The sequence below is a fragment of the Magnolia sinica genome, chromosome 12 (genome assembly GCF_029962835.1).
Source record: "Magnolia sinica isolate HGM2019 chromosome 12, MsV1, whole genome shotgun sequence".
Taxonomy (NCBI): domain Eukaryota; kingdom Viridiplantae; phylum Streptophyta; class Magnoliopsida; order Magnoliales; family Magnoliaceae; genus Magnolia; species Magnolia sinica.
In genome coordinates, this window is record NC_080584.1 from 28,857,671 (window position 1) to 29,001,849 (window position 144,179).

General features: G+C 40.3%; 2 protein-coding genes, 1 long non-coding RNA gene, 1 other non-coding gene and 1 pseudogene across 11 annotated transcripts; 3 read left to right on the forward strand and 2 right to left on the reverse strand.

The window, feature by feature from the left end:
• Positions 1 to 13,217: 13,217 nt before the first annotated feature.
• Positions 13,218 to 47,642, reverse strand: LOC131221164 (U11/U12 small nuclear ribonucleoprotein 48 kDa protein-like). Of its 6 annotated transcripts, none has more exons than XM_058216332.1 (5): positions 46,226 to 47,642; positions 43,002 to 43,116; positions 35,499 to 35,606; positions 34,293 to 35,176; positions 13,218 to 13,273 (listed from the first exon to the last, which is right to left on the reverse strand). In XM_058216332.1, exons 1-4 carry the CDS (start codon positions 47,536 to 47,538, stop codon positions 34,319 to 34,321), a joined length of 2,394 nt encoding a protein of 797 aa, XP_058072315.1. In that variant the 5' UTR covers positions 47,539 to 47,642; the 3' UTR covers positions 13,218 to 13,273; positions 34,293 to 34,318. The 6 variants fall into 6 exon arrangements, with proteins under 6 accessions (XP_058072315.1, XP_058072312.1, XP_058072316.1 ...); XM_058216329.1 differs by lacking the exon at positions 13,218 to 13,273 and adding an exon at positions 24,189 to 25,932; XM_058216333.1 differs by lacking the exon at positions 13,218 to 13,273 and adding an exon at positions 34,037 to 34,176.
• LOC131221165 (uncharacterized) lies at positions 14,813 to 22,334 on the forward strand. Its single transcript, XR_009159041.1, has 3 exons — positions 14,813 to 15,062; positions 22,060 to 22,163; positions 22,219 to 22,334. It is a non-coding gene; the product is annotated as an uncharacterized LOC131221165 (long non-coding RNA).
• Positions 47,643 to 67,712: 20,070 nt separating the features above from the next.
• On the forward strand, positions 67,713 to 67,872 carry LOC131222216 (U1 spliceosomal RNA). Its single transcript, XR_009159924.1, has one exon. It is a non-coding gene; the product is annotated as a U1 spliceosomal RNA (small nuclear RNA).
• A 19,085-nt stretch (positions 67,873 to 86,957) lies between these two features.
• Positions 86,958 to 88,565, forward strand: LOC131221166 (protein RNA-directed DNA methylation 3-like). Of its 3 annotated transcripts, none has more exons than XM_058216335.1 (4): positions 86,958 to 87,782; positions 87,870 to 88,025; positions 88,122 to 88,280; positions 88,367 to 88,565. In XM_058216335.1, the coding sequence occupies exons 1-4, from the start codon at positions 87,606 to 87,608 to the stop codon at positions 88,403 to 88,405; spliced, it is 531 nt and encodes a 176-aa protein (XP_058072318.1). In that variant the 5' UTR covers positions 86,958 to 87,605; the 3' UTR covers positions 88,406 to 88,565. The 3 variants fall into 3 exon arrangements, 1 of the variants encoding a protein (XP_058072318.1); XR_009159043.1 differs by having other exon boundaries at positions 86,959 to 87,782; positions 87,870 to 87,887; positions 88,142 to 88,280; XR_009159042.1 differs by having other exon boundaries at positions 86,960 to 87,782; positions 88,132 to 88,280.
• Positions 88,566 to 102,765: 14,200 nt separating this feature from the next.
• On the reverse strand, positions 102,766 to 114,340 carry LOC131220002 (probable methyltransferase PMT2; annotated as a pseudogene).
• Between the last annotated feature and the right edge of the window lie 29,839 nt (positions 114,341 to 144,179).

Below are 144,179 nucleotides of genomic sequence, written 5' to 3' on the forward strand. Positions count from 1 at the left end.
GGAATATAGAAACAAAATCAAATCGACAAAGCTAACAAAAGAGAATATTAAATATGCACAATGTAGCTTAAAAAAAACACAAATTTATCTCAAGTGATACCTTGATTTTACTTTTATTTCGATATAAAACTTTGAAATTCGTACTCTATTTATAGATGCAGAAATCGCACCTTCGACTGGTCCTGAGGACACTACAACTGGTCATAGGTCGAACAGATTTTTGAATATTGAGCGCGATCGGATAAAATCGTTTCACGACTGGTCATAAGCTGTTCACGACCGGTCATGATACCTCCACGACTGGTCGTGACCATCCTATGACTGGTCATGAGGCACCAGGTTTGGTCGTTGTAGTTTGATTCGTAGATCCTAGACTGGACGTAGGATGAGTCGTACAATGTTCACATGACCGGTCGAGAAGAGTCCAGGACTTGTTGTGGACGAACAAAAAATTTCAAAAAATTACAACAAACTTAAGACTGGTCTTGGAATTTCTTGGACTGGTCGAGACAGTGTTAGGACTAGTCGAACAGAGTTCAGGATTAGTCTTAGAACAATCCAAATTTATATAAAGTAATTCAATTTAAATTATATATACAAAATTACCTACCCTAAGGTCAATCTAAGGTCTTTCATACCTGGGACATGAAGTATGAACATTGAAACTTCATTTCTTCAGATGATGGTTAACCTTTGAAGATTATGAAGCTTGAGATCTCTACATGATGTAGCTTGAACTTGAGATCTTCTAAAGCTTGAATTTGTCGTTCTTGAGTTGTACTTTATCTTGAGTTGAACATTATCTTGTGTCTTAAACAAGCACTCGTCTTTTTGATGTAACTTTAAAAACTCTGAACATTGAAGCTTACAGAAGTGGACAAAGTACTTGACCTTGCATTTCTTGAAGTAGATCACCGTTCTTTCTTAACTTGAAGCATTGTGATACAGTGTCTTAATCATATAAATCAACATGTTACACAAGACACAGATAGTGTTTTTGGCGCCACAAAATTTGACAACCAAAGGAGCATGAAACCATAGCACTTACACACTGTACTATTTATTTGACATTCAATCTGTTGATTAGGTCATACAGACCCAGATGAAGGGAAAGAACAAAGATCAGCTTGATCTAAAACTTTTATGGCCCCTAAAAAGTTTTTAATGGTTGATGTTCATTCAACACCGTTTCCTGTAATGTGGTCCACTTGAGATTGAGATACACCTCAGTTTTGGTCTCATGATATAAAATGATCTATAAAAATATATGGACAGAATGGATGAAATACATATATCATGGTGGGGCTCACAGAGCACCTGTAAGACCCGTGTCCTAATCCGTACTGTTCCGTTAGCTTCCGCGGTCCTTTCGGTCAAATTCCGGCAACCTTCGCACTGTATTCGGTGTTTGCGCACGATCCTAAGCCAGGACCCGCGCACCGACGTCGGCTTGGTCTGAAAGTTATATCATAGCGACCGCGTCGTCGCCGCGGTTCCAACGTCGTGACTTGCGCACCGAACCGATACCCAGGCTAGAAGATGCCGATCAGCGTTTATTCCGAAGAAACACCGCGCGTTGCGGATTTCGAGGGAATCTCTACAATTAGTCCCATCAATCAACCATTAAAGCATCCCATACCTCAAGTACAACAACCCATCTCCACCTTTTTCAAAAGTCTACCCTCTTTACACCTCACCACTTCTCTTTTTCCCATTTTCAACATTAACCATACCTCCTTTTACAATTTTCAACCCAAACCATCCCCCATCACTCCATCACCCATCTCTTTCTCTCTCTCTCTCTCTCTCTCTCTCTCTCTCTCTCTCTCTCTCTCTCTCTCTCTCTCTCTCCCTTTACAACTATCTCTCTTATTCATTTTTTTCAAAAATCCAAATCCAAGAGAGAGCACCATACGTATGAGTCCCCCATGGTGAGAAAACTTCATTTGTGAGGTCCACCTTTCCCACCCCTTCATCTCTCATCTCAACCATCCATTTCCCATCTTCCTCCATCAAAGAGTAGCACAAGGAGATAAGGAAGCCAAGGGAGCAAGAAGATCAAGCGGTGGGTGTTTGGATAGGATAGATTTTGATGCTTTTAAGTTGGGCCAAGTGAGGCCAACCGATCAATGGTTTGGATCTCACTTTGGACCCTAAGATGTGGCCAATGGCCCACTTGGATCATCATGATCATTCCATGATGGGGCCATTCTCCATGGACCCCATCATGATGTTTATTTCTTTACATGCTTAGGGTCATCTAGACCATTTAATTTAGTGGAGAAGGGATCTCCACCGTTGGATTTAATTTTAATGGGCCACATAAAATGGGACCCACTTGATGTATGATTTAGTGCAAGGGAGGGCCCATAGTGCCGGGGTCCCTCCATCACACGGTCTCACTCTCCATCTCTCTCCCTTTTATCTTATTTATTTCATTTATTTTATTTTGTAATAATGAGAGTATGTGGCCCACTTGAATGGACCCCACCATGAGGTAGGCATTTTATCCAAATCATTTAAAAGTGAGGCCCACTTTCCATATTTAAGTACCCTGTCATCCATTCCCTGGTGGCCCACCTAAGCAGGGCCCACCTCCTAAGTACATGAAAAGTCCAGCGTCCCTGGACACTGGACGTTGCTGGAAGGGAACATAAATATCATCTTTTTTCAAACCTTGGAGTGGTCCACTCATGTAGGCCCCACCTTGATGTATATATTAAATCCATGCCGTTCATTCCTTTCCCAAGATGATTTTAGGCGTTGAGCCAGAAGGTGGGATCCATCAGACCTTCAGGCAGGCCATACCATAGCAAATGGTGGTTTTCACCATTGAAAACTTCCTTGATTGGGTGTACATTGAAATATGTCCAATATTGGACTTGAACTGCTCGTGGTGAGCCATGGGAGAACATTGGACGGCGTAGATTCATTGGATGTGGACCCCACCTGCAAAATCCATGGAAAAATGAAAATAAAAAAAAATAATAAAACAGCAGCAGCTGCTGCTGCTGCTGCGTCAGAAGCGCAGCAGGCGCTGCCTGCGCCAGCGTCCGGGCGGACGGGTCCGTGTACAGCCACCCACGGCTGTAGCCGTGGGCCCCACCTTGATGTTTATATGCTGTCTGACGTGGGCCCACCCCAAAAATCAGCTTGATCCAAGACTCAGGTGGCCCACATCAAAGGAAACAGTGAGGTTGAGCGTCTGCCATTGAAACCACTGCTCTGGGCCACAGAAGTTTTGGATCCGGCCGAAATTTGTTCTCCCAATTCTTTTGGGCCCGCGGGTCAATATCAATGGATTGGATGGAATGTAAACGTTATGGTGGGCCCCACATGGGGCCCACAGTGATGTAAGTGTTTTAGTCTCACCGTCCGCCTGGACGGTGGACGTAGAGCCACTGTGATGAGTGTGTGGGCCCACTGTGATGAGTGTGTGGGCCCACTGTGATGTGTGCGTGTGTGTGTGTGTGTGTATATATATATATATATATATATATATATATAATATTATATTTCGCATAATATTATATGTATTATGTATATATATATTATATACTATATATATATTATATACTATATTATATGTATATATTCTTTTACTAATGTTGAGGCCCGTGATTAAGGCCCACCTTGATATATAGGTAAGGCCCACCTCAGTACTTGTGACCCATGGTTGAAGCCCACTTTGATGTATATATAAGGCCCATGGGTCGAGGCCCATTTAATGTATCAGGGGCCCATGGGTCGAGGCCCATTTGATGTAATGGGGCCAATGAGTTGAGGCCCATTTGATGTGCACATGGGGCCCAATTGGTGAGGCCCATTTGATACATATAAGGCCCAGGTGAGTAGACCCATTTGATGTACATATGGAGCCCAACTGTCGAGGCCTATTTGACACGTGTAAGGCCCATAAGCTTAGGCCTATTTGATATGTTCTGAAGCCCCCGGGTTATAGCTCATTGCAATGTACATAAGGCCCATTGGTGTGGCTCACTTAATGAATATAAGGCCCATGTGACTTGGCTAATTTGATGTATTTAAGGGCCCAATGGATGTACCTAAGGTCCATTGCAATGTGTGATCCCAAAATAACTTATGATATGATATTTGTGGCAGTCGTGCCTTGGGAGCAATGTCGGTTTGACGTCCACATTGTAAGTGTAGTGTGGTTAAATGTCCGCATTATGACTTTCCCTTGGGCCCACTGTTAGGCCCATATGTGTAGTGTGTAGGCCGTCTAGGCCCATCTTCATTATGAACATCATCCACCCCATATAACATATTTAATTCCATGATTCATGATCATATGCATCATACGTATGCTTGATATGAGAAATGACTGATCATAGCATAGCCTTCGGGCATTGTTTAGGGCTCCCGTACATGGTGTTGCCCTACATGAGCGCACGATATGCGCGAGATTGATGCATGACTGAATAGTGCGATTCATGCATTCGCATTGTGTGGTATAGTTGTACGCCCTAGCGACATCGGGCCGTAGCCTCCACGGGCGTATCGTGGTTGGCGGGATTGGATACCTAAAATCTGTTCTACATGGGGTGCGATAGATATCCACGGGTGAAAGTCCCTAAACCCTTATGGTACAGGAGGTTGCTCCAACGTCTAGACCGAGTGGGTGCATGAGCGCGGGGTGCCGTTACCAGACGGTTGCGCTTTCCACCGTGTCGTGGTCGGTTGGAAGGGGGTGCGGCCTTACCCGCCCGAGAGTAGGGGGCAATGCTAGGCTGAGTCTGACCAGCTCGAGGAATGGGTCCGCTATTGACGAGCCGAGCCCGATATTGGCGGCGGATAGTGAGGTCTTTTCCACTCACCTTATTGCGCGCGATGGGGCGGCAATCGGCTTGGAGTGTACTAGACCCCGGTGATATTCCAGATTTGAGCCGTATTGACATGTGGACTTAGATGAGGATTTGTATGCTTGACTTGCATTTTGCATTGCATGGCCTTGGTATGGCCGACATCATTCTTTGCACCGCATGGCCTTGGTACGGCTAATGGGATTCTTAGCATTCATCAGCATGTTCCACATTACTCTGATACTGCATGACTACATTATCACCTTGAGCATACACTTTCACCACCCTCTAAGCTTTCTATAAGCTTATGCACGACCGTTGCGTGCAGGTGACGTTGGATCGCAGCAGCGCTGAGGCTTGGACGCGTGGCTGATCTTCTTTTGGAGTTTTGGTCTATCTTCATTGTATTTCCCTTATGCTCATTGTACTTGTAAAGTTTTTGATTATAGTGAAAATGTGATGGAGTTTTTGGTTGTTGTTTGTGGGTTATGCCTTTGGTTATGCTTATTACGAATCAAACTGATGTTGAAAATCCTCCTTGTAGCATCCCAGGATCGGAACCTGGCGAATGGGCGCTGGGAGCCGAGAATGGGGTTCTACGGAGGCTGTCGGCGCCAGATTCGGCGATCGAGAATTTTGTGAGCCCGGTTTCCGAGTTTGGGGCGTGACAGCACCGACCACCAGCCATTGGCTGGTGGCAGGGGGAGTAGCCAATCCGTTTCCCTGATCGCTTTAGGGAAACGAATTGGCTACATCATGGTGAAGCCCTCATAGCAGGGGGAGTATCCAATCCATTTCCAACATTAAGACAGTGACATCCACCGTTGAAATCTTCTTAATCCAACCATTGATGTTTTTTGAGATCCAACCTGTTCATAAGTACAAAGAGACATGGACGAAGGGAAAAGACAAATATAAGCTTAATCGAAAGCTTCTGTAGCCCTCAAGAAGTTTTTAATGGTAACCGTTCAATCCCCATTGTTTTCTGTGGTGGGTCTACTTGAGATTTGGATCTGCTGATTCTTTCGCTCATGCCCTACAATGATCTCTCCATATGGATGGACGGTATATATACAACAAATACATCATGGTGCGGCCACATAACTTGTTTACGTCACTTCAATACAGATAGCTACCAAAGCGATAAACGGATGGGCTACTCCCCCGCCACCAGCCAATGGCTAGTGGTCGGTGCTCTGTGGGCTCCACCATGATGTATTTATTTCATCCATGCGGTCCATCAATGTTTGTAGATCATTTTAGGGTATGAAACCAAAAATGAGGTATATCCTAATCTCAACTGGACCACATTACAAGAAACACCGTTGAATGAACGTCTGACCATTAAAAACTTTTTGGGCATAAAAGTTTTGGATCAAGCTAATATTTGTTTTTTCCCTTCATCTACATCTGTATGACCCGATCAATAGATTGGATGTTAAATAAACAGTACAATGAACCTTAGGATGATTTTAATGGTGGATATCCAATCACTATTGTTTTCCTGGTGATTGGCTGTAGACACCCCACCTAAAACAAGTATACGGCATTTTTGAGCTTCAACTTGACTTCAATCAATTGTCTCCTACGGACTGAGAAATCATTAAAAACTCAAACGGATCATGGTGGAAGCATACTCGGCTCACGTCGGAAATAACCAATGGACTAGATTGGCTAAAACCAAATCCAGTAGTGATTCGGTCACGGCCGAGCGTCCAAACTCCAAAACCCCTGAAACTCTCTGTATGAAGCAACTGACAGGCGAAAATGGATTAAAAAAATACTCTCTACCCACGAATCACTCTTTGTATCATTCAGTCTTTCCGGGTAGCGTTGTGTCGAGGTTAAAAGATCATATCGTCGAAATCAAGAAAAAATACGGTCGTCCCGATATATGAAATGGTCATGGTATTATTTGAGGCTAATCCTGACCGATTAGGATGATTTATGATTCATTAGAAAGATAGTCAAATGATCTTCCTAACAAACTTAAGTTTCTTCCAATCCGAGTTATGATAAGGAAGATCTAGCCTGTTTATTAAAATCATGCATTGTCAATTGACCAAAATCGAAAAAAACTTTGGCTGCGCTTTAAACCAGTCAAACGGGATCTGATCGAGATGATTTCAGTTACAATGAAAAGCTTATTAGACGACGTTTCCAATAATCCTAATATCATCAAAGGCAGACCATTGGTCAAATTGCAAATAACCAATTTCATATATTTGATGGACATATTTTCGGCACATCAAACGAAGTCTAATTGAAGTGATCCTAGTCTTGTTAGAAAGCTTACCTGATTACCTTTCCAACAAGATAAAGATTACCCAAAACGAACAAGTAACAAAGAAGATGTGAGCGTTTGAACGTTTACAATAAAAAACAAAAGATAATAATGACTTTTTATATATATACATAATATATATATATATATATATATATATATATATATATTTATAAATATAAATAAAAGAAAAAGTAATCATTATACTTTAACTTTTATATATAAATATATTTATAATATTTTATATATATATATATATATATATATATATATATATATATTATAATATAATATATTAATACATGCAACGTAACATGCACGGCCCACTAGTCAAGGCGGGCACCCACAATTCAGTGTGGGCGCGCACAGCATGACCCTATACAATGGTCGTCCGTAACATGGGCCGCTGCCTATATAAGGCACCCGGGGACAGACGAAAGATAAGAACAGAAAGGAAAAATTAAAGGAAAGAGAAAAGCTAAGGCAGAGAGCTTAAGCAAAGAGAGAGTGAGAGACATGAGAAAATATTAACAAAGTAGAAAGAGAGATAGAGAGATACAAAGAGTGCCTGAGGGTTGGAGTTTACCTGGAGGTGCTACCCAAAGTACCTTAAATACTTCCAACGTGCCGACATACTGCCCAACACATGAGACAAAAATGGTCATCAAAGGAGTCAAAAAAACTAAGAATCTGTCCATTTATATTTAATTTGCATTCTACTTCACACATTTCTATTGCATTAATCACTTTCACATTTTATTCTGCATCATTCTCCATTTTCCATTTTTCACTTTATTTGCCTGCCCAGGACCTTAAATCCTGTGAAGTAAGGCTAGTTAGCGTTTATTTTCATTAACTGTTTTTACTTTATTTGCATACCCAGGGCCATCTGGCTCTATGATGTAAGGCTAAATAAACTTTTTTATTTTACTTTATTTGCCTGCTCAGGATCTTAAACCCTGTTAAGTAAGGCTAGTTAGCATTTTATCTTATTTACTGCTTTATTTTATTTGTCTACCCAGAGCCACTTGGCTCTTTGATGTAAGGCTAAATAACTTCTTTTTTCTTATCTCTGCCTGCCCGGCCCACCTGGGTTATGTGAAGCATGGCCAAGTATAAAATGCCGAAATTTCATTAAATCCCCAAAAATTACAAATCTTGTGAAGTAGAGACCGCACATTGAGTGGGCAGAAAAGGGTGCTTAAGCACCAAGACCCTTACTCGGAATCTACGGTTGCAGACTAACCGCAGGAGTCACTTGAGTTGGAAAATCGTGAGATTACCTAACTCATAAGCAATTCTACGGTTCCTAGCCGGCCGTAGATTTTATGCTTCATTTGGCTAGTGGTGACTCCAAATCAAATACATTTTTACACCCGAGTCAATAGCACACATCACCCACAACAGCAAAAATCAATACGAAAGCCAACAAAGCAATGGCACCGCCATGCTCGTGCACGCGTGTAGGGGGAGGCGTTCACATTGACTATTAAAAACTCTTCACGGGTCACAAGAGTTTTGGATCAGGCTGTTATTTATGTTTTTTCTTCACCCATTTCTGTGGACCTTATCAACACGTTGGATCGTAAATAAGTATTACGGTAGGCCTTTAAAGTTTTCAACGGCTGCTGTTCAATTACCACTGTTTCCTACGGCCTTGAATTTGGATCTGCTCCATTTTTGGGCATATGCCTAAAATGATAGGGAAAAACGGATTTACGACATGGATATACAACACATATATTAAGGTGGATCTCACCACCAGGGAAAAACCTACGATGGCGACACTTAATGTGATCACGTTGGTAACGTGTGCTGCTCTAAAAGTTCTGTGGGCCCCCCATGATGTTTATATTGTATCTATGCCATCCATTCATTTTTCCTGATCATTCTCCTGTATGAGCCAAAAATCAAGGGATAAGTGGACTGCACCATAGGAAAGAGTGGGGATTGAATGCACACCATTAAAACCTTCTTGCGGTTACAAAGTTCAAGCTGATATGTGTGTTTTCCTTCTTACATACATATATGTCTGTGTGATCTAATCAATGGATTGGATGGAAAATAAACATTATAGTGAGCGGTGGAAAGATTTTAACGGTGAGCGCTTAGCCACCACTGTTTGCTATTATTTGAATCTGCCTACTTTTTTTGCTCGTGCCTTAACGTAACAAGGCAAAATGGATGGATGGCTTAGAAAAGAAACACATACCATATGGTGGGCCCACAGTGCACTAACCAGTAGCGACGTCTGTACACTTCAGCATGCAATCCGCGTCCCTCATTTTCTTTTTTGTTTCTTTTTTATTTTTTAATTCTAACGTGGTATTAGGATGGTGCAGGTAGGGGCAGTTTAGTCATTCGATCCAGGAAGGTAGTTGGCTAGTTGAGGATGTGCGGCTAGAGCCCGATTATCTGTTATCCAGAGAAGGTAGTTGGCTAGTTGAGGATCGGCTAGAGCCCGATCATCTGTTATCCAGATAATAACTCAGTGAGTGCGTCGATTCCCATTACAGCCAATCAGAGGGTTGCTTGTAATTTGGCAAAAGTTTGCTAGTGTATTTGAAGATTTTCAGAGATATCCGGAGAGAATTTTGCAATGGTTCAGTGAAAAGTAGATGTGCTGGAGCAGTCGTCAGGATAAGTGATAGGCTTGAGAGCAAGAAAAGCAATTAGAGCTAAAATGATTGCAGCAATGGTTGGAAAATAAGAAGCACTTGGATGATCAATCCAATGCTATAAATAATGAAGGAAGTTAGTAAAAGAAATTGCCTCATACCAATCAAACAAAGGAAAATCAAATCAAACTTATTTTTTAATTACTTTGTGCTCCTTATCAATCTCATATCATTATATAGTTTACATTCTATAGTGTAATTGGTAGCAGTAATTAGTAGTTGTAATTAGAGGTATACACGAGCAAACTTAGCTTGGTAATCCGCCCAACTCGGCTTGAAAAAGCTCAACTTGACTCAGATCGAAACTCTATTCGAACCGAGTCAAGCCATTTTTTGGGAGCTCAGAACATTTCGAGTCGAGTCCGAGCTGGACCTAGCTCAACTCAGCTCAACTTGGTATTGAGCTCGACTCGAATTGAGTTTTAAGTGAATATATAAGGGTTTTTTTTATAATAAAAAAAAACATTCATTCGCCCGACCCTACCCATTTTGCCCAACCCAGCAACCCTAACCCATTTCTCTCTCCCTTTCACCCAAATCACCCGACCCTAACCCGTTCCTCCATCCCTTTCGCCCAAATCGATCGTTCGTTCGCCCAATACTCTCGCCGTTCTCCACCGCCCAGCGAAATTCTTCCTTCCAGCGTCTCTCTCCGAACAACCTCCTCTCCCAAAGTGAGTCCTCTCCTCCCCTCTCTCCAATTTTTTCGGCGAGTAGCGTCCGTCTGAGTAGCAGAACTCATCCGACCAGTGACCACTGGCTGGGTGGCTCTGGTACAGTCAAACGAACCTCCGTTTTGGTCGGACGAACCCATCCGACCAACAACCACTAGCCGGACAAACCTTTGGTACAGTCCAAACCCATTCGACCAACGACCACTGGCTGAATGAACTTCTGGTACAGTCGGACGATGTCTCTTGTACAGTTGGAGCTCAGCTCGAACTGGACCGAGCAGCTGGCTGAGCCGAGCACGTTCTGTTGTTCCAAGCTCGAAAGTCGAGCCGAGTCGAGCCGAGCCAAGCATGAGCTGAGACTCAAGCTGTCCGAGTCGAGCACAAGCTGGGCAAAGCTCGGCTCGGCTCGACTCGTGTACACCTCTAATTGTAATCAAGTAGTTGTAATCAAATAGTTGTTAACTGTAATTGTAACTCGGGTCTATACTCACACGATGGATTTAGTTTTTAGATATTAAGCAAGTTTTTCATTCAGAAATGTGCTTTGCAATTCTTCTTCATGACCGACTGTAAGGAAAAAAAAAAAAAATTTATCTTTATTGAAAAGTCCTTTCATACGAAAGACAAATGTGTAACCCATCTTCAAAGAACAAAACCCACCATCTGATAATTGTTTGATCATTTTAAACATTGTACAAGTGGCTGAATAGGCAACTGATCTTATTCAATATTGGTCACATATAGTCGATTCCTATGTATATGCCAATTTTGGTGCTTGGGGTGTAATACCCTGCACTTTTCAGTACTCGAGTGTTACATTGAAAATCTAATTAATGTATATATGTGTGTGGGAACACACAAAATCAACTCTACACACCATGCTGGATAATCCATTAACCTGCCCATCTCAACCTTCTAATCTCAGGTAGTGACAAACGAAGTTTCCGCTATTGATGTTTATTCAACTCACAATCTAAATCAACCTATGGAGACTTATGATATCACAACCAAACACTTCGAGTTGATTAAATTACATAGATGCAACAATCTCTCGTGATCTACTCTAAACCAATATGCATGATCCGTCAACTAATCTTGGATTTAGGCCATTCCTATAATCAACTCCAAAGGGCAACACAGGGTTTAGCCATTGGCAGAGATTGATCCTAGTAATCAACAGCAAAAGCTCAAATGGGCAAATATACTCCAATGGTTTTTACTCAAGCCTATCCATAGTTTTGAGTACAACTGATAGATGAACCAACCGGATCTCAAACGTGTATACCACATGCAAAAATATTGAATGCTTGAATGCTATCATCTTTTCTCGTTGTAACAGTTGCTTGTACAAGGACTGCAATTCTTGAGTACACTTATTTTCTTTTCTTTCTACAGGAGGAGCCCCTGCTTCAGTCATCCATACAGTTGATACATGTTTTACTGTGCATGCCAAGTAAAAAACAATTCTCATATTGGATGATCCTAGCCATCGGGTCATTTACCTTTTTCTCTCAGTTGAACAGGCATCATTTACATAATGTCTGATTTCTGCCACAAACTGAAAGGGATAGAATTTTGACGTCCAAGAAAATTTTCAGTGCACAGTGCAGGTCCCATCCTATCATATCCATCCGTTGGCACTCGTAGAAGAAGAAAACTTAAAAAGGTGAAGAGAAACTGTCATAATAATGTTGACTTCCAAATACATTAAAATCATATGATAAAATCACAAAAGCCAAGAATTTGATAATCTCATGATATTAATGCATGAATGTGATCATAACATTTGATTTTCAGCAAAAATATAACAAAATTTTCAAAATCTTAAAGATACTTGATACATTGGCTAAGAACAAGAAATACCCATGTGGAGATCCCTCAAATCAACTAACAAAAACATAGACAACAAGATCCCACCAAAAGAGTAAGCTGCAGAGAACATCCAAGGAGCCCAAGTTACATACTCATGGTAGACCACCCACATGTCAATGCAATCATATTCAACACAGCACGTGCATTACCCAAAAACTGTTATCCATGATACCTACTGACCACCAACAACACAATTCTTTTGCCCAATCCAAAAAAATAGATAATAATAATAAATAAGTGCCAATGATTCTGTGGCATTTGAATCCATTTCAGCTTTTGTCCTGGGTAAGGTCTTGATGCATCTTTCCGCTGTATTATACAATGCCCCAGCCAAGAGTTTGTACAATATTCTTAGCTTGTGCAAACAAGACCCACTATTCAGTGATCCAAACCATCTAAATTGCCGGCGCTGCTGTGGATTACCCAACTGGTTCAGTAATAAAATAAAGGTCCCCATCAAACCAAATAAGATCATATGAATTTCCTGTAACGGTGATTTTTGGAGCATGGATAATACTGAAAGCTAGAGCACACTGCACAAAAACTCCCGGCAAGAGGCATTGTACACTGCCCAGTTGACCCCATAGTTCCCAACACCTGCCCTACATGGCTCCCAAAATAACTGCCATCAAAATTCAATTTACGGTGCTCCAAAACAAGATGGATCCACTACTTAATGATGTGGCTTTTCTCCACACACTCCCTAGCTGTTGCCCACCAGTTTATCTCATCGTATCATTTGAAATGAATTTTCATCTCTTTGCTGACGTCCCACCAATCAAGAATATTTTCTTTAATTCAACTAGCCGCTTCCTTGTCCCCACTGCACTTTGAGCATTCTCTTACTTCTTTCCAATCATGCACTACAAAGGAAGGAGAAGGGCCCGGGGGGTGGGGGGGGGTGGGGCGGGTGGTCTGTCTCAATGCCTTCAACAGCTGCACCTGCGAAACAAAGAAACAAGCCTTATGATTCAGCAAACCTAACTCATAGTAAGTTGTTAAACATTTAGCCAATCATACATTTCCCTACACAAAATTGTTATAACTGCATAGCCAAATGTGCCGGAATTAAACACTACAAGCCCAAACCTATAAATTGCTAGACTTAGATACAAATTGGCACACAGTATACAACTTATATTTCTAAGAAATACATGAACACAGGAGAGAGATTGGCTACAACACACTTAGTTCTAAGAGCTTCGCCAAGCACACATCCATGTGCAATAAAGGTTGTGTACACGCCATGTGTGAGAATGCCGCAAGAGACCCAAGATCCAATCCATCCATTGGAAAAGAACCACTATGTTGATGCCCTAATCCAAGAATGTCGTTGACGACTAGTCAGGTTGGCCACCGTTTGCTCGACAAATGAACAGCTCTGAAAAACTTGGCTGGGGTTTTCTAACCCAACCATCAGTTTCCAATACTGGGGTCCACATGCATGAACCAGATTTATTTTTGGGAAAACCTGTAGAAGGTCAGGCCAACTTGATGGATGGATTGGCTCTTGAGCCTACGTGCATGGCATGTGGTGTGTACATGAGCGTTATTGCACACATGTTTGGTTCTAATACAATTTACTATGACTACTTTTATTTATTTATTTTATTATTATTATTTTACACGCACTCACACCAAAGTGGGATTTCCCCACAATGGGTACTTGAACCCATGACCTCGTGTTGAAACTCTTGTGATTCTACCACTGAGGCATGAGTAAGGACCTCGTGTTGAAACTCTTGTGAGTCTACCACTGAGGTATGAGTAAGGACCTTGTGTTGAAAACCTTGCTTCTTTTAATGGCAAAAAAGCGAGTCTCAAAAAGATAGAAATCTCCATATAACAATCTTTGAGGAAGTGGGAATAACCCTTGTTCAAGGAAAATCATGGAAATCGATTTCCACTGTTGGCTTTGCTTTCACAAATGGTGGAAAACATCACCTCTGAGGAAAATGATTTCATTTCCACAATAGAAAAGAGGATTCCACCAATACAAGAAGCCCATAACTGAGTCAAGTATCTGGAAATTTTCAGAGAAAAAAATAAATTTGGTTTGAACCAAGAGCATGTTGAATATTTTTATTTATTTATATATTAGTTTGTTTGTTTGTTTTGAGAAATAACAGCAAATTTTGTTTAAAACAAAAGGATACATCAAGAGGTGAGAGAACACCCAATTACAATAGAAGAGGCAATCCCAGCTGTAGCTAAACCAGCAGATAACAAATCAACTTCTTTGACAAGATGGGCAAACAAAGTATTTAACCTTGAAGATTTCATCACAACAAAATATAGCCTCCATGGTTCAGCCTAGCCCTTAATTGACCAAGATGCAACACTGAGAGAGTCACCTTCTGCAAGGACCTGAACTTCGAGCTTCTTGGCTAGGAGTCTCAAAGCTTCACTAAGGGCAAAAACCACTGAAGCATCACCCAAGCGGGCTGGACAGCAATACCTAAAGATGACCTCTCCCTGGTCGTCACAAAGAGGCACACCCACACCACAAGGATCAGGACTGCCATTTAAAAGATAAATCAAAACTTGAGTTTGCACCACCACTGACAAGAGCTGGTACCAGCTACACAACTTCATTGTGATGAGATGCACTATATGCCACCAACAGTCAATTGAATAGAATATCCAGGCGGACAGCCCCCTTAACTCAGGGTGTTGTAAGGTCTAATTTATAATGCTACTCCTAAGCCGCTCAATGATTTTCTCCCAAGAGGTGATGACCCATGAATTTTGTGGTGTTTCTTTCCTTTGAAAGAACAATCAAAACTTGAGTTTGCACCACCACTGACAAGAGCTGGTACCAGCTACACAACTTGATGCGGACACAAGCACATTCAAGGTGTACCAACGAAGAAAGCGCCAACCACAAGTGCCGTCCTTATGGATAGGCGACTATTGAGGAGCTGAAGACCTTTCACATGTGATGGGACATATAGAAGACCCCACTCAGGGAAGACACATGTGAAGGAAGATTGGAGAAAGAAGACCGAGCGCCCAAACTTTCCCGTACTTATGTTATTTGCGCGTTTTTGACTTAGTTAGGGGTCTTTTAGTAATTTTATGTCTTTATTTGCTTATTCTAGGGGTCTTTTAGTAATTTTATGTCTTTATTTGCTTATTCTAGGAGTATTTTAGTAATTTTATGTCTTTATTTGCTTATTTAAGTGGGCTAAAGCCCTAAACACGAATTTCAACTATTGATTAATGAAAAGCAAACCCTTTGGTTGCCTCCTTCCTCTCTTCTCTCTAATGGTGCTTCTTCTCTTCCCTTGATCTTCTTCTTCTAATTTCTTCTTGTGCCCCTCCAACTTCTTCAAGGTAATAATTTTCTTCCTTCTATTTTTCAGTTTTGGCTAATCCTTCTTCGATCAAAATCTTGAGAACCGATCTAAACCCTAAACCCCCAAATTCTCAAATCCCTAATCCGAGAAACTTCTTGGTTCTTCGGACTAGTGATCTTCATTGATCGATTGGGTGTGACCATGCAAGATCGGGAGGTCTCATCCCTCGCCGGATCCAACCTAAGTAGTAATTGAATTCCATAATCTATGGTTGTAATGATGGCCCGCTCCATTGCATATTTCCTATATGATTTTCTCAGTTATGATGATTACTGTTAGAATTTTAGATCATTTATTCCTTTTATTTCCGCTGTTTAATTATGTCCATGAACATGCATCATAATTAGGGCTGTCCTGCGTCAAATTTGGTATCAAAGCCTAGGCTTGCATGGTTTTTGTCTAGATCGAGTTATCAAATTAGGGTTTTGATTTTTAGGTTTAACTTAGGAGAGTTCCAGGTTTAGAAAGTTTTCAATTTTAGAAACTTTCCAATTTTAGAAAGTTCCTAATCTGGAAAATTTCCAGATTTGAGTTGTTTCCTGTTTCAACTTACTTGTGTCAGTTCATAGTAGTTTTGCATTCATCGCATTCATCTTGAAAGTCATAACACCAAGTAGTCTAGTTAGGTAGAGTTGGGTTCAAGTCTTCATTATATGCCCACGAGAAGAGGTAGAGGTTTCGGACTTCAACCTACCATGAATAACGAGCAGTTATCTGAGCAACTTGCTCAATTGATACAAAAGATAACCGCCTTAGAAGCGGGTCAAAGGCGTGAGTTTGCCCGCCTTGAGAACCAAATTACCACTACCATGACTAAGGTGGAGCAACTAGAGGCGTCCCAAAAGGAAAACCCCGCTGTAGGGGAAGATGCACACTTCCAAGTGGAAGGAATCATTGAAGAACGTGCTGCTACACGTGGTAGTAATGAGGATAGAGATCGTGGTAACGGTCGTGGTGTGGTGCGAGAGGCACGAGCCATATGTGGTCATCAAGACCGCTATGATCCAGATGAGCGTGCGATGAAGAGTGTGAGTTGAGGCCCCGAGTTTTGATGGGTGCTTGGATCCCAAGGCGTTCCTTGACTGGGTTGCTGACATGGACCACTACATTGAGTGGTATGGCATGTCGAAAAACCGTCAAATGCGGTTTGCTAAGATGAAGCTTGTGGGTCAAGCCAAGCTTTTCTGAACCAACACCGAGCGTAGGATAGAGAGAGTTGGTAGAGCCCCTATCACACATTGGTATGAGATGAAAGAGAAGTTGAAGGAGAAGTACCTTCCTCTCTCATACCGTCAGAAGCTCCTTGACCAATGGCAATCCTTACGCCAAGGGTCAATGCCTGCCGCTGACTACATCGCTAAATTTGAAGAGTATGTGATGCGATGTGATATCCGAGAAGACCCTCTAGTGATGCTCTCGCGTTTCAAGACGGGCCTTTGTGCGGATCTTCAGCGCGAGCTTATTACTCGGCCCTTAACGGACTTAGATGAAGCATATCAAGTCGTGCAGGAGTTAGAGCAATATCTGAAGGCTCCTGTCGTTCGTCGTTTTGAGTCCCGAGACTCCAGTGCTAGGTCTAGTTCCCAAGGAACTAGACCTAATATTGGTAGTCAACCTAGGGCACAGGCGACCATTCCGCCTAGGCCTAGGGAGGACAAGGGCAAAGGGGTTCTTGGTGCCGGTCCTAGTAACATGAGCCAAGTGAGGTGCTATGAGTGTGGCAACCTTAGCCACATGTCTAATCAGTGTCCTACGAAGAGCCGTGGGAGAGCCTTAGTTATAGGCGAGTCCCACGAGGGTGGAGATGACCAGGGTGATTATGAAGTTGAAGAGTATCACCCTGAAGGAGGACTTACTGATGAAGAAGTGGATGGAGAAGCAACGCTTGCAGTAGTTAGGTGTGTGTTAGCTCAGTCTAGAAGTAGTGCTGACTAGCGTCGAAGCACTATCTTCTACACTATTGCTAAGTGTGGTAAAAAGAATTGTAAGGTGATAGTGGACAGTGGAAGTTGTCAGAATGTGATTTCCACTAGCACCTTAGATCGCTTAAAACTGAAATCCACACCTCATCCAGACCCGTATAAAGTTTCTTGGGTTGACAAGACATCCCTACCTGTCACCCAGCAATATCTAGTCCCCATCGAGTTTGGGTCATACAAAGAGTCCCTGTGGTGTGATGTTTTACCTATGGATGTGGGACATGTTATCCTATGTAGACCGTGGCTATTCGATAATGATGTCACGATCTTTGGCCGTTCGAATGCGTGTACTTTTATGTATAATGGTAAAAAGATCAAACTTAATCCCATGCCACCTGAGAATACACTAGGGAAGAAGAAGGATGAGAAGGCAAGTGAGCCTAGAGAAATGGGGAAATCCAAATCTAAGTCTTTACATATAATCAGTGCAAGAGAGTTTGAAAAAGAGGCTAAGGAGGATTCTATGGTGTATGCCCTTGCGGCTAGAGAAATTACACCTGAGGTTCCATCAGAGTTGCCCTGTGAGGTGACCTCGGTCCTGAAGGAATACGGTGATGTATTTCCTGAAGACTTACCGAATGAGTTGCCACCTATGAGGGACATACAGCATGCCATTAATCTTGTCCCAGGGTCTACTCTACCGAACCTTCCTCACTACAGGATGAACCCTGCAGCGCATGCAGAGTTGAAGAAGCAAGTTGATGAGCTTCTGCAAAAGGGTTTCATCCAAGAGAGTATGAGTCGGTGTGTCGTGCCTGCATTGTTGACGCCAAAGAAAGACGGCACGTGGCGCATGTGTGTGGACAGCCGTGCCATAAACAAAATTACTGTCAAGTATAGGTTCCCTATACCTAGACTTGATGATATGCTTGACATGATGGCCAGGTCCACTATATTCTCTAAGATAGACCTCAAGAGTGGATATCACCAAATCCGTATACGCCCAGGAGATGAGTGGAAGACGGCGTTTAAGACGAAAGATGGGCTGTATGAGTGGTTGGTCATGCCCTTCGGCTTGACTAACGCACCCAGTACTTTCATGCGGGTGATGACACAAGCTTTGAGGCCATTCATGGAAAAATTCCTAGTGGTGTACTTTGACGATATTCTTATTTATAGTACCACTAAGGAATCACACCTTGAACATTTAAAGAAGGTCTGTAGTGTCCTTAGGAAGGAAAAGTTATACGCTAATCTTAAGAAATGTGCATTCATGTCTAGCCAAGTTGTGTTCTTAGGATTTATAGTGTCATCTGAAGGGATGCGCGCAGACCCTGAAAAAGTCAGGGCCATAGTTGAGTGGCCAGAACCAAGGAACATTCATGAGGTGCGAAGTTTTCACGGCCTAGCAACTTTTTATCGTCGGTTCATTAGGGGTTTTAGCACGATCATGGCTCACATTACTGAGTGCATGAAAAAGGGAGAGTTCATGTGGTCTAAAGCTGCCGTCAAGGCTTTTAAAGAAATTAAGGGTAAGATGGTGGAAGCTCCTGTCATGCGTCTACCTGACTTTTCTAAAGTCTTTGTAGTAGCGTGCGATGCGTCTGGTGTCAGTATAGGTGGAGTGTTGAGTCAAGAAGGACACCCAGTGGCCTATTTCAGTGAGAAACTGAATGAGGCAAAATAAAAATACTCCACTTACGACAAAGAATTTTATGCGGTAGTGCAATCTCTGAGACATTGGCGACACTACCTCCTACCGCAAGAATTCGTTTTGTTTTCTGATCATGAGGCTTTGAGATATTTGCATTCTCAGAAGAATCTCAACCTAAGGCATACCAAGTGGGTAGCGTTTCTTCAGGAATATTCGTTTGTTTTGAAACACAAGGCCGGGGTTGAAAACAAACCAGCGGATGCCCTTAGTAGCAGAGTGGCGTTGCTCAACTCCTTGAGTGTAAAGGTAGTCGGATTTGAGCAACTGAAAGATGAATACCCCATATGTCCTGATTTTGGGGGTACTTACGCGTCGCTCTCTAGTGACCAGCATAGTATGGGTGAATATGTTCTTAAAGATGGCTTTCTTTTCAAGGGAGACAGACTTTGTATTCCCCATATGTCCCTTTGTGAATTCCTCATCAGGGAGCTTCATTCAGGAGGGATAGCTGGCCATTTTGGTCATGATAAGACCATTGCCCTCGTGGAAGATCTTTTCTATTGGCCAAGCCTCAAGCGAGACGTAGCCAAAGTTTTAGGGCAGTGTCGAACATGTCAGCTGGCAAAGCAAAGAAAGCAAAATACCGAGCTGTACACGCCATTGCCAGTGCCACATGCTCCGTGGCAGGACATTAGTATGGACTTCGTGCTCGGGCTTCCCAAGACTATAAAAAAGCACGATTCCGTTTTTGTCGTTGTGGACCGTTTTTCTAAAATGGCGCATTTCCTCCCATGTTCGAAGACGTCAGATGCGTCTCATGTTGCTCGTCTCTTTTTTGATGGTGTGGTGCGTCTCCATGGGTTACCTAAAACCATAGTGTCTGATCGTGATGTTCGATTTACTAGCTATTTTTGGAAGACACTGTGGCACATTATGGGAACTCGTTTGCAATTTTCTACTGCTTACCACCCACAAACAGATGGTCAAACTGAAGTGGTAAACCGTAGCCTTGGAAATCTTCTACGTTGTCTAGTGGGTGAACATGTTAAGACTTGGGACCTAATTTTACCAACTGTTGAACTTGCTTATAATGGGTCAGTTAATAGATCTACAGGGTTGAGTCCTTTTGAAATTGTAAGTGGTTATAAACCTAGAATGCCCATAGATCTCTTACCTATGTCTGTTACCCAAAGGTCTTCTGAGTCAGCCGATGCATTCGCACGCCATATTCATGATTTGCATACACATATTAGACAGCGGTTAAATAAGAGCAATGATGATTATAAAGTTTCAGCTAATTCTCATCGTAGAGTGCAAGAATTTCAAGAAGGAGACTGTAATGGTGCGAATAAGGCCAGAGCGATTCTCTCAAGGATCTGCAAAGAAATTACAAGCGGATAGTGCTGAACCATTCAAGATATTACAAAAGGTTGGGTCCAACGCGTATCGGGTTGACCTTCCACCTGAAATGAGCATTAATCCAACTTTTAATGTGGAAGATCTAGTCCATGCCCATACTCTCATTGTTGATACATCGTCCCTTTCATGGCCTTTTTCTGAGTTTGCTACCCAACCCCCTTCCACCCCCTCCTCCACCCATTACCCATAAAGAAGCAATTGAAGAAATCTTGAATGACGAGATAGTATCCACGAGAGATGGGGGTTTCCAAAGGTATCTTGTCAAGTGGAAGAACAAACCATCGTCTGAATCTACGTGGCTGTCGAGCGACGCATTGCAGGGTATTGATCCAGATCTACTCGAGCGCTACAAAAGTTTCAACTCGTCGGAGTCGAGTTTTTCTCACCCGAGGAGAATTGATGTGGACACAAGCGCATTCAAGGTGTACCAACGAAGAAAGCGCCAACCACAAGTGCCGTCCTTATGGATAAGCGACTATTGAGGAGCTGAAGACCTTTCACATGTGATGGGACATATAGAAGACCCCACTCAGGGAAGACACATGTGAAGGAAGATTGGAGAAAGAAGACCGAGCGCCCAAACTTTTCCGTACTTATGTTATTTGCGCGTTTTTGACTTAGGGGTCTTTTAGTAATTTTATGTCTTTATTTGCTTATTCTAGGGGTATTTTAGTAATTTTATGTCTTTATTTGCTTATTTAAGTGGGCTAAAGCCCTAAACACGAATTTCAACTATTGATTAATAAAAAGCAAACCCTTTGGTTGCCTCCTTCCTCTCTTCTCTCTAATGGTGCTTCTTCTCTTCCCTTGATCTTCTTCTTCTAATTTCTTCTTGTGCCCCTCCAACTTCTTCAAGGTAATAATTTTCTTCCTTCTATTTTTCAGTTTTGGCTAATCCTTCTTCGATCAAAATCTTGAGAACCGATCTAAACCCTAAACCCCCAAATTCTCAAATCCCTAATCCGAGAAACTTCTTGGTTCTTCGGACTAGTGATCTTCATTGATCGATTGGGTGTGACCATGCAAGATCGGGAGGTCTCATCCCTCGCCGGATCCAACCTAAGTAGTAATTGAATTCCATAATCTATGGTTGTAGTGATGGCCCGCTCCATTGCATATTTCCTTTATGATTTTCTCAGTTATGATGATTACTGTTAGAATTTTAGATCATTTATTCCTTTTATTTCCGCTGTTTAATTATGTCCATGAGCATGCATCATAATTAGGGCTGTCCTGCGTCACAACTTCATTGTGATGAGATGCACCATACGCCGCCAACAGTCAATTGAAGAGAATATATAGTCAGACAGCCCCTAAACTTGTAGGGTCTAATTTATAATGCTACTCCTATGCTGCTCAATGATTTTCTCCCAAGAGGGGCAATCCATGAATTTCGTGGTGTTTCTTTCCTTCCAAAGCCCCCAACATCAACCCAGAATAAACTTTATAGAATAGACCCCCAACTCCTTTTTTTCCCAAGGGTTTCTTTTCAGATCCATTCCATATTGAATAATTTCAACTCCTTTTTTTCCCAAGGGTTTCTTTTCAGATCCATTCCATATTGAATAATTTCAGAAAGCGACTTGTATCATCCTAGCCACTAGGCAATGAATGCATAGATGATGAACTGATTGTGCATCCCTTTCGCACATGATACATCAACTAGGATTCTAGGAATACTAAAACCCCAGTGAATCTGTGAATCAAGTGATCCAGTGTAAGGATTTTGTCAGCCACTGCAGTCCAAATGAATGCTTCCACACTAGGAGCTAGAGAAGACCATGCACTGGCACACAGGGGGGACCCAAGAGAAGTCAGAGCATGGAAGGAGCCAGCAGAGAATGAACCTGAGGGAATCCATTTTTAAAAAAGTACATCCTCGCTGACCTCCCCTACATTTATACGCCTCATTTAGAATCTCCATTAAATGAGTGAAATCCTCCACCTTGTCTTCTTTAAGATTCCTTCAGAAGGGGAACATGCCAAATTAGATTTGGTGAAGAAGAAATGCACTTGACATCTTATAGACTGACAAACACCTGGGACCGTGTCGAGACAGGCTACTGACATCGACAAGGAATACAAGGCTACCAGGGAGCATCTATTGAACATTGCATCAGCAGAATATACTGAATTAAAAAGATACCTACAGAGGCTCAATATGGCAGCCACACAGAAGTTATGAATATTGATCTAGACTCCAAACAATGAAAAGAAACTAAAATCTTGGGCACCATTTCACGAAATGTACATAGCTCTACATAGCTCCATTGCACTAAGTACATGGGAACCTTTCCATCCAAAGTTGTATTTGGACATGTGGGCAGTTCATATCATCAGCCTCAAATTGCACCATCATATCCCCTCCCACCCTCCCTCATATTCCCTTGAATTGCAATATGACATGGTACATTGATCAGAAGATTTTCCATATATAGGTCCTTCGATTCGGTTTTTGCAATGGTGACACTCATTACAAGTGAGTGTATGTGTAGACAATCCATCCCAATTCACAGAGAGAACAGTTTGCTTCACTTGATCTTTCTTTTTTTTCAACGTGATTTTTAGCATCACAGACATTTAAGTAAATGAAACCTCCAGGATACATTAATTGAGATCTAGTGGTGAGTTGTCTTGAACATCTATGAACCTGTGTAATGCAATAGAAAAAATAATAATAACAAAATTGCAGATCCCAGCAGATATTTGATGACATGTTCAAAGTAAGAAAACCTCCATTTAACTAGCCATAGAAAAATCCCATTACAGTTCCAATCCTCACCAGAAATATTTTTTTTTCTGATTTTTTTTTAAGTTCCTCACCAGAAATCTATAAAGCTGAAAAACAATAATCAAGCCCAATCAAGAAGTTATTACTGGTGTTAATGAATGTAATATGGGCCTACGTAGGCCCACTTAGATGGGTTATTTTGGTCTAGGACATAGATGTGATTTTTGCTTTTGTTATTAGTGACAATTTTGTAATTATGAAACTTCCACCCCTAACTTCAGCCCACCATCTTCCTCCGCTATATTACATGGTATTAGAGCTATGTCATTTTTTATCCTTCTTATTTCTTCTTTCTTTGATCCCTTGGAGTGCGCATCCAAGTCGACTATCATTTCATACATGAGAAAGTTTTCTAGTGGCAAAATCTCTACTTACACACGTTTGATCTCAGGACTAACTTGCTGATGTGCTCACCAGGGTTCTTCGTTCCACTCAGGCTACACGCATTGTTCAGGGTATCCCCAATATTATCGAAGTATCCCAGATATTATCCGTATCTCCAGCTCGCCAATACCGATAACACTGGTGGTCTCAGAAATTCTAAGTGTCGAAGATGTATTGTTAAGAATCGCCAACATTTTTGCCTGTATAAATTCTAGGTGTCACTTGTGTCGCCAATGTATTGATATCACCAATATATTCGACTGTATAAATTCCAGGTGTCACTTGTATCGCCAATGTAATGAGATTGCCAACAATCAGTTTATTTTTAAAAAAACAAAAAAAAAAAAAAAATCCATTTCAAATTTTTTATGCGTGCATGGTTGTATGCAATGTTAAAATTGCCGGTGATAATATCAATTGTATCGCAATATTATCGTTATTGCAACATGGGCGATATTGAGACTATAGTCCTTTGTTTCCTTTCCTGTTGCTGACGATTTTTCGATGAAATATCGTGTTTTGTTGATATTTTGAAATATCGATGGATGTTTGGATATAAGGTTAGATGGTTGGATGGATAGCTAGGATGGTTGGATGGCTATATGGGATAGATGGGATGATTGGACTGGTTTCTTACAACAACACATGCTTTTAGGCCCCCATTAAATGGAAATTTATTACGTATGCATTCTTTTCGCAATTTTTTTCCTAAGGATGCAAATATGTGTATTTTAGCATCTCTTGAAGTTTCACTTAAAAATTCCACTGTTTTCCCCATGTTTCCCTACATCCGTGACATCAATATTGTTTCCGTATCCCCAACCGACAAAACTTATAGCAATGACAATACTTCGGACACTGGGGAGTGTTAATGAATGTAACGTGGGCCTACATAGGCCTAATTGGATGGGTAATTTTGATCTAAGACGGAAGGGATTTTTGATTTTTGTAATTAATGGCATTTCTGTAATTATGAAACTTTCAAAATATAAAGGAAGGAGAGGGGGGTATGAACCCTAACTTCGGCCCATTCGCTTCTCCTCTCTCTTTCTTCTCCATTCCATCCCTCTTTCCATTATTTTACAGCTAGAGCTCTAACAGGCGGAGCTCACAACCCAATAAATATTCCTATTTGAGTTTGAAAGTGGCACTTCATTGGCTTCAGTGTTTTAAACAGCTTACACTTTGTGGCTTGTAACTTAGGTTTCACGCTATGTAGCTCATGAAATAGCTCAAGCCTCTTGTAGCCTATGCTACACCCTGATTTGCATACAGCTACATGCTACATAGCCTATGTTACATGCCATGCAGCTTATGCTACACGTTTTTCACTAAACATTAAAACTAATTCATGTTTCAATGATTTGTTACATTTATCCATTTTTAATAAACACTAGTCAATGTTTTTTTTTTTTTTGAAAGGTGAGTAAATTTTATTAGAACCCCGCAAGGCGCGAGGAAAGCAAACAAACAAAAAAGGACAAGAAGACAAATGACTACAAAGGGAAAGGGACAGCAGGAGCAAGCTTAACAAAAACACTAGTTAATGTTTTCAATGACTTTAGCAAAATAACAATATTAAATCATTTCCGTTGCTATTTTTCCATTACTTTAGGATGTGTTTAGTTGCACCAAATATCATGATATTTCATGCTATTTGGTTTGGTGCAACCAAGCACAACCTTAATTAAAATCTAAAAGTAGTGTGTAAGCTACACACCACGTAGCTTACACCTTGTGCTTCAAAGGGTGAATGCTACATCACACATATTCGCTATTTAAAACATTGATTGGCTTTTATTGAACACATCTATGAGATCACTTAGTAAGTAATAATTACAGAAACCAGATACAGGACAGCTTCCATCAGGACTCAGATTAAGACGCTCAAAGATACAGAGTTTTGGTTAAGTCTGTTATTGGGCTGTAATCAAGAGAGGTTATCGTTACATCGTGCTACAATCAGCCAAAGCACTTTTTTCTCCTGTGAAGAGTAATCAGCTAAGGCATCTAGCCAAAATAAGCTCAGACTTTCCAGTTTAGAAGTGCACATCCAAGCTCCCAAGCAACATATTCTATCGGGTAAAAAACTAAAAATAAATAATAAAGGATGTTTCAATTTCTATCTGATGCATATCAGGGCTAATTTATTCACATCGGGTCTTTAATTCAGTAATTTCTTTTAGACAAAATAGAAATTTCTCGAGCAATAACAAAACTAGGTGAAAAGAATCAACTAAAATGACATATAGAATAAACTCCAACAAGAAATCATATATAGAATTGAAAGGGAGCAAAAAAGACTTAATAAAAGTAGAATAGCAGTTCACATAAAATTCAGTGAAAAGGCATTCTATGGAATAAAAAATAAAAAATAATTGCTATGATCATGTAAAATCCTCCAAAGCAACAAAGCCCCAAACTAAATGCTAGCCTTGGTTATTACTTATCCTCAACCCTCAAAAGCCCTGACAACTTCAGCTTCTACCTCTGTTGAAAATAGAAAGAAAGAACCCCAAATAAATCAAGCTTTCTAACTCATTGCAGCTTTTCCAAAATAAAACCAAATCCCGTTAAAAATCCTTCCATAACTAAACAAAGGCACCCTTTTCCATTTCCATGCAAACCTGGATCTGTGGGACTGTCTGACTTCATCATGACATCATCAGTAAGCCCCAAAATTCCTGTGATTTTTCCTCTTTCTAAGACTTGTATGGCTGTTGATTCATGGTCCTTTTGATGGGGATAAGACAGGCTGTGCACCACGATCTCCACTGATATTAACTTCCAAAATATCAATCCATCAATAATGGTATTGGTACAATTGTCCTTTTTTTTTTTTGGAATGGCAACCAATGGTACAATTATGTCCATCAACCATGAAATGCTCATCTGCCACATGAGGAAGAACACCAGAACTTTTTTTTATAGGTATGACACCAGAAAACTATTTTGCTTTATAAAACTACTAGCACTTGGTGCCTACTAACGGTACCTCGCAAATGACTGAAAGTCAACCAATGATTACCATGTGTGGAAGAGTAGCTTGACACTATCTAATTTAGTGCTTAAGCAAAATACCAAACAGCCTTCTACAGTTGGTAAAATGGTTTTAAGGCCTCATGGGCAAGGTATTCCATATAGGTTACGGTGGCCGTAACGGTCACCACCTTCATCGATACGGGTATCAGCCGTATCGGCCAATACGGTGGCGTAATGACTGTTATGACCCCTTTAATGGTTGAAAAAAAAAATTGCCCGAAAAATTCTAAAAAAATATTTAGAAAATCCAGAATAATGTAAATATTCCAAATATGTATTGATTTTTTGTTTTGAACATGTTTATGATAGCATAACGGTCCACTCATTGGTAAGAGTTGTATCTGGTTGTCTGGTGAATTTGTGAACATGGTTACGTGTCTCTAATAATTACACACCACAATCTAGCATTAGAACTATAAATCAGAAAAAGGCATAAATACCACTTTTTATTTTTTTGAAAAATGGCCATCGAAGTTTCTATTCGCCCAAATCGCTTCAATCTACGGTTTTAATCCTACAAAATATAGTAAAAGTGGTTGAAATATATTGTAGAATAATTTGGGAAAGTTTTTGGAATAAGAACAATGAAAAAATGAGGAGAATAATGAATTTAAATAGAAAAAAATATTGCCATTTTTTCGACTGTTACAGGAGTGACAATGTTATGCCCCGTAACAGCGTATACGGACCTTGTAACGGCCGATTCGGTCTGAGAAAACCAGCTGCACTTTTTCACCCCTGTATCGTGTAACAGTCATAGCCGTTACCTATACGTATCGGCCTTTACGGCTGTAAGGTAACGAATACGGAATACCTTGCTCATGGGAGAAGCCAAACGCAGGTGTAGAGGAACAACAAGCCTAATTATGTGCTAATTACAAGGTCAGAACATCACACACAGCTTCAAAAAACATATCTTTAATGAAAGAACCCAACCATTGAAGGTCAGGTCATCTCACATTTAGTGAGAAAGAAAGTGACAGAAGTACTGAGCAAGACGTTTTCTAAGAAGAAAATTTTTCAGTCTTAATTTTTGTTTATTGAGTAAGACCATTTATTGGTATGAAGCAATGGAGGCTGACATTACCACCAGGCAGGAAATTTTTCAATCATTCATAAGCAAATCTTTGAATGATAAAGGCATGCATATTAGCATGAAGGGGAGCGTCAAAAGTTGAATGCAATTTTTAGAAATATGTTTATGATGGCATCCATTTACTTTCCATTTGTAAGGATATATCTCTCACCTGGACATAAGGTTTAACTTGGTCACCCAAATCATTGTTATCTGATTTTATGAATAATAGCTATTCATTCATACCCAAAAGAGGAAAACATGAAACAGCCATAACTACCCTAGAGATCTTTCCGAATTACTTTGGGTGAATATGTTTATGAGGGCATTCTTTTATTTTCCATTTGTAAGAAAGGAACCAAGGATATACCTCTGACCTAGACGGAACGTGTAACATGGTCAACCAAATCATTATCACCTGTTTTTAAGAGTAATGGCTATTTATTAATACTCGCACAAAAAAGGAAAACAGGAAACGGAAAGAACTGTCCCTTGGAGATCATTGCAAATTATTTGGTCACCCATATTACCATTTCGCGAGATAAAACCAGAAAGGGATAAAAGTATTATATTTCACCTTTCCAGTGTGTATCTTACATGAGATCCAAAAGCCCATTTTCATTGAGAAAATAGCACCATGCACATAACTCAACATATGAGAAAAAGCCACACAACTAGGCATCCAGATGACCCACAGACTTGAAGATGGTCAGGGAGTCAAGCAGAGAATCCAGTACATGTGCCTATTTTAGGGGTCCTCCATCTCTCACTGGAATTGTTCCTGTTCAAATTTCTACCCAATTCCAGGAGTTGGAAGACGAACAACAGTTTGCAAAGCTATGTTCAAAATTGCCCAGCATATTTCTCCCTTTGGTATGTTGCTGTAGTGGCTCAGTGACTACAGCATAGAAATGTTCGCATGTAAGTAGAATTTCTGCTTCAGGCCCCATTGAAAATCTGACCAAAAACCATAAAGCCGCACAGACTGTCATCGATAATGCCCACAGAGTCAGTTGTGACACCAACGATCTGTCCTGGATTCTCATTTGACTTATTTCAGGCATCAGACGAATATCATGGAGAGTAGCAACAAGGAGAATGTTGCCTATGTGATGGACATACGTAACTCCATGATAGATCAGGCAGCGACGGTTGCAGAATTGTGGTTTCATAACAAGCATGACCTTTCCATAGAGATTAGACTGATTGAAGGTAAATTACTTGCCCTCAGCCTGCTTTTTTAGACACTAAGGCCAGTTGATGAGGGGAGTACATGTTTAGAGTTTATTGAAAAACAAGCGGATTTCTGCATTGAGTTCATGAATCTGGACCACAGCAGAGAGTTGATCCAAACTGAACTTCCAAAGGCTGAACCAAGGTATAACTTAGCCGTCCACGAACTGAATTTAAGTGTAGGAACAATTCACTTCAATAACAGCAGATGAATGCGATTAATTTGTTTAACATAGCTATGACAAGCAAACACAGGGAGGCAAACAAAGCATTGGATAAATGTGACTTTTTGATGCAGGACGTGAATTTAAATATGATATGCAAGATTCCAGGCTTAGATCACACCAATTAAGAAACAATCACACAAATTCCACATCCCACATGAAAATCCAAACATTCAATTAAAGAGGAATCTATGCGGGTCCAAGCCGACACAGGCTAGGACTGAACCAATAAAATTATAAGCCAAACGATGTCAAAGGGAAACAAAATCAACTACTCATGCATAAGAATCAGTCCCTAATCCAAGGGATTCCCTAATTTCAATTCAAGGAACCCTGAGCCAAAAGATGATCCCACGTGTGGACAGCTACAATGACCTAGACGGACGTGCGTGTGATCCCGGCCGCACGTGTGTGGGGCCCACTATTCAGAAAAAGGCCACCTTGGCCCTAGTCGGCCAGGGATGGACTCCAAAACCCTCAAATCTCAGCTCGATCCAATGTACGGTTTGTGCATGGTGCTCCATCGAAGTTTCAACTCCCCTGCGAGCCGAAATCTGAAAACCTGCCGTAATGAAGAAATCTGATGCAACAAAAGGACAAATTCGAAGTACGGATGGTGGGAGAAGATGGAAAAAAAAAGATGGTAGAAGATGGGGGTGAATTGGGATCGATGTGGCTTCGCACCACGGTATTTAGCCCTTCGAAAAGGGAGGGCTTCGCACCCACTTTTGAATTCTTCCACAACTCACGAAAAGGCAGAAAAATAAAGCAGGAATTTTTTATTAACTTCAATGAATCAAAAGAACTACAAGAGGTGTCTATTGATAGGGAGAACCCTATACCCAAAAACTCGCACCATGTGCGACACCTATTACTTGGCGATGAAATAAACTAAAATAAAATCCAAACAAGGAAATCTAAAGCGTTCACAATGTTCTAAATAATAACAATAAGCAAAACCTAAAATATAAAACCAATCCGACGAGTGGGCCACGATCATGAGATCCCATGGTGGGCTTTTCTTGACTATCGGGCCACTTTTTCTGAACCAAAACTTAACTTCTAGCTAGGAGGCCCTCCCTGGACGTCGTCATCGAGCCAGATCGATGGTGGGGTCCTCCTACGTACGTACGTGGGTAGGGGGTGGCGTGAGTGCGCGTGTGCGCGTGATGTCCCCATCAATTCTCCCCGGCTGCAAAGATTTCGCCACTGGCTAAATAAAACTCTTGAACTGCTCCAAGATGCTAGGATCAAGTCTCTGAAGCTACTCCTCAGTGAGCCACGTGCTGTCTGAAGCTGGGCGTGACTTCCATTTAACCACGTACTTCTGAAATCCGCCGTCCGACGTTGAAACTATCTGATGGTCCAGGATATCCTTTATTTCCTTTTTGGGTGTGTGAAGGTTAGGTATGAGAGATAGAAGCTGGGAAAATGAGTCGGGAAGGATAGGTATGGGAGGTAGAGGCTGGGAAGATGGGTCGGAACGGGTAGGTATGGAAGGTAGAGGCTGAGAACATGGGTCGGGACGGGTAGGTATGAGACGTAGAGGCTGCAAAAATGGGTTGGGAAGGATAGATATGAGAGGTAGAGGCTGAAAAAATGGGTCGGGACGGGTAGGTATGGGACGTAGACTTAGAAAATGGGTCAGGAATGGTAGGTATGGGAGGTAGAGGCTGGGATGAAAGGTTAGGAAAAGTAGATATGGGAGGTAGAGGCTGGGAAAATGGGTTGGGAAGGGGCCATGGTTCAAGGGATAAATATGGGGAATCAGGATGGGTGGGCGAAGGGTCGTACAAAGTATCAGTGGTCCCCTGAAAAGTAACTAAATCCTCCACATCGGATGTGAAACTAATTCCCATGGAAGGTGGAAGATCTATCTCATACACATTGAGACCGTTTCGTTTTATAATTTTGACGGGTCCAGCGCTACACGCGTGTAACTTACGAACGGCCCTCGAAGGATACCGCTCGGGCCTGATGTAGACCATCAAAAAGTCCCCAATATTAAATCCTTTGAAACATTTATACTGGTCTGTAGAAAATGTGCAATGTTCATTATCAGTCATGATCTTCTGCCTGATTTCTTGATGCCATGAATGAATGTGATGCGCAAAAGACTCTGCAGACTCTGACGGCCTATGGGACAGTGACATAAGGACAAGATCAATAAGTTTCCTAGGTTTATAATCAGTAACGACTTCACAAGGACTTAGACCTGTGGACCTATCGACAAAATTATTCAACCTAAACTTGGTTGTAGGTATTACGGTGTCCCATGTTCTGGTGTGCTCTATATCCCTCCTAGAGGACTCATCTGGTAGATCATCAGGACAAACATCACGAAACTCGTCCACTACCGGAATGACCTCAGTGGGTAACTCTACACTAACATCTGGTGCACTCTCTCCAGTCACAAGACTGCACATGTTGTACTCCTCAAAATAGTGGTCTTGATGTCCCTCATGGGGTGGGTACACGGGTGCACGCCCATAACTGATTCTTTGGCCAACTCCATTCATTGGTTTATCCTTCAGGCCACCTGCCTGAGATTGGACATCTACCCCAATGGTGGGGTTTGTCCTGGCGATGGTCTTTAGTTTAGCAATGCGTTCATCAAGCTGCTCAAAGCATTGGTCCATTTCCAAGCGCTTAATCATAAACTCCAACTTTTGGGACAACTTGTTTAGTGACTCTTGCAATTGTTCCATGTTTAGTGTAGGGTGCAAGCCAAAACCATGACCCGTACGTGTGGGCATACACTGGCTAACTCAACCTAAGGACTTTCTATGACGACTATATGCGTCTAAAAACTAAATGACCCTACAAGACTCTATATGAAGGAGACTACACACCGTTACGAAAATTCAGCTATATATATATCAGGGACTACGATTTTCTAGCAGCTATATATGATGGACTGGATGTATGAATGACTCAAACAAACTAAACCCTAAATATGCGGTGAATTCCCCTACAAGAACCCTAGGCTCTGATACCAAATTTGATGCAGGACATGGAAAATAAATATGATATGCAAGATTCCAGGCTTAGATCACACCAATTAAGAAACAATCACACAAATTCCACATCCCACATGAAAATCCAAACATTCAATTAAAGAGGAATCTATGCGGGTCCAAGCCAACACAGGCTAGAACTGGACCAATAAAATTATAAGCCAAACGATGTCAAAGGGAAATAAAATCAACTACTCATGCATAAAAATCAGTCCCTAATCCAAGGGATTCTCTAATTTCAATTCAAGAAACCCTGAGCCAAAAGATGATCCCACGTGTGGACAGCAACAATGACCTAGACGGACGTGCGTGTGATCCCGGCCGCACGTGTGTGGGGCCCACTGTTCAGAAAAAGGTCACCTTGGCCCTGGTCGGCCAGGGATGGACTCCAAAATCCTCAAATCTCAGCTCGATCCAATGTACGGTTTGTGCGTGGCACTCCGTAGAAGTTTCAACTCCCCTGCGGGCCGAAATCTGAAAACCTGCTGTAATGAATAAATCTGATGCAACAAAAGGACAAATTCGAAGTATGGATGGTGGGGGAAGATGGAAAAAAAAGATGATGGAAGATGGGGGTGAATTGGGATCGATGTGGCTTCGCACCACGGTAGTTAGCCCTTCGAAAAGGGAGGGCTTCGCACCCACTTTTGAATTCTTCCACAACTCACGAAGAGAGCAGAAAAATAAAGCAGGAATTTTTTATTAACTTCAATGAATCAAAAGAACTACAAGGGGTGCCTATTTATAGGGAGAACCCTATACCCAAAAACTCGCACCATGTGCGACACCTATTACTTGGCGATGAAGTAAACTAAAATAAAAACCAAACAAGGAAATCTAAAGCGTTCACGATGTTCTAAATAATAACAATAAGCAAAACCTAAAATATAAAACCAATCCGACGAGTGGGCCACGATCATGAGATCCCATGGTGGGCTTTTCTTAACTATCGGGCCACTTTTTCTGAACCAAAACTTAACTTCTAGCTAGGAGGCCCTCCCTGGACGTCGTCATCGAGCCAGATCGATGGTGGGGTCCTCTTTCTACGTACGTACGTGCGTAGGGGGTAGCGTGAGTGCGCGTGTGCGCGTGATGTCCCCATCACTTTTGCAAGACTGCTTTCAAGTATTTTGGACCAATGTGTTCGGTTGTCCACTGATGTATAGTTGGTGGATGTTGGCTTTTTACTGTGGATGGTTCTTGTACTTCTTTTTTTGGACAATTTTGTAATGCACCAACGTGACAATCTGCAAACTTATTTTTGATGAATATGCACAAAAACGAATTACATCTTTTGGACATCTATACTTGCACTTTGTGGGAGAGGAACCATTAAGGCAGAGATATGAGTGGTAGAGACACCTGCTGGTGGACGAGAACTAAGAGGGAGGGAGCTGTTTGGGGATGGGGAGACCGAAGGAGGAAAGGAGCCATTTTTGAGGGGGAGCTTTCTTATCAGGCTCCATAAATTACAGTCTACCAAAATTAAAAATCACATAAAGATTAGCTTCTATTATAGCCTTCTGGTTTTAGGATTTTGTCCTCATTCAGAAAAGGAAAATGAAATAAAGCAGAAGTAAAAGCTTGATAAAGACCAAATACACTTTTAATCTTTGCTGTGCTTTGCAAAGTAAGTTAAAAAAAAGTTTATAACGAACAAAAATGGCCAGCTTGAGGATACAAAGGAGGATACAAGCATAGAATATATTCCTGAAGCCTGAATGACTTCTACTGCACAAATATGTCAAGAAAGCAAGTAGAAAAAATCTGTGAGAAATATAAAACAATTCATTTCAAGAACAAATAAACAGCACATCCATGAGAGAAGTGATCAAAATACTTACAAGTATAGAAACAACGTAAGATCCATTCATGACTTCTTCTGATGATCAGGGCAATGTCCTTTGCTAGACTTGTCAAGTCTTTGTAGTTTATGATGCTTGACATCATGTGTTTGACCATACAATTTATCTAGTCTAATGTATTTGCTGTCCAAAGAGGCATCACTAGTCTCTTCATAACTATCATATGAGCCAGAAGGATCGTATCTGTCATGAAAAGTACTTTGTGCTGCAGAACCTGACTTACGCTTCCCCTGAATCCAGTGTCCATGTCTATCTTTACTTTCTTGCATCCAATCACACTTACTCGTGCTTGAATCCTGTGAAAGTTTTGAGGAAAAAGAGAAGGATCGGTTATCCCGGTGTTTAGAACTGTGAGAAGATAAGGAACCATTCCTTTCATACTTATTCCTAGTCCCTTCCACATCATCTTGCTCTTGCTCTCTTTGACGCCCATGTCGCTCACGTGATTGGCTGTGACTTCGATAACCATGTGGACTTCTAGATCTATACTCACTATCATGATTGTCCCTGCTGATACTTCTCTTGCGATCTTCCCAAGAATTATTAGACACATGGTGTTCATAACTCTGATGCTGGTGTGCATACTTCATCCCACTGCTCATGCCTGATTGATCTTTTGTAAGAGCATCCTCTAGCCTCTTAGATGCGATGTTAAAGCCAGTGTGTACTTGTCTCTCGTAAACATGAGAATGACTTCTGTTTGTTTCGACTGAGCGGCGCCCGCTGCCTTTTAACTCATCAACATCTGCCGTTTTGTCATAAGCAGAACTTGATACAGTTTCTTGAGCTCCTTTCACCAAGCACCCAATCCCTCCTGCCTGCTTGATTTCCTCCATGTGCTCCTCAATTATATCCCGCATCACCTTCAAACAGGAAGACAGAATAAAACAAATATTGTTTTTCAAGAAATATTAATAAAAATGAAGTTTGAGAAAAACGAAAAAAGTGCCAAAAAAGAAATTCCAAAGCAATTGATTGAACTTAAATCAGGTTGCAGTATAATGGTGAGTGTTCCCAACTTACAGTAAAAGAAACTGAAAAATCAAAAATAAGGAAAACAGAGAAACCATAAAGAAGTTCGGATTTGAAAGACGAGAATAGGACATATAACTTCAGAACCAAGATCTGAATAAGTAAAAAAGGAAAAGCAGCTATAAGAAATTCAATATTGCAGCTGTTCCTCACCTCTGTCGTTGTTCGCTTCACCTTCTTACCACGATAGGACATCCTCCGCCGTTTATAATCCCTTTCCTCAGCCAACAGCTCCTCTCTTGTCTTGTTTTTATTTGTGTCCTTCAGAACAGAGATACTGAGTCAAAATAAACAACTAAAGAACAAAGACCAACAAGCAACTACAAAGACCTTATAGCACATTATGACAAACAAGGCAGCATGTAATCCCGTGCCTGCTAGAAGATTTTAACTGACAACTACAAAATTTACATCAGTGCAAATCTGCCTATCTGAAGCTTGTACCTTGTGCTCAAATGGCAATATCCAAGCTAGTTAGTGCAAAGCACAAAGGTTCACAAGGAACCTGTAGCAAAGCTGCTAGGGTTATTGAGTATCTAAATTGAGACTAGATTGTTTCTTCTATGCAACAAAGTATTGTTTTATGTACTTTCAATGGTAGAGTTGTATCTCTTCCTTTATTTTATTTTTTTTTAAAGCAACAAAATTGGGCCAACCTATAAGCAAACAAGAACGCTAAATTAAGAACCTAACTTGGGCCACACACACACACACACACACCTGAATAGACGGTGAGTTGCAATCAACATCCAGCACACTGCAGGTGCCAACATATATCTGACATCCTAGTTGTCTAGAATTGTGGGCCCATCCATGAAAATCACCTGCAACAAAATCAAGACAGGTGGGCCACACATGTCCACTGAATTGGACCGCCTACCTCATTGTTTTCTTCTGGTTTGGAGTGCCTGACATTGCCAGACAATCTTATAGACGGCTTTAACCTTTTGGAGTGCTCAGATGTTGTACACACATGACACATGTGCCCAGGTGGAAGGTAACTTACCCACCATTGAGCTGTATGCAAATGTTATTCCTCTTTTTCTTTTCTTTTTTTGAGAGCTGACAGATATTTATTAGAAAAGGAAAACAAAGCATGAGGATTGTAAGGCATATCTACAATAATACATAAGAGAAGAAACCCCAAAGATCCTCCAACCCCACTTCTTCCTTTGAGACCACTGCATCCAGTATCTAATTGGCCTGTCCACATGATTTATCCCCCACAAAGCATCATCGCCACTTTTGCCAAACTCAACAATTGAATGTGGGACTTCATGTTCCCAACCTCTTACCTGTACCGACCGAATGTTCCCTTTCTCTAATACCCATCTCTCAACCACATGTCAACTTTCTCGTGGGAGAGAACCACAGAGCTAGATGCAAGTCTCCTCTTGCTTCCATCACACATATGCCTCTTTGACTTCCCTTGCCATTCTTCATAGCATTGACAAAGAGCTTGTGCATTAACTACAGGTGGAAACGGGTGGTTGGGTTTGGGCCACACAATGAGACCCAATCCCAAGCCTAGCACGACCCGGCATGGACCTCGATCAAAGACACAAGCCCGAGAAACTTTGATCGGGCCCAGGCCCGACCCGCTAACCCCAATTGACACATGTTTAGAGAAAAATCAGGGGTGGAGGGGCAATGGAGATGTTGTCTTGTGTTTTTTCCTTAAAAGAGAAGAAAAGAACTAGAAAAGAGAACGGTGGAGGGAGAGTTGCTATTGAGTTTAAGAAGGAGGAAACAAGAAAAGAAAAAGGGAGGAGTCAAAGAGAGAGTATGAGGGGTACATATGCGTGTGTGTGTGTGAGTGAGAGAGAGAGAGAGAGAGGGTTAGCATTTAAGTTGTGTTAAATATATGCATGCATGCTCTAAATTACTTAAATACCCTCATATTTGTGCCCAGTTGAGTAGGCTAAATGACCTAAGCCTAAGCCCAGCCCAAAAATTGATCAAGCCATACATGTTAGGCCCAAGCCAAACCAGGCTCTCCATGTTGGGTGGGCAACCAGGCCCATTGCCACCCTTAGCACTAACGAAAAGTGGTTGTTGCCGAGCACTTGAGGTGAGAGAACCACAATTGGCTCAGCAGTTGCAACCCTACCGTTGATAGAGTATGACCCACTTTGGCTCATATTACTAGTCCTTTTGAGTGAGGGTTTCTTCCTATTTCTCAAAGATTCTAGGCCATTTCGCCCTCTGCATATTCGGACCAAAACCTCCCAATCAACCCCATTGACATATGCAACCTCCTTAACATCAACCTCTTCATATTGCATTTGCACAAAGTCAATGTATTTCTCAATGTACCGTTCACACAGCCTCACTCTGAACACCTCCATGAGCTAGTCATCTTGAGGAGTATAAAGAATGCTAGTGTATTGTGTATGTGGTTAGTGATCCCTTTTAGCACTTCCCTCTTCTTCTACGGTGTACCATATGCTTTATTATAATAAAATATTATGTGTTAGGGCAAGCAAGCCTAACACAACATCTCTCTCAAACTCTCCTTCTTCTTCTTCTCTCTCAATATTCTCCCTTTTTCTTCACATTATTATCATCAAATCATTCTCTACTAGGAGGATGACCTCCAAACCAGTCATCAAAGGGTTCAGAGTTAGGTTGAAAAGAGGGTGACTGACTCTTTTCCTATTGCTAGATTTCCCCTTCTTAATGATTGTCCAAGCACCGTCACAGGGTAAGAATTCCTCTTGCTCACCACCCTCGCCAACATCACTTGTTCAGCTGACACCATCCACTGTCTTCCTTTCATATTGAAAATGAAAAAATAGTTTTGAAAGCCTCCTGTATTTGATATTTTAAAAAATAGAAAGAATATGCAAAAACCATATAAATGAGAATGCATTTTGGTAAAAACATGTATAAGGTACATGGGAATCATATGAATAGCATTTAGAAATGTATTTAAGAATGAACGGGAAACGGAAAATAGGAGAAAACAGCCAAAAAGGAAAAGAGATACCTAGATATTACAATAAAAAACACAAACTGATATGTTGAAGACAGATGGAGTCTCAGTCAAAGCAGACTGTGACCCTGTCCATGGATGTTACAAGTCAGGTTGGCATTTCCCAAGTCAAATTGGCAGGTTCAAGAATCTAGAGGTTGACACACGGCGCTCACTAGATAGGTGTGAAGGGTTAGTAACATGGTTCCAAACCTGTAATAAACAACAGATACGATTCTCGACTAGAAGGTAAATTGTTTCCCATTTTCCTATTAACCAAATGATTAATAATGTTGTAGAATGTAGACTATGGAGGATCATATTTTATAGAGGCTCCAAGAAATAGACTAAGTTTAATGAAGACCTTTTTGTTCTGACTGGGGACAATCAAATAAGTTCAAACATAGACTTACTACATAGTTACAGATTCTTTCATGGAAAAAAATTTGTGTTATCCATATTGAAACCGATACTCTAGGCAGAGTTTGGGAATTGTCATTAAGAAGAACAAATATGATTACAAGGCCAAAATATAAATAAACAGGAATATGAAAAAGGGCATGGCATCCATTCTCACTGGACTCACTGAGATTCCGACTCTAAAATTTTAGATTTCCAAAAGTCCACTTTGAAATAGTTAACACTTAACAGTACCCTCAATATTTTGATGAACAACCAATGACCACAAACTTGAAAGCATTACATTATTCAACAAGGAACTCAATAATTTTGTGAACTATTGTGTCAAATCCAAGGGGGCTAAATAGTTTTGTGATAAAGAGTCTTTAGATCAAAATATAGTTTCTTATCCAATTTTAAGGTGCCAACGACCTCAAGGATATTAGGCCCATAAGTTTACATGGGGGCCATTAGCCCTTTACAAAATCTTAGCCAAAGCCCAAGGTGCTTTTGTTTCTAATCGCTAGATTCTGCATTGTGCCCCCATTGCTCACGAGACCATAGATTCTAGACATCATGAAGGATGGAGTGGGGTTGTCTGTAAACTTGATATTGAAAAGGCCTTTGATCACATTGATTGGGATTATATGTGTTATTTTGTCTCGGCTTTGGCTCCAAATGAAGGGATTGGATCAAGACATGTGTCTCTTCTGCCATGTTCTCAACCCTAGTCAATGGCTCTCCTAAAGGCTTTCTCAAATCCTCCCGTGGCCTACGTCAAGGCGATCCTCTTTCTCCCTTTTTGTTTGTTATTATTGTGGAAGGCCTCAGTCATATGCTTAGCAAAGGAGAATTGGTTGGTTTGTTCCATGGATTCGGCATTTCGCCCTTTGGGCCTTCGGTTTGTCGAAGATTCTCTCCTTTTCTATGATGCCTTTGAGGTAGCGGTTGAGAACCTTCGAAAGATTGCTCGCTGCTTCGAGGGTGTCTCAGGTTTGAAAATCAATCTATTTAAAAGCGAGATGTTGGGTATCAACCTTGAACAGTCAACTCTTTCCCATCTCGAGGATACCTTTGGTTGTAAGGCTAGTTGCTCCCCATCCACTTAGCCTGACCTTCTCCTCTCCTCTATATTGGTAAGCTTGTCAAACATCTATGGGATGTGGTTATTGAAAGGTGTGAACGAACATTGTCTGTCTGAAAAAGAAGGTATCTATCTCTAGGGGGTCGTATTACTCTTATTAAAGATGCTCTTTCCAATCTTCCTTCGTATTTTCTTTCCCTTTATAAATACCCCAAATCAGTTATCCATAGACACGATAAAATCTGTAGAGACTTCTTATGGCAGGGAGACTCAATTGGGCACAAATTTAATACGATTAAATGGTTTGAGGTTTGCAAGCCCATTTCCAAGGGGGGTGTTGACCTTCGAGCTATCTTAATTGTCAATTATGCTCTTCTTGGAAAATGGTTATGTCGTTTCTGTTCAGAATTCGGCTCTTGGTGGAGGGATATCTTGGCCTCCAAGTATGGCTCATATGCAAATCCTTCTTCCCTCACCCGAGCGTCTTTTGTGTGGAAGTCAATTTGTCTATTGAAGCCTTTGATGCTCAATAGATTCTCCTTCTGCCTGGGAAATGATTCTCAAATTTGCTTTTGGCTCGATACATGGATAACCGATAGGCCCCTTATTCTTTTCCCAATTTGGGTCGTATTGCCTCCTCGGTCTTTAGTGACGAATTGGGGGCTTGGTGCCCCCCTTGCTGGATGTCCCTTTCTGACATGGAGTTGGAAGAGCTGCTCAAATTCTTGAAGTTGTTGTGAAGCTCCTGTTCTTCTCCAGAAGAAAAGGATTCGATTATTTGGTCTCTCGACCCCTCCAAAAAATGCTCTGTGATATCCTTATTCAAACTCTTCAATCCCAATCCTCCCGAAGAGGATTAGGCATCTCCTTCCTTCGATTGGGGTTAGGGAGCCCCCCTCAAGATTGATACCTTCTCTTGGATTCAGCTCAAGGTCGAACCCTCACCTTTTTTTCTTTTTTCGTTTTATTGAGAGATAACAAAATTTTATTAGGAAGCGAGAAAAGAATACGGTCAAACCCTCAGCATTGACAATCTGCAAAAAGAGGCATGATCCTGCCCAATATCTACCTCCTATGTATGCAAGATGTAGAATCCATAGATCATTTATTATTTCACTGCTTCTTCGCCTTCAAAATCTAATCAACTATCCTAAATCATTTGAAAGTATCCTGGGTAATGCCTTATTCAGTTTGCGATCTTTTTTTCGCATGGCACAAGTGTCAAGGTGGAGCTACCTCGAGACTTCATTGTGCCTTTTCATCCTTGCAACCTTTGGACCATCTAGAGAGAGAGGAGCTATCGCACCTTCCAAGTTTGTCGATCCTCCTCAGCTCGGGTGCTCTCGCTTATTTATAGAGATGTGGCTGATTGGACTGCTTGTTCCATGCCTCCTAATCAATTTGGTTTAGGCCTCTAGCTCCTACTGGGTTGACTTGTATAGTTTTTGTGTTCTCTTTTTGGTTCGTCTATGAGTTGTATGGTGCTAGGTTTTCCTGTTTTTCTTTCTCTTTTATTTCTTCCTATTCAGTTTTTGTTTTGTTTTCTTTGTGTTTCTTTTGTTTTCCGTTTCTTTTTCTTGCTTTGTGGCATAATGATATTTGCATCCTTTGAAAAATAAAAAAATAAAAACATTTCACTATCATTGTGGTTGAACTTGAAGGTAAGGTAGATTATCTTTGGTGGTGTGCTTTAACCATGCATTGTGAAGCTCTAAAGTCTTCATTTCCAGCACAGAACAGTGGAGCAGTGGCTTTTTTGGACCATTGAGTACTTGAACATCGCTGCTGAAGCTGCAAATGTGCCATTTCCAGCCACACGAACAGCTGGGCACAATGGTTGCTTCTGGACAATTGCAGGGTAGCAAAATGGACTCCAAGGTTAATGAAGTCATAGTTTTAAATCAGAAAAATAATATCCTTCTTTTGAAAAAAAAAAAACATAATATCTTCTTCCTCTTACACTTCGTCCATTCCCCTTTGGAAATGGGAAGGGAATGGGGAAAAAAATACAGAGAACCAAAAGAAGGGAGAGGGAAATGACGATTTTTAGGATTTAGCCTTTTCTTTTTTTGTGCTCTTCAAAATTATGAAAATGCCCCTTGTAGACCCGGCTTACCTGTTTCAACATGTCCGAGTCAACTAAGCCCCAGGTGGACTCAGGAAAACAGGCCCAAGTCACATGCTGGCCAGAGTAGGCCTGGTTTTCCCGAGCCATGACCAGATCCTTGACTGTGTTGGGCTGATTCAACCACGTCTCGGGTTGACCCGCCTGGTTTGCAAACTATAAATATTGTACTCCCAATGAATATGTAAAAGCACGTAAAAGGCATTACAAGATATGTCCCTTCCAGTGGTGCCTCATAAAGAGAATGGAGGAAATCATTTTTGTAAGTTAAGGGATGCTCAATGTTGAAGTGGGCAACCAGAACTCGCCTTTAAGGTGTATTGTGTGGAAACCGAGGGATTGGAGCTAACACCTAAGTTTTTAAAATCTGAAAATTGGTGTGGTTAAAACCAGTATGATTTATCGTTTCTTGGTGTGCTTTAACCATGTCTTGTTTAGCTGTAGAACTGTCACAATTATGCTACAGGGACAGTTATGGGAGTATGGCCGCCCTTGGAGCACTGCAAAAAAAATTTAGGAAGATTTTCTCCCTTATTTATATAGGGGAAGATTTTCACAGTTCAAAGTTAAAGCATATGGCCCTTTACAAGCTGCAACGAGTAGAAACTTTGGAAGAAGTGTGATGAGTTGCAGAGGATTCCACTCTCGTCAAAAACGTATTCATTATTCATCTAATCACCACTGTGAAAAAAATGCTCAAGCCGTTCGACGACCCTGACATAGTTGCCAGATTTGACTGCCATATCATTTTTCAGACATAAATTGCTTATTATGGTTGAAATAGAAATTAGTACATCCATCAACATAAAGATAAGAGGCGTACGCAAAAGCAGAATCAAGACCATCTAAGTAAAGAATGTTTTTACAAGAATAAGCATCTCTTGACTTTGGAGTTGTGATTAAAGCAGACCACTTAGAAAAGATCCTCCTCTAGCAGTAATCAAAACTGGAAACTGTGATGGTGCTCATGCATTCATCATACTCATCAATACTGAAAGGCACCATAAAAACAGTTTAAGTTGTTGCTAAAAGCCTAAGATCCACAAATAACAACCCCATGGTAATATAACATGCCTGGTTGCGCGATTGCTGCCAAAGAAGCCCATCATGCTCAAGTAAGGCTCTATAGTCAAGGCGCTTTGCTCGCTCCTCATATGCCCTCGTTGACACAGATAAATGTTCATTTATCCTGCAAGGAATCAGAAAGGTCAATATGATGGTTGAAATTTAGAAACAAACAAAATGAAACAGAACTTTTTTCTTAATGGCAAAAGAAATAGTACACTTGAAGTAATTCTGATAACGAAGTATCTCAAACAAATAAAAATGGAGCAACTTACATGCAACAATAAAGTAATATTTCTGAAATACAAATGCAAAGTGACAAAACAAAATGACCAGATATTATTTCAAAACTTGAAACATAAATTCACTCTTAAACTGATCGAGTACTGATTATTAAAAGAAGATTGGATCCTTGAAATACTTGCCAAGTCAACTTGACTCTATCCAAAACTTAGAAGGGTAATCTGTTCTTAAAAACCTATATATATATATATATAAAAAGAAGCTTTGTAGCCAACCAAATTTTCTGAGTCAACTCAAACTCATGCTCTCGTACAAGGCATCGATGGATCGGATTAACCGCCTGGCCTGCACTGGACAATCTGGCCTAGACTTCTAGGCCCGTTGACCCAGGTCATGAGCCTAAATGTTCAGGCCTGATCACCAATTAAGCCAGGCTCGAGTCAACACTGCTGGCCTGTCAGGTCGAGTTGGGCCAACTCACACATGCTGAAAATAATGATAACACATGTTAATTATGTATATGTTTATTATATATAATTCACCTGCATACAAAAGCTGCAAACAGAGGAGTTAGGCTTGATCATCATCGTCATCATCTAAGCCTTATCCCAATTAATTGGGGTCAGCTAATGAATCCCATTTTATCATTCCAGTCTATCAAGGGCAAGTTTGAAATGTCATATTGTTTGGATTCATTGGGTCTGATAATTTTTTTAATGAGGTCAGGCTCAGCGTGACCCCAGCCCAGACCTGCACGTGGACAGTTGACACCACTATAGTTGCACAAAACAAGAAATGGCAACATATTTGCATGTGGGAGTAGGGAAACATCCATTTCATGTTAGCTAGCTTATACAGCTAGGAAGCCAGACCGGGAACAAGAGTGCAAGTTTGAAGCATGATTTGATTTGAAGCAAGGGCAGCCCTGGGAAGAAGGTTCATCCAACTTCTATGCTCATTGAGTCCTAGTGGTGTTAAAGGTGTCTAACCTTGCATATAGTCCTTGTTGGTCATATCATCACAGCAAATTTTCCCAAAGCATTGCAAGTTTGACGTAATCAAAAAAGAGTTTGATTCATGCCTGTCTGATGCAGAAAGTCATTCAAAGCAGAGGTGGATTTGATACCAAAAAAAAAAAAACATATTCTTCAAGATGTCATAGCAAGATTTGTGAGTAGCAAATCTAACTGTATAGCAACTCTCTAGCCAAAGAACGGGTCTCTCACAAATCGTTTTAGACAGGCAATTTGTTTGCAGTGTTGTAATGTCTTCTTATAATAAAGTTTTGCCATCCATCAAGAAGAAGGGTTTGAGTCAAGGTTTTCAAAATCTATTGTTGGGACTTGGGACCATATCGGCACAGCCCAAGATGTCATATTGATTTGTATAGGCGCTGGCACCTACATCGGCTCATATCAGCAGACAAGGGCATTTTATCGGCCAATAGGCTGCCATATCAAGACCATACTGCCCTTGCAAATTGTGACAGAGGCCCCCTATTTCAATTTTTTTTCCATTTTTTCCCCATTATCTTGGACTACTTTCTTCATTCCAAGCTTAATGGGCGGCTAGAAACTCATCTATTATGCGCTCCGCAAAATATGTAAAGCCCCTACATTGTTGGTCTTGGAAGTTGGGACAACATGCATATAATTACTTATAATAGTATGTTGTTCATTACATTTCATTCATGACAATCGTGATTTTAATGGATATTTTATTTAAGATGTTTTGATCACAGATATTTTATCCATGGATATGTGGTGATTCCAATGATGCTCAGTTAAAATATGTAATAAAACCCACTACAGTAAAATTGACTATCAACCAAATAATCTCTAATTCGTAAATGCTTTGACACCTAACTTAGAGGTCAAAGACTAGAAACTCGGTTTAATCAGACCAGGCCAATAGACATCATTCTTAGCAAAAAATGGTCTGATGTATCATCGCACACATGTCAAGAACACTAATAAATTATAGATTTTTATGTTTCCTTTTTTTTCTTTTTCTGGTATTTCCACATTTTTCTAGGAAAAGGTTTACACCATACAACCCAATATTGGTCTATACAGTCCGATACTTCCCCATATCTAATCATTTTTTCAGCCGAGCCAATATGAACTCCAACACTGATATGTAAACCTTGAATTCAGGATGAAAATGGCTCGGCAAGAGTCAAAAGCCTCCACAGGGTAGGAAGTTCTATAACGAATACATCAAACAGCCTGAGTAAATGGGACCAGCAATTTTTATTTTGTTTTTGAAGGATGATGGAATTTATTAAAAGACCCACTAGCAACAGCCAGGCAGGGAAAGTATACAAAGCCAAAAGCTACAAACTACACAAAGGTGACAGCTACATTAACCAAAGACGGCTCTAAAAGTGGCTAACCACTCAGAAACTGACAATCTAATGGACTCCACAATAGCCTTAAAGGAAGAAGAAGAGTTATGAAATCGTCTTCTATTTCTCTCGCCCCAAATGACCCGCCATAAAGCCAGTAACGTGAGATGCCAAGAAGATTTGTGTCTCTTACCCCTGCCTCCCCCATGCCACACCCATAGGAGGTCCCTAAACAAACCTGGCATGACCCACTGCTCCTCAAAACAGCGATAATATGCTCCCAAACCTTAATCATAGATGGACAGAAAATGAAGAGGTGGTCAATGGTTTCAGCGTCTTGCTTGCAAAGGTAGCACATATTAGGAATGAGCAATGATCTCTTCTGAAGGTTATCTATTGTGAGGACTCTATGTTCAGATGCACCACTATAACATGTTCTAGTTACAAGTTCCAAATCTGAAATTAATCCAAAATCACCAAATAGCCAACCATATAATAAGCCATGCACCAATCAGTAAAGAAATAACTACAAAATCATGCTAGTCATTGACAATTATTTGAGTATAAATGCTCATTTTAAAATAAAAGAAGCAATAAAATGCAAAATAATGAAAAATAGAAGAATGGCATGAGAGAGACGTACAGCTGAACTTTTGAAGGTGGTATCCCAAAAAGCAACTCCTTGATTCTTTCCTCCAGCAAGGACCGTTCATGCAGTGCCGCAATTGCAGCTGCAACTTGTGAAACAAACATTTTACCTTCAGACCATGAACTTTCAGCAGCATCTAAATCCCTTTCCTCTTTTCCCCCCAACATGAACAACAACGAACCCGACCCTGCACTCAATAAACACTGAGCAAGCATCTCAATGGCAAATAGTTTCCCATTCTGTTCTCCATACAAAACAGACAGCTGCAAAGCCAACCACATCAGGACTTCGACCAAATGTGGACAGAAAAAACACAGCAACTTCAAATTCTCTCCAGAACCCAATTCTCCCCTTGTCACAAACTCCAGAGACTTTGAAGCCTCCCGCCAAATCACCTTCAAACACAGCTTCAAAATCACAAACACGTGATCCCGCATTGGGACATCGATCACAATCCCATACCGAGGCGAATTCCCAATGACACAGTTCAACGCATCCAATTCATCCATCCGTTTTAAGCAGGAAATGGCCCGCAGAACAGTGTAAGAATACGACAACGGGTAATCACTCCATGCCTTGATTTCTCTCCTCAAGGCCCACAATTCCGAAGGAAGAAGAAGAATCTCTGGAACCTCCTCCTTAATTTCCTTGTTATCACCATCACTGTCGAAATTCGCACACTCAACAGATAAAACCGCGGGAAGAGTGAAAGTCCTCCTGGCAGCATCCTGGTCAGAGGATCGGACAACACCAGGGCAGTCCTTGTAAAAGAAATTTGAACCACCAAAGCCAATGTATTCATCGAGCGATAAGCAAAGGTCGGCATCGGATTCGGGGAAGCGGGTTTGGTTGGAAGGGTCGAGGAGAGATTTGGGATAGCGGAGGGAGTCAAGCAGGGAAGGGGAGAGGGCGGCGGGAGAGGAACGGCAGCGGATGAAATGGAGAAAAAGGGAATGTACGGGGAGGAGGTGGTTGGGGTTGAAAGGGCAGGGAGAGAGGTGGGTTTTGGGAGGATCGGAGCAGGGGAGGTTAAGAAGACGGGATATAGATTGGAGGGTGGTTTGCGCCAGATGGATGGAGTGCTTGAGGGCCGAGATTGCGTCAGGGATGGTGGTGTTTGGAGGGAGGGGTGGATTAGGGTTAGGGTTTTGGGGTGGGTTCGGAGTGGTGAGGATCGAAGGAAGGGGTGGAGCTGGGAAGGGAGGGAATGGAAAACTAGGGCTACGGTTAGGGTTAGGGTTAGGGTTAGGGTTTTGGTAAAGGAAAGTGAAAGAATGGTGATTGAGATATGGATTTGCAGGATTCATGATGGAAATATGATAGAGAGATCAGTAGAAATGGAGTGGCGGGAAAGAAATAGAAAGAGAAGACCATAGAAGTACGCGGGTCTGGTATCATCGGACGTGGACTAGCTACTGACTGGTTGAATAGCGAGATTCGCTACCGAAGTGACGTCACCTAGTTCTGTGGCCCACTGTGATGTATCTGGCCCCGCTATGATGTATGTGCTTTATCTACACCGTCCATCTATTTGGAGATTTAATTTAAGGGCATGAGTAAAAAAATGAGGCGGATCCAAATATGTAGTTGACCCACCACAAAAACAGTGGGGAGATTGATGCCTACCGTTGAAACCTTCCTAATGTTCACCGTGATTTTTATTTGAAATCCAACCTGTTCACCAGTTAACATTGACGTGAAAGAAAGGAAAAAACAAATATCAGCTTGATCAAAAACTTCAGTGGCCTATTTAAGTTTTAAACAGTGGGCGTCACTCTCTCCATTGTTTTCTATGGTGAGGTCCACTAGAGCTTTGGATTTGACTCATTCCTTGAATTTTTATCTAAAATTATATTTCCAAATAGATGGACAGCGTGGATACAAAACATACATCATGATGGGCCCCACATAACTTGGTGACATCACTTCAGTAGGAGTCTCGCTACTCAACCTCTCATTATTTGGATCCTCGTCCGCGGAAATAGATTGGCTACTGGGGATGGTCAGTGCTATGTGGGCCTCAGCATTATGTATGTGTTTCATCCATGCCGTTCATCTATGTTTATAGATCATTTTATGGTATAAGACCAAAAATGAGGTATATCTCAATCTCAAGTGGACCACGTTACAGGAAAACAATGTTGAATGAATGTCAAATAGTGTTGAAAGAACGTCGATCATTAAAAACTTTTTGGAGGACATAAAAGTTTTGGATCAAGCCGATCTTTATTTTTTCCATTCATCTGGGTTTATATGACCTAATCAACAGATTGGATGTCAAATAACAGTACACTGGGCCTTAAGAAAATTTTAATGGTGGATATCCAATCACTATTGTTTTCCTATGGTGTGGTCCACTTGATATTTATATTCCTCTCATTTCTGGTATCAAGCCATAAAATGATCTTTAAAAATGGATGAAACAGATATATCATAGTGGGCTCAGAGAAGTGCCCCATGTTAAAAGTTGGGATGTGTATAATGCAAGGGAGAAAATCTCTCTAGCAAAGGATAATTTTGGATTAAAAAAATAATAATCTTATAGCCTATTCTTCATTCCCAATTAAACTAGACTCCCATCACAAAAAAATTTCAACAGGAGCGCTTTCCTTATTATGCGTTAACAAACATCACTAAACATGGAATATTTTTCAGAATTCCGTGTTAAGTACAAAAATTCAGCATTAACTAACAAACAGGCCCTAAGTCATAACACGAGACATCCACGATTTTATATAATCATTATGGTGCCCCTGAAAAAATCAAGGGTGGGTATCCCTCTCCCAAAACATTTCCCCTCACATGCCCCACTTGAATCATGTGTTGGGTTGATTCTTGGATCCTATAGTTAAAGTGGGGTGACGCACATGGTAATTAGAGTGGATTCCATTAAAACATTTAGGAAGAATCACTTATTCTTGAAGTCAAATTCAACTGCTTTTAAGACGGTGGCAATGGGTGACAATTGAGCTTGAAATCATGCCTCAGCTTAGGATTTAAAAATGCCTAAATCGGTGGTGCCACCGTCGTACACCATCTTAGACCCAGATACTTTTGCTATTACCAAGTGATCCTTCAAATCTAATTGACCACTTGGTTAGCCCAACACTGTCAATGCCATCCTTGGACCCGAGAACGACCTAAAAGCCCATTGGGTCGAGGCCCAAAATGATACCCGGCCATGATTGGGCTAAACCCAATGATACCGAATGCGGATTGGCTGATGTACCTCACACCAGCTATATAGCTATTGTATTGACGTCAACAAGTTCTATTGGTCCCATCATGAGGTATGTGTTATATCCAAACTGTCCATTCATTTGGCGAGCTCATATTAAAGGCTTGAGACGAACAATAAGACATATCAAAATATCAAGTGGACCACACTGCAAAAAGCAGCGAAGACCCTTTTTAGGGTTGCATACATCAAGGTGGGCCTTATTTGAAGGTTTGCTACTACTGATGCTCAACCTTACACGACGCATAGTGAAAATCTTCCCGCTAAGAGGAATTGAGGGCCTTATGAATAATGATATTTTAGTTTTCTATTAAGTATTTTAGTTTATTTAAATTAAATATAATGATTTTATTTTCATTTAATAAAAAATAATTTCTTTATAATATAAAACATTTCCAAACGGGGAGGCAAATGTGTCAAATTAACATATTTCAGACATTTAAGATGTTTGTTAACAAACAGGTTGTATCAAATTCAGTACTTAATTTTCAGACTTCGGCCATAATTATTAAACAAGTTTTTTTATTTCAAATTTTAGATTTAGGCTTAAGATTTCAGATTTAGGTTTCAGATTTTAGATTCCATCTTTAGACTTTAGATTTGACAAACGGGGCCTTAGTTTTGGATGGATATGGTTTGAACTTCGAACAATGCATTTGAAAGACTTTAAGACGCCACTAACTCATAAAAGCATAGAATCTACCGTCAATTATACCCATAAAATCGTTTTAGGTTATAGAATCGGAGACTCTACAACTAAGATGACTCATGCATGAGGTGTATGATTAAGGAAGGACATCGGTAACCGAGAACTAAGGAGTTAGGCATCATTCTCCACGCACATTTGCGTACAATAACTACTGATTTAAGATTTTATAATAATAAAAATTTTGTGGTACTATATATCCTTATTTAAAATAATTAGCCTGCTGTAAACGACGTCAGAAACTAACTAGTAAACCATTACTCACCCAACACACCGCTAAGGAAATCGTAATGCCTTGACCTAGGGTGAAATTTTGAAAAAATAGCAATAACCAAAAGGAAGAGTACGAATGTAATATAATAATAAGTAAATAAAAGTAAAGCACCAAATCAAACGACACTTGATCTCTGATCTATCAGAAATCGAATATTCGGCAAAGTGTATAGCATACACTTAAGTCACTTGAATGATAAGCATGGAGTGTATGAGAGAGGAGATTTGCAATATAAAGAAAGAAACTAAAAATTGACGGTCATATCACCCCCCATGCACATGGAGATGTGGGAGGAGGAAAGAGAGCTAAGACACTCCTTCTAAGAGAAGATGGTGGTAGATATCTGGTCACAACCCTACTCTGTCAATTTGGAGTTGTAGAGATAACTTGGATGCTTGTATAAGCTGGTTTGAAAGGCTTAGATTCACTTTGAGGAGTGATAAAACAAATAATTTTACCTCTTAGGAAAGAAATGATTGTTATACACTCGGGTGGTAATAATATTGTTACCTAGATGCGAGTTTCCTTTTATCAATATTTAGGAAAATCTTGGGAGAGATCTTGAAATCCGCCCAAATTTAAATATATATTACATCTTCACTGCTTTTGCACTCTAAGCTCAACAACTGTGGGGGGCTCATGCCCATTTAGGCTTATTAACATGGGGTTGGCTGGCAATGTTGTTGCCTCCTGTGCACTCGTCACAATTCCAATGTCTCGTTATCCTTATAAATGGCACAGGGTGGAGATATCATTGCCAACTAGGTGGGGTTCACTTTCTAATTTTACCAATGAAACTCAAAATCCCAATGGAGGCTCATGACCTTATTGTGGTTTGGGTTTTGGGATGGTTGGGCAAGCTTCCTAAGGGTTCCAAGCTCATAAGGTAATTGTTTTTGTTTGACATAAGTGCATAATTTTGTTGGGATGGGGTGTTTGTAAAAATTCACTATAATCTTTCGATGTTAACCTAAATTTTAGGCATTTGTACAAAAAATCAAGCCCATCCATGATTCGTGTGGGTCACACCAAGGGAAACAGTTTTAAGGTTGAGCGTTACTTTTTCTAATCGCGTCGTCCGCGTAAATGATAAACTATGATGCTTTTTAGGCCCTATGGCAAAAATTGGGTGACGCGCTTAGTGATCGAGTTTGATTTACATAAACATCACTATAAGCTATATGTGAGAAATTTTTATTTGTACATGCGATTCACATCGGTGACTTCGTATGAAAATCGTCCAAATTTGAATTTGACTTCAAGAATTAATGAGCCCCACTGTGATGTTTAATTAAAATTCACCCAATCACCAAGTGTGTCATCCCATTTTAACTGTAGGGCCCAAAAATCAGCCTAATCCATGATTCAGGTGAGCCATACAAAGGAAATAGTTGGGGGAGAGACACCATATATTTCGTTTTTAATTGTAAGGTTCACCTGAATCATAATCTAAGCTTATTTTTAGGCCCTACGCTAAAATGGAGCGATGTACCTAGTGATGAGAGTGAATTTTTAATGTAACTAACAAATGAGAATGGTCTACACCACATACCAATATATCAAACCTTATCATATAATTATGCTCAAACATACCCAATTCAATAATAGATGTTCTTCTACTTGAAAAGTGTTTATACCAAAATCTTATAGAGCCAGATCGATAGTGCAGATTGCATCATGTGGCATATTTGATATTGTTACGGCATGTGTCAAATATATGGAAAACATATTATATCTTCAAGAAGCCTCGATGTTTAAGATATATTCGGATAAGGACGAGTAACTGTTAAGGCCATGTCAACACTGGATCACGTTTTAGGCATTTGATAAAAGCAAAACCACAATTAAGAAAAAGTAACCACTCTTTCCTATTTGGTTACACGTGAAGCGCCACGTGGATAAACAATTATTTTTGCACATCTCTCAAGGAAGGTTATAAATAGCAGAGGCTAATACGAATGGCAACCCTTAATCCTCAATCAATCAAACCAACAATCAACAACTAATGCAACGTTGTTTATCATAATTTAGTTTACCATCTCTACCGCTCATCGATCATGGGATACTTAGTCTCTAGGAGTAGTTCAGTACAAGTCCATCCTCGCGATCACGTTATACTGACTTCTAGTTATAATCAGTAGCTATAATTTCCTTCCATCTACACCTGCATATCGGATCTGAATGAAGACCTTAGCTTTAGGAACCATCTACCTATGCTCATGCGCTGGGTTGACCGTAGTTGTAATTTTTAGTATTGCTTTCACCTCGCTCACTAGCACGCCGCTCCATGAAGTGCCCTGCTGCTCTCAACCAAGTTGGTGATCATGCTGTCATAATTAGTATTCTCTCATTTCTGCATCCATTATCTATCTATTCCGTTCAACCATGCAATTATTGCACCTTCAAAAGTCATTAATTTCTAATGTAAAAAAGAGCTCATAGGAGGAAAAACACATTTGTGCCCACTCCACAGTTGGCTAAATAAATGTATGATTGAACCATGACCAAATATTACTCTATCTCAACACTAGGGGTTGGTGGTCATGGTTTGAATCGAATCCAATTGGTTATGGCATGATCATAAACCTCACACATGTATCGCATGGCAGAATTAGAGACCAACACAGTTGTAACACACCCCGGTGGGACATGTGTGCAGTTGTCGATTGAACTTTATAACAATATGAGTAGCCGATCAATTCAAAATAGTGGTAATATCGACGAGCATGAACTTAATTAAGCCCTTAAAGCAATCTAAATGCATGCCAATTCAAAAGTTATGAATCATCCCCTCCTAGTCATTTCGAAGGTAGGATCATCATCATAAAACAATTATGTTAAACAGTTCAAATGAATTTTAGGTAGTATTAATGTCAGCTTGTAACAACTAACAGAATAAATGAGAGTGCAAACCAAGCAAGCAAGAGCTCATGTCGAAGCTTTTAACAGGCTTTTGATGTTTCTCAATGGCAGGTTCCCTGATTACCGTCATTAGAATAATGAAGTACCTCCATTCAATAAGATTCCTCCAGCACCGTTGAATATACATACATATAACGTTCGGCTACCCAAGTCTTATAGGAAGAAATGGTATTAGAAGAAACGGATAAAATGGCTGACCAAACGGTCAAAACAAAAATAATTCAAACCGCGACATACTCATAGGGGCACAATTCATCCTGAACAACGAAACACTTGTGGGGCAAGTTCCAATGGTGCGACCTATCCAAGGCATATAGCTTCATCAGATAGTTAACCTAGGACCCAAGAACCAGGGGTCACATTTTTTTCCCCTGCAACTGGGCCAGGATGAATTGTTTAATCTAATAAATGAAGTAATCAAACAATATCATGGTCGTCGTAGCAATCGGCCTGTTTACTATAAGTCTTACCTAGATTGAGTTGATCAACCTGTCGATGTGTTGAGAGGGTGCAAAATCCCTGAGTTTACACTTTTTTTCCAGAGATACAGGTTAATCTACAGTGGAACACATTAGTTTTTTTATCATGCAATGCAGTGAATTCTCAACTAATAAGTATGTGAAGCTAAATTTGTTTGTAAATTCATTGACCTACATTATGTTTTCATGGTATATTAATTTATCATCGAATTCGGTTTAGAGATGGTAAGATATGGAGCAAATATTTCACACCCAGATTTTTCGAACCGAGCTCAAGTTTTCTTCAGCTGATTTATCACGCCTAAGATAGTTACTCGACAATTCGGCAGACAGATACATAATCCCAAATTTAAAAAGCAAAGAACAAATATCAAGTATTCCTCCTAAAGCGCAATTTGTTAAAGTAGCTATGAAAGGTTTAAGCGCCAAACTTTGAAAGAAATCCTAATGGATGAATTTGGAAGATTTGATCAATCTTTCTGACAGAGGGACTAGATATAAATGTCTTCTGTGTAAAGAGAACCAATGAAAGAATTCGGCACTCATGATTTTTTATCGGCATTCAAACTATGAATTACTATTGGCTAAAATAAGTTTCAATAAGTCTTTCGTTTGTACGACCTTGACAAAGGCCAGTGACGAATCACTTTTTCAAGGTTCTAATACCACCACAGGAATTTTAGAACAGAACATGTGAAATTCGTTTGATATTACAAAGGTTGATGAAATTTTTGATCTGTTATTAGCTGAAAATTTCATTAAATTATTGTTGAAACAGAGGATTCCTTCGGCCAAAGAATTAAAAAAGTTAGAATATTGTAATTGGCATGGATCATGATCTCACTTCACAAGAAACTGCACTACTTTTAGGAATGTGATTCAATCTAATATAGATTTTGGAATGCTCAAATTAATTTTTAAAAAGAAAGAACAAGGCCATATTAGTAGACACCGATCCATCCCTCCGGTGATGAGAATCAATATAGTGACCACTGACCTGAGAAAGACGGATGCCCCCAGGAAAAAGGTGGATCTTACATCGATAATAGAGCAACGCGGTCATTAACCAAACAATGACGGTAAGAGATCGAAGCTCAGAAGAAACATAAGGGGTGATGCAGGGATGAATGTGATGAGGTCGATCATCGTCTTCCTCAAGGATAACTACTCCGAATTCACAGAGCTTCTCTGGACTCCTCATCGAGACTTCTCGAATCCACGAGGAAAGAAAGTAAGAAAATAGAAATAAATTCAAAATTTAATTGAATAATGAAACAAATGATTCATAACCATTTAAATAGGGATACCAAGCAATGTGAGAAAAATCAAAAGTACACTATAGCTAAAACTTTCTAAAATTCGTAACTTACTATAAATAATAAATTTACTTTTATATTAAGCGTCCTATGTGGCTTAACCACGTTATTCTCCTAATTATTCTAAACACTTTTCATTTTAAACACAACTCCTAAAGCCCAGTAGATGAAGAGTTGTAATCAAATTAAAACTTATTATTTATAGTAAAAACGAAACTAAACATGGAATTTGGTCGTCGATATGATGGAATCTCACAAATTTGACGTGGCCAAAGTAACTCGTCCTACCCCAAAATCATATGGTACGTCGAGTAACTCATTCCGGTTTACAAGATATGCCTGTTTTAAAGTTCTGACGGTCTTGATGTCTTCTGCCTCTGATCGGGCCTTCGCTGGTCCATCTTGGACATGAAAGTGTCCACGACCTGCTCTACATCAAGGGAGAAATGACATTTTGGTGATGATTCGATAGTTAATTAGGAAAGTTGATTATGTGAGTGATGCCATGAAAATGTTGAATGACAGCATGTGATGAAGGTGTATTATGCGTCGAAGAAATATAAGAATGTACACGATAACAGTACTGTTCAAAAATACCAAACTCCAAACCCGGGGTGGGGGGGGGGACACTTTTGAGAACTATGATAGAAAACGATCAAGAATGGTCAAGCCTATCGAGACTACAATTAACTGATGGGTTAGAACTGTCCATCTAAATAATTTTCAATACCCTCTACAGATGACAAGAACTTAAAATTTTTGCAATACCCTTTGGAGAAAATGACAAAGAGAAACGAATAAAGTCATGTAAATGCAAAATTAGAGGTTTGACAGACCAACAAGACCAATGATGTATGGTCGAAAACTTATTTGTTAAAATTAGGCTTGGGTAATCAATTTCGACAAAAAACAGGCAGTTGAAGAGAATGTGTTGTCCAAGGATACTACATAAACTGACCTAGGTAAACTAGATTCGATCGATGAAATTAGAAAAAACATCTTTTCAGAGAAAGCTTTGAGCTACCCAAAAATTCTTAAAAGAAAGCTTATTAATCGAAGAGATGCTGACAAATCCAAAGGTTCTAAAGAATGATAATGACTTTCAATAGGCAACGAATCCAAAGAAATCAGGAAATCTTGATAAACAAGAAAAGATGACAATCTTGTTCGAAACATTGATGTCATTACAAATAAATTGTAACATAGTATTCTCACTCTTACTAAATTTCTTGGTTAAGCTAGATCAACCAAGTATTATTGAAGGAAACATCGAATAGATGGGAGTAACCCTAGTCATAGGAGGGGGGACAATCTAAGAGTATGTAAAATACAGAAGTACATCTACCGTCACCATCGAACCAGGGATACATTTGACCAACCTTCTTATGCAATTTCACAACATCTCAAGACGCTGTTCATATTGGCACACATGAACGGATGTCCTACCCCTCGCATTATGGTGGATAGTAGAGTAACAGTTAATATTTTGCTCAGAAACATATTGAAAAAATTAGGAAAAACTCGTGTTAATATGATCACCATTTAAGTAACAGTCATTGACTTCACGGATGACATAACAAACACGGAAGGAATTCTATTAATCAAATTAACAGTTGGAAGTAAGAAAGCATTGATGACATTTTTCATGGTACCGTCTATTTAAACGAGATTGGATCCATACAATTTATCGCATCTCGTCCTTCTTACATCAATTCCTTATCTTTTAGAATAAATGAAAAGTCAAATTAGTCCTAGCCGATAATAAACTATTTTGTGTTGAGTCTAGTACAATCTAAGTTTACTTTTATAAGAACGAAGTCAGATCAGTAGTTTTCACAGGTCGAGATAGATTTGACCAACTAACGAAAATTTTATCATCAAATAACCCTTTGTTAAAATGAAGAACTTAAGCCTCACCTCCAGTAAAGAATTAACTGTGCTAAAAATACTTGTTATGTATCAGTCAGTGTAATCTTATATTGTTGAAGAGTCAACATGACTAAGACACAGAGGAAAAGATAAGAAGTGGCTGAAATCTCGACTTGGTTCACAAAGCTCTAGCAAGCTTGGGATAAACGTAAGCTAGAAAACGATTATCTTATCAACATAACTAAATGTTTATTAGAATATGATGAGATTGTCGAAGGCGACACGTCTTTCGAGGAATTAGGAAGTTGCACTGGCAAAGCTAAATTATTTGCAAGCAGATGTATAAGATCCATTAGTTGAAATTAATTTAGGAATTGACCAATGTCCTTAACCAACTTACATCAATGGATGCTTATCTCCTGAAGAATATGAAGTAATGGTTGAACTATACAAGAACACAAAGATTGCTTTACTTGAGATTATCACAATATGCCTGGTTTAGATCGAAAGTTAGTTGAGTATCGATTGCCGTTAAAAGAAGGATTTTGACTAGTCAAGCAGCCTCCCAGAAGGATAATTATGGAGTCATAGCCAAAATACAATAACAAAATCGAGAGATTACTTGTAACTCTTTGAATTTTAGGCATCAAGAATGAACTCGATTCCCAACATTTCAAGTGTCACTTTTGCTTTGCGTAAGTGTGATTTTTATGTAGAATTATATTAGCATCCAAACAATCATAAGAGCTAAACTAAACAGTGTATAAAAACCTGAATATAAGTTTAATCAAGCTAGAATCTAACATACATCCGATCACGGAATCCACTCAGTTGGGGGACCCAATAAATAAAACTTAATAAGTATAAAACACACACACACACATATATATCAACACCCACGCACAAAATGCCACAACCAATGGCAGCGAGGCACTCTGCCTATGCCTGCCCATCGTAAACTGGAAGTATGGAGCCTCATCAACTGTATCCACATATGACTCCTCCAGTGTGCCATCCTTGACTGTATTTGCGTCGACAAAGTTATCTTGTTGATGTTTTAAAATACTGTCTCAGTTAGAAGTGAGTGATCAATTTAGTGTTTTCATTTTTCCAAGTTACATATGTTATGAACATAATCAAGCATATGCAACTATAACGTTACAAAACAATAAATTTTCTAAGCTGCTTGTTTAAGTGTATAGATGGAATGATATACGAATGCATGACCCGGTAATAATAATAATTATAGCACTTCCTCATTAACATAATAAATCAATAAAATAACCATACAACTGAATAAATCAACAAATGCCATAATATTCATAGTTAGCCAAGTATTTATTAATCTAAGTTCAAATAATAATTTAGTGAAGCTAAGATACCGCCATTATATCATAAGTCTCTTCTTGAATCACGTGGCTCGTTTCGGCTCCTCACCAGTGTCCATTGATCCAATTTTTTGGGTTCGTTACCTAATACACATTGTGACCAACAATTTCGAAGGTATGCCATGAATGCCCAATAATATGCAAACAGTAAGGGTCGTCACCCCAATATCAAATGTAGAGAATGCTCACCACATAAATTTGTCTCTAAGATGGTAGGCCATATTGAAGTATCAAATATGGAGGGGGCTAGTTACCTATTTTTTTGTCCAAGATGATAGGTCTGTCACCTCCATTTGTGCTGAAAGGTTACTGCAGGGAGGCTCGTTGCCATAGAATAGGTTGACAACCCATACACGATGTCTCATACCACCATGTTTGGCTTATGAGTCTTTTGTAAGATCATAACGCATTAACGGTTATGGACTCAAAATGAATGGTAATAATGGTATTCCATGTTTCATTATGTGTTATACAATCATAAAATAAAAGAATGATTGGCTCTATATTAGATTGATCCGATCGACTATGGAGAACCCCGAAAAAATTGGCATTGGGTGCAAAGCTTCTCGTATAATTTTAACTATTATCGGTTGTCTGTGTTTAACCTCAGTCGATCGTATAAGCTTGGAATCGTCAACCCTAAGCATGCCATATACTTAAACAATTTGTAGATCTCAATCCACTATAATAATAATTTAAGCTATTAAATGCATAAATATAATCATGAAGCATCTTAATACCACACCAGTGTATTTTAATTGAATACATGTACGAATAATTACAGCCCGATTTATAATGATACAATCATATATATTAACTACATTTAACAAATGGCATAAGAGAGTTATAACATTTGAAATTTCATAATGTTCAAGCATTTCATCAAACATGTTGGCTACCAACAACAAATGATATTAAGGTTGTAATAATAACACTATTTAAGCATGTATAGTGTGTATAGTCTTAACAACAATATATAATCATCGTCTGAGAGTATCAAGGGTTGGTAAAAGAAAACCTATAATAAATTGTCCTCACCTTAGTATGATTTTACGCGACCTAATCGCGCTTACGATTAAGGTTTTTAAGGAAAAACTCTAATTCCTAATTCAAATTGAAGGAAAACTCAATAAGAACATGAATCTATTACTAGATTGCTTGAATCAAAGGGTAAGGTGTAAAACTTTTCTTTAATTCTCGGTAGGAGTGAATTCAATGGAGGATAAGGTAGTAACTAGGGTTGTATTATACTGGTCCTTCTAACCAAGAACAATGATTTCTAAATCCAAGCTCCCTACCACTCACTCCCTTTTTCTCTCATTTTCTTTTTTTCTCTTTCTCTTATTTTTCTAAAAAATTAGGGCAATTTTGTATGAGGAGAGGGGGCTCCCAAGAGAAGGGTATTAATAGGCCCAAATGAGGTTTAAATGGCCATAAGTTTTAGAAAAATTGTATTATAACCTTATGGGAGGTTATTTCTAGTTGTTAGGGCCCACTAGGATTTGTATGAAACGATCTACATCGCAGGATAGTTGTCCCTAGTGATAATTTATATATGGTTTTGATCGCCCTGCAATTCGAACGTGACGATTGACAAATACGATCAAAAGTCAGCTAAACACTAATCATTGATTGGGGTCGTAACTATACAAATATATGTATGATATTAATTTAGACTAGTGTATTTAATTAATCTGATCATGATCTAACAGTTTGAAAGCCACAACTTCAGTAAAGTTCGAACAGGGACGATTAATTTAAATTCCTGACAGTTTCTAAGGGCATTCGCACATCTCATGCGCTCACCTTGTTAGCCCAAGTTGAACGATTTAGCATGTAATCTTGGCTAAATGTCTTGCAATAGATGTCAAGCTTACTAAGGAGAATGTCTTTATATAGTTTCAAGTCTAGTGGCCCATTAATGAATGGTCTAGAGCTTGTTTGGTTAATACATGCATTTATGGAATAATTTGGACATTGAGATTTCTTAGGTGCAATAAATAAGGTTTGGATTATCTGAGTTCATGGTATGACATATTTGTAATTAGCAAAAATAGTGATTCGATCATAATCATCATAAATCAATGATTTTCAGCTAAAAAAGTGATTAGGTCAATGTGGTTTAGGTATGTTGGAAAATTAAGATCTAATCCATTAGTTGTCTTCATTTTTAGGTAGATCTTCATTAAACTACAATGATTCCGATTAATCAGTAGTGTGTCATTTAGCTCTTGGCCTTAGAAAATCATATCACAAGGCTAAATATAAGATTTAGGTGATCATGAGTATTCGATAGGTTTCTAAGACTGTCTATGTTCTTTACTGGTAACAACTGTATTTTTGTTAGGATCAAGTATTAAAGATCACTAGGTAATAGATTAAAATAATATTATCAATTTTTTAAAAAAGGATTTTAGAATTCCAAGTTGGTAAATTTTTTAGTCGTTACATTGTTGAAGGTCAACTTCATTCAATTAATAATGTATGTTAAGTAGATCTCTAGTGTAGTTCAATTGGTAAGAAAAGAATAGGAAAACAAGGGTTCGCATTGACTTTAAAAACTTGAATCATGAACTCTAAAAGATGAATATCCTATGTTGGTTGCCAATCAGTTGATGGATCAACCAACAGGTCATAAAATATGATCATTTATGGATGATCATTATGGATACAACCAAATTTACATTATAGTAGTTGGCTATCCATGCTCTAAACTGAAGCAACGACTTTTAAGATTAGTTGTTGATGAGGTTGTAGGGAAACTTCGGCTCGATTAACTTCATTTTTTGTTGCTTTGTAGTCATTGTGGTTGACAAGATTCACCTTAACAAGTTGATCTGAGATTCATCAAGAGCCCTAAAGGACTTTAGTCAGCTCACATGCATGGCCAAAGATTACAGTCGATCATTTACTACAAGATCAGGCAAGTTGAAAGCTAGAAGTGTTTTACCTCCCTCTGTAATAAGTTAATTTCAGAGAGTTGATCATCATAAGATGATGAAACCAGAGTAGGATCGACCACCACCATATGACGTAGTCTTAGGAGTTAGAGAAGTTAACTTTTCAATATTGTTAAATTGGCCAAAGAATGAGGTAATAGGTCTTGACCCATTTTTCAAGAAGGGCCAACCGATTCTCCAACTTATAATAAATCAACGGTAGTGAGAGGTGGATCCCTAATAGGTCGGGCATCAATGATCGGTATTGAGGAATCAACCACGGCTTTGAGCGGAGGTCGTTACTGGTACATTCGACGAAATAGTGGGTTTGACGATAGTCAATTGTTGTTCAAGTCTCTAGGTCAAACTAACTGAAGTGGTCAATATGTGAATCAAAGGATTCAATACTTTAAGGACAGTCTCTGAATTTTTAGCTTCAGCAGTAGGGTCACTATATTCTTTATCTTTTTGAGGAGAATGAGATCCTATAGATGGATGAGTATATGATGAAGGATCAACATGCGTGATTTTTGAGCAAGCTGGACGTTGGCATCTAATAAGTAAAGCAATAATGATACATCTTTCCTCAATAAGGATAACCTTTGGTGGACTGTCTGTATCCACCACTATCTCTGATAGATCCACAACCTTAGTTGATGTTTATGTCAATTGTTCTACTTTTACTGCTGACATAGCTGGAACTTAAGCCCATTCTTCTGATACAGTTAAGGTGTTGCTCCTAATAGTTATCATCGGTCGAATCTCCTTCACTTATTAACAATGATCCACTATAAGGAATAATAATTTAAAGATAAGGCCAAAAAAAGTAATAGACACCATGATCATACAGATATACACCCAATGAACTAGCAAAAGATTTGCCCCACGAGTTATAGCCAACATAAGTCACCCTGGTTTAACAAGGTCGACCAATATAAAAGTGACTTCAAGGAATGGTGGCAGCTCCTCGTCAAATAGAGGTAACTCTATTTCACAAAATTTCCATTATTGTATTTGGAGATACTCACGACGCCATAAAGCCTCTTGCATATCTGATTGATATATCTCAAGAGGTATAATAGGGTTGAACTTTAAATGATAAAATTATTCGAACCTTTGTATAGTCGGAATTTGATTAAGGATACCTAGTTTAGTCAGGTCAGTTGTAATACATTTTTGTCTCTCTTTTATTTTCCTAGTCTTATGTCTGAGATGACCCATTGGACAAGGGGCCGGGCTTGGCTTGGTTCGTTTCTATTGTACTGGAAAAGTAGACGATGAGGTTCCAACTGGTTGAACCTTGAGAGATGAAGGAGGTGGTGTAATAGAACTCAAGGGTTGACAACCCCAAGTATAAGGCTATGATGCAGTAATAACTCGGTAAGACTGAGGTCGATCCACAGGGACTTTGGTAATAATTAGGAGTGTATACGAACCGAGCTAGCTCGATTAGCTCGACTCGGTTCGAAGCTGAGTTTGAGTAGAGTCAAGCTAATTTTTTGAGCTCGAAAATGAGTTCGAGCCGAGTTTGAGCAGGCCCCAGCTCGACTCGACTAGGATCGAATCCAGCTCGAATCGAACTCGGATCCTTTCGCCATTTCTCTGCCTTGTGGGTAGTTTCGTCATTCATCCTCCTCCTGTATATCAACTCCTAGTTAGAGTCAGCAACTCAATTGGGAAATGAAATTGATCGACTCGTTCTACTCGCCTTCAAATCTCTCATAACTAGTGACCCAGTCTGAGTCTTGAGCTCATGGAACAATTCCCTCCTTTTCTGTAACTGACAAGGAGTAACATGTAGTTCTAAGCACCAAAGAATCACAGCCTTAAATCTAGGGTCCAAGAGCTTGGTGGGCTCCATCTCCCCACATAGCAAACCTCACCTTCCTTTGTGCAATTGATCTCTCCAACAACAGTTTCCATGACACAATCCCCCAAGACATCCTAACTGGCAAATCGGGTGTCATCCTCTTCATATAAATCTCACGATAGCCTTTCTCTTTATTTTTCTTGGTTTTTATGTTGCTTAGAAGGTGTTTGATAAAACACCTGTAAAATCATTGCTTCTGTTTTGTAAAATAGTGAGATTTTAAAGTTGCAGTTCAAGTGTTTGTGGAAATGCCTTAATGGCGAACTCGGCTTGATCTTAGCTCAAACTTAGCTGAGCTACTGACCGAACTGAGCTGAGTTGGTCAGTCAGGCTCGAGGACCGATCCGAGCCGAGTTCGTGTTGAGGTTAGCTAGTGACCGAGCTGAGTCGAGCTGAGGTCAGCTCGACTCGGTTCGACTCGATGTACACCCCTAGTGAGAATACACTTAACACTAATAAGGTTTTGTCTGGGTTTTTAATTCAACAAAGCAGGAGAGTTTTAAACAATTAATAAAAGGGACTAAACATCCAAGGATTCCCAAAAAATGGAATTTAAACTTAATTCGTCATCTCGAGTTGATAACTTAATTAAAATTGGATTACAATTCATTCTAATTGGAAGATAAAATAGTAGAATTAATCAAAAAACATCTAAACCATATTAGAATCATGATAGGCTCAATCTTTCATGAAGATTTAGGTAATCACATCGCAGGGAATTGAAAGCATCCAATATACCCAAATGTAATAATAGATAAAACAATTTTACATATTAATTCCTTCTCCTATCTAAGAATTCAATCACTTTCAATCACAATTCAACACAAATAAACTAAAACCTTAATTAAAAATGAATTTAAATATCGAATATCTATTAAAAGGTTCATCCCTTAATCTTAGCTAAGAGATTAACCAAATATGACTAACTTCTCAAACAAAAACAAAAAGAAAGACTAGAAAATAAACTAGAATTGAATATTAAAGAAGAAGGATGGTTTCGAAGAAGTTTCACCATTCTCTCTCTCTCTCTCTCTCTCTCTCTCTCTCAAGCCCTAAGATCTGTTTAGGGATGTACAAAAGACCCCAGCTTTCGTAACCATCTTGATAATTCAGAAACCGATTTAATTTACGTAACTCCGCACATCGTGAACCTATCACATCAATCGGTCGAACACATAGGTCAAAATTGCATGAAATTGTACAGTAACTGTTTTTTGAAATTCCTCTCCATTTCAACATATCAACCACATTTGTCGACCGATCAAATTTAATAAAAAGTGTTCAATGAATTTTCACATAAATCCGAATTCTGCTTAATCGGTCGAATGTGTCCATCGACCGGTCGAAAATGTTAAAATTTATCCAGAGAATTTATGTTGTGTTTCTACGCTACTCAATCCATCTCCTCGACAAATCAACCATCTTCGATTAGTTGAACCTACTGTTCGATTGATCGAATCTTTGTAGATTTCTTCTGTTACTTTGCAACTTGATTTTTGGTCATACTACATTATTTCCTTTTATCTTTGACACTTTGAGTCTTCATTATTTACCTCCAAACCTTGAATCCTCCATCATCAATTCCTTTGAGATTTAATTCCTCCTTTTTAAGCATACCCTTTTATCATTAATCGATCTTTATATCTTTCAACATTCTCATTATTATCATTTTCCAGTTTCTAAACCTATCCCCAACCAATAGGCTTCCACTATTTGGGTAATTCAACAAATTTTCAAGTCTTATTCTTATGTAGAGCTTCCATTTTCTCCTCCATAAACACACTTCATTGGCTAGCATCCACATATTCACATGGCTCTCAATATGGACAAGGCTCGCATTCTTCTATCATGTAAACGTAAGTTGCGACATAATTCTTGAGCTAAACAGAAGGTTTCGTAGCTCTCTTCGGGCGATCTTGGTCACTTTGAGTTTCAACACCCAGTATGTCCTTTATATACTCTTCATCAACTTTATCTTTAGCAATAACATCAAGTCGCCGATCATTTGAATCAATAGGATGATTTTAAATATCGTTTAAAAATTCCAATTCAATTATCTCTCGCAGCTCTAAGTTCAAAAATTCTATATCTTTCAGCAGTGAATCGTTATTAAAAACTACATCTCAGATAATTATTAAATTATGGGTAGTAATGTCCCATAAGCTTGTACTCATTTGTTTAATCTATATAGCTAAGAAAAATATACTTTTTGGACCTCTTATCAAGCTTAGTCCTATGCTCTTTGAGCATCCATATATAGGTACTGCAACTAAAATTATGAAGGAACAAATAATTAACAAGTTTTTCATACCATACATTTTTAAAGATCTTACAATCTAGTGCAGTTGTATGAGAATGATTTACCAAGTGATGAGCCGTATTAATGACTCCCACCCAAAAACACTGCTCGAGTCTAGCCGAGCTTCGTATGCACCTAACACGATCCATAAGCATATGGTCCATACATTTTGCAACTTAGTTCCACTATCAAGTACAAGAGACCATGTAATGCCCCTTAATGCCATGCTCATTGGAAAAATCCTTAAATTATTTTGAGATTTATTTTCCTCCGTTATCAGTTCTCAGACACTTTAGTTTCTCTCCCTTTTAATTTTCAACTAATGTTTAAAATTGGTAAAACAAGTAAAATCATAATTTTACTTTTCAACATGTAAACCCACACATTTTTGGAGAAATCGTCATAAAAGAAATAAAGCGCTTCGAACCTCCCAATGATTTGACTGAAACCTCCCAAGTATTAGAATGTATTAAATTTAAAACATCCTTACTTTTGATAATGGATGAGGGAAAATGGACTCCATGGAGCTTTCCATGTAAGTACTCCACACAAAATTTTAAATTAATAGACTTTAAACCAATAAGTAAATTTCGATCAAGAAGTACCTTTAGTACTTGCTTGCTCATGTGGCCCAGCCGCTTGTGCTTGATTATAGCAAAGTCTATCATGGCATTAGCAACAATAGTATCGACAACCAAGATATTTCCAATTAAATAATACAAACTGCACATACACTCTCCTTTCGCCACTATCAACGCTCCTTTAACAATTTTCAACTAACTCTTTTTATCAAAAAAGTTATAGTTATCTTTATCGAACTTTTTTTTTATTTTTAAATTTTTTTATGAAAGAAGATTCTTCCACAGGTTTGGTACATGTTTAACACCAGAAACTATATGTTTGTATAATGTCCCGAATTTTTGCCAATTAGGATTTAAAAAATCCTGAGAAAAATTTTGGTAGAAATATTTTAATTTTATCACCTAGTTTTTAGTGCTCATTCCTAATAAATACATGGGTAATACCATTAAAAGAACCGTACAAATTTAACTAGATAGCCTTAAGAAGCTATCGAATATGTCCGATCACCAAAATATTGGGCTTAACCCTGTGATCTACCCATAGAGGGCCTAGATCTAGACGACCCACTGCTAATTAATTAAGATAATCGTCACTTAATGAAGATCTACCTAAAACTAAGATAATTAATGGATTAGATCTTAATTATCTCATGCACATACATTTAATTGACCCAATTACCTTATCGCCTCTAAATCATTGATTTAGGGTGATTAGGATTAAATCACCATTTCCGTTAATTATGAATAAGTCACACTACGAACTTAACCAATCCAAACCTTACCTATCGTGCACAAGAAATCTCGATAGTTAATTCATTCAAGAAATGTCTATATTAACCAAACAAGCTTTATACTGTTTGTTAGTGAGTTACTAGACATGAAACTATAGAAAGATGCTTGTCTTGACAGACTTGACATCTATTATGGAACATTGAGTCGGGACTACGCATCGAATTGTTCAACTTGGGCTTGCAATGTGAGCGCATGAGATCTACGAATGCGCTTAGAAGCTATTAGTAATTTAAGTTAATTGTCTCTATCCAAATTTTTTCGAAGCTGTGGCTTTTTGACTGTAGATTAAAGTCAAATTAATTACACAAACATAAAGTTAAAAGCATACGTGTATCCATATAGCCACGACTCCAATTAATGATCAGTAATTGTTAAACTGACAATTCATCATATTCGTTGATCGGTGTATCCAAACAAGTGCACCAATAGGATGGACATGATTTCACTGGACTGTTGTGCTCACTCAATTTTAATCATTTTTCAGTTATTAAGATGGAGTATCTCAAGCAAGTCAGACTCTATTAATAGTTTTTATAGTGCAATAGACTTAGTTTGCAATTTCTTTTCAGTGTTGATGTAATAGAGAACATGAATTTAAATGTATGATTTCATTTAATACTTTAGTTTCAATTTGAATTACAATGCAGGTCCTGTTTGGCCTCACCGTTTATTCCACCATTTGCTCTAATAAGAGGTTTATGTGGAGAAATGAAGGGTTGTGAAGGGGGAGGAATACCACATCGATTGGGGGAGAGGAAAGAAAGTAAAAAAAATGAATATAAAAGGAGAAGAAATAAGGAAATGATGCATACTTACCTGGGCAAGGTGTATCCATGATCAAGAAGGCGGATCGCCTAGGGCAGGTGTTTCCATTGCACTTAGGAGGTGACCTGTCTTACCATCTCCCCAAGTGGGAGAGTGGACGTCATAATTTATGGCAGAGTGGGTACGCGTTCGCGCGACCCTCACCATTACCATCATCAAATTATTATCTTAGCCGTTGAAACTATGCATTTTAAAACGATATGATGTAGGTGTTACCATCATCAAATTATCATCTGAGCCATTGAACCCGTGCATTTGGAACGATATGATGTTGGTATTTAAAGCTGCAATCACCCCGCCTACCTACATCCGTCGGCTCAAAGATCGTCCATTCAAAAATCATGTGGGCGGAAAGATTTCACGAGTAGGTGTTCCCACTGTTAATATATAGTGGATGTCACATGGACATCACAAGTGGGCCCCACGACTTACGATTATCACTACCCCAGAATTAGGGTCACTGCTCTCGAACTCTCTTCTAACGCTAACCATACATGGAGCCCATTTGTTTCGCCAGCTCATTTTAGGGCATGGTCCTAAAATTGAGGCAGATCCAAAGCTTAAAGTGAAGCCAGATGGCCTCGGGATGTTTCAATGGTGAGCATTCAATCCCAATGTTTACTATTATGTGGCCCACTGGATTGTGGTATCAGCCCCATTTTTGGGCCCATGCCATAAAATGAGATGGAATCTTCTTCATTTAGCCCACTCGCGTTTTGACTCAGCCTCATTTTTGGGCCCATGCAATAGAATGATCCGAAATCCTATTGCCTCACGAATGTCTAAAATTTCATTGGCCCACTTTGGACATATTGAGATTTAAAAAAATCTGATGGGTAGAGTGGAATTATTAAAAACATCATGGTGGGTTGCACCTACAGCTAAGCAGCCCTTGCCTGTGGATTGCCATGCAAACCCAAACCCCGACTGTATGTGGGGCCACATTTATACTTGTTTTTTCTGCTCATTTCAGGGCATTTATCCAAAAATGAGCCACATATATAGCTCAGAGTGAGCCCCTCAATGGCCCCAATATGTTTCATCAGTAGGCACTCAATCCTACTCTTTCATATTGTGTGGCCCATTTGAGCTCCAGATCTGACTCATTTTTGGCTAGGCCCATGCACTAAAATGAGCTGTTGAAATAAATGGATCGGGTAGATTTGTCACAAACAATCTGTGAACCCATATTCATCGATAGGCATTCAATCCCCAATTCCCAATTACACTTTTATCTTGCACAACATAAGCACAAGGATCTGTTGGTTCTTGGCATAAGTGTCCTCAGAAAGGCCTGTCTGATAATGACAGCAATCAAGAACATCCGTTTTAGAATTCGCATCTATCTTAGCCACAGTTCCTATAAACAACCAAATTGTAGTCATACGCATGTAAAGCCTCAACCACCATTACATGAAAACACAAACAATTTTTTTTAAAAAAAGTATTGGGTGATATTTTGTAGGTGATCAAGCAAATGAAAATCAAACACTGATTGACCACCACAGAGACTGCAAAATGGCCATGCACATGGGGTACAGTAGAAATAAGATCCATGCCACTTGTCAGGTGGACCACAGAATAAATGTACAAGAAAAATTGTGCAGCTTCCCTCATTCGGTGGACAACATGCTTTCATTTTGGAATGAACAATTAGACATTTTTATACAACATGCAGCCCACCTTATAAATGGACCTGCCAATTTCTTGGATCGCCAATCCTGACCAATGCAGGAAACATGCAATGCATTGACAAGCTCATGCAAGGGAGGAAGAACAGAATGTAGCAACAGGGGCAATGTAAAAACCGAAGAAGCAGATTTCAGACATCGTGATTATATAACTATAATAATTTAATAGAAAAAAAAAGCTACTAGCTTCAGAAGTAAAGAGAAATAAAAAAAAAGTCTTTTTTTAAGTCAAATTCATATATGCTAGTAGAAGATGTTTAGATACTGATTACTTACCATCCTAACAAAAATTGAACATGCGTTTCCTATAATGTGGTCCACTTGAAATTGGGATATAACTAATCAACTATAAATTATATTAGGTATCATATGTATTCATGTTATTTTTAATTTGGTTGCTATGTTAATTATTCTAAAAATGATGTTATGTCAATTATGATATATTAATTATTAAATGTTAATTATAGTATGTTAATCATGCTATGTTAATTATGTTATGTTAATTATTTTATGTTAATGATGCTATCTTAATTATGCTATGTTAATCGTGTCATATTAATTAATTATGCTATGTTAATTATTTTATGTTAATTATTTTATATTAATTATTTTATGTTAATTAATATATGTTAATTAGTGATGTTATGTTAATTATTCTATGTTAATTATGCTATGTTAATCATGCTATGTTAATCATTCTATATTAATTATGCAATATTAATTATTTTAAAAATGATGCATGTTATTATGTTATGTTAATCATGATATGTTAATTATTTTATATTAATTATGCTATGTTAATTATGTTAATCATTTTTGAAATAATCATGATATGTTAATTATGCTATGTTAATTATTTCAAAAATGATGTTACGTTAATTATGCTATGTTAATTTGTAATAATTATGCTATGTTAATTTAGAATAATTATGCTATGTTAATTATTTCAAAAATAATGCTATGTTAATTATATTATGTTAATTATACTATGTTAATTTGGAATAAGTATTTTATATTAATTATGCTGTTAACATTAATTATGCTCTAGAAGACCGCTGCACGCTCCATGCCCAACGTTGCTACAACCTAACGCCACCTGCATGCATCTATCGTGTATAAGCTTATAAAAAGCTTAGTCGATGGTGAAAGTGTATGCACACGATAAGTGCCGAGTATGCAATACAATGCCATAAATCATACAATATCAAAATACGCAGAAATACTGACAAGATTATGAATCATATGATATCGAGTAAGCGAAAATATACTGATAAGTCCATGAGTGCCATTAGCCGTACCAAGGCTATGCGATGCAAGACATGAATGTTACTGGCCATATCAATGCAGAAACATGGTAACTTGAAATGCTAAATGCTGCGGATGCAATGTAATATGCGGTGCGAATGAAATAAACAAACTGTAGTGAATTTCGGGATGATAGTACGTAATATCGCAGGCTATGGGGTCTATCACAAGGGATTTTTATCTAAACCAGTCCCATACCTAATTTTGGATAGTCAGACTCAATGTGGTAAACTCCTGATCTCAGATTAGTTGCACGCCCCAATCGAAATCCTGACCGTTGCGAAGGTACACGTAATAGATAGTTGCGCACCACCGGTTCGAGTGAATAGTGAATGAGTATGTAACTCCTGTTCAATAAGTCCACATATTAGCACCGTACCTCTCTGGGATCATCACCGGGGTCTAGTACACTCAAAGCTGGCTACCGCCCCAGTCGGCCGCGTAGCCTAGCGAGTGGAAAAGACCTTACTACCCGCCAGCCAATAGTATATCAATGCTTATCCGACTCGTTGATACGGACCCATTTGGGAGCTGGTCAAACTCAGCCTAGCTTATAGCCCCCTCACTCGGGCGGATAAGGCCACACCCCCTCCTAACCGACCATAACACAGTGGGAGACACGACCTACTAGTATTTGGCACTCGGGCACTCATGTATCCACTCGGTTTAAATGTTGGGGCGTCTCCTGACCTCGGAGGTTTATGGACTTTCACCCACAGACATCTAAAGTGCCCAGATGTTCAAACTAAATATTTTCGGTGTTCTATCTGGCCATCCACGACATTCCTATGGAGGTCACAGCCCTGATGTCGATAGGGCATACAGTAATCACAATCACACAATGCAAGATACATGAATCATGTAGTCCAATCATGCATTAATCCTGCGCATACGGTGCGCTCATGCGGGATAACTCCACCTATCAGGGAGTCTCATAAACCATCTGTACCACGGCATGTGCAAGGGTCAATCACATCTCACAATAAACATGCAGATGATGCGTATGGGCATGTATCATGATGCTATGCTGTCACATACTCATAATTGATATTAATAACTGGCATCAACAATCGGCCTCGACAATGTGGACATTTAACCAACATTGCCCCCAAGGAATGACCCACACAGAGCCTAACATATAGTGGACTCATGGCCTCACATAAGGACCTAATATACAACACCATGAGCCTCACTCAACAGCTTAATACACATCACGATGGACCTCTCACATGGGCCTCATATACATCATAGTGGACTTCATCGCCTGGCCCTCAAATGCATCACAATGGGCCTCAACTATGGGTTGCATATATATCATATAGGTCTCGACAATCGACCTTGGCAATCGAAATCGGCCTCAACAATCAGAATCGGCCTCGATACTCGGCCTCGACAATTGGAATCGGTCTCGATACTCGGCCTCGACAATCAGAATTGGCTTATACAATCAGCCTCGACGATCGGAATTGGCCTCAATACTCGGCCTCAACAATCGGAATCAGCCTATACAATCGGCTTCGATACTCGGCCTCGACAATCGGAATCGGCCTATACAATCAGACTCGACAAATCGGAATCAGCTTATATAATCGCCCTTGACAAATTGAAATCGGCCTCGATACTCTGCCTCAACAATCGGAATCGGCCTTGATAAATTGGAATCTGCCTATACAATCGACCTCGACAAATCGAAATCGGCCTCGACAATCAGAATCTGCCTCGATAAATCGGAATCGGCCTCCATACTCAAGCCTCGACAATCAGAATCGGCCTATACAATCAGCCTCGACAAATCGAAATTGGCCTATACAATCGACCTCGACAAATCGAAATCGGCCTCGATACTTGGCATCAACAATTGGAAGAAGCCTATATAATCGGAATCGGCCTCGACAATCGGCCTTGACGCAAGGTAGGGTCCATAGATGGATGGCCGATGATGAATCAAGAAATATCAATGAGGCCAAGTAATTTGGATTAACCCACTAGAGAATGATGGGAATGGGCTTAACTAGGCCTAAGAGAAGGTCATAATGTGGACATTTAACCATCATCGCCCATAAATGTGGACATTTAACCATCATTGCTCCCAAGGAGTGGCCGTCATAGGACTAAACGTATAATGGGCTCATTGCCTCATGCAATGACCTAATGCACATCACCATGAGCCTCACTCATGGGCCACATATGCACCGTAATGGGCCTCACCAAATAGGTCACAAATACATCATAATGGGCCTCATATTCGGGCCACATATGCATCGTAATGGGCCTCACCAAATGGGTCACATATACATCATAATGGGCCTCATATTCGGGCCTCAAATACATAACATGTGGGCCCTACACATGGGTCACATACACATCACATCGGGCCTCAGATGTGGGCCACAATTACATCACAATAGGTCTCCCCACATGGGCTTCAAAACACATCATAGTGGGCCTCCTCACATGACTAATATACATCACGATGGGCCACATACATGGGCCTAATATACATCACCATGGGCCACGACCCATGGTCCTCAAATACATCACAATGGGTTATGACCCATGAGCCTCAATATACATCATAATGCGCCATAACTCATGGGACTCATCAATATACATCATAATGGGCCGTAACCCATTGGCTTCATCAATATACATCATAATGGGCCGTAACCCATGGGCCTCATATACATCAAATGAGCCTCAATGGATGGGCCATAAATACATCAAGGTGTGGCTCACGTTAAAATGAATGGACGGTGTGGATACAACACATCTTCAAGGTAGGGCCCATCATAATGTTATTTTCTATCTAACCTGTTCATACGGTCACAAAGACCTGAATCCAGAGGAAAAACAAATATTATATTGATCCAGAACTTCTATACTCTCAAAAGAATTTCAACGGCGGACATTCAATCTCTAAGCAGTATGGTCCTCTTGATAACTAGATCTGTCTTATTTTTAGTCTCAAGCCTTAAGGCGATCTCAACGGATGGATGGACGGTTTGGATGTAACACATACATCATGTGGGACCCACATAACCTGCTGATGTCATCACAACAGTGGGTCCCACCATTTGGACGGATAGCGTGGATAAAAGGGACCCACAGAAATTGCTATCGTCCGCAACAACTGAAAGGAGGTGGGGTCCACATAGATGGACAGTCTGGATCACCGGACCCAACCCGATGACGGACGGTTTGGATCATCTGCCACATATGGCAAGGGGGCCCCACCCCCACACGTGTAACACGTGTGGGGTGGGCCCCACAGCAAACAGATGGGTGGCGTAAAAGAAACACATACGTCATGGTGTGGATCCGTCGTCCCAACCAGGGACGGTGTGGATTTTAATACATACATCACAGTGGGTCCCACACACGTGGCCCACCAAGATATGGATCTGCCTCACGTCCAGATGGATGGTGAGGTGCACAGATGGATGACGTAGAATATACATCACGGCAGTGCTTGCACAACACCGTCCAACAATGGACGGTGTGGCATACAGATACATTACGGTGGTCCACACAGGTGGACGGTGTGGATCATCATCAAGGTGGGTCCCACCGTCAATGGACGGTGAGGATACAAACATATACATCAGGTTAGGCCCACAGGACCTTGATGACGTGATATAGCAGCAGCAGCTATAGCTGCGTGTGGTGCAGCCAGTCAATCCGTTTTTCCCAAGGTGGGTCCCACGTACATCAGGGCCCTTAAAAGCAGCGTCCAGGCCCTGGACGGCCTGGATGAACTCATACATCAAGGCATGGCCCCACACGTGGGGTGGGTCCCACTGTCGATGGATGGTGGAGGTAAAATATATAAATCAAGGTGGTCCCACAAAGCTCCGGATCAAGCTGCTATTTGTGATATCACTTCATTCAGATCTGTCTGGGCGGCCTGTTCGCTAGACACTAGCGAGGTGGGCCCCATGGATGGGATGACGTGGATCATACATCACAGTGGGGTCCACAACACATGAGAGAGAGAGAGGAATGGTGAGATGGAGGGACCCCGTCACTATGGGCCCCTCTCTTATACAATGCATACATCAAGTGGGACCCACAACAAGTGGGCCCTCTAATCATCAAAATCATACAAAAATCACCCATCTTTGATCTCTTCTTCCTTCTTTCGCCAACACGATCTAGAGCTATAAGGAGATGATTCCAATGGTTGAGATGTTCTTTGGATGGTGGAGATGGGAGGTAGGAAGTGGGCCACACAAAGCTCTCTCATGGACGTTGGGTTGCTTACTTAAAAATGGGAAATGAGATAGAGAGAGAGGATGGGATGTAGAGAGAGAGAGAGAGGATGGGATGTAAAGAGAGAGAGAGAGAGAGAGAGAGAGAGAGAGAGAGAGAGAGAGAGAGAGAGATGGGTGATGGAGTGAGTGATGTGTACTTGACATGTAAGGGTGTGTAAGAGAGAGAGTTGACTTTGGGAATGGTGTTGTACTTGACATAATGTGGTGATTGATGGGATTGATTTGATTAGAGATTCTCTCGATATTTACAATGTGCGACGTTTTCCTCGAACTGAACGGGGGCCCACATCTCCTGGCCCGGGTATCGCCTCGGTGCGTGAGACGCTGCGTCGGAACCGTGGCGACGGCACGATCGTAAGGGTATAAGTTTCGAGTCGAGCTGACTCTGATATATGGGATATGACTCAGGATCACGCGCAAACGCCAATAACAGATCGCGGGTTGCCGAAATTCGACCGGGGGGACCACGGAAGCCTATAGAATAGTACGGGCTAGGATACGGGCCTCACAGTAGCAGCTCTAGAACTTTGATAAAAAAAAGAAAAAATGCATGTTGAGGTGAATGGATGGACTTATTTAGTGAGGTGAAGGAATGAGTTAATATAGTGAGGTATAAACGAATTGGTACTCCGTGACGTAGCCCAGTGGCTGATCGGTGCTCTGTGGGCCCCATCGTGATGTATGTGTTTCATCCACGACATTCATCCATTTTTAAATATCATTTTATGGCTTGATCCAAAAAATTAGAGGGATATAAATCTCAGGTTGACCACACCACTGGGAAAGAATAGTGATTGGATATCCACTATTAAAATCGTCCTATGGCCCATTGTACTATTATTTGACATCTAATATGTTGATTAGGTCATACAGACCCAAATGAAGTGAAAAAAACAAAGATAATTTTGATCCAAAACTTTTATGGCCCCAAAAAGTTTTTAATGGTCGGCATTCATTGAACATGCGTTTCCTGTAATGTGGTCCACTTGAGATTGGGATATAATTAATCAACCATAAATTATATCAGACATCATATGTAGTCATGCTTATTTTAATTTGGTTGCTATGTTCATTATTCCAAAAATGATGCTATATTAATTATTCTATATTAATTATGCTATGTTAATCATGTTATGTTGGTCGTGCTATGTTAATCATGCTATATTAATTATTCTATGTTAATGATGTTATGTTAATCACATACATCATGGTGGGGCCCAGAGCACCGACCACCAGCCACCGGGCTGGTGTCATGGGGAGCAGCCAATCCGTCTCCCAAGGCCCACTTGATATATGTATTCTATATCTATGTCATACAGCTATTTTGGCATATCATTTTAAGGTATGAGCCCAGAAAAAAAAAACCAAGTATTAGGTGGACTATACTATAGAAACAGTGTGATTACCCGTTCATCAGGTCATTCCCACTTGGATGAACTGAAAACATAAAAAAGTATTATCCAGATCTAAAACTTTTGTGGCCCACAGATGTTTCAACGGTGTACATTCAATCCCCACTATTTTTTGTCGTGTAACCCATTCGAATTTTGGATCTACTTCATTTTTGGACTTGTGTCCTAAGTTGAGTTGGAAAAATAGATGGATGTGATTGACTTCTCAGAAACATTATAATGAGCCTAACCTAAGTCCGCGTCAGTCCACTTTAAGTATGTATGTATTTATCATGCGTTAGAGTTGTGTGGGGCCCACCTATGGTGTGTATTATGGAATCTAAACATTTCATCTAGTCATCTAGTTTAATACCCCATACTTTGGATACTCGGGTGTTATCATGGAAACCTAGGTTAATATAAACACAATCTAACTTAAGCAAATAATTTTGGCCTAAATCAAGGCAACAGGAGTGCCTTCACCCATTCATCAAGCCATCCATCCGATTGGTTTTCAAAATAACATATCGTAACATCAGAGACATTGACTTTAGATTAACTTACACTATGTCGATAACAATTAACTCAAAATCATGCAATTAATCCATACATCACAAGTTTTGGGACCCGGCTCAGTGAATTTGCCATCCATCGGGTCCACAACATTGGATTTGATGATTTACCACTTGATTATCACATGCAAGCCATCAAACCTGTAACACCCCGTACTTTTTAGTTGTAAGCCCCGTATTCTAGCCTATACCGTCCCGTAGGCTTCTGTGGTCCTCCCGGTGGAATTTCGGTGACCCGCGATATTTTATTGGCAGTTGCGCGCGACCCCGAGTGATATCCCATATTCTAGAGTCAGCTGCGATTCCGACGTCACGTCTCGCTCGCCGATGCGATACTCAGGCCAGGAAATGTGGGCCCGCCTTCGGTTCGAGAAAACACCGCGCGTCGCAATTTCCAAGAGAATCTCTAGCCTAAATGTCACATCAATCCATTAATCAAGTCTAAGTACACAACCTTACTTAGCCATTCCCTTTTCACCAACAAGGCATGGCACCCATTCCTTTTTCACCCAAAAGTCAACATGCCCCATCCCTCTCTCCCATCACCCATCTCTTTCTCACTCCTCTCTCTCTCATCTCTCTCTCATTCTCCAAACAACCCCAAGAGCTCCAACGTCCATGGCTTCCATGGAGGAGCTTGGTGTGGTCCACTCTCTACCACCCAATCCCACTCTCCAAAATCAATCTCCACCGTTCAAATGCACCCTTTGGAGCTCTAGGATGCATTGATGGAAGAAGAGGTCCAAGCAGATCATAGGTGGGTGCTTCTTTCTCTCCCTCTTTTTTTAAATTTTATGTGATGATGGATCCCACCTTGATGTGTCTTATCTACGCCATCTAACCATTTGGTGGCCCACTTGTGGCGCACCTATAGGTGGGGCTATATATATGAGTGTGTGTGTTACCCAAACCGTCCAGCGTCCAGGACGCTGGACGTGGCTGCTTAGTGAAGTGTGAACTGATGATGTGTATACCGTCCAGCAATGAAAACAAAAATATCAGCTTAATTCCAAGCCTTGGGTGGGCTGTTCATGTAGGCCCCACTTTGTTATATGAATCAAATCCACGCCATCCATTCCATTCCCAAGCTCAATTTAGGCGTTGAGCCGATTTATGAAGCCAATCCGATTTTCTGTCAGGCCGTAGCGTGGAAAACAGTAAATTTTACCGTTAAAACCCACTTTGATATTTTTATACACCAAACACATCGAATATTGGGCTCATTCAAGTTATCTTGAGCCATAGAACCCAACCGCCGGGTCGGATTCTCCTGTTGCGGACCCCACATCAGAAAAACCATGAAATTACTATTTAATTAAAAAAAATCAGTTGGCGCTGCTGCTGCTGTTGCAACAGCTGGAGGTTGCGGTTGACAGCGGGCAGGGACCCATGGTCCCAACAGTGGGCCCCACCATGATGTGTGTTGATCATCATCGCCGTGCATTTGATAGGTCCCCTTTTTGGATAGTGGGCCCCCAAAAATCAGCTATATGAGGGGCTCAGGTGGCCCACATCACAAGAAACAGTGAGGGTTATGCGTCTGCCATTGAAGCCCTTTTTGGTTTGGCAGAAGTTTTGGATCATTATGAAATTTGTTTTTCCTCTTCAATCCGGGTCTGTATGACCTTCTCAACTGATTGGATGGAAAATAAATATTATGGTGGGCCCCACGTGGGACCCACCTATCCAGCGGTTTTGCTGGGTACCGCACACAAGCACATGGCTGGTGTATTGGCGCCACCAAGATACGTGGGTCCACTGCTGAGGACGTCAGCAGGTCGTCCAGACCCACCCTAATGTATGTTTTGTATCCCAACGTCCAGTGGACGGTGGGCCTTTCATGAATTTGCATATGCCATCCAACCATTCACTCATTTGGTGACCGCGGACCCCCACCTGCTGTATACAGTTATCCAACCGCCCATCCAGACCGTCCATTCATCAGACTGCCCGTCGGACGTTGATACTCCACGTATGCATACATATATAGGATATATATTATCATATAATACAATATTTTATATTAATAATAAATGCATGGTGGGCCACTCCCACGTGTGGACCCACCGTGATTTATGCATAAGATCAACACCGTCCAGAGCATGCAGGGGCTGGACGGTGGCTTTTCATGTTTCTTGTACCTGTTATATTATATTATATTACATGATGTTGTAGTATATTATATATATAATATAGCATATATGAATGAGAGGTGGGTCACACGTGTGGACCCACCACGATATAAGCATCAGATCTGCACTGTCCACATCATCACTCTCTGGACGGTGGTTTTTCTTTATGTCAGATTATAATATAATGTAATATAATATAATATATTACATGATATGATAATATAATATATTAAATTATATTATATATGTTAAGGTGGACCACACTATGATGTATGTTACATCTGCACCGTCCAGTTGCTGGACGGTGCAGCAGCCATGACGTCCAAGCCGTCCATCCATCTTACGGGTGGAGCCCACCGTGATGTATCCTTGCCGTCCATCCATTTGACGTGCATGCGGCCCCACCATGATGCATGTGCTGTATCCTTACCGTCCATCCAATTTTGAGGGGCCACACGTGATGTGTGGGTCTTATCTACATCGTTCATATGGTGGGATGGTGGACCCCCCTTTTTTTTTATGTACGTAGTCTATATCCAAGCCGTCCATTAGATTGGATGTAGGCCCACCATGCCACGTGTGTTTTATCTAAACCATCTATACAATTGGTGAACTCGTCCTTGGGCTTGAGACTAAAAATAAGACAGATCTAATATCAAGTGGACAATCCTATAGAAAACAGTGGTGTTGAATGCCCACCCTTGACACCCCTTTGGGTTACAGAAGTTTTGATTCAATATAATACTTATTTTCCTTCCCTGTTTGGGTCCTTGTGACCTTATGAATAGTATGGATGGAAAATAAATACTATGGTGGGCCCACTAGAAATATAACGATGGAAATCATTGTCACCATTGTCATTTGTGGCATAGTCCATATGATCCTTTGGATATGACTCATTTTTTTTTATGCACCATAATGATTCCTTGCGATGAATGCATGATGTATTCGACTTGGCCCCTTCGACCAACCCAATTGATTCGGCCTATTTGATTCAACCCATTTGATTGGGCCATTTGATGCAATTGAGGCCCATTGTGATGTATTCGAGATCCCTGGGCAAGGCCCGATGTGATGAGTTTATGGCCCATATAGTGAGGCCCATTGAGATATATTTTTGATCCATGTATTACGGACCATTTGATGTATATAAGGCCCATTCGTGCGGCCCATTGACGCAATCCACTTGATGTGTATAAGGCCCATTAGTGCGGCTCATTAATGCGGCCCACTTGTTTGATTGACGCCCATTGATGCGGCCCAATGATGCGACCCACCGTGATGTGCATATTAGGCTAATGGTGTGGCCCAATGTATCGACCCACCGTGATGTGTAGGCCCACGTGCTGCATGTGTAAGGCCACCTGTGACGATTACTTGAGGCCACCTGTTAGATATTTGGACCCACCTTATGTTTGACTTTACATGGGCCACTACTTGAGAGTAATATGGGTTGAATGTCCTCATTGATGGGCAATGACGATTAGATGTCCTCATTGTAACCTTCCCTTAGGCCTTGTTAGGCCCATTCTCTTCGTGGGTTAACCCAAATAAGTGGGCCCCATTTACCATGGACGGATGGTTCCATGCTACCAGATTTGATATAACCACGGCCGAGGGCTGATCTTTATATTATGGTTGATCAGATGTTCATCTATAGACCCAGTCTTGTCTATGTGACCGGTCGTCAGTCTTGATTATCGATGCTGATTATCGGTGCTAATTATCGATGTAGATTATCGGTGTCGATTTGTCGAGGTCGATTGTATTGGCCGGTTCCGATTGTCAAGGCCGATTCTGAGTATCGAATTCGATTACCAAGGCCGATTGTCGAGACTTATATGATGTATATGTGACCCGTAGTTGAGGGCCATTGTGATATGTATTAAGCCTATGATGCATGGTCCATTTGATGTATTCAAAACCCATGTGTAGGGCCCACATGTCCTGTATTTGAGGCCCATGGGCAAGGCCCATTGTGATGTATTCATGGCCCATGGGCAAGGCCCATTGTGATATGTATTAGACCCATGAGCAGGGTCCACTTGTTGTGTATATGTGGCCCTTGAGTAAGACCCATTGTGTTGTATATTAGGCCCTTGTGTGAGGCCGTGGGCCCATTATATGTTTGACTCTATGTAGGCCATTCCTTGGGGGCAATGTTGGTTAAGTGTCCACATGATTGAGGTCGATTATCGATGCTGGTTGTGGATACCGGTTATGAGTATGTGACAGCATAGCATCATGATACATGCCCATACGCATCATCTGCATGTTTGTTATGAGAGGTGGTTGATCATTGCATATGTCATTGAGCATGTTGTTATGAGACTCCCTGATAGGTGGAGGTTATCTCACATGAGCACACGGTATGTGCAGGACTGATGCATGACTGGATTGTATGACTCATGCATCTCGCATTATGATTACTGTATGCCCTAGCGACATCAGGGCTGTAGCCTCCACAGGCATATCGTGGGTGGCCAAATAGGACACCGAAAATGTTTGGTTCTAGCATACGGGCGCCATAGATGTCCCTGGGTGAAAATTCCTAGACCTCCGTGGCCAGGAGACGCCCCAACGTCGAGACCGAGTGGATACATGAGCGCCCGAGTGCCGAATACCAGGAGGCCGCGTCTCCCACTGTGTCGTGGTCGGTTGGGAGGGGGTGTGGCCTTACTCGCCCGAGGGTAGGGGGCAATACTAGGCTGAGTTTGACCAGCTCGTGAATGGGTTCGCTATCGACGTGCCGGATAGGTATTGGCAGACTATTGGCAAGGCGGATAGTGAGGTTTCTTATGCTCACTTGGACTGTGCGGCTGGGAGAGCGGCAGTGCCATTTGGAGTGTACTAAACCCCGGTGATGATCCTAGAGATGAACTTTACTGATATGTGGATTTAGTGAGTAGGAGTTGCATACTCATTCATGCATTCATTCATTCACTATCCACTCGGGTTGGTGGTGCGCAACTATTTGTTACGAGTGCTTTCGCAATGGCCAGGATTTCGGTTGGGGCGCGCGACTAACCTGAGATCAGGAGTTTACCACATTGAGTCTAACTATCCAAATTTAGGTATGGGACTGGTTTGGATAGAAGTCTCTTGTGATGGACCCCATAGCCTGCGATACTACGTACCATCATCCCGACTTCACACTCTAGTATGGTCGTTCCATTCGCACCGCATATTGCAGAACATTCGCGGCATATGGCCTTTTGGGCTATTGTGTCTCTGCATTTATATGGTTTAGGTACGGCTGACGCTATTCGCATTACTCATCAGGAATGTATATTGTATTGTATCCTTTGCATCTGATATTTAACTATCTATGATTCCTCATTTGCATAGTGGTTCTATATTGCATATTCTAACATTAATTGACTCATGGACTTGTCCGTATTTTCGCTTACTCTGTTATCGTATGATCTTGTCAATATTCCTGCTTACTCTGGTAATTCATGATCTTATCAATATTTCTACTTATTCCGATATTGTATGATTTATGGATTACCGGTATTTCTGGTCTTATATGATGATGTCATTATGTTGAATACTTAGCACTTACCTTGTACACACTTACACCACCCTCTAAGCTTTCTATAAGCTTATGCACGAGAGATGCATGCAGGTGATGTTAGGTTGCAGCAGTGTTGAGCTTGGAGCGTGCGGCGGTCTTCTGGAGCTTGGTTTTTATATTTGTATTTCCTTTCAGCATTGTACCCAAATGATTATATTAGTGGATATGTGATGATGATATTGCCTTTGTGAATTGGGTAATGTTATGGTTATGCTTATTACGAGCTAAATGTATATATATATATATATATATATATATATATATATATATATATATATATATAAACCTCTTTGTAGGACCCCAGGATCGGAATCTGGCGTATGGACGCTAGGAGCCAAGAATGGGGTACTACGGAGGCTGTCAGCACCGGATTCAGCAATCGGGATTCCTGTGAATCCGATTTCAGGGTTTGGGGCGTGACATTAGTACTCAGGTGTCACCATGGAGATCTGGTTTAATCTACACGTGTGTGGGAACACATGTAACTTACCTTACATGTCATTATTCGGCAACTCTCAATCTATCCATCTCAACTGTCTAGTACAACCCTCATTCACATAACAAGCCATCCATCCAATTGATTTTTAAAATAATCCATCATAATCTCGGAAACATCTACTTTAAGATCTCAATCACTTCGACAGACCAATTAAACCATTCATCTTAGATCCACCTTTCTTCAGGTTCACAATGTTTCATTGTAAGGCCCATAGTTCGAAAATGCAAATCAAATTATTCGGGTTCATATTAAACTCCCATATCACACCTAAACATCCTTTAGGATCCCTAGGGTCATTGGTAATTAAACGTTAGTCAATCCAACCGTTGGATTATTTGAATGGTAAGTAAAATTGAGATTTGTTAAATAGCCGTTCGTGTGGCCTGTCCCACACAATAGTCAAACAATAAGCATCCTAATAATCCAAACAAACCCTGGTACCCTTTTGGCTGTTGGAATTTGGATTGAAATCAATTTGACCACTTGATTACACTACAACAAAAATACGTAAAACCGGCACTTTGGGCGCATTATGCACTGGCGCTATTTAAAAGCGGGCCCACGGATGTTTCTATATAAAAACAAAAACAAAACCGAACGCGATTCCCATTTTGCTCCCGACTCTCTCTCTCTCTCCCGACCCTCTCTCTCTTCCTCTCCCAATGACTCTCTCTCTCTCTCTCTCCCAACTCTCTCTCTCTCTCTCTCTCTCTCCCGACTCTCAGCTTCTTCCTACTCCCTACTCTCTCCCTCGCGCGCGAGCTGCCATTAATTTTAGGGCTTAGATGAAGATCTGAAACAGGTAAGAGTCTAGATTTCATCAATTTCAACCTTAGTGATTTCCTAATTAGGGATTTACAATGTTGAAACCCTAATTAGGGATTTACTATGTTGAAATCCTAATTAGGGATTTACTATGTTGAAACCCTAATTAGGGATTTTTCTATGTCCGGAAGTATTTCAAATCCTTGAGGGATTTATAACTGTACCTCCGTTGTTAATGGATTTATACACTTCTTCCTGTTCCAATAGATGATATTTCTGTCTACCTTCTGATGCTTGTTTTGCTTCAAGATCTAGTGCTAAAGGAATCTACTATGGCGAATGACAAAGAAGATCAGTGGACCTCTAAGAGGAATCCATACATCTGTGATTAGAGAATTTCTCCATATCCTTGAGCATCCTTATGTATTGTTTAGTGGTGCTCTGTTTTGAGGGGGTTTCTGTTTTGGTTACCCTCTCTTTGCTCTATTTGTGTTGTAGTTTGTCTTTCTGCCTTGAGCTTACATCTTTGTCTTTTTAGTTTCGAATATATCTGAGTGTTAAAATTTATAAAAAAAAAAAAAAAAAAAGAAAAAAAAGAAAAAAAAAGAAAAGAAAGAAAGAAGCCTACTATGGTGATCTAGCACTAAAGAAGCCCAAATTGTTTCAAAAAGGTACCGAGGAGGTCAGTAGCTTTGAAGTGTTCTCAATTGCATATATGAATCCTTAGGGATTCCAATTTTGCAATCCTATGAGTGGGATGATTTTGAATAAATGGTATAAATGTAAACAGAGAAAGGCTACGTAATGACCCCAATTAGTTGAGATGAGGCTTAGATGATGATGAAAGAAAGACTGCACAAAGAAGTATATATTATTTCTGCAATAATATGTGGGATTCTATTTTTGTTTAGTCATATGCCCTTTGATCATTTAAGTATTTTACTTTGGTTGTCACTTGGAAATTGGAAATTCAATCATGGAGCTTCAATTTGGTTGTCAGAGAGATGGATAAAACTTTTTTTGTGTGAAGGATATGAATAGAACATATTCCATTTTGCATACTACTAAATATTATCTATACCACTGTTAAAGTACTGTTGAATATTGTATTTTAAAATCCTAACTCTCTTTGGTAGCGACAATTTAAGGATTAAAATGGTTGGTAATGTGGCTCAATAACAGGTTGGACTGATGCTTTCGGGAATGGGAGCTAACTCTGATGTTTTCAGAATGGTAAGATTAGGATAGCTGCTGATTTGTTAGGTATATAGGACTGTTAGATCTCTTACATTGTATTTATTTATGTGGAAGGCATGGGAAAAGCGCCAATCAAAAGTCTTGGTAAAAAAACGGATTCCTCTTTAGCTTTCATTCACAAAGCATGTGCGTGCACACACACAGAGGGAGGGAGGGAAGCTGGTGTTTGAAGTTTGAACTTGTCTATTTTTTCTCTTCCATTTGAGAAGTTTTTGTGTATTCCACTTATTTGAATTAGTCACCAGAGAAAATTCTCATCCTTCATTTTGTTTATAATATTTGATATTGCCTAAAAAGTCATATATTTAATCTAGAAGTATTTGCTCAAACCTCTTTTTCTTGATGGTATTAGACCTATCACCATGCACAGATGATAAACAATAAGTTGAGATTCACTAACATAGAATGCATTCATTTCTAATTGTATCTTTCCTTGCCTTGCCACTCATTCATTTCTAATTGTATCCTTCCTTGTCTTGCCACTCATCCATCTCAACATCCTCATTTCAACTACACTATCCTATGACTACTCATTCACTGAAACGTTTTTATTCCTTCCATTGAAAAGCAAAAAAAAATCATATTGTTTCCTTTCTTCTATGTTGCATGCAGAAAACTGTTTTCGGTGGACAACCTACTAAAGCTGACTACAATCATATACCTTGTGCTGTATTCTAGTAACAAAAATATTCCACCTAAATTTCAAAGTTATTTTACATGACACTGCTGTATTCTGTGTGAAGTAAATTACAAGAAAAAAGTACCGCTGCATAATTGATTATTTGGAATAAACTAATTCACATATCGATTGATAAATGTGTCAATGTTGTGTATCCTCTGCTAAACCAGACACCAGAAACTCCCTGAAAATTCCAATAAATATCATCTGCATGCCTTGTTTCAAGATTTTTACTATGCGTTTTTTCCTTCCCCAAAGGTTTTTTTGTCAGTTTCTCTTTTAGAGCCCCTTTCAATATATGATCTTGGTAGATGTATGTTATATATTCCAGTCCACTAAGGTAGAGCTCAGCCATATGCTTCGTGAAGCTAATGAATTATCTTGTAGTATCCTGAGAGGAAGGAATGTGCAAAATTCTTACAGAGGGAATCAAACAACAATCACATTTCTTTATTCTTCCCCGAAAGTACCAAGGGAGCTAATGTGCTTCTTGGACTGAAAACAGGGGAACCTTGCCTTTTTTTTCTTTTTTTTGGGGGGCATAAATATAACAAATGAGTGAACAACTTCTTGTTAGTTTTTGGTTTAATAGGTAAATGTTCTCTGTTGAGTTCCACACATGTTTCCGTTCTCGCTTTCTGATCTAAGGCTTGCCTAGCTTGATATAGAAACACCTAGCAAACATTTATTTGTATTATTTTTCAAAAACAGCCCATACAATGAATACAATTAGATGAACGCTGCTTGAGGTACACAGGAGCAGTGCATGACAGGTAAAGGCACACTATGCTAATGCTTAAGCCCAAAAATCATATTGGTCTACTCAATGGGCGGCCCACATCAGCCACTTGAGATCCCTTAACCTGCATCATATTCAGTGCCTAGCTCTTTGTTTTTAATCTGTTTTATATTACTTATTTACTAAACATAAGTATTAGATATTGAGTGAAGTTGGGTTGAGTTTTTGAGTCAACTGGAACTGACTGAACATCGAGTCAAGTTTTTGGGATTTTAAACTATATTTTGAACAAGACATCCATTTGCAGGTTTAAGGAGAGATGGATTGAGCTAAATGCAATCAAGTACCAATTCCCAGAGGTGGGACTTTATTTTATTCTTCAAATTCGCAGCTACAATTGGCTGTAATATGCTACAGCCCATTTTATATTCTACAGGGAGAATCTCATGTTTTGTTGTCATCATGTGCCCAAGCAATGGACCAGCTTGAATAGTCTTTAACTGTTTCCTAATTAGCACGTGTTGTTCTCAATGGTTGTTGCTTGCCACAATGAAGTGGTCAATAATTTGCTGCCAATAAATCACTTCTAAATCACTTCGCCAGCATTATATCCATCCCTGGAATATGGTTTTCTTGATTGTAACTAAATAAAGGAAAGTTTATTGAAGTTCATTAGGACTGCCATGTCAATGCAATACATGTGTATGTTATACATGTACACTTGCATAGTGTTTTGTACATGGTTGATTCTCTTTACACAGTAGGTTTACTTTGTGGTTTGTAACACTCACTTGTATTTTCTGTTAACATCCAATGAAGTTCTTTTGAAGTCAGAGAATTAAATGTTGCTGATTTAATATTGCAGTGTGCAAGTGTCCAGCTTTCTGTGCTCATACCATCTGCCAGTAAAGAGGCAATCAACCTCGTCTCGGTAAGTATACCAGTTGAAGTAGTTTTCTCTCTGCTGACAATGGCTTGGACTTTTAAGTAGGATTTGAATGCTTGATTTCCGAATGGATGCACCTTATCCACCAAAAAAAAAGAAGAGAGAAAAGATAACTAGTTGTGCTTATTCTTGCATGATCCGTGGATATGTCATATGTATAGTCACTTTGCTCATGGGACCCCAGCAAGAGGCCAACGGCTGTAGAGGCCCTCCAACATTCAAATGCATGGTATGCTATCAAGTCATTAGCTGTCAAATATTGGCAGAGTGGTTCTCTTTCTATTTGTATGTTTTCTTGAAAAAATCTTGGCTGCAGGTTGGACATGAGATGCAGGTAGCATTCTGCCTCATCCAGAAGTATGTTGATATGCAATCTATTGGAGCTAAATTACAGATAATATCTGCATTTTCTGTTGAGCATGTGAAAGGTTATATTTATATTGAAGCTGATAGGGAACGTGATGTCGTTGAGGTATTTTCTTGCAGATGTAGGGCACTTTCATTTCTTCTTTTTCCCTTTTTACATGCTTTCCAGACTAATTAGGAATGGAACCAATTTTCAAAACAGGTATGTAAAGGGCTTCGTAGTATATATTCTAGTAGAGTGGTGCTGGTTCCCAAAAATGAAGTTCTCTATCTGCTTTCTCTTCAAATCAAATCAAGGGAAGTTTCTAAGGGCACATGGGTCCGCGTGAAGTATTGGAAATACAAAGGGGACCTTGCACAGGTAAGAGGTGTCTTTTCTTGACATGAGAATTAGTTGGCTTTCTGCTGGTTTTAAAAGTTCTCTTTTATCTATACATCTTTCTGTAGGTTGTGGCTGTTGATGATGCACGGAAGAGGCCACCGTAAAGCTGATTCCAAGGATCGATCTCCAAGCCATGGCACAAAAATATATATGTAATTTCTTTCTTCCAGAAAATTTATGTGGCAGTGATTTTGGAATTGTGAAGCAACTACTGTTGGTTGCATGCTATTGTTTTCTAACCAACATTCTGTTTTGACTTTTGTTTAGCTCTGATCATTTTTTTTTCCCGGTGTGAATAAATATTCATATTTTGGGTTGTTTGGAAACTAGGAATTTACAAGTTGCTAAAGAATTTATTTTCTGGAAACAAATTCTTTATGAGAAACTGACTGGGTGTACCTTACCATCTAAGTTCTATTTGGCCATCTAGGAATTTATAAGTTCTCTTTTTGCCATAACCCAACCCAATCTAATTGGGTGTACCTTACCATCTAATTGCTGTCCATCTTTTTCCTAAACAATTGATATTTATATTCTATATTCTTTGACAGAGCTTATCAAATTAAAGTTTATATCTCACAACTATTGGCCACACTTGTAACAGGTAATAGGACACTTCAGCCTAATACAAGTCAGGCTGCTCAAATCATGGGCATACATGTACTGATCCAAACTCGAGCCATGGGCCCATCTTTAGACGGGGCAGATGCCAAAGTGCTTCATTGTTGTATAAATCATCAAGTATGCAGTGCTAGATGCTAATATCTTAGTTATGTCAGGTATGTAAGGCACATATGTATGAGATCCAAACTGTTCATCTATTATACTTAACTGTGGATACTCCATATGTCCGAAATCATAAAAACCAAATGATCCAGAGCCATGCCACTATTTTATAGGCTTTTCTTTTTTTGCTTTTTTTTTTTGTTGAATGTGAGTTCTTTATGAATTGTTCCTATTCTAAGGCCCATGGATGACTTGTTTCCTAAAAGTTTTTCCAACCACATGATTTAGGGACAGCTTAGATAGAAATTTCAGTAAAAAAAAATGTGAAAATGTGCTGGGCCTTGCAATGCTAGCTTGGCTCCTCCTTTTTTAAATGCAGATTTTGTAGATTTCTAAAATCATGCCCTGTTTTATCTGATTGGTAACCTTCAAACAAATAGTGAAAAGGAATATTTCACACCTAATTCAATGGGAGAATATTACCAGGACCTACCATTTTCTGTAGTGAAATTCCAACAAATATACATTCTAGGATCTTTTTTCTGTCATGTTTTATATTACATTCTTGAGAAGAGAATCTTTTGATATTACATTCTTCAACTCCAGTTGTGTGCCATGCAATTTTGATTGGATTAAAACATGGAATCCAGTTGACCAGCCAAGCATAAGGAAAAGAATCCTAAAATGGGTTTTTGAAAAAATTGAAATCAGAGATTCACCAGCTAAAAATAAGTAAAATTAACTGAATTTCTAGAGTTTAAAAAGGTATATAGAAAATTAAACAATATTTTTGTGAATTCAAATTCCTCATGTTTGAAGTAACCTTGGATTCAAGCATGGCTTAAACTGAAATTCCTTTAATACAAAAGAAAAGAAGAAGAAAGAAGAAACTTTCTCTACATTCTTCATTTCATTTTTCTGATATTTAGTTGTAGTAAACTGAAATTCCTGCAGATTTGTAGACTTGATGCAAGGATCAGGCAGAACCTTGATGCCATGCAGCAGTTGGAACATGAGCTTGGGGCCATGTCTTCCTTTGATTATAGGCAAGTTTTTATCAACTCAATTATTCACTTTTTCATTGGTTTGTCTGGAGATTCAGTTTTTGAGCCTTGTTTCTTTATCTATGCAGAGAAATAAGGCATGAGTTTTCATTTACCCCAATAATATATGAGGTAATGCTTTGATATTTTGGAATGGTTTTCTTTGATTTTTTCTTTTTTTAATATTAGAGTGTAATTAAATTGAGAGTTGTTGTAGATGCTAATAGATTCTTAACTTTCTAAATCTGTTCCTTTACTACTATTATTGTGATCATTATGTAGAAGATTCTTGTTTGGATTCTCAACACATCTTAGATACCATCCAGTTTCATCCATGTCACCTAAAGCAGATCATAGAATTGTAATTAATGAACCAAATTCACCACTGATATTGGTCATGTGTACACTTGAATGTCACGTGTGAAGGGTGCATATGGATGGACGGGTGTGGATAAAACACATGCATCAATGTAGGGCCAATAGATGTAATGGAATTCAAGTTACAACATTTGTTGCCTTGATAGTTTTTGACTTTTTAAGGATAGGATCAAATGATTGATTATTTTCCATGCATCAATTTGTTGAATGCTGCCTTTTTACTCTTTTTTTTTTTTTTTCCATGTGTGCAGGATTTTAATCAATTCTACTTGAATTTAGGCCTACAAGCACTTCAGCCTTTTGACACCACTCGTGCTACGAGTAGACCATATAGAGGATTCGTTTTTATTTATTTATTTATTCAAGACTATTTTTAATTTATTGTAATAAATATTATACTTTTTTATTATGAAGTAATATAAATATTATTTAATATTCAGTTTTAATTGTATTGCATCATTTTTTATGTTTCAAATATTAAAAAAAGGCAGGTTTTTCAATTGAATTATATATAATAAAAAAAATATTATTGGCCTATTGGGGCCTTTCAAATCTATACAAAGACTTTTACAGGTGCCTGTGTAGATTAGTGGCGTTTTTTTGTGAACAAAGTGTTCAGTACAATACTTACGCGGCGCTTGGACATATTTTTCGCGGCGCTTTTTACACTTATGCCGGCGCTTCTGTCAGAAATAACCCCGCCGCCCAAAGTGTAGGTAAATGCGCCGCAAAAAGGGTGTACAATTAGCGGCGCTCAGACAAGCGCCGCAAAAATGTACTAGCGCCGCTGAAACTTTTAGCGACACCCCCAATTATCTGCGCTTGCCTAGCGTTGGGAAAAGAAAACACCGGCGCTTTTGGGGTTTTTGGCGGCGCATAAAAGTGCCGGGAAACATCCTTCTTCTTGTAGTGTTAATAAAAATTAATAAAATAACTCAAAATCGAGTGGTATGGCCCACCTAAACGTTGGATCTGCCTCAACGTCAGGTAAATGACTTAACTAGGCAGTAGGGGGTTGTGGATGGAATGGATTTTACAAAGTCCCCAGGTGGACCCCACAATTAATACCGAGATTGCATGGTGCTCGTACACCAACGATGAAATGAACCCGACAAACCCAGTCAAACAAGGTTTGACTGACATTTTCTCGAAGAAGGAATTTTCTTCCTTATTTTTCGCTCCTAGCTGCAGCCGCTTAAAACGGACTATTGCCGTTTGATCGAGACGTGGGCCACCATCTGGTCCCATATTCATGATCTGAGCCATCCATCGTGATGGGACGCCAAAACTGACCGGAACCACGTCATTTTTTAAAATGCATACACACGTGTGTGCATATGTTGAGGGTCGAATATTGCATATCAGACCCCGATTACTGCCTGATTTTACGTACACGATAATGCCTAATATTATAATTTAATCGTGTTTTTGTTGCAGGATGTAATAAGGAGCTTTGATTGAAAAAGAGTATTAAAAGCATGGATTTAATGCTCCGAAGTCACCAGAGCAAGGAATGGACTCCAAGGGACCGAGATCGATGGATATAAACGCCAGAGATTCGAGAAAATTGAGAAACTGAAGCTTAAGTGGCCTGAAAGTTAGTCAGAATGCAAGATCACAGGGTTTCCACCATCCACTAGGCTCGAAACTTCATACATAGCCTGAGGACCATAAATTAACCGTACAAGTCAAATTTCAGCCATTAGATCCTTGTGGAAGTGGCCCAACAGAGAGATCAGAGGATAATAACCATTAAGAAAGCATCTTGGACATCCTTGGGAGATCTGGACTTAAACTGAACTGATGGAAAGAGCACGAAAAACGGTGGATATTTGACAAATTTCACTTCTTTTGGATGGTGCAATCAGGAGATACTGACGGCAGAAGATATAACAAAACAGAATGGCAAATCTGTAAATAGATGTGCCATGCATGGCTTAAGTGAAGCACATTGTTTTTTTTAACGGTGAATGTTGTCCATACATTGGTTAAGCGTGTGGCCCACCCTGAAGTCAGATCTACTTTAAACTGGAAGCCATGGGCTAACACTATGTACATGATCTGATGGAGGGAGTGGATCTCCAAGAATGTCATCATAAGTGGGCCCCACCAATTTTTTGTACAAAACATGCAAATAGTGAAAAAACGTCCAGTGACGTACGTGCTTGTGATTGAGTTTTGACAGTGAGCCCCATCCATCATCCTTTTTCATGATCTGGACCGTCCAATGTGTCCTAGAGGGGTGGCTTGACCCTCTCCTAGGTGGAGGAATTATAGAAGATAGCATGAAGTGGATTTCAACCATTCAAACGGAGGACGGACGATAAAATAGAAAATCAAGTGGGCCACGTCAGAAGAAATTCAAAACTATCCATCTCCGAACGGTTTTTCGAGGAGAAACTGATGTATGAGGTGGATTTCTCTGGAAAGTCCGACCATGGGCCCCACCAAATTATCAGCGTAAGGAGTTGGCGCAGATTGCTGCGTCCATGAAAATCGGACGTTCCGGATCGTCCTGGCCCACTGGCGATGATCAGATGTCTGATCTTAACCACCCATCATACAGAGGGGCTCGCTTTAGCCAAGCCCATGTTGTCTTCATGCACTCATACATGCGCAGGTGCTGGTTTCAATGATCACAAACGGACTATCTTACAACTGTTAAGGATAGGTCCTAACAAATTTTAGGCCTAAGTTGTTGTTCACTCCCCAAGTATAGAGTTGTGATGTAGTAATAAACTCGGTAAGACCGAGGTCGAATCCACAGGGACTGATACCTGTACGTTATCTGAAACCAAGTAGAACTAGAACTAGACTAAGATGTGATCTAAACCAAATAGAATTTAAGAAATAATTGTGGAATAATTATCTAAAACTTTAAGAATTCGGAGAAAGGGAACTAGGGATTCAGAGGATCCACTTGTGGAGATCAGGGAGATCTTATGCCTGCTTCAAAAATCATGAAAATTAAACTGAACTTCCTCTGATATAATTTTAAAGAGATGAAAGGTATATGAATTAGAGTGGATTCAATCACCAAACCATGCCCAGGAGACAAAGTCAACAACAGAATTAAACTAATTACCAACCAATCAGATGATTATGCAGGTTAGGAAGGATACCGCCATCCAACCATGCCCAGGAGACGATGGCGAACAACAGGGCTTCCTGACGTCATAATCAAAAATAAGGAAAAAGAAATACTCAAAGCCATTGCAGACCCATTGTAATTTCAGTCACAACAGACCATTAAAAACCAAAAGCATTCCCTTAATTAAAATAAAATAAACATCAGTTCAGTCTAAACAAAAGGCACATGCATAAATTTTCCCATCAGACTACAAGCTTCACCTTTTAGCCCTAGCTAAGAGGTTTAGCCGACCATGATTGGCTAAATAAAAAAATAAACAAAAAGAAGAGAAAAAAAAAGAAAAGACAAACAAAACAAATAACTCAACTCAATCTTGTTCCCATCCAGCCGTCTCCCTGCCTTCGTGCTCCCTGTCTTCACCTTCCAATTTCCAGCCGTCCGTCCTCCCTTCCCATTCTTCTCCCTGACGTCCAGCCAAGCTCTTCTCCCCACGGTCCCCTTTTCTTTTCTCTTTTTCTTTCTTTTATAAGCCAATAGGACGTCCGTTCGGAGAGAGCCAAAACTCCTCACGCACGCTACTGAGTTGGAACCGTCCTTTCTTCGCAGTCCGATTCATGATAGGAATAGAATTCTTACGCTGAAGTTTCGGTGGGGCCCATTCTTGAATTCAAACAAGAGATCCACTCCGTTCACCAGATTCTCCTCGAAAAATTGACCGGAGATGGTCAGTTTTGGATCAGATTCAGCGTGACCCATGAAAGAGATCAACTGCAACAGTTGTAAGACAGTCCGTTTGTGATCATTGAAACCAGCACCTGCGCATGTATGAGTGCATAAAGACAACATGGGCTTGGCTAAAGCGAGCCCCTCTGTATGATGGGCGGTTAAGATCAGACATCTGATCATCGCCAGTGGGCCAGGACGATCCGGAACGTCCGGTTTTCATGGACGCAGCAATCTGCGCCAACTCCTTGCGCTGATAATTTGGTGGGGCCCATAGTCGGACTTTCCAGAGAAATCCACCCCGTACATTAGTTTCTCCTCGAAAAACCGTTCGGAGATGGATAGTTTTGAATTTCTTCTGACGTGGCCCACTTGATTTTCTATTTTACCGTCTGTCCTCCGTTTTAAAATTGTTGAGGGTCGAATATTGCATATCAGACCCCGATTACTGCCTGATTTTACGTACACGATAATGCCTAATATTATAATTTAATCGTGTTTTTGTTGTAGGATGTAATAAGGAGCTTTGATTGAAAAAGAGTATTAAAAGCATGGATTTAATACTTCGAAGTCACCAGAGCAAGGAATGGACTCCAAGGGACCGAGATCGATGGATATACACGCCAGAGATTCGAGAAAATTGAGAAACTGAAGCTTAAGTGGCCTGAAAGTTAGTCAGAATGCAAGATCACAGGGTTTCCACCATCCACTCGGCTCGAAACTTCATACATGGCCTGAGGACCATAAATTAACCGTACACGTCAAATTTCAGCCATTAGATCCTTGTGGAAGTGGCCCAACAGAGAGATCAGAGGATAATAACCATTAAGAAAGCATCTTGGACATCCTTGGGAGATCTGGACCCAAACTGAACTGATGGAAAGAGCACGAAAAACGGTGGATATTTGTCAAATTTCACTTCTTTTGGATGGTGCAATCAGGAGATACTGACGGCAGAAGATATAACAAAACAGAATGGCAAATCTGTAAATAGACGTGCCATGCATGGCTTACGTGAAGCACATTGTTTTTTTTTAACGGTGAATGTTGTCCATACATTGGTTAAGCGTGTGGCCCACCCTGAAGTCAGATCTACTTTAAACTGGAAGCCATGGGCTAACACTATGTACAGGAGCTGATGGAGGGAGTGGATCTCCAAGAATGTCATCATAAGTGGGCCCCACCAATTTTTTGTACAAAACATGCAAATAGTGAAAAAACGTCAAGTGACGTACGTGCTTGTGATTGAGTTTTGACAGTGAGCCCCATCCATCATCCTTTTTCATGATCTGGACCGTCCAATGTGTCCTAGAGGGGTGGCTTGACCCTCTCCTAGGTGGAGAAATTATAGAAGATAGCATGAAGCGGATTTCAACCATTCAAACGGAGGACGGATGGTAAAATAGAAAATCAAGTGGGCCACGTCAGAAGAAATTCAAAACTATCCATCTCCGAACGGTTTTTCGAGGAGAAACTGATGTACGGGGTGGATTTCTCTGGAAAGTCCGACCATGGGCCCCACCAAATTATCAGCGCAAGTTTTTGGCGCCGTTGCCGGGGAACTGACGGTTACGTTTTTCTGAAATTAATTAGTTTTAGAATTAGGTTAGGATTAGGATTTTACTAACTTTAGGTTAAAGGTTTTTATTTTATTTTATTTTTAGAAGCTAACCTGTTTTCCTGTTTTGTAGGATCCTGAAATAACTTCTAAATTGGTAATCCCTTTCTAATTCCTCTACTTTTTCTATTTTTAGAATTAGGGTTTGAGTTTTGGAAATTTTCTATTTTCTAGTATTTTTCTATTTTTAGGAACTAGTTTATTTTTAGAAACTTTCATCTCTTGTTTTTAGAAACTAAGTTAGTTATTTCCTTTTTTAGAAATTCTTTCTAATTTTAGAAACTAACTCAGCTTTCATTTATTTTATATTTAGGCTTAGATTTTCTATTTTAGAAACTTTCTAATTCTAGGTCTTCTTTTTAGAAACTAACTTAGCTTCTAGGTTTAGGGAACTTTTCTTTTTAGAAACTAACTTTCTATTGTTTTCTTTTACAGGATCTTAACAGAGGAACTTCTCATTTGGTACCTTCTTTCTAACTTCTCCTCCTCTTACTTTCCATACTTCTGTAGGATATTTTCTTCTATTTTTCTTAGAATTAGACTCAGAGTTAGGGTTCTACCATGGAAGCGTGGGTACGTGCATATGCCGAGATGGATAAGAGATATTGGGGAATGCCTGAGGGTTGTGGAATTCAACGTATACCTCAAGATTTTTCTCCATCGAGAACAGACATTGAGAATCGACTAGAACGTTATGTTCCATCGGTTAATAGGTCTGTATACGATCACAATTATGGGAATGAGGATTATTATCAACCATCATGTTCTCCCATGTATGATCAGTATGACTATAACCAGTGGAACGATCAAAACTGGGAAGATGAACTAACAACATATTGTAATGATTATTCTCTTGGATACCCTACCTTTGAGAACCAACCAGAAACGATCCAAGAGGATTCATTTCAGCATAACATGGAGTGTCTTGCTGAAATTAGAAAAGCAATGGAAGCACTCAATTCGCGCCTCGATAGGATAGAGGAAGCTCGCTCATCCCAACTACAATCCAATCCAGAAATACAATGCGAGGAAAATGATCCTCACTCGCTTTTGAAGAAATCTGAAATTTGGAATGAGGAGTTGGATTCCATTAATGAGCATATGGTTCAATTCTCCAATGAGTCGATCTCAATGACTGTTTAAAAGAATGGTGGAGATACATGGGTGTCTTTCGAATATAATGATGATGATATACTTCACTCACAGGATACACTAGATTTCAATGATGAGGGAGATGTTGGTTTATGTGAACCTCAACCCAATCTGGGAATAGAATGTGAGGAAAGTGAACTCATCCCAAATGTGCACTGCACTGAACTAGAATATGATGAGTATTGGGATGACGATCATGAATGTGCAGCCTCAGTTCCCCTGGAATTAATCTCAAGTTTGGTCCAGGTCAATGATCAAGAAGTGCACGAAGTGAGTGGTCATAATGAGCTACTCCACTCACCTGACATATCTGATTTAAAAGTAGATGAGCTCATTACAACCAACCCTTCTATCTCTTGTGAGACATGTTTGGACCACTCCCCTGAATTACATGATGATATGATTCGGGAGATGGACGAGTCACTCGATACGACTCTGGAATTTAAAACCACCCAGTTGAGGCCACCATCTGAACTATTGGATTTTGACGATTCACTTTCTTTTCAACAGAGTCCACACATCAATAATTCATCTACTGACCCTCTATCTGTTTGTGTAGGGCTGGAGCAAGAGAGCATGCGTCCATCCACTTCAAAAGACGATGGAATCCCTGGGCTCATCATCACAGATTTCGATGCAAGAGACGAGTCACTCCCAGCTGACTTTCCCACATCTTTGAACTCATGCTTGGCACACCTTGTGGATTCCAACGACCTCATGATACAAGAAAAGGTGGACTCCTTGCATGACACTATCTCGGTGGTTGTCACGGATCAAGCGAACCCTTACTCTAAAGCCCCTTCTTCCACAGATCCTGAATGTTTACCATTAAGGGAGGAGGAATTGAAAATTGAACCAAAGACTGACACTTCGGAATGTGTTGAGACTACATTACTTCTTGCGAAGTTTTCTAAACTTTATCTACCTGTAGTCTTTGATTCACCATGGGATACTAACGTTGAAACTTCTTCTGTCACAGGTGAATCGTATATACTCTGGATACCTCAAGCAATTCAATGGAAAATTTTTTATGAGGTACATAAGTTTCTCTGGAAAGTCATGCTCCATAGCGTCCAAGCCTATTGCAAAAAGGGCTTTTGGATGATCATGTTGAGGAACTTACTAAGAAACTTATTAAGATATTGGCCGGAAGAGGAACCTTGCGGTATGATCGAGTAGTTTTTCCCTGCATTCATAGGACTAGGGTAGTTTGCTTTATGCTGTTCTAGGTTAATTTGTTGTCTGGCTGAAGGCTTAAACTTAGCGCTCCTGGGAGGCAACCTAGCTTTTCATTCTATTTCATTTTCCTAGTTAGTTAGTTCAATATTTGTGGGTAACATTACTGCAAACCCTCACGAGACTCAAACTCGTCCACTAGGGGCAACCTAGGGGTTTAAAGGCTTGTTGCATATGCTAAATGCAATCGAGAGTACCTGCGAAAGTGGTGTAGGTAGGATTTCATTTGTGCTATTTTTATTTTTATTTTTATTTTTATTATTATTTTTTTATTTTTGTTGGTTTCTCTCTTGTGCTGACTCGCCCTTACGTAGATATCTTTGGAAAACCTCTTGATTCTTTCGTACAGGTACTATCTTTCCATCACTCCTCTTATATTTACGTTGTCCCATGTGCATTGCATTTTTATTTCTTTTACATTGAGGACAATGTAGACTTTTGGTTGGGGGTGGGAGATTAGGTCTCCTAATCAGTGTTTTCTTGGTCTTGAGCAAAAGTTGTGAAAATTTCTAAATTTTTCTAGAATTTCGTATGAATTCGAAGCGATTTTGACGGCCATCTTGGATTTAGAATTACAAGATAAGTGATGTTGGTAATTTATGACTCTTAGATTCAGTTATTTATTATATTAGATTTCACAGTTAAGTTTGAAGTGTTAATCTCTGATTAGAAGTTGTAAACATTGATTGAGTTATGATCTCACATGTCACATCTCGCTTTCACATTAAGGTTTCAGTTTGATATTGAAGGATTTACTTGGTACTCACTAAGCTTGAAGGGAACCAACATGAGAAATTGAAAGGATTGGGCAAATGGTCGACGCCATAGGTTTGCTCCCTATAGGTGTAGATTTAATTCCCTATGAATGATATGTGAAAAATTTGGGTGTACAGTTTTCATCATAGGTTTGCTCCCTGTAGGTGAGGATTTGATTCCCCTTCTTGGCGTTACTTTTAATAGAAAAATCAAAAGCTGAAGGAATGAAAAGATGATCTGTGAGGCAAGTTTTGGTTATCATGAATCTTCTTATTGGTTACTAATGATATCCTGAAATAGAGAAGTGAACTTAATGATGATAAGCCGAGATTTCATTATACACTCATGGTACTCATTGTTTAGAATTGTTCTAATTAATGCATAAATACTTTAAACTTGATTATGAAATTTATTGTGTGCTTGATTCCAGGAGGAAGTAATGCCCAACAGTCATGCATCTTAGAATTTTCGTATCTAGATTGCTTTTCAAAAATCACTTGAGTTCATAGAGATTGTCCTATAATTCTCGACTTATTTTTCGCATACTTTGCTCGGGACTAGCAAAATGCTGGTTGGGGGTTGTGTTGAGGGTCGAATATTGCATATCAGACCCCGATTACTGCCTGATTTTACGTACACGATAATGCCTAATATTATAATTTAATCGTGTTTTTGTTGCAGGATGTAATAAGGAGCTTTGATTGAAAAAGAGTATTAAAAGCATGGATTTAATGCTCCGAAGTCACCAGAGCAAGGAATGGACTCCAAGGGACCGAGATCGATGGATATACACGCCAGAGATTCGAGAAAATTGAGAAACTGAAGCTTAAGTGGCCTGAAAGTTAGTCAGAATGCAAGATCACAGGGTTTCCACCATCCACTTGGCTCGAAACTTCATACATGGCCTGAGGACCATAAATTAACCGTACACGTCAAATTTCAGCCATTAGATCCTTGTGGAAGTGGCCCAACAGAGAGATCAGAGGATAATAACCATTAAGAAAGCATCTTGGACATCCTTGGGAGATCTGGACCCAAACTGAACTGATGGAAAGAGCACGAAAAACGGTGGATATTTGTCAAATTTCACTTCTTTTGGATGGTGCAATCAGGAGATACTGACGGCAGAAGATATAACAAAACAGAATGGCAAATCTGTAAATAGATGTGCCATGCATGGCTTACGTGAACCACATTGTTTTTTTAACGGTGAATGTTGTCCATACATTGGTTAAGCGTGTGGCCCATCCTGCAGTCAGATCTACTTTAAACTGGAAGCCATGGGCTAACACTATGTACAGGAGCTGATGGAGGGAGTGGATCTCCAAGAATGTCATCATAAGTGGGCCCCACCAATTTTTTGTACAAAACATGTAAATAGTGAAAAAATGTCCAGTGACGTACGTGCTTGTGATTGGGTTTTGACAGTGAGCCCCATCCATCATCCTTTTTCATGATCTGGACCGTCCAATGTGTCCTAGAGGGGTGGCTTGACCCTCTCCTAGGTGGAGGAATTATAGAAGATAGCATGAAGTGGATTTCAACCATTCAAACGGAGGACGGACGGTAAAATAGAAAATCAAGTGGGCCACGTCAGAAGAAATTCAAAACTATCCATCTCCGAACGGTTTTTCGAGGAGAAACTGATGTACGGGGTGGATTTCTCTGGAAAGTCCGACCATGGGCCCCACCAAATTATCAGCGCAAGGAGTTGGCGCAGATTGCTGCGTCCATGAAAACCGGACGTTCCGGATCGTCCTGGCCCACTGGCGATGATCAGATGTCTGATCTTAACCGCCCATCATACAGAGGGGCTCGCTTTAGCCAAGCCCATGTTGTCTTTATGCACTCATACATGCGCAGGTGCTGGTTTCAATGATCACAAACGGACTGTCTTACAACTGTTGCAGTTGATCTCTTTCATGGGTCACGCTGAATCTGATCCAAAACTGACCATCTCCGGTCAATTTTTCAAGGAGAATCTGGTGAACGGAGTGGATCTCTTGTTTGAATTCAAGAATGGGCCCCACCGGAACTTCAGCGTAAGAATTCTATTCCTATCATGAATCGGACTGCGAAGAAAGGACGGTTCCAACTCAGCAGCGTGCGTGAGGAGTTTTGGCTCTCTCCGAACGGACGTCCTATTGGCTTATAAAAGAAAGAAAAAGAGAAAAGAAAAGGGGACCGTGGGGAGAAGAGCTTGGCTGGATGTCAGGGAGAAGAATGGGAAGGGAGGACGGACGGCTGGAAATTGGAAGGTGAAGACAGGGAGCACGAAGGCAGGGAGACGGCTGGATGGGAACAAGATTGAGTTGAGTTATTTGTTTTGTTTGTCTTTTCTTTTTTTTTTTTCCCTTCTTTTTGTTTATTTTTTTATTTAGCCAATCATGGTCGGCTAAACCTCTTAGCTAGGGCTAAGAGGTGAAGCTTGTAGTCTGATGGGAAAATTTATGCATGTGCCTTTTGTTTAGACTAAACTGATGTTTATTTTATTTTAATTAAGGGAATGCTTTTGGTTTTTAATGGTCTGTTGTGACTGAAATTACAATGGGTCTGCAATGGCTTTGAGTATTTCTTTTTTCCTTATTTTTGATTATGACGTCAGGAAGCCCTGTTGTTCGCCATCGTCTCCTGGGCATGGTTGGATGGCGGTATCCTTCCTAACCTGCATAATCATCTGATTGGTTGGTAATTAGTTTAATTCTGTTGTTGACTTTGTCTCCTGGGCATGGTTTGGTGATTGAATCCACTCTAATTCATATACCTTTCATCTCTTTAAAATTATATCAGAGGAAGTTCAGTTTAATTTTCATGATTTTTGAAGCAGGCATAAGATCTCCCTGATCTCCACAAGTGGATCCTCTGAATCCCTAGTTCCCTTTCTCCGAATTCTTAAAGTTTTAGATAATTATTCCACAATTATTTCTTAAATTCTATTTGGTTTAGATCACATCTTAGTCTAGTTCTAGTTCTACTTGGTTTCAGATAACGTATAGGTATCAGTCCCTGTGGATTCGACCTCGGTCTTACCGAGTTTATTACTACATCACAACCCTATACTTGGGGAGTGAACAGCATACAGCATAAGGTGCAAGGGAGTGGCGTGCAGTCGAGAGTTTCCAAAAATGGAAACTGTCACTGAGCATTGCCCTGCCAAGCTGGCAATCCGAGAGTGTTATTCTCTTGCATTTACAACCATTAGATGCCAAGCATCTCAGCCCTCTATCTGTTTAGGGTTTTTAAATAAAACCATGACCGGTTTCGGTTCCTACCCACCGTATTTGGAGGCGGTTTCAGCCAGAGCAAATCCAGACCACTTGTTATTGATCCAAAGGTTTAAGAACATTAGGGAAACATTATAAGAGAGGCTGGGATCGAGCGCAGACCGATCCTACCGCCCTCTCCTGCAACAACCCTAGAAAAGAGCCATCTCCTTCACCAAACGAACCCACCACCTAAACCTCCCAGAAGCTTCGAACAATCACATAAGGGTCGAAGAGCCCATCTCTATGTTCCGATGGGCCCTTGGACACGTGGAACTCAAGTAGAGCATCTTTGTATGAGGGCCTGGGAAGAAGAGGAGCAATGGCTTTCTTGAACGTCTCCTCCTTTTTACTCCTGGTTTCTGTTTCCTCTACTTTTCTACCTTCTCTCGACTTCTCTACTTTTTATCCATATCTCGTAATAAAACCTATAAAATCAAGTATGCAGTTTTTAAATAAAAGTGGGAAAGATAGATTTTTAATTTTTATCCATTATTTGTAATAAAACTAAAGTGTTTTTCTCTGGAATGGTGGGCACCACGTTCATAACTCATGATTTAGAGGATTCAAGGGCTGTTGCGAAACTTCCAAGGCCCGCATTCATATCCATATCATGTTGCGGTGTCTCCCCTTGTCAATGTACCTATTGATCTTTTTATAAGCTTGGACATGTTTCTTCCATAATCGCTTGTCCTCCATATATGACTTAGTAGATACCCTAGGGACAGACCCACTACCTATTCTGGGAGGGACAACATTATACCGAGCTGGGGGAATGTCTTCAGCTCTTCCCCAGCAACTTCTTTCGGGCTAGCTGTTAAACTCTGGTAAAGGAGTTACACATGCTTCCATCTTCTTATATCAGACATCATCAGCATTTGTGGATTCATAGATGGTAACACGAGCATCTTGTCTCCCAGGACATGAGGCGGTATTTGTTCTCTTTCTCCATATGGTGATTTCACCTGTAAGACCCGTGTCCTAATCCGTACCATTTCATTAGCTTCCGCGGTCCTTCCGGTCAAATTCCAGCAACCTTCGCACCGTATTCGGTGTTTGCGAACGATCCTAAGCCAGGTCCCGCACACCGACGTCAACTTGATCCGAAACTTATGTCTTGGCGATCGCGTCGTCGCCGCGGTTCCAACGCCGTGACTTGCGCACCGAACCGATACCCAGGTAAGAAGATGCCGATCAGCGTTTATTCCGAAGAAACACTGCGCGTTGCGGATTTCGAGGGAATCTCTACTCAATTAGTCCCACTAATTAACCATAAATGCAACCATACCTCAAAGTACTTCACCCATTCCCTCTTTTTCCAAAAGTCCACCATCTTTCCACCTCACCATTCCTCTTTTTCTCATTTTCAACCACAACCATCTCTCTTCTCCACCAATTTCAAACTAAACCATACCCCTCATCACTCCTTTCTTACAACCATCACTCCACCCATCCCTCCATCCATTATTTCTATCTCTCCCTCTCATTTTCTAGCAATTTTTCCAAATTCCATGAGAAATTTCACACATCCAACACACTCTCTCAACTTCAAGTGTGGCCCACCCTCTCATCTCCAATCTCAACCATTCATCTTTTATCAACCTCCATTAAAAGTGAAGGTAAGGAGCTAAGGAGTCCAAGGGAGCAAGGAGAAGGAAGATAAGGTGGGTGATTGTCATTATTTTAAATTTTAGGGCCCACTTGTTGGTGGGACCCATTTGGATGTATGTGATTTAATCAAGAGGGCCCATAGTGGCGGGGTTCCTCTATCTCACCGTATGTCTCTCTCTATCTCTCTCTTTCTCTCTTTCTTTATAATGGTGTGGATCCCACCAATATGTGTTACATCTACTCCGTCCATCTACATCAGACGGTGTGGCCCACTCTATTACAGGCGATGGTCCACACCATCCACTGTTTAGATGGGTCCAATGCATCACATATATATGTATATATATGTATATATTTATATGTGTATATTTTATATAATATATAATATATATAATATAATATGTATTTTATATATATAATATAAGATATATTATAAGTATATGCACATATAGTGGTGGGCCATGTCTACGTGGGACCCACCACAATGATAAGAGTTGAAAATCGTCCAGCGTCCCTGGACGCTGGACGTTGCAAACGTTACCTTATTTAAAAAAAAAAAAAAAGAAGAAGAAGGGGAGTGGTGGGCCACTCATGCAGGCCCCACCTTGATGTATATGTAAGATCCAAGCCGTCCATGTTGTTCCTCAACTCATTTTAGGCGTTGAGCCGAAAAATGAAGTTGATCCCATTTTCTGGCGGGCCATACCATGGGAACTAGTGGTATTACCCTTAAAATCCACCGTGACCCTTCTATTTGCCAAAAATAGGGCGAATATTGGACTCCTTGGGTCGGTCTTAGACCAAGGAATCCAATGGTTGGTGTGGATCTTACTAAAGCGGGCCCCACCTGGGAAAAACCGCAGAAAAACCCCGTTTAAAAAAAAAAAAAAAGAACCAGCAGCAGCAGCCGCTGCCACTGGCAGAACGCGCAGGCAGCGCCTGCGCTGGGCTGCCTGACGGACGGACGTGCTGGGGCTCACGGCCCCAGCTGTGGGCCCCACCTTGGCTCCTTTCGACCATCAACATCGTGCATTCGATGGGTACCCTCGGTCCACACGTCCACCCCAAAAATCAGCCTTATACTAAACTCAGGTGGGCCATACCATTTAAAATCATGTGAAGACATGCCAAAACATATAACATCACTTGGTGGGGCCTACCTAATTCTTGGATGTTACTGAAATTTGGTCTGGACTGTTAGTCCAGTGAGACACACAAAATGGGTGGGCTGGATCTGTGGACCACATCACGGTGGGCCTTAAGTTTGGATGGCCTCATCAACGTCAAAAGGCAAATAAACGTTACTGTGGTCCCTGGTCTACGAGACCTTGTATGCTGGGTGGAGGCCAGATAAATGTTCCAGTGGGGCCTCCTCCACCACGTGACCCTTGTGATCAGGTTAGATAAAAAAAAATAAACATTACGGTGGGCCCCTTCACCATGTGGCCCAATATGTTGTATATATAAAAAAAAATAAATAAACATTTCAGTGGGCCCATTTTGTGTGGCAAATAAACATTTCAGTGGGCCCATTTTGTATAAAAAAAATAAATAAATAAATATCAGTGGGCCCTATCTAGGCCCACGTGACCTTATGAATAGATTGGGTGATAAACAAATATTGTAGTGGGCCCTACCCTGGTCCACATGACCATATGAACAGTTTGTTGGAAACTAAACATTATGTTGGGCCCTAGGTGGTTTGGGAAATAAACACTACTGTGGGCCCCGGTCTGAATGACCTTATCAATGGGTTGGATGGGAATAAACATTATGGTAGGCCCCGCATGGGACCCACTTATGTATGTATTATACACCATACCCTCCATTAGAGTGGGCTCCATCATGATGTATGTGTTTCATCCAACTGTCCAACTGTGTTGGAGATAATTAAGGCCCATTGTGGAGGCCCATCTTCATGCATTAGTGGTCCTTGTTGAGGCCCACCTTGATTTGTATTGGGCCCATATTATGAGGCCCATTGAGGCCCACCTTGATATAGATATGGGGCTCATGTTATGTAGCTCATTTGATGTATTTGGGTCCTTGGGTCAAGGCCCAATTAGATGTACAAAAGGCCCATTACAATATGTGATTCATGGAAGGTCATTCGTTGGGAGCAATGTTGGTTTGATGTCCACATTGAATGGATAATGTTGGTTAAATGTCCGCATTATAGCTCTCCCTAAGGTCCTCTGATAGGCCCAAACTTGTGGTAAGTAGGCCGTCTAGGCCCATCTCCATTATACCTAGAACCCATCTCTTATTACATGTTTAGTATAGATGCATGATTCATGATCATTCGCACCATATGTATGCTTGATGTGAGGAATGACCGATCATAGCATATACCTTTGGATAGACTGTTTATGGGCTCCTTGATAGGCGGAGTTGCCTCATATAAGTGCATGGTATATACAGGGCTGTTGCATGACTGATAGTATGATTCATGCACTTGCATTTGTGTGATTGTAGTTACTGTATGCCCTAGCGACATCAGGGCCATAGCCTCCACAGATACATCGTGGATGGCAGGATTGGAGACCGAAAATATTTGATTCTAGCATACGGGCACCATAGATGTCCCTGGGTGAAAATCTCTAAACCCGATGGTACCAGAGGATGACTCCAACGTCGAGACCGAGTGGATATACGAGCGCATGAGGGCCGAATACCAGGAGGCCGCGTCTCCCACTGTGTCGTGGTCGGTTGGAAAGGAGTGTGGCCTTACTCGCCCGAGGGTAGGGGGCAATACTAGGCTGAGTTTGACCAGCTCGCGAATGGGTCCGCTATCGACGTGCCGGATAGGTATTGGCAGACTATTGGCCAGGCGGATAGTGAGGTTTCTTACGCTCACTTGGACTGTGCGGCTAGGAGAGCGACAGTGCCATTTGGAGTGTATTGAACCCCGGTGATTATCCAGAATGAGAACTGTACTGATACATGATGAGGATTGGCATGCTTGAGTTGCATCTCGCATCGCATGGCTGTGTTATGGCCGATAGCATTCATATCTTGCACCGCATAGCCTTGATACGGCTGATTGCATTCATGTGCTCATCACCATGATTCCGCATTACTCTGACCTTGCATTTTGAGCACGTTTATATTGCGCACACACTTACACCACCCTCTAAGCTTTCCATAAGCTTATGCACGATTGATGCGTGCAGGTGACGCCAGGACGCAGTCATAGTCTCGCTGTAGTTGGAGCGTGCAGCAGAGCTTCTGGAGTTTTGTTTCTTTTGTTGCATTGTATTTCCCCTTTCTGCCGCATTGTACTCAAAAGTTTTTGATCATAGTGGATTTTGTGGTGGTGTTCTTGTGGTTATTGTTTGTGGGTTATGCTTTTGTTATGCTCATTATGAATCAGACTGATGATTTGAAATCCTCCTTGTAGTATCCCAGGATCGGAACCTGGTGAATGGGTGTCGGGATCCGAAAATGGGGTTCTACGGAGGCTGTCAGCGCCGGATTCGGTGATCGGGAATTTTGTGAGCCCGGTTTCCGAGTTCGGGGCGTGACATCACCCTTCTCAGACTTCTTGTCCCAGCAAAGAAGTTTGGCAACCTCTTCAATCTTTCTTTGCTCCTCCTGGAGTTCTTCCTTAGGATGTTGACAAGCCTATTCTTCCAATTGATGGGAGGACCTGATAGTACCCAGTACCCACCGGGCCTGAGAATCCGATCCAATTCTCAACCGTTAAACTCTTATAGGGACCATTTGCATAGAATACATAGTCACGACTCTTTGGCCATGGGAATGGGGTCACATAACCTTTGGATGCAGGGATAAGGCAACGCAGTTTCTCATTCTCTGGAGGGCAATGCCTCTCTCTTTAATTCATATTTTTCTCTCGGGAAAGTCATGGCCTGCTTTTGATCTTGGCATGGAGTATAATCAGTATAGCGAGCATCGCATGGTTGGATAACTTCAGTTTTTGATTCAGGGACATCAATGACATCACTTGCGCCACTCTGGTGGGTCTTGAAATTCAAGTTGGTCAAGATGATCTATGTCACCCTTTCCAAAACCACTCTTCTGCCATGCACCCAAAATATAGAAAAAGCAGCACAGACCGAACATCGATAAGACATAGACATCATGGTGGGCCCCACGTATATTTCAGTCTCCTCTTGTTTATACCTTAAAAAAGTAAATGTCAAATCAAACATCAATAACAACACTATAATTATCCAGTGAAATAATTATTACTCACTTGCACTGTATTTACCAAATGTTTGGAAAATCAAAAATGCCCTTATCTTGTATGAATATTTATATATTGCACTTGCATATCTTTTCATGTTTACGGATTGTTTATGGACTTAAAAAAACTGGTGGATGGCATGAATAAACATTAAGGTAGGCCAACCATCAGGAAAAAGCACAAACCTCACAACTGCGTCCAACGTCATATGCGATCCGAGTATTAAAAAAAAAAACTCTTTTTATAACTTTCTCACAAACGCCAATGCGTGCAGATTGTTTGGAGCGGATAGAAGAGAGAAGGGAAAAGAGTAGACTTAATTAAAAGCAGTACAACAAAGAAGAAGATGGGAAAGAGAGAGGGAACTAAGAAGGCACTGTAGCAAAAAAAAAAAGAAAAAAGAAAAAAAGAAAAGCAACAGACAAAGCATGGAGCAACCAAAGAAAAAGAAAAAAAAGAGGTACATACATTTTTCTTTTTCATTTACTTCTAGGGTTATTGTGCATAATAGCCATTGGAGACTATTACCTAACCGTAATGTGTCGTTTTTACACCATCTTCATTTCCGACTGTATGGCGTAACAACTAATATATAATGGATTCGGCACACCTTGGCACTAACTGACTTGACTCTTGATATTCTCAATATGGTGGGCCAAGGTCAAAATCCCTCTCCCAATAACCCATCTTAAGTAACCATTTAGATAAATTAATAATTATAAAAATAAAGTGTCAACCTTTTTTTTAACTAACTCAGTGGTTGGGCCTATGACCATTTTGTTGGGAGAGATTTATCCAGGACATCAGATCCACGTAAATGGTGGGCCCCTCCATGAAGATCCTCAACTGGTAGGCTGTGCTGTTGAAATCAATGGATGGCCCAGGGTCAGACTCAGCATACACGTTTGGCCCATGTAATGAGTGGATCAACCTAATTTTCAAGATAGGTGATCCTCATGGAGATTGAAGAGCCCCACTGATTACATGGTTCAGAGATCTGACCTGTTGATGTGATGGGCCTCACCCAAAATGGCAATGCAATAAAAATTCCCCAAATGGGAAGATTGAAACTCTGGAGTGGCAGGCCTTTTGTTGAATAGACTGCTACATTTTTTACATTCTGAATTGTCTATTTGTCAGGTCACCTATTGAATGGTTGGGATTTTACCATTTATAATATTTATGGTGCATCCTCCATCCAAAGAGAGGACTCTGGTGACAATGGTTTAAATTAGGGAATGATGGTACTACCTGCTATATGGTTTTACAAAAACATCCGAACCCAAAAATATTATGCTGAGTCCTAATCATTTCTATTTTTTTAAAACCAATCGAGTTGGTTTAATCTTACACAATGTATGATATCTCTATAGAAAAAAGTTTGTACTTCTTCAATTTTGACTTAGGATGGACAACCCTTTCATAGCATCATCTTACAATATAGACTAATTACCACCTTTTAATGATTCGGATGGTGATTTTTTTTTTTTTTTTTTTAAAACTTCTTAGAGTTCTCACCATCCAAGCATATATGATCCGATGGATAATCGTATAGTGGAAAATTATACATCCTATGGTGGACCGACTGTTTGGACCATTTTCAGTTGCGTACTGCTCATCACACAAAAGGTCTCACTCTACATCTTGATGCATGGGTGTGATACATTGAAAATTGTAAAGTTGACTATTGTTAAATTTGATTGTTTGAAGGCCACATAATCTATGGTTGTCACACAAATGTGCTGGATTGGATCGAATAGTCACATGTAAAATGATATATGACATTGATTTGTGGTCGAGTTGTTTGATTGTTAGGTTAAAGTAAAGGATGACATGAAATTACCGTTGAATACATGGTTAAAACAGACCAAAACAATATTCGTACATAGCATTGCACTGGGAATCTCAACATGCATTATGGTTGCAGCCCAATAATGGTAAACAAGAATTTTAAGTACATTTCATAATAATCATTTCAAAATCAATGTATGAAATGCTTCTATATTTTGGCCAATAATCTTTAAATGTTCCAAGACAGTGTGCTCAACTTGTACTGATTCATACATTCACATTATGCTCATTTTAAAGGGTTAATAATATCTCTATTTATTTAATGCAGGATTATTTGGGAATGTAAATATTTGGAATGGTTGGTGTAGGAAAATGTCAGTAAATATTTTCTAAATATAATTTATGGTTGATTAATTGTTTGATACCGCTTGACTAAGACTACATATGATGCCTAATATACACTTAAAAAAATAGGGATTTTTCAATATGCTGGCATAACTTTTTGGCTATGGACCAAAAACCTTCTGCTTATTTCATAACCCACCCATATTTCAATAGCACAAAATTACCTTTTACCGCGCCTGCAATCTGCCTGTGGATTCACTGGCGTGCCATCCCTTGGAAAAACAGATGGTAAAGGTGGATTTCTCACAAACATACTTTGGCCCTACAATATTTCAGTATCGGTTGCGGCATTCAATTCCAAATGTTCAAGTACATTTGGCCCACTGGTGTTGTGCGTTCGCCTTAATTTTTTATCACACGCCCTAGAATGAGGTGTCAAAACAGATGGACTGAGTGTATTTGTCACAAATATTATTATGGCCCACCAATGATCGAGCAACTCTCACCTAATGTACCTAATGTCTGCGACTATCACACTGATTGGCCTTAAGTGGTGTGAAAAACAAACCTTGACCGTACGTGGGGCTCACTTTTATATTGTTAGAAATCCATCGTGTCCATCTGTTTTCTTAACTCATTTTAAAGTACGGGTCTAATACTAAGGTAGATAAAAAGCTAAAAGTGGAGTGAATTTGTCACAAACATCATGCTGGGCTCACCTAAGTTAAGCAACCGTTACCTGTGGACTTAAATGTCCACCAAACCTCTGAATCTCATGATGATTAACATTGATTGTGGTGCCAACCCAACTCAGACTATGCATGGTGCGACGATTGATGGTTTTTGGAAATCCACCCGGCCCATCTATTTTTTCAGCTCATTTTATGGCATGAACCTAAAATTGAAAAAGATCAGGAGCTGAAAATGAGTCTCAGGATGGGCCAAAATCATCCATTTTGTGAGATCATTTTAGAACATGATATCAAAAATGATTCCTATCCAAAGCTTATGTGCATCACACCGAAAATAGAAGCACGAACAATGATTTTCAGCCTTAAAACATTCGTAAGGTACAAATATCATATTGATAGTGTTATTTCCGCTTAGATAAACTGTAGGTACAAATATCATCTTGATACAAAACATCTGTTGCCTCCACAAAGTTCCGATGGTGGGCGTTCAATCCTCGCTATTTCATGTGGTAAGGCCCACATGGACGCGTATTGGGTCCTACCCCCACCTGTCTCTAGCCATGAAAGGGCAGTTATGTGGGCGAGCCCACTGGAATTTATTTGTTTATCTACGCCGTCCATCCCTAAGATCATTTTAAGTTATGTGCACAAAAATTAGGCAGATTCAACGCTAAAATGGTCCACACCAAATAATAAACTCAGTTGTATTAAATGTAGAGAGCATGAAATGCCTGTTCTATTAAATGCAAGAGTCATTTGTGGTGTGGTTCACTTGAGTGTTGGATTTCCCTCATTTTTTGTTCATACCTTAAAATAATATGAGAGAAGGGATGGACAGTGTAGATAAACAGATAAATCACAGTGGGCCCACCCACAGAATTGCCCATTCATGGCAAGAGACGAGCGGGGTAAGACGCACATTAGTTTTCGATGCCTAGTTTTGGAAACTCATGTTCTATTATGGTATGGAAATTTTAGGACAATTGTTTTTTAAATTATCTTTGTAATCATGGTGAGGATCTCCATCTAGTGATATTTTTGCCCGGTGGGCCATCCACAGATAGAGAAGTTCTGGTGTACATGAGGATCATAGCGTTGTGGGCCAGAAGAGGCGAGCCCTTAATCTAGCCGGGCTGGGCTGAAGCATATCCTTGCCTGGCCCATGAGCTCCAAGCATGGCCCAACCCTTGAATGTACGGCTGTAAATGGATGAGATTCTTGTCAGATACGGTACTATCCGTATCCAACCCGTTTAGAAGTAGGATAATCGGGTAAAATTCATGCTCGAACCTGATTTTCTCATGTCAGATTATATGGACAATCTGATAAATGGATACCGGTCATCTTTCCACCAGAGCATTGCCTAATTACTCCATCTGATTTTCAACGCTAGAATTTGAACCCTAGTCGGTTTGGTGGCCACTAGTTGGATGGTTAAGATCATCCTGTCAATGTGATTCTAGGACTCCATCTAAAGTGGGGCTAAGAATTTCCATCGTCTAGATTGTTTATCTTATTAGTCCCATCCTTGATCATAGATATCCTGTAAATCACCAATTGGAAGATCTGAGCCTCTGATTTGGTGGCCAATTAATTGAGGGTGAGAATGATTTCATCATTTGTCCATTTTCAAACGGAATTATTATTATTATTTTTTTATATAAAAAGAGGCAAATCTCAAATCGTAACTCTAAACAAGGAGAAAGGGAGTTTGGTAGTGGCCCAAAACCCCGTTGATTGCATAACCTATAAACTCTGTGGGCCCACCATGATGCATGTGTCTTATGCACACAGTGTATTCATTTTTTCAGCTCATTTTAAGACATGAGAACATAATTATCCAAAGCTCAAGTGGACCATACTACCGAAAACGGTGGGGATGATGACGTCCACCATTGAAACCTTCCTAGGCCCGCAGTGAAATATATATATATATATATATATATAAACCAGTTTATAAGGTCATATAGATATGGATGAAAGGAAAACACAAATATCAGCTTGATTCAATGTTTTTGTGGCCCTAAGAAGTTATCAACGGTAGGTATTCAATTCCCACTTTTTCCTATGGTGTGGTCAACTTGAGCTTTGGATACCTCAACTGTGGTCCCATCCACTAAAATGAACTGGTAAAACGGATGGTGTCCAGCATGAATAAGACACATGAATCAATGTGGGCCACACGATAATGGGTGTTACCCAGGTAACACCTAATCCACTCACACATCATGTGTTGTATATCCACACCGTCCATCCGTTTTTCCAGCTCGTATTAGGGCATGAGCGCAAAAATTAATAAGATCAAAGTTTTAGGTGGACCACATCATAAGAAACAGTGGTGATCGAACGCCCACATTTAAAAAATTCCCAAGCTCCACCGTAGGCAGATCCTTAATATTTATTTTCCATCCAACCGGTCGATAAAGGTCAAACAAACCTGGATGAGTGAAAATACATAAATCAGCTTGATCCAAAACTATCATGGCCTTCAAAAAAACGTTTTTAATGGTCATTCAAAACGTTTTCCATTAGTTAGTGTGGTCAACTAGATTAGATGTACTTAATTTTTGAAATAACATGCTAAAATGAGCTTAAAAAACGGATGGGGAGTGTGGATATGAAACAAATTAATCAAGGTGGGCCCCACATGGTAAGGGTAACACGAAGCTTGGAGTGAATGCGGATTGCGTGTTGAATAACTCAGTAGGCTCTTATGTAATGAGTAAACTCAGTTGGCCCACTGCAAATGTATTTGTCTTATCCACTCTGTCCATCCGTTTTTTTGGTACCATTGTAGTGGTTGAGCCCAAAATTGAGGTATATCTAAAGCTCAAGTGGACCATACCACATGAAACAGTGGGAATACTGATTTCCACCGTTGAAACCTTTCTATGGCAAAAGTGATTTTTATTTGTCATCCAACCTGATCATAATATCAAAAAGATCTGGATGAAGTGAAAACACAAATATCAGATTGATCTAAAACTTACGTGGCCCCCATGAAAATTTCAATGGTAGATTTTCAATTCACATTGTTTCCGGTGGTGTGGTCCATTTGAGGTTTGTATAGGCTTCATTTTTGATCCAACTACCTAAAATTATCTGCTAAAATGTATGGATGGAGTGGATAAGATGAATAAATGACTGTGGGACCCACAGAGTTTACTCTGTACGCAATCCGCTTCCCATTGCAACCTGCGTGCGATTTTTATTATCTATTTTAGTTTCCGCCCGATTTTAATAAGAAAATGAAGAAAAAAAAAATGATATAAAACGTTCATATATTTAGATTAAGGAAAGTGTTTTATTTCCTATGATAGACTTCTAGATGGAGTTTTACGTATTTCGGAGTCAAATGCCACCGTCTCCTCAATCATCGATGCCATCACCACCCGGACCAACATGGCCGCGTGTAAGGATTTTCAGATAGGAGAGATTAAATGAATTTTTATAATTTAGCTGATTCCACGGATAGACGTGAAACTTCCTCTGAATGTAAAATAGACATTCCTGAACAAGAGAAACAGATAAAGCTGTGGATGATGGCAAGGATAAAGCTGTGACATTAACAAAACGGGATGATGAAAGGGTAAAGCTGTGGATTATGGTAAGGGTAAAGTTGTGGCATTAGCAATATGGGATGATAGAAAGGGTAAAGCTGTGGAGGATGATAAGGGTAAAGCTGTGGCATTAACAATACGGGATGATAGTTGTGGAATTAGCAATACGGGATGATAGAAAGGGTAAAGCTGCCGATGATGATAAGGGTAAAGTTGTGGAATTAGCAATACGGGAACATGGTTCCGGGTGCAACTGCACATACTAGCTTGGCTCCGGGTCGCGTGTAGATTCCAGAACTTTTCATATCATGTTTCCGGCTCACCCTGTCCGAGATCCTTTTCGATCCTTTGATTTTTCATATCAATATAGCCACATTATATGAATCATTACGGACAACATATCCTTTTATATTTAGTATACACTGAGTGGTATTTTCTGAAGGATTTTCGTGTTAATGCCAGAGTTGAAAAAATATATATATTTCCTTTTATGCATTCTAGTCTTGTGCTTTAATGGACAATCTTTTCTTTCCTTTTATAATCATTCTAATGCTTTAATATAGCTCATCTATAGTGTGGGGCCTGTGGGGCTCACCTTGGAATATGGGGCTGGTTTATAAGATAAAAGGATTAATTCATGACATCTACTCCATCCGACAGAATGCAATCCACATGCCTCTCATGTGCACATTAAAGGCCTACCATTCGCAAAAGGAAGAAAAAGTAGATATGGACAGTGAAGATTGAATTGATCATGAAGCTCGGTGTGACAATTTCTATAGCTGTAGGCATCATTGCTCTTATCAAAACAATGAAACATCGATGGATCGGGCTTCTGTTGCTGACAATAACAATCGTCGTAAACCCGCTACATATTCTCCTGCTCAGACCTCGGAGCAACGTGTTCCTATCGATCTTGTTTTCGCATGGGAACCGGAACGGGACGCTGATCTTGTTCCCACACGGGAAGACGCTGATCCTCTTCGAAGACGCTGATCCTGTTTCCGCACGGGAACCGGAATGGAACGCTGATCCTATTCCCGCACGGGAAGACGCTGATCCTATTTATGCACGGGAACCGGAACGGGGCACTGATCCGGGTTCAACTGTTGTAGCACTGGAGCATGAAGATGCCGCTTAGACCTCTACCATGGGTCCAAATGTGCTAGAACACATGATAAATATAAAATCCATGTAATGACAACTAGGTCGTATCATGAAAAAGATAGAACTACATACACGAGTTTGTTTATAGCAAACTCTTAACCTCAATCCTACTCAAGGATAGAGACTAACTTGTGGACTCTTAACAATGATACTTACTTGTCAGATTGAGTCCTCTTTTGTAACTTATCTTGAGTTGCTTGATCTTTGCTCTTTCTAGCTTGAATCAGCTCCCCGATGCTCCCCCGATCGCTATGTTGTAGTTTGCCTATTGTGTCAGCTTCACGATCAAGAACCTTGCATATGATGTTCCTATTAAGGTAACTAAGGTAATGAGAGTTGGTTGAATCTCTAAAAAAAGGTTATGAATGGATTTCCTATGAGATTCAACTGATGGATGCACTAGAGTATGGTTAAGACTAAGGATATACCTATAGGTTTGGTCTCAATACTCTAGTGAATGCTTGAGATCATGTTCTTCATTAAAGTGAGCTTTAAATGTTCATTGAAATAATGAATCATAATGAAAAGAACATGAATCTTACGTGGATAGAGTCTAGGATGAGTGATTAAAGCTTAGGACAACCTAGAGACTCTAAAATGCCTAAATTCACACTTTCCACAAAGTTCTGGGTCATATATTTATATAGAAAAGGTCCCAACGGATATAAAATGGCTAGTTTTTGGTTCTATCGAGTGAACCTTCGGTAGTAACAAATTTCACTTGGTAGCACTGAAATATCACTCGGTGGTACCGAAATAGATCCTGAAGTTGTTGGACTTATTTTACTACTTTCGGTGGAACCGAAATTTGTACATCGGTAGGAGTCGGTGGTACCGAATTTTTAGTTGGTGGTACTGAATTATCTTTGAAAGCCTTTGGACTGTTTTGAGCACTTTCGATAGTACTAAAGGTATCTTTGGTACTACCGAAAGTGCCATTCTGTAGCACCTGCTTTTGCTGAATTAGGACAGATTTTCCTGTTTTAATTACTTATTCTATGATTCATTCAACAAGTTGAACGTTCTCAAAGCCAACTCTATAATGGTGGAACTTATAAGGTTATAATGGCTTTATATAGATGATCTAAGAGGGTTTTCCTGTTTGGGATATGATCTTCTATAGGTAGGATCCAGATAATAGAAGCTTTTCTTTTCTTGAACTTGTAGCTTGTGCTTCTGCTCCAGTTGCACCGTGTTCATAACCCCAAGTGTTGGGTCGCGATGTAGTAATAATCTCAGTGAGACCGAGGTTGAATCCATAGGGACTAATCTATTGTGTATTCTGAAAGTAACTAGGATAAAAAATAGGAGAAGATCTAAATCTAAAATGGAAATAAAGAAAAGTAATTGTAAAGTGTTTAATTAGAAACTTAAGAATTCAAAGGTGGGAATTAGGGTTTCCAAGGATCCACTTGTAGCAATCAGGGTGATACTATGCTTGATTCACCTTGTAACAAAAACATGTATAGAATAGACCTTTAAGCATTATCATGTTCATAAAACCAAGATATAAATGAGAGAAAATATGCAATATTTGACCCTCAATACATCGTCGGTCTTCTTTTGCCAAAGACTCATCCAACTATTCGATACAACTAGTCATGTCTGACAAATACGAGTGCATGGTGGGTGCACTAACAATAAGTGTCATTATTAAGAGTCTAAAAGTTTAGTCTCTATCCTCGTGTAAGATTGAGGCTAAGAGTTTGCTATCAATAAACTCGTGTAGGTGCCTTATGTGAGACCTTGGCCGGTGGGCCTAAACGGAGGTGCTTAGTGTGGGACGTTGGTCGTAGGGCTTAAACGTAGGTTCTTAGTGTAGGACCTACTATACATGTAAAGATTTGCTCATGTGAAGAGCATAAATTGTTGAGTCCTTTGCGTAAGGATGTAAAGATTAATGGTGAACCTGATTTAAAACCATTCATAGTAAAATCCAACACACTCTAGGAGAGAGTGTGGTTGTCGGGAGTAGAGTAGGCAAGTAGCCGAACCACTATACATGCCTGTGTTTGGAATTGATATTTGCGCATCTATTTTATTATGCTTATGTGTTTGAATGCTTAAGTATATATGCATGATTAGATGAATGCCAAGGATTGATAGGTACAATATCTCATACACATATGTTCACTATACTATAGTCTAGTCACTTAATTTGTTTATCTTGAATAGCCTATGTGATTGGATCCTCTATTGGCTTGGAAGTCTTTAGAGTTAAGTTGCCTTGCTTAATTTAAAGTACTAAGTAGTTTGTGTTAGACAATTAAGATTTTTAAATAGGTAAAATATTTGAAAAGTCCTATTCACCCCCTTCTAGGACTCTTGGACTATTCCATACTTCTACTACAGCGATCTAAATCGTAATTTCAAGTTGTCCTACAACTCAATTGAAATCAATATTTAAATATTAATTGTTGTTCTAAATTTAATTTTAAGATTGTTTTAATAAAATTGGTTGTTAAGTCTTATTTGGACATCGATAGCTCCACCAACAAGTGGTATCAAAGTGGGTTGCTCTTGATTGGATTCACTTCCTAGATTTAGATTTGGAGCTATAAGATATCAAATTTCGAGAGCTTATTCATATCTAAGCCACTTCCCTTCAATGGCTCGAACTATTCATATTGAGAAGCCTAGATGAGGATCTTCATCAAATCTATAGATGAAAGTGTGTGGTAAGTTACTGTGACTCAATAGTCCCCCTCTTATGATGGAAGTAATAGCCGAGGATAAAACCACATCTGTAAAAGAATTAGCCTACAATTTATGGACAAATACTTAGAAAAGTGAAAGTAGTGCTAATGCAAAAGCCTTAAATGCCATAACTTGTGCCATCTCACCAGATGAATTCAAAAGAATCATTTCGTGTAAAATGGCAAAACAAGCATGGGACATACTTGAAATGACCCACAAGGGAACTAATATTGTGAAAAAAATCTAAGATCCAAATCCTCACAATTAAATTTGAAGAAATTCGTATGGAAGAAAACGAGATATTCATAGACTTCTATACACAACTAAATGACATGGTTAATTCTATGTGGGGTCCTAGAGAAGGTATCCCTGAAAGCAACGTTTGTACAAAAATACTAAAATCACTACCTGAAAGGTTCAATTCCAAGATTACTACTATACAAGAATTGAGAGATGCTGATAAAATGAAGGTTGAGGAATTGGTTGGATCTCTTCAAACATATGAGCTAAATTTTAAAGCTCCGAAGAACAAATTTATAGTCCTCAAATCCTTTAAGTCCAAATTAAAGGTAATGAATGAAAATTCACATAGAAGGAATTGATTATGATGAAACCTTTGCACCGGTTGTTCACCTTGAATTAATCAAATTGTTTATCTTTGTTGCTTGCTATAAGAATTTTAGAATATATTAAATAGACGTTAAGAGTGCTTTTCTAAATGGTAACTTAAATTAGGACATATATGTTGAACAACCTAAAGGTTTTGAAGATCCTAAACTTTCTGATCATGTGTACCATCCTTAAAAAGTTTTATATGGTTTGAAACAAGCCCCTAAAGCTGTAACGTCTCAGAAAAATCTGTACAAAGACCCGAGTATCACCTTAGGCAGAAATTACTAAGGATCGAATTCTATATAAATTAGACGAAAATTAATTAAGTACTAAACTAATAATCAGTGGAATTAGCTTGGATCACTATCTATATGAACTGCAAGACCCAAAACCATTAGAATCGCTAACTCAATATTACCTAAAAACCTAGGAGCAATCTTAAAACCCAGTTGCTCTTGGGAGCGCATTGAAACTTTGTATCAGACCTGGACCGCATATCGAAAGTCTGATGACCGCGAAACTATAAAGTTATGACCGCTTTATTAGGCTTGACAACCATCGGGGGAATCGAGCCCAAATAGTATCCAAAAATGCACAACTTGAGCCCTGAGCAAAGTGTGTGAGAAACGCGAATATCTTTAGAAAATGAACGAGAACTTAAGTGAATTGGATTATTCGCTTACGGGCGAAATTGAAGACCTCAGACCATCAGTTTTTGACCAAACTTTAGCTATGGATCAGGAAAATTTCCCTGCACATGTCGGTATACTTGTGGCCCTGATCGAGTGACGATGACCATTGAATTGATACGGGTCCTCCACGGTCGATCCAAAAATTTGATTGAGCCGAAATCATAACTTGGCTTAGATCCATGGTCAGAGAACTTACTTCATGACGCAGGTGAGTAATGGGCCTCCAAATGAGTCCCGTTTGCCCGAAACAGACACCCTTTGGTTATAACGTAAGTATACCATGGCCCTGGGGCCATTTGAACCAGTTCTGGGCTTATTTAAGGACCTTAAACTACCCCATTCCCATTCCATACGAATTTTATCCAAACCCTAGGAGAGAGAAGAGAGAAAAGAAGAGAAAAGAGTATCAAGAAGAGAGAGAGTTTGGGAGATCGAGGCGTGTTTCTCTCTTACGACTACATGCACTAAATCGTCTTTACATCTAGCTACACAAGCCATTTTAACTCTGATTTGGGAAAGAAATTCTAACCCTAATCTTTTTTTAGGAATCCAAATAGAGAAATTGATGAAATAGCTAACCTATATCGTGATTTGGGTAGTCGTTGTGCTGTAGACGGGGACGTAGTGTACAAATCGAGTTCGTAACGAGCAAACCGACGAAAGGTGCGGACTATAAATGTTTAGGTTATGGTTTTCAAGGCTTTCAATGTTAGTAATGATTTATGTCTGACATAATTGCTGCCATATGATCTTAGTTACGATGTATTTGATAAACTATACATGTGTGTGAACTATGTGAATATAAAATGCATTTCATGTGTTTGTTGAAATGTGTGAATGAAAGTGCAATTATGAATTATGCTTGCTATGACTATTAATCTAGAATACATATTTATTGGATGTATGACAACTCCTTTATGAAAGGATCTGTCATAATATATGCTATAACTAATTTAGTTTATGTATGTAGCAAAGTGTAGTCTAAGTGTTTGATAAAATGACTGAATGAGAAATTGTTTGAAGAATCGTATTTAATAAGGGTGTTGAGATAGGATTCTCAACTACCTTATCCATATCTATAATTTCCTTCGTGTAATGTAGATTGTCACTATGTGATTTATGGATGAAATGCATATGTATATCTACATGTTCAATGTGTTTGATAAAATGTTCAAATGGGAATTATGTTTAAATTATTTGTTAAATGCTATTATGATTAACATATGTGACTACCTATTGTATTTGAGTATGATTGGGACTATACGTAGTCTAGGCAATTGGTAATGGTTTCCGACTGAGTGGCCGAACTAGTTTCACCACATTAGACATGTTCGATGAATCTGAGCCGTAAGGTGACTGTCGATAGTGGTTAGGCCACACGGAGTGCTTACGCGCTCTATGTCGATTAATTCAACGTGCGCTCATACTAATTGCACTTGTCAAATAACCCGATTGGTCTATTGTGTGTTAACCATGTATGGACACTATTGCTTGAATCTAAGGTACCACTTATCAATGTAAAGCTCATTTCAACCATGGTACCAAGATCTACTAAGACTCATGAGCTAGACATGGTGGTGAATGGGACACCGTAGTCAAGCTGTCGGCCTATGCTGGGGTGACGAGCCTCCCCGTAGTGATCAGTGAGTAACCCAAACTCGTGAGCCAAATATGGTAGTGTATGGGACACTATATTCGAGTTGTCGGCCTACGTTCAAGTGATGAGCCTCCTATAGTGACCTCGAGTATAAATTAGGCCTACGCTGAGGTGATGAGCCTCTCTGTAGTGATCTCGAGTGTAAACTCGTGAACTTACCTATCCACTGTTTTCATTAGGGGTGATGCCCTACAACTTGCCTATCGTATGTGACTAACTAAGATTGACGACCCTAGATGGATCCTTGCTTGGGTTAATGATAAAAAGGGAGGTATCTTGGATTTCCGAATCTGTTGTATGAATAAGCCTAATTAAGTACTTGGCTAACAGGATCATACACCACATTGTATGTACTTTGGCGAGGAAGCGAACGTTTAGGGAGTTTGCCATATGCGATCGTTAGATGAAGTCGCTGAGGGAGTGTAGACGAGGGCATGCATCATTACTACATGTCATTCCTGCATTAACAAGAGTAATTAGAAAGTGATTGCTGTATTGCTTTATCATTACTACTTGATTGAATTGATAACATGCTAACCTTTGCCTTATAGTACCACTGAGTTGATCACTCACTCCCACTCTAGGACGGTGTTTTAAAACACCCACCAGACTCTGATTTAGATGCAGATTATGACAAGGCTTTTAAGATGGAGCCAGACTTCTTTGACGACGAGGAGGAGTTTCTTACGTTTAGCTCTCAGGCGGGTCTGTGTAGACCTAGAGTTGCGTCGCCGGGGTTATAGGGACATTGTATCAGTTGAACTTTACATTTTGACATTTTGTATTTTTTTTAGATAAAACATAATGTATTCAGCCGGATAGCACATTCATACTCTGGAGGTTATGAAACACGTATATACTTTATACGTTTATCTCAGTCTTTTGCTTATTTAATTACATTAACTCTGGAGTATGATATGCTATTTTAGTATAATCCCACTCATGTTTAATGCACTAATATGGACAACATTTAAACATCATTATCTATGTTGCATAAGTGATGCGTTGGAACTCGGAAGTTGAGCTTTGATCGACCCCCGATTTTCGAGGTATTATAAAAGAATGGTACGAAAAACTGACTACATTTTTGCTCATGCATGATTTTTGAATGGGAGTGTAGACAAATCTCCGTTTGTTAAAAAAATCTATTGATGATATCTCAATTGTTCAAATATATGTTGATGATATTATTTTTGGATCTACATGTGTTAATCTATCGTCTAAGTTTGCAGAACTTATGAAGTCTGAATTTGAAATGAGTATAGTTGGTAAGTTAACATATTTCCTTAGACTTTAAGTAAAGCCGCTCGAAGATGGAATTTTTATTTCCCAAACCAAGTATGCACAGAATTTGATTAAGATATTTGAATTTAAAACGAGAAGAAATTTCAATACTCCCATGAGCATAACACTTAGATTATCCAAGGACAAATCAGGTAAAAGTATTGATTCTCATCTTTATTGAAACATGATTAGGAGATTGATATATCTAACTGCTAGTAGACCAGATATTTCATTTAGTGTTGGTATTTTTGCAAGGTATCAATTTGATCTTAAAGAATCACATTTCTCAGCTATCAAATGCATAATTAGATATGTTGCAATCACTGCTAATCTTGGTTTGTGGTATCCTCGCGATACATCAATTAAAATAGAAGGATATATTGATGCAAATTGGGCATGAAATGTAGAAGATAAAAAATCTATTAGTGGTTGATGTTTTTACATTGGAAACTATCAAGTCTCCTAGATGAGCAAAAAGAAAAATTTAGTATCCTTATCTACTATAGAAGCAATACATTGTTGTAGGAAATGCATGTACTTAGCTTACGTGGATGAGGAAAATGTTGGATGATTATGGCATAAATCAAGATATAATGAATACGTATCGTGATAACACAGTATATCCAAGAATCTTATTCAACACTCTCGAACAAAACATATTAACATCAGATATTATTATAGAGTTTGTTGAAGAGAAAATAATTATGTTGGAATATATTCAAACTGAAAAGCAACTTGCAGATATTCTAACCAAACTGCTTGACAGTGTTAAAATTTTTAATTTAAGGTTTAATATTGGCATATGTTTTATATAATAATCTTTTTAAAGAAAATATTTCTTTTACTTGATTGTATTTATTTTATGTTTAAAATTTTAAAATTTTATATTTTTTTTTAGCTAATCGAAGAGTAATCGGACTATTTGGTCAGGCAAATTTAAAGTTTGATAAGCCACAGATCTTGTTGCCCCTTCTTAAAATGCGAATATCATTTTCCCTTATTTTCTTCTTCTTCTTCGGCTCGCCGGTGTCTCCTTTGGTCACTCCTTTTCCATTACTTTTTAGTAAGTAGTTTTTGCTCCATTTTCTTAAAGATTTCGATTTCTCGTTGTATTTTCCATGTGATTCAACCTTTTTTCTTTAGATTCGAAATCCTTATGTTGGGTTTTTTTTATTAGAGTTATTTTTTTAATAGTGTGTTTCTTTATCAATTGTGAGTGATGGAACGATAAACTAAACATGTTATGAGGAAATTTCAAGTTGGTTACTCAATTAGATCCATACCTCTCGAGATTCGGACCATCTGTCCACTGGAGGATGACCCCAAAAATCTTTGAAATTTTAGATCTAGAAATATTATTATTGAACGGGTGATTAATCTCTATCATATTGTTGAGTATGGTTTGTGTTATCACTCGAATCTGGATGAGCAGAGACTATATTTATGAATGTACAATGTCACACCCCAAATTCAGGAACCGGGCTCACAAAATTTTTGATCGCCGAATCCGGCGTCGACAGCCTCCGTAGTACCCCATTCTCGGCTCCTGGCACTCATATACTAGGTTTTGATCCTGGGATCCTACAAGGAGGATTTTGAACATGAATTTGATTCGTAATAACATAACTATAAGCATAAGCCACGAACAATAACGAGAACACCATCATAAAAATCACTATGATCAAAACTTGAGTATAATGCGCATAAAGGAAAATACAATGATCATAATGACAAAACTCTAGAAGCTCTACGGCACGGTCCTGCTCCTGCTCAGCTACGGCCTAGCGTCACCTGCACGCAACGGTCGTGCATAAGCTTATAGAAAGCTTAGAGGGTGGTGAAAGTGTGTGCGCACGGTAGAAATGCAAGTATGCAATATCAGAGAAATGCAGAAATACTGGTAAGTACATGAATGCTAATAGCCATACCAAGGTTATGCGATACAAGGCATGAATGCTATCGGCCATACCAAGGCCATGCGATGCGAGGCATGAATGTTATCGGCCATACCAAGGCTATGCGATGCAAGGCCTATAAGGCCAATGTCATATGCGAGGTGCAACTCAAGCATACCAAATCTCATCTAAATCCTCATATCAATACAGTTTATCTCAGAAATATATATCACCGAGGTCTAGTACACTATACACCAGATCGCCGCCCACTAAACGCGCAACCGTGCAAGTGGAAGAGACCTCACTATCCGCCTACCAATATTGGCCCAACACGTTGATAGCGGACCTATTTATGAACTGGTCAAACTCAACCTAGTTATACCCCTACCTTCGGGCGGATAAGGCCACATCCCCTTCCAACCGACCACGACACAGTGGGAGATGTGGTCTACTAGTATCGGCCCATGTGCGCTCATGTATCCACTCGGTCTCGACGTCGGAGTCATCCTTTAATACCATCAGGTTTAAGGATTTTCACCCAGAGACATCTATGGTGCCCTGATGCTAGTAATAGTATTTTCGGTGTCTAATCTAGCCATCCACGATATGCTTATGGAGGTTATGGCCCTGATGTCGCTAGGGCGAATAGAATCATATCACATACATGTAAGATGCATGAATTATATTATTCAGCGATGCAGCAATCCTGCACGTACCGCGCTCTCATGTGGGCAACTCCTCCTATCAGGGAGTCCCATAATAATTTGTCCAATAGTATGTGCTATGATCAATCACTCCTCATATCAAGCATATATATGATGTGCATGGGCATGGATCATGAAACTATACTAAGCATGTTATATAATGATGATGTACTCTCCTCATATCAAGGATGGGCTTAGACGGCCTACTCATATCAAGAATGGGCCTAACGATCATGGGGGCCCAACGGTTTGGGTTAGCCCACTAAGGGGAGGTGAGAATGGGCCTAACAATGGGCCATAGGGAGAGTTACAAAATAGACATTTAACCATCATTGCTCTTACAATATGGATATCAAACCATCATTGCTCCCAAGGCATGACCCATCATAAACATCATTACATAGTCATGGTGGAATCACACATCACATCGGTCCTCATATACATCGCTTTAGGCCTCACACAAAGGCCTCACATAAATCGCATTTGGCCTCACTCATGGGCCTCACATGCATCACATTGAGCCTCATACAAGGGCCTCCACATCCAATGGGCCTCAAATATATCACAATGGGCCACGTCCCATGGGCCTCGAATACATCACAATGGGCCACATCTATGAGCCTCTCACACATCACATCGGGCCTCATCATATGACAAATACATCATATTAGGCCTCATCAATGGGCCACAAATACATCATATTGGGCCTCATCAATGGGCCACAATTACATTATATTGGGGTGCGCCCTTCACATTCCAAATGGGCCCACCAGATGAACAACATGGGTGTACAACACTTTCATCAAGTGGGCCGCACGTCCAGTGGTCCGGATGGCGCTGATAAAACACTTACATCACCTGGGTCCCATGTGGATAGCGAGGATGAAATACATACATTAGGTGGGCTCGGCAGATGGACATCGTGGACATAAAATACATACATCATGGTGCACCCACATAGCACCGTCCAGCGATGGACGATGTGATGTACAACACATCATCAAGGCAGGGGCCCACCATAACGTTTATTTTCCATCTAATCTATTCACAAGGTCACAAAGACCTGAATTAAGAGGGAAAACAAATTCCATATTGATCCAGAACTTCTGTGACCCCAAACGGGTTTCAATGGTAGACGTTCGATCCTCCACTGGTTTTGCGATGTGGTCCACTTGATAGACAGTGTGGATATAGAACATATACATCAACAGTGGGTCCCACCGTCCAGCCATCTGGATGGTGTGGATAAGATCCATACATCATAGACAGACCCACAGAACTTGTTGACGTTAATGCGGCAGCTATTTAGCTAGTGGGACCCACAGAGCTTGCTGATGTCAGTTCAGCAGCTATCTAGCTGGTGGGACCCATAGAGCTTGCTGACGTCAGTCCAACAGTTGTGCGGCTGGAGGTCCCCACCATCCATCTACAAATATCACGGTGGGGTCCACTGCACGGATGGTGCAGATAGAACCCATATATCATGATGGGGTCCACTGCATGGACGGTGCAGATAGAACCCATATATTACGGTGGAGTCCACATCAGAGATGGATGGATATCATGGATGAAATCCATACATTAGGTGAATCACACCCAGATGGACGGACGATGTGGAAAAACACATATATCATGGTGGATTCCCACCGTCCACGTGGCTGGACGGTATGGATGACTCGCTACATCAGGTGGGTCCTCATCCAGCCACTGGACAGTGGATAAAATGCATAGATCTGGTGGGTCCCACCGTCCTTAACTGGACGGTGTGGACACCACACATCATCAAGTAGGCCCAACACGTCCAGCTACTGGATGATGTGGTTATCACACATACATCAATGTGGGTCCACACCTGTGGCCCACTAGCATTGAATAAAGCTGATATTTGTTATTTCCTTTCATACAGGGTCTGTCCAAATGGACGGGGTAGGCCGGCTGGATGCGGCAGCAAGGTGGGCCCCCAGTTTGGAAAGCGGATATGGCCCGCTAAATGGACAACGAGGTAAAACGTATACATCATCAAGGCGGGCCATCAATAGGGAGAGAGAGAGAGAGAGAGAGAGAGAGAGAGAGAGAGAGAGAGAGCAATGGAGGGCTCCACCACTATTGAGCCCTCCCTTTCATACAAGACATACATCAAGTAGGTCCCAATACATGTGGGCCCACCAATCAAAATCAATGGTGGAGATCCCTTTTCCACTAAAAATGGAAGGTCTAAATGATCTTTCTGTAATAGGAAAATAAACATCATGATGGGGTCTATGAAGAATGGCCCCATCATGGGATGATCATATGATATGAATCGTGGTAGGCCATCGGCCACACCTAGGGTCCAAAGTGAGATCCATATAATTAATCGGTAGGCCCCACTTGACCCATCATCAAAACACAATCTAATCTTCCAAATCACCCACCGTTTATCTTCTTCTTTAGCTCCTTGAAATCCTTGGGTCCTAAGCTTTGATTTTAATGGAGGATGATGAAGATTGAAGGGTTGGACGGTGAGATGAGGGGGTAGGAAGTGGGCCTTGTCACGCCCTAAACCCAAAAATCGAGCTCATAAAATTCTCAATTGCCGAATCCGGTGCCGACAGCCTCCGTAGTACTCCATTCTCGGCTCCCAGTGCCCATATGCGAGATTCCAATCCTGGGATCCTACAAGGAGGATTTTTCAATATATATTTGTCTCATAAGAAGTATAACCATAAGTTTACCCAAATCACAAAGGCAACATCATCATCACATATCCACTAATATAAACAATTGAATACAATGCAGAAAGGGAAATACATATGTCAAAATCAAAGCTCCAGGAAATTGCTGCACGCTCCATGCTCAACGCTGCTGTAACTAACATCACCTGCATGCATTTATCGTGCATAAGCTTATAGAAAGCTTAGAGGGTGGTGTAAGATTGTGCATAAGATAAGTGCTAAGCATATAGATATTAGAGTAAGGTAAAAATATTAGCAAGCCATAAATCGTATAATATCAGAGTAATGCGGAAACATGCTGACAAGTTCATAAATACCATCAGCCTTATCCAGGCTATGCGATGTAAAAACATAATAAGCCAATATTATATACCGAGGAAGCAATGTAAATCAGCTATGCAATGCGAAGACATAGTAAGCCAAATGTCATATACTGAGGATACAATGCAATACACAAATCCTGACAAGTTCATGAATATCGTCAGCCGTATCTAGGACATGCATTAAACTTGCGCGTATCGCGTGATCATGTGGGGGTAACTCCATCTCACAAGGAGTCTCATAAACATCTCAGCCCAATGGCATCTACTTTAATCAATCATCCATCACAACATGCATACGAATGATGGGGGTCCACAGAAGGACGATAGATTTAGTCTAAATATCAAGATAATTTTACTGATTTAAAACGCGTCACGATAGTTAAAGAAAGAATCAAAATTATAGTCACCACAATATCTGACGATGCTCCCTATGTGGGACAAAGTTCTCCATTCATTGTGTACACAGTAGCCTGCCCATCACTGGTAGCTCGCTCAGGTCCTCATGCCCCTCCCACTCAGTGTCCGCCCATGTGCGCCCGCCCACATGTGATCACAGTGATGGAGAGTCACAATATCCCCCACTGAGGGTAAAGACGAGTCTAAGTACAATAAGTGGCTTCCTTACCCTCTCTATCGCGCAATAAATTGGACTTCCCCATGGGGCCCAATATATACACAAGGTAAGCTCCAAGGTGTAGGTATCAAAATACTATGTTGTCACATACTCATAATTCGTATCGACAATCGACATCAATAATTAGCCTATGCAATCGGCCTGATAATCGGCCTCGACAATCAGTCTCGGCAATCTGAATTGGCCTTGACAATTGGATTCGACCTCGATAATTGGAATCGGCCTCGATAATCGGAATTAGCCTCGACAATCAGCCTCGACAATCGAAATCGGCTTCGATAATCGGAATCAGCCTTGACAATAGGCCTCGACAATCGGAATTGGTGAGAACGAGCCTAACAAGGCCTAAGGGGAGGTTATAATGTGGACATTTAACCATCAGTGCTCATGAATGTGGACATTTAACCAACATTGCTCCCAAGGAGTGGCTCACATAGAGCCAAACATATCATGGGCCCGTGACCTCATACAAGGGCCTCATACAATCACAATGGGCCATATACAGTCTCAATGGGCCTTACACGAGGGTCTCATACATCAAGTGGGCCGCATCTATGGGCCACACCAATGGGCCTCAAATACATCCAGTGGGCCGCATCAATGGGCCGTATACAATCTCAATGGGCCATATTCCATCGGTCGGAAATATATCACAATGGGCCTCATATCTGAGTCACAATTACATCATAGTGGGCCTCACCAAATGGGTCACAATATATCACAATGGGCCGCACATATGGGCGACACATACATCATAATGGGCCTCATCAAATGGGCCGCATATACATCACATTGGGGCCTGATATCCGGGCCTCAAATACATCTCATTGGGCCTCATGCCTAGGCCCTAATTACATCACATCGGGCCCCACCAAATGGGCGACTAATACATCACAATGGTGGACCCCACCCGCCCAGCAAACGGACGGACAGCGGGATATAAAACACATATGTCAAGGTGAGCCCACATGGTTGGATGGCGTGGCTGAAACAATTACATCATGGTGCGTCCCACACCACCCATCCAGATGGACGGTGTGGATTATAATAAATAAATCAAGGCGGGTCCCACCGTCCTGATCAAGTGGACGGTGTGAATAAAACATATACATAATGTTGGCCCCACAACACCATCCAAATTAGTGGATGGTGCAGATAAATCATACAGGAGGGTGGGTACCATCCCACGCTTGCAGCATGTGTGGGGTGGGCCCCACACGTCCTGCAAAAGGAATGGATGACGTGGATTAACACAAACATCATGGTAGCCCACAGAGTATGCTGATGTCAATCAGTAATGGGGCCCACCATCCAAAATGAATGGACGGTGTGTAATAAAACACATTCACTACTATTATAGTGGGGTCCACACCACCGTCCAGGGAATGATGGATGGGGTGGATATTTAATACATACACCAAGGTGGGTCCCACCCATACGCGTCACACATGTGGGGTGGGCCCCACGTCCCAAAAAAGTGGGACGGCTGGAGGAAAACACATATATCATGGTGGGATCCACCGTCCTAATAGATGGACGGATGGTGGAGATATAATACATACGTCAAGATAGGTCCCATCCCACATGTGTAGCACGTGTTGGGTGGCCCCACTTGCTGCTAAAAATGGATGAACGATCTGGATATAACGCAACCTCATGGTCAGACCCACTTGCTGGCGTACATACGTGGATGGTAGATACAACACATGTATCAGGGTGGCCTCATATCCCAACAGTGGATGGATGTCCAGGATATAAGCCACATACATCACATGGGTTCACCGTCCCTATCTAGACAGTGGACTGCATGGATGAACACATGCATCAAGATAAGGCCCACCGTCTGGATTTGGTGGACCACATCAAAATGGATGGGGGGTAGGATATAAAACACATGTATCCATGGTGGTGGGGTCCATGTCCTCAGCGGACAGACGGTTGGGATTTAACACGCACCTCGTGATGGGACCACAAATTGGAGACGTTAATATAACAACTATTGTTGTTGTAAACGTACACCAGCCAGTCTGCTTTCCACAGCAGATGGGTCCCACACGGGGCCCACATAATATACATACATACATATATATATATATATATATATCATGTAATATAATATACATATATATATATATATTATATTATAATAAATTTTTTTTTGAAACAGCTCCAGCGTCCAGACCCTGGACGCTGGACGGTGTGGATTTACATACATCACAGTGGGTCCCACACACGTGGCCCACTAGAATTTGGATCTGCCTCACGTCCAGGTGGACGGTGAGGAGAATACATATATCAAGGTGGCTACCACACACGTGGCCCACCAGAGATTGGGATCTGCTTCATTACAGTCTTAAGCCATATGACGAGCTCACCAAATGAATGGATGGTTTGGATGTAACACATCCCTCACAATGGGGCCCACCGTCTAGTCAGTGGACGGCTGGGATAAATACATAAATCAAGGTGGCTCACGTGCTAGACAACACTCAGGTGGGTACCATCGTCCCGGGCATCTGGATGGTGTGGAATAACATATACATCACGGCGGCCCACACAGGTGGACGGTGTGGATCAACATCAAGGTGTGCCATAAAAAAAAGGAGAGAGAGAGAGAGAGAGAGAGAGAGAGAGAGAGAGAGAGAGAGAGAGAGAGAGAGAAACGTGTGAAGGGGAGGGACCCCGCCATTATGGGCCCTCCCTATACAATGCATACATCAAGATGGGTCCCACCATATGTGGGCTCTCAATCCATCAAAATCACACAAATCAACTCTAGAAAACACCCACCGTCGATCTCCTCTTCCTTCTTCCACCAATGCGATCTAGAGCTCCATGGGGTGCGATTCAACGGTTGAGATAGACTTAGGATGGTGGAGATGGGAGGTAGGAAGGTGGGCCACACAAAGCTCTCCACTCTTTGGGAAGCCATGGATGGCTCTCTCTCCTTTGAGGTTGCTTGGGAGAATGAGAGAGAACATGAAAGAGAGAGAGGTGATGGGAGAGAAGTGATGGGAAAGAGGGATGGTGAGTGATGGATGGGTGTACTTGAGTAGGTATGGGTTGTAAGAGAGAGTTGACTTTGGGGTTGCTTTTGGGGATGGGACATGTACTTGACATTTGATATGATTGATGAGACATTCTCTTGGGTTTTGCAAAGCGTGGTGTTTTCCTCGAATTGAACGCAGGCCCATATCTCTTGGCTTAGGTATCGCCTCAGTGCGAGGGACACGACATCGGAACCGCGGCGACGGCGCGGTTGCAAGGGTGCAAGTTTCAGGTCGAGCCAACTCTGGAATACGGGATACGACTCAGGGTCACGTGCAACTGATATCTACACATCGCGGGTTGCCGGATTTCGACCGAGAGGACCGTTGAAGCATACGGAATGGTACAGTCTAGGACACGGGCCTGACAGTTTTTCCCTCCTAATAAAAATTTCATCCTCGAAATTTGCAGAGTAGACAAGGGAAGAGGAAACATCATCAAGTATATATATCAAGGCACAATCAATATACAAAAGGATGAAGATAGCGCTCTCTAATCTCAACCTCGCCCTCTCAGGACGCCTCATCAACGCTATGATGACTCCACTGATCCTCGGAGTCCGGATCAGAAACGATCGAAACTGGAATACTATGCAGCCTTATAATCTCAACGGTAGGGAGCTATGTCAGAAAATCTCTAAGCTATTCGAATTTGGGGATCTAATCATTCTAAGTTCTCAACAATCATAGAGTGAAGGGTAGCTATCAGCAGATATGTGATGTTATCCTCAGGTATTCCAAGTTATGCTCTGATACCAACTTCTGTCATGCCCCAAACCCAGAAATCGGGCTCACAAAATTCCCGATTTGCCGAATTCGGTGTCGACAGCCTCCGTAGTACCCCATTCTCGGCTCCCAGCGCCCATATGCCAGATTCCCATCCTAAGATCCTATAAGGAGGATTTTTCAACGTATATTTGTCTCATAAGAAGCATAACCACAAGTTTACCCAAATCACAAAGGCAACATCATCATCACATATCCACTAATATAAACAATTAAATACAATGCAGAAAGGGAAATATATATGTCAAAATCAAAGCTCCAGGAGACCGCTGCATGCTCCATGCTCAACGTTGCTACAACCTAACACTATCTGCATGCATCTATCGTGCATAAGCTTATAGAAAGCTTAGAGGGTGGTGTAAGTGTGTGCACAAGGTAAGTGCTAAGCATATAGATATCAGAGTAAGGCGAAAATACTAGCAAGCCATAAATCGTACAATATCAGAGTAATGCGGAAACATGCTGGCAAGTTTATAAATACCATCAGCCTTATCCAGGCTATGCGATGCAAAAACATAATAAGCTAATATTATATACTAAGGAAGCAATGTAAATTAGCTATGCAATGTGGAGACATAGTAAGCCAAATGTTATATACTAAGGATGCAATGCAATATATAAATCCTGACGAGTTCACGAATACCGTTAGCCGTATTTAGGCCATGCATCAAACCTGCGCGTATTGCGCGATCATGTGGGGGTAACTTGTTAAGGGTCAAATATTGCATATCAGACCCAATTATTACCTGAATTTATGGACATGATACTATTTAATGCACCAGTTTAATCGTGTTTGTGATGCAAGGTGTATTTACGAGCATGGGCTGAAAAAGGGTGCTAAATGCATGGATTTGATACTCCGAAGTCACCAGAACAAGGGACGCACTCCAGAGAACCAAGACTGAAGAATTTACATGCCAGGGATCCGAGAGAATCAAGTCATTTACGTTAAAGAGGCCTGAAAGTCGGCCAGAATGCAAGTTCACGGGGTTCCCACCATTCGTCCAACTCGAAACTTTATATATGGCCTGAAGACCTTAAATAAGCCGTACAAATCAAAAATCAGCTATTGGACTCCTGTAAAAATGGCCCAACGGTTAGATCAGCCCCTTAAAACCTTAAGTGGGTCCCACCTGATATCTGGATATTTTCCATTTTTGGTCTCAACTGTTTAAATGAGCTGACAAAACGAATAGACGGAGCGGATCTCTCAAAAACATCATAATGGACCCCATTGGAGTATGCGTGTGCATAGTGCATAAGTGCACTGGCCATGCACAGGAACGAGAAGTCGGTCAATCCGACTTCTGACCGTCTTCTTCTTCCAATTTCAACCAAATCGCAACAACGGTTTACGTCGTGCATCGCAGTTTCGAGTTGTGGGCCCCACACATCATCCAAATGGATGATCAGTGCCGTCTATTGCGTCCATAGGGGGGCGAAAACCCACTCCTAGGTGTCCGGTTGTCCTCATGCAAGCTATCGGAAGATCCTAACTATAAATCGCAGGACGGACGGCGGCGAGCAAAGTTCAGTGGTCCACACCAACTACACTCCAAAACCGTCCATTCCTGACTGATTTTTAGCCAGGAATACAATGGACGTGGTGGATTTTATCAAAAACGTCACTGTGGGGTCCATCAGACACGTTTTAGGCTGACACGGAAACTCTGTTTCGCGTCAGAAGATGCGGAGAAATCTCGTGGGCCATTACTGTGATTCATCAGTTGGATCTAGACCGTTCATCAGACGCCCATGCTCCCTATAAACAGTGCCTAGGTGACAGAATTTCTTCTCGGATGCCGATCAGGTGCTCCACCAAGCATCAGCGCAAGAGTCCGGTTTGTAGCCTGCGCGCGCACGAGAAAAAAAAACAGACTCTGTTAGCTGATTGTGTGATTCTGAGAAGCTTCGGACCAGTAATCCAGACCGTTCATCTGAAAGCTACCTAAAAACTGTCCATAGGGACGATTTCTTTTCACAAAAACTGGGCCCAATGCAGATCAGACGCATTGTTTTTTCTCCCCTGCTGCGTAAACCTTCTGCAGGGAGTGCGGAACCTCACGACCGATCTTCTCCAGCTTCCGCAGCCTAGTACTTTAAGGACTCCACTGCAAGTTCCGGAGAGGGCTTTTGTCTTTAAAAGGGAGCTCGTCTTTGGTGGAACAGAAAGAAGGAAGGGAGGTAGCAGAGACTTGGCTGCCGGCTGGCAAGTGAGCTGGGCTTTCTGCTGTAACGGAGCTTCTTTCGGAGGGACCCACGTCAGGGAGCTGTAGGAGAAAAAGAAGGACGGGAGGAAGCCGACCGGCTGCTGGGAACGTGAGAGAGAGGGAAAGACTAAGTTCTTTTCTTTTCTTTTCTTTTTCGTTTTCTTTTCCTTGGTATTTGCTTTGAGTTTAGGCCAATAATGTTGGGCTAAACCTCTTAGCTGGGGCTAAGAGGTGAAGCGTGTAGCCTGATGGGAGAGATGTTGCTTGTGCCTTTTGATTAGATTGAAGAGATTTTTGATTTAATTTTATGGGAATATTTTTAGTTTTTAAATGGCAGTTGTGACTGAAATTACAATGGGCTTGCAATGGCTTTGAGTATTCCTCTTCTCTTATTTTGATTATAATGTCAGGAAGCCCTGATGTTTGCCATCGTCTCCTAGGCATGGTTGGATGTCGGTACCCTTCCTAACCTTCATAATCATCTGATTGATTGGTAATTAGTTTAATTCTGTTATTTGCTCTGTCTCCTGGGCATGGTTTGATGATGGAATCCATTCTGATTCAAATACCTTTCATCCCTTTAAAGTTATATCAGAGAAAATTTAATTTAATTTTCATGATTTCTGAAGCAGGCATAATTTCTCCCTGATCTCTACAAGTGGATCCTCTGAATCCCTAGTTTCCTTCCTCTGAATTCCTTAAAGTTTTAGATAATTATTCCACAATTATTTCTTAAATTCTATTTGGTTTAGATCACATCTTAGTCTAGTTCTATTTCTACCTAGTTTCAGGAAACGTACAAGTTTCAGTCCCTGTGGATTCGACCTCGGTCTTACCGAGTTTATTACTACATCGCAACCCTATACTTGGGGAGTGAACATAACTCCATCTCATAAGGAGTCCCATAAACATCTCAGCCCAATGGCATCTGCTTTAATCAATCATTCATCACAACATGCATACGAATGATGGGGGTCCACAGAAGGACGGCGGATCTAGTCCAAATATCAAGATAGTATCACTGATTTAAAACATGTCACGATAGTTAAGGAAAGAATCTAACTTATAGTCACCACAACATCTGATGATGCTCCCGATGTGGGACAAAGTTCTCCCTTCGTTATGTACAATGTAGCCTACTAGCACAGTAGCCTGCCAATCACTGGTAGCTCGCTCAGGCCCTCATGCCTCGCCCACTCAGTGTCCGCCCACGTGCGCCCGCCCACATGTGATCACAGTGATGGAGTGTCATAATATCCCCCAACGAGGGTAAAGCCGAATCTAAGTATAATAAGTGGCTTCCTTACCTTCTCTATCGCGTAATAAACTAGACTTCCCCATGGCGCCCAATATATACACAAGGTGGGCTCCAAGGTGTAGGTATCATAATACTATACTGTCATATATTCATAAGCGGTATCAACAATCACCATTGATAATCGGCCTCGATAATTGGCCTATGCAATCGGCCTGATAATCAGCCTCGACAATCAGTCTCGGTAATCGAAATCGGCCTCAACAATCGGCCTCGACAATCGGAATCGGCCTCGACAATCGAAATCGGCCTCGATAATTGGAATCAACCTCAACAATCAGAATCGGCCTCGACAATTGGCTTCGATAATCGGAATCAACCTCGACAATCGGCCTCGATAATTGGAATTGGCCTCAACAATCGGAATCGGCCTCGATAATCGAAATCAACCTCGATAATCGAAATCAGCCTTGACAATTGGAATTGGTGAGAATGGGCCTAATAAGGCCTAAGAGAAGGTTACAATGTGGACATTTAACTATCATCACTCATGAATGTAGACATTTAACTAGCATTGCTCCCAAGGAGTGGCCCACATAGAGCTAAACGTATCGTGGGCCCATGACCTCATGCAAGGGCCTCATACAATCACAATGGGCCATATACAGTCTCAATGGGCCTTACATGAGGGTCTCATATATCAAGTGGGCCGCATCACGTGGGCCACACCAATGGGCCTCATATACATCCAGTGGGCTGCATCAATGGGCCATATACAATCTCAATGGGCCATATCCCATGGGCCGAAAATATATCACAATGGGCCTCATATCTGAGCCACAATTACATCATAGTGGGCCTCACCAAATAGGTCATAATATATCACATTGGGCTGCACATATCGGCCACACATACATCATAATGGGCCTCATCAAATGGGCCGCATATACATCACATTGGGGCCGGATATCCGGGCCTCAAATACATCTCATTGGGCCTCATGCCTGGGCCCCAATTACATCACATCGGGCCCCACCAAATGGGCCACTAATACATTACAATGGTGGGCCCCACCCGCCCAGGAAATAGATGGACAGCGGGATATAAAACACATATGTCAAGGTGGGCCCACATGGTTGGATGGCATGGCTGAAACAATTACATCATGGTGCGTCCCACACCACCCATCCAGATGGACAGTGTGAATTATAATAAATAAATCAAGGTGGGTCCCACCATCCTGATCAAGAGGACGGTATGGATAAAACATATACATAATGTTGGTCCCACAGCACCGTCCAAATTAATGGACGGTGTAGATAAATCATACAGCAAGGTGGGTTCCATCCCACACGTGCAGCACGTGGGGTGGGCCCCACACGTCCTGCCAAAGGAATGGATGGCGTGGATTAACACAGACATCATGGTAGCCCACAGAGTATGCTGAAGTCAATTTGCAATGGGACCCACCATCCAAAATGAATGGACGGTGTGTAATAAAACACATTCACTACTATTATAGTGGGGTCCACACCACCGTCCAGGGATAGATGGACAGGGTGGATATTCAATACATACACCAAGGTGGGTCCCATCCATTCGCGTCACAGATGTGGGGTGGGCCCCATGTCCCAAAAAAGTGAGACAGCTAGAGGAAAACACATATATCATGGTGGGATCCACTGTCCTGACAGATGGACGGACGGTGGAGATATCAGTGCGCGGGATGCGGCGTCGGAACCGCGACGACGACGCGGTCGCAAAGGTGCAAGTTTCGGGTCGAGCCGACTCTGGAATATGGGATACGACTTAGGGTCGGCGCAACTGATATCTAAGTGTCGCGGGTCGCCGGAATTCGATTGGGAGGACCGCGAAAGCCTATGGAATGGTACGGTCTAGGATATGGGCCTGACAGGCCTTTTCTTTTCTCTCCTTAAAATTTTCTCTCTTAGGTACGGTCTAGGAATGGTAGAGAGAGTGAGAGGGAGAGAGAAAGTGATGGGATGGATGGGAGAGACGAATGGTGTGGTGTAAGAAAAGGATGGGGGGAGAGAGAGAGTTGACTTTGGAGATGAGTTATGTAAGAGGGGGATGGGCTAGGTATGGGTTGAGTACTTGCTTGTACTTGATTGATTGATGTGATAGATTGGGTAGAGATTCTCTCGAGATTCACAACGCGCGGCTTTTCCTTGAAATATACGCTGGCCCACAACTCCTGGGCTGGGTATCGTATCGGCGCGCGAGACGCGGCGTTAGAACCGCGGCGATGATGCGGTCGCTAAGGTACAAGTCTCGGGTCGAGTCGACTCAGATATACGGGATGCGACTTAGGGTCACATGCAAACGCCGATTACAAGTCGCGGTCGCTAGAATTTGACGGAGAGGATCGCGGAAGTCTAAGGAACAGTACAAACTAGGATATGAGCCTTACATACAAGTTCCTGCATTAAAGAATGCAAAGGGCAATGGGAGCACCAGTGTTCACTAGGGACCCTCCAATACCTAACATAGGTAGGTCAAATTATTGTAGAAGTATAACTTGAATGAAAGACTTTTGTGCTTACCTTTTTTAGTAGACGTGGGGGTTATTTATTAGATGCTAAGGCTGCTTCCAAGCTTATGTATGTTAATAGGACCTATCAGATATGTTAAAGGGTCCAAATTCGAATGGGGATTTGCCTCCGAGAATATTGCTGAGCCTGCCTTAGTTGGCGTGATCTTCAACTTGGATCTTGTAAGATTTGTCATTTCTTGGTACGTGCTGGATTCTCTCCAGATATCCCTCTTCCTACATCGAGGTTTGTCTAATCAGCATGGGGGTTCGCCTAGCTCTGTCTTTGAAGAGTTCGGTTCAGTAGATAGATCACTCTTTAGATTCCAGTTCTTGGGCCCGTGCTCGATATTAGCCCCTCGAGTCAGCTAATCTTGTATGATTGATACGTCGATAACTTGAGGAGCCCGTTCAGGCAATTCTTAGTCAGTGTCATTCTGATATCCCCTTTCTTGAAGCCCATGGTCCCTTATGAGAGGTCAACTTTATTTTCCCCATAATAGTTTGCATGAACTTTTGTCTAAGATTGGTTGGGAAAAGGTTTTCCAATGGGGAGGAAATGCTTATCATTCAATTGTCCAAGGAATGTATTCTTTTATCTCAAAATTTACATTAGAGATTGACATCTTCTTTAAAATTAAATTCTTAAAGAAGACTATTTTAATTGCACCCTCCACTATTAAATCATTGAATATAGATGTGGTGGAGAATGGATTTCCAATTCCCCCTTTCATGGAAAAGATGTCCAACTTTGGAAAAGGACCTGAGTATTGTGTTGACGTGGACTGGAGATCCAGTAATGCCCTGCCAATTGGGAAACTTTTTCTGAAGTATAATGTTTTTCTTCGTATTTTTACGTCCAATGTCTATCATAGAGCCGATAACAAAACTGATCTTACTCCATTTATGGTTCGTATCTTGCATGTTATTGCTATTGGAGTCAAAATTTGTCTTCCAACAATTATTTGTTAACCAAAACATGGTTCTCTTCCATTTGGTTGTCTCATGATGTCTCGGGCATTATCTTTTCGAGTCCAAATTCCTTCCATCAAGACATCAGAATCTAAACTTCCTTTCAACTCTTTTAATCTACATATGATGAATTTACATCTTCTACTTGAGCAACTTGGTAAACATGACAATAGGCAGGGAAAACAAGAAGATGTTAACATGGATGATATTTTCAATGCATTGGAGGAAGAATCAATTGAAGATGAGGATGATTTTGATGATGTTTGTCTGTTATGGGGCATTGGATGGATGCTTTGCATATTTCTCAAGAAGCTCTTATTTTAAACCAACAACTTAAAATGAAGTACATGAAAAAGTACTTTCATCGTATATGCAAAAGTTTGAAATGTAAGCTCCATCTTCTCCTGAGTTCGAGTGATGTTTCGAATTTACTTCTTTGAATGGCTGAAATTTGTATTTTGTGTACTTTGCTTAATATTAGTATTTTTTTTTTTTTTAAGTTAGCTTGTTAGTACACACCCATGTCAATACACACACTCCATGTTAGCTACCCCCACTAGGGATTGATACCAAGACCTTAAGTGTTGAAACGAGGTATCTCCACTAAGTCTGCCAGTTGAGCTATGGATCTAGGTGTTGCTTAATATAGTATCTTGAAACTTTGAAAACTCTTGAACTTCTTGCTTAATATTAGAACTTTGCTTCTCTTGCTTTATCATATTCATGCTTCCTTTATGCTCAATGAACTTCATATTCCTTTATTTACTTGTGACAAAAAGGGGGAGAGATGACTCATATGGAAACAAAATTTTATTTTTAATATATTTTCATGGAGAGCATCATATTTTTCAAGAGAAGTTCTGCTAAAAGTTCATGTTCAAGGCCTTTATTATTTTGAATATGGTTGTTAATTCCATGGAGTCTTGAGTACTTCTAATGTAATATATGTATAATGTGATGAATGTGTAATGTGCTATGTTTTGTCATGAAATTGACAATTGGGGAGATTGTAAGTACTAATGTTTTAAGCACACAAGTAAATTGTCAAATTTCATAGACAAAATATATATTGTATGAAACTTCAACTCAATTCAACATTTCAAGACTTGAGTGTGGCTCAACATCTCAATATCAAAAGGCTCGGAAGAATTTCAAGAGAGGAATCAATTGTATGCCAACCTACAGGATAGTTTGGCTAGCCTAACCCTATCTTCAGCCAGCTGAACTATCTTAGGTCAGCCAGACAACATCGTAAGATCTTCGGCCCAGTTTCTAGAAATAAATTGTTTTGATATTCATGAATCTCAGTCCAGCTAAACCCTATCTCAAGCCAACCAAATGAATCTTAGGCCAGTCGAATTCTGTCTCTGGCTAACCTAAGATTGATTCAAATTAGATCCCGTGAAATCTGATAGCCATTGGAACATAATCGTGAAACTTCTGCCAGCCCAAGGGATTCTTAGACTAACCAAAGCTCTAATCCTTTTTCTATAAATAAGGATCTTTTCTCACTAATTTCAAACGGAAAAAAATATAGGAAACAAAAATGAAAAATCTTATTCTTTTTAAGCTATTTGCATTATCTTTCATATATTATTTTTTTAGCTTATTCAATTCTCTTCTTAAGCCTTGTTAAATTTAAATAGCGAGTGACATATACCGAAGTTGAGAATAGATGATTGAATCTGCAACTTATAAGGATTTTCTTTTTGAAAACTTATCTATCCCTGGATCCTTCTTGGTAGTGCATACATTGTTTTATCTTAATCTAAGAAAAGAAAGGTTTGCTACATCTATCGAAGCTTCATCTTCAAAGGTTTTACCAATATCTTCACTTTGACTCACATCCTCAAGAAAATATGTTCTCTTCTGCTAAATTATTTTTACTTGGGTTAAATGAGATTGTCCTGAAAAATCACATCAGGTTGAGAAGTAATAATCTTGTTAAAATCACTTAAGATTAGTTGTGATAGCTAGTGAAAATCATAAACTGTAGGAGGTTGTTAAGGTTAATCTGTGAAGACTTTTGTTATAGTAAAAAGCCAAAATTACATGGAGAAGTAATTTTAAGAGTGGAGTTAGTATATGTTAACACCAAATCACTATAATTCTATTTGTCTTGTGGTGCTTGATAATCTTTTCTTTGTATTTCTTATCTTGAAATAATTAGATCGAGAAAGTCATGAAATAAGGTTATCCAACTTAAAAGATTATACGAAGGTTGTCATACAACTCAATTGAAATCAATATTTTAATATTAATTGTTGTTCTGAATTTATTCCCTAAGATTGTTTTAACAAATTTTGGTTATTCACCCCCTAAGACATCGATAGTTCCACCAACAATAATAACTAAAATTATTATATGTCAAATTACAAATGATTTACAACTCGTGTAAGATATGTAGCTGTAGCTTCAATGTTCCCTTGAATTGCTCCTCCATACGCTAGCATATCCCTGCAACAAAAGAGGCCTACAACACAGAAATTCTTTATGTTTTAGTGGGATATTTTCTCTCCCTTTTTGTAAGCATTTGACAAAGAGTTAATTATATAAATATGCCAATAAAGTACAGAATTAAGAAAAGCTTAAATAGTCAACCATTTAACAATAAGCACATATTGACATGAGAGAATATAAGGGTACATATAATCATTAAGAATGTGGAGCATACAACAAATGGTCAAGTAAAAAGATATACTTATCAAGCAACATGACCAATGATAGTCTATCAATAAATATATGATACTCAATAAGCAACTTTAATGCTAAACTATCAAAATGAAAATGAGGCTAAAATCCTTGAATGTATCTATTAAACATAGAAAATAAGGCCAAACTCCACTAATTTACCTATATATACTAACGAGTCTAAAATCTTTATATTTTTCTAAAAGGCTCAAGAAATTAGGCTGAAATCCTCAGATTTATCTATTAAGCTCACTAAACCATCTAAGGTCACCTATCCATCTTCACAACCCATTAGGATGTGAATCTCCTAGGACCCAGACTATGATCGGGAGGGAGTGTTTCTTCCCTGATCGTCTCTCTTAAGTGAGATCATATTTAGTGATCTACATTCGGTAGAAGATTTAACTATGTGTGTCCTACCCTGATTATCATTTCCTTTAATTATAATTTTTTTTTTTCATTTTTTCATTAAGCCAAACAATCAGTTTTAACAACTCCCTCATGCATCAGTCATTTTAGGAGGGGTTGGATATTCCTTTTTCGGCATTCCTCTAGGAATGCTTATTGGTGATTTCTTTGTCATAACATATTTACTAGTTTGGTTTATGATTGAGGTGGATTGGGCCTTTTTTAAGAACAAACATTCAAATTTTAAGTAGCCAATGTCTCCATAAGCATGGTACATAGGAGAGGCTCTTGATATACTTTTTGAAGCAGATGAGCCATTTTGGATTACCAAAGGGGTAGACTCCCACCAGAGGGATCTATGGATCCACTCTTTGAAGTAGATGAGCCATTTTGGATTCCTCTAAGGATCTACTTTTTGAAGTAGATGAGCCATTTTGGATCTAACCTATACAAGCGTACACTCCCACCAAAGGCTTACATAAGATTAGAAGCACATACACTCTCATATTGGAGGAACATATTTCTATCCATGTCGGTGGCTCCAGTAAGAAACTTTAGTTGGTTTTCTACTAACCAACAACTACTAATGGTCCTAATTAAAGTTCGTATGTACACTCCCGTAGGATGCTCTATATGGAGACTAACACGTACACATCCGTGTCCAGTGAATACAGTCCTAATTTAAGGCCCTACGCACACTCTTGTTGAAGGCTCCTCATGGAGAATAACACATACAACACGTGTTTGGTGAATTCGGTTTTACACAAGAGCCTAGGCCATACACGCCTATTCGAGTTTGGGTCACAAACTCTACACTCAATCCCACACAAGGAATAAGTGTGAATGAACTCTATAATTAATAACCTTACTTGTCAGATTATGCCTGCTATTTTGCCTTACTTGAGATGCTTGATTGATGCTCACCCGGACTTCATTTATCTTCTTAATTACTCACACGATTGTTGATGTCAATACTTCAGTTTCTATTATCAACTACCTTGCATATGATGCCCTAATGAGGTGACCAAAGTGGTGGGAGGATGGTGGAATCTCTTATAAGCTAATGGATAGTTGATTTCCAAAGGCAATTTACTTAAATGGGTATTCTAAAGGATATAGATAAGGATACACCTAGTAGCTTAGTATCTAATCTCTAGAAAAATGATGGAGATCAAGTGTATCTTCATAATGAATGTTGAAATCCTCATTAGAGTGATAATCTCAAGGAAGATAACTTGAATCTCATAGGTTTAGAGACCTAGGATGAGAGATATGATTGCGGAATCACCTTAAGTTCTAATTGAACAAAAAAACCATGAAAATGCCCAATGCCCGAATACCCTTTATTTAGATTTTAGTTTGCAACGGCTATAAAACCAAGGGT

Bases quoted from the DNA above. Each gene is read 5' to 3' on its own strand.
- LOC131221166 (XM_058216335.1), top strand. From the start codon at position 87,606: ATGCTTGATTTCCGAATGGATGCACCTTATCCACCAAAAAAAAAGAAG. The intron at 87,783-87,869 runs GTATGCTATCAA...TCTTGGCTGCAG, and splicing joins CTCCAACATTCAAATGCATG to GTTGGACATGAGATGCAGGT. The intron at 88,281-88,366 runs GTAAGAGGTGTC...ATCTTTCTGTAG, and splicing joins ACAAAGGGGACCTTGCACAG to GTTGTGGCTGTTGATGATGC.
- LOC131221164 (XM_058216332.1), bottom strand. From the start codon at position 47,538: ATGAATCCTGCAAATCCATATCTCAATCACCATTCTTTCACTTTCCTT. The intron at 43,117-46,225 runs GTACGTCTCTCT...GATTCCTTGCAG, and splicing joins CCACCTTCAAAAGTTCAGCT to GATAAATGAACATTTATCTG. The intron at 35,177-35,498 runs GTGAGGAACAGC...TCCTGTTTGAAG, and splicing joins TGAAGCGAACAACGACAGAG to GTGATGCGGGATATAATTGA.